General features: G+C 58.7%; 1 protein-coding gene and 3 long non-coding RNA genes across 5 annotated transcripts; 2 read left to right on the forward strand and 2 right to left on the reverse strand.

Annotated features, from left to right (window-relative positions):
• Positions 1 to 11899: 11899 nt before the first annotated feature.
• LOC309859671 lies at positions 11900 to 18278 on the forward strand. Its single transcript, XR_014308791.1, has 2 exons — positions 11900 to 13574; positions 17584 to 18278. It is a non-coding gene; the product is annotated as an uncharacterized lncRNA (long non-coding RNA).
• A 5540-nt stretch (positions 18279 to 23818) lies between these two features.
• Positions 23819 to 28839, reverse strand: LOC309859670. Its single transcript, XR_014308790.1, has 4 exons — positions 28536 to 28839; positions 26513 to 26673; positions 24647 to 25718; positions 23819 to 23929 (listed from the first exon to the last, which is right to left on the reverse strand). It is a non-coding gene; the product is annotated as an uncharacterized lncRNA (long non-coding RNA).
• SLC45A4 (solute carrier family 45 member 4) lies at positions 27827 to 99196 on the forward strand. 2 transcript variants are annotated; one of them, XM_082720680.1, is made up of 8 exons: positions 27828 to 27961; positions 69611 to 70252; positions 90001 to 90189; positions 91949 to 92128; positions 92668 to 93701; positions 94032 to 94131; positions 95259 to 95470; positions 97364 to 99196. In XM_082720680.1, exons 2-8 carry the CDS (start codon positions 70000 to 70002, stop codon positions 97721 to 97723), a joined length of 2328 nt encoding a protein of 775 aa, XP_082576806.1. In that variant the 5' UTR covers positions 27828 to 27961; positions 69611 to 69999; the 3' UTR covers positions 97724 to 99196. The 2 variants fall into 2 exon arrangements, with proteins under 2 accessions (XP_082576807.1, XP_082576806.1); XM_082720681.1 differs by lacking the exon at positions 90001 to 90189 and having other exon boundaries at positions 27827 to 27961.
• On the reverse strand, positions 98967 to 102376 carry LOC309859673. The gene is made up of 2 exons (XR_014308793.1): positions 100938 to 102376; positions 98967 to 100891 (listed from the first exon to the last, which is right to left on the reverse strand). It is a non-coding gene; the product is annotated as an uncharacterized lncRNA (long non-coding RNA).
• Positions 102377 to 104827: the final 2451 nt, after the last annotated feature.

Raw genomic sequence — 104827 nt, forward strand, 5'->3', positions numbered from 1 at the left:
CAGGAGGCCCCTGAACCCTCCGGCTCCTCCACCTTCAAGGCCACCCCTCGCCCCCACTGCCACCCAACAACGGGGAGGCTCAGTGAGGTGGTCACAGAAGGGAAAGGGTGGCCGGTGAGGCAGCACCTGCTCGCAGGCTGTGCAAGGAGGCTTACGTCCGCAGGACGCACAGGACAGTGGGCCCTGTGGGCAGCCAGCGCCCTCCCCCTCTCCTCAGACGCTGCCTCCCCTCCCACGGCACAGGCTGCATTACACCGGCGATTCGGGGGAGCTGAAAGGTCCCTAAGGCCATACGTGGCCCCCATAAGAACCTCACTCACTCTCTCGTGAGCCCAGAAGTGGTCAGACAGCTGCCTGCAGTCCCACAGCGTGGTGGGGCGCCCACCGTGGGGGCAGGAGAGAGAACACTCCAAGGGCTGCGATGTCCTGACAAGCGGGGCCGTGCGCTTCCAACCACAGCGCTGCACCGCCCCAAAGCCACGCAGCAAGGAGACAGACAGACAGACAAACGGATGCCAGAGAGAAATGGGGCTGGGTCGCTGTTCCTCGGCGATCCTGGAGCTCTCTGGTCAGGGAGAGCCACAGGCCCTGGGGTGTCGGACACACAGGGAGACAGCAGCCGGTGGACCCCAGTCCGACAGCTGGGATGACACGGCCTCCATCGCCACCCGCCCACCATCCGCCCGCACAGCCGTCCTCACCGAGGCAGCTCAGTGGAGGACAGCATGGCCTCAGTGTCGTGGACACAAGGCCAACTCCAGCCAGCCCTGCCCGGGGCCTGGATTCCTGGAGAGGCCTGCTAACTTCAGCTGGTTGTGCAGAAAATGCAGGGAAAGGCACAGGCCTTCAAACTGCAACCACTCACCCGTGAATGAGGACCGTCCGCAGATCAGTCCCTCCGCAAGCACCCACTGAGCTCTGGTTCTGCTGCTTGGCATTAAACTGGAGTCTGCAGGGATGAATGAGGCACAGACCCTGTGTCAGAGAGCCCTAATCCAGCATGGCGCATCCTGGCCGAGAGCCCTGTGAGGGCTCAGTGACCTGCCAGAGGGCCAGGGAAGGCTTCACAGAGGAGGTGATGTTTCGCTGGGTTTTGAAGGATGAATAGGAGTTTGCCTCTCAGAGAAACAAGGGAGGGCATCTGTACCGGCACACACTGTGGGGGTCAAGACTCAGAGCTATGGAGGGGCAGGCCAGGGGTCAAAGGCCTGACTGAATGGCAGAGGGGCCTCGGGCAGGTCACTTTTCTGTCTGAGACTCTGTTCCCTTGTCTATCAAATTAGGATGAAAACACCACCTGATGGCTGAACACAGCTGATGGCTGTGGAAAGTGCCAGGCGAATGCTAATGTTCCCTATTTAATTTTCCATGGTCTTTTTTTGAGGCCAGGGTTATTTCTGTCCACACTTGGCTATTTCCAGGCCCAGAGCGCGTCCTTTCCCACAGAGGACTCCCAGCTCCCAGGCCACGGTGGGAGGACAGGGATGGGGGCACGAGGAGCAGAAACAGAGCCTGTCTTCTACTAAGGGAGTGCAGACGCCCTTGATTGGACAGGCTGGGCACTCCCCGCCCCCGGGGAGCCCGGGGAACCAAGAACCCAGTCTGAGAAACCCCAGGGCATACACTCCCAGCTCCGAAACCCCTTTTCCAGATAAGGTGTGACCAAGGCCCAAAAGATGTCGGGGGAAGGGGACAGGAAGAACTTACCATCATGAATGAACTCATCACTGCCTGCCCAGAAACCACCCTGCTACTGTCCGGCCTGCCAGGGAGCCTCCCGGCTCCCACGGCGGCCCTGGTGGGCCCGGGCAGCTCCTCCCCAGCACCCACCTTGGCCCCTCGGTTCATCACCTATGCAGAGGACTGACCCAGGGGCGTTGACACCGGGAGGACAAGGCTGGCAAGGAGAGGAGGGGCTGGAGGGCGGGGGGCGGGGGGCGCCACACCCTGCATCCCAGCTGTCTGGAGGCTTCCCAGAGCCAGAGAGGGCCCACAGGGGCCCCTGTCCTCCTATCAGGGGCTCAAGAAGCCCTGACAGCCTGGGCAGCCTCTCCCACCTCTGCGGAAAGCCCAGACCCCGCCACCCCGCCCTACTCAGACCCTGCAGGCCCTCCCAGGAGGGCATCGCTTGGGGTCACTCCCTGGGGCGGATTCTCCCTCCAGGGCCCTTCCCAGCTGTCCAGGGGCCTTGCCAGGGGTGGGGCCAGGGGTGGGTGGCAGGAAAGATCGGGGCCCACTGGGGCCAGCTGGGAGCAGGGAAGGGTCTATGGGTGTGGGAATGGATGCAGAACAAGAGGCCAGGAGGCCGGAGGGGTTGACTGGAGATGGGGCAGCTGGCACGAGGCGGGAGCCAACAGACCTCCACACACACACGGCAGTGGCTGCCCCACTTTGCAGGGGTCCTCGGGCTGCTGAGTCTCTGTCAGTGACGTCTGCTGTTGAGGACCGCGGGGTGGGGACCGGGATCCTGCTCAGTTCTCTGTCCCCCCGAGCCTCGGGAGCTTAGCGTTTGAGAATCTTCAGACTGCACGGTTCTGAGAGCCTGGAATTGTCAAACTTGCTAATTTGGGAACATCAGGCTGAAGGTCACCTGCAGAACAGCTCATGAGCTCCTGAAGCCCACGGGCACCGGGCATATCCCAGCGACTCCCCACCCCACCCCCCACCACCCAGTCTGCGGGGGACAGGAGCCCCACATTGAGGCCCCTAGTCCCAAGGGGAGGGCCGGCCTAGAGCAGAGAAGGGTTCAGGAGAGAGCACAGCAAGGACCCCACGAAGAGGACTTCAGACGCGTGCCCGGCTGGCCCTCTACTCTCCGCTGGGGAATCTGTACGGCCACTCTGGGCAGCCACAACCAGAGGCAGCCCCAAGGTCCACCAGCCGATGAGCGGACCTACAACCACGGAGCTGAGCATCCCTCAACCACGCAAAGGCATGAACCCGGGAGAGCCCACTACGGCGTGGATGAGGACAGAAGCCACGGGGCTGAGTGCCAGGATCCCCGTGCAGCGCGGGCCCAGAGTGTGCGGTCCCGAGGACACGAAGATACATCCCAGGGACCGGGAGCACGTGGTGGGGTGGCTGGGCACTGGGGAGGGGCTAGGTGGTCACTGGTGGACCCCGGGCTCCTTCTTGGGGGTGATGGAAGTCCTGGAATGAGAGAGCGGGGTGGTCACCCAGCATCGTGAGCGAGCCCAGTGCCACGGAATCGCTGACTTTAAAACGGTTAATTTTATGTTACATGAATTTCACCTCAATAAAAGAAAAAAGTCCTTATTGGGGTGCGCAGCTGACTCAGTCGGTAAGGCGTGCGAGTCCTTGGGGTCATGGGTTTGAGCCCCATGTTGGGTGTGGGTTTTTTATTTAAAAAATAAAAATAAAAAAATGTCTTTCAAGAAAATAAATTAGGGACGCCTGGGTGGCTCAGTTGGTTAAGCAGCTGCCTTCGGCTCAGGTCATGATCCCGGCATTCTGGAATCGAGTCCCACATCAGGCTCCTTGCTCGGCAGGGAGCCTGCTTCTCCCTCTGCCTCTGCCTGCCATTCTGTCTGCCTGTGCTCGCTCTCTCCCCCTCTCTCTCTCTGATAAATAAATAAAATCTTAAAAAAAAAAAAAAGAAAAAAGAAAATAAATTAAAAAGTCCTTACCTTAGAAACGGGGCGAACACTCCCCCCCGACAGGATTGTTGAAGGGATTAACCAAAAGTATTGTGTGTGCTGCGTGACATGGCCCGGACTGTCCCCTGCCAAGCCGGAGCTTGTTAACGGCCGACGAGGGGAGAAGACCCAGGGCCGCCACGGGAGAGCGCAGTTACGGGGACCCTCACGGGGGCTCTGGAGGTTTCCAGGGAGATCCTAAAGGATCCTAGAGCCTGGCCGGCAGACTCCACCGCTATCCGTGTCCCCCCCACCCGTGCCATCCCCTAGGGTCCCTCTGTGCCTCCGTGCCTTGGACCTCAGTGTGCCTTCTGCCCCTTCCAGCCGGGGGAGCTCCAGCTCCCTCGGGGCCCACGCTGGCCAAGAAGCTGCCCACCCGCCCCGGGGGCCCCTCATTGCAACACACGCTCCCTCCCTCGCCTCCTTGGCAGACTCCCTGACTGCACTCTCTGGGGCCACGCTCAGCACAACCTTGGGACAGCAGCGGGGGCCCGCAAGTGAGTGTCCTAGGTGTCTTCCCGGCACCCACCCTGGCGCCCTTGGCCCCGCCTCGGCAGAGTCTTCTTGTGTTCCAAGGCCTTGGCCACGCCAACCACTCAAATAAATTAATGTTCCCATGGCCGCTGACTCACGGATGAGAACACCAAGGCCCCTGCCAACGGCTGCCAGCCCCTGGCCTGCCAGGGAGCGGCCCTTTGCTCTGGGAGCACAGTGCAGCGAGCCCGAGAAGCCACCAGCTGCCTGCGTCACGGCTGCCAGCTGCCGGGGCGCCGTCCTCAGAGTCTAAGGGCTCAGCACCAGGGCCGCCTGCCACTTCAGTCAGGCTCTGTGAGGAGGCCGGAGGAAACAGGCCGAGCGGGGTAAGGGCCAGGAACCAGGCCACTAACGCGGCCTGCCTCCTGGCCCCTACAGGGACCGCGCAGCCTCCTGCCCACCGCCCCACTCCACCCCCTCCCACTCACGCCCCACCCCCACCCCCCCACCAAGGGAAGCTTCGGCTCAGATTTCTGAGCATGGGGTGCCCTCAGGGACCAGTTGTGGGTCTTCATCTTAAAAGAGCCCAAGAGAGAACCATCCCCAGGCCCCCAAGCCGGGGTGACCTTTGGGACCCCACGGTCCAGGAGATTGGGTCCCAGACAAGAAATCCGAGAGAGAAGTGCAGTAAGACTCCCCAGCGCTGGACAGCCCTAGGATCCTCTGTCCCCCTCCCCTCAAGGGCCTTGCAGCTGGGGCAGGGGGCAGGGGGGACCTGGGCCTGCAGCCCTCCCTGGGCTGGAAGGGCGAAGAGCTGTGCCAGCAGAAGGCCCAGCGTGGTCCAAGGCACAAAGATAGGCTCTGCTGTGGTGGGGGTGAGGTTGGCTGGGGCAGGGAGCAGGAGGAGGGTCTCGGTGAGGGGGATGCTGGAGGTTGGTCAGTCTTTAGCTCAGACACCGCTCTGGGCCTTGGCAGGAACCCTAGGAAGGCTGCATCTCCTTTTCTGTAAGACAGGCAGAACCAGAGCTTGCCCACTGGGCTTCCGCGGGTAGGGGAGAGGCACAACCACTGCCCCATGGGTTCGACCCCAAGGGGGCAGAAGCCCTCATTCAGCTGCTCAGCTCCAAACGTGCAGCTCAGGGATTAGAACCCAGCTCAGGCTGGCCACAGAGCCCTTCTCTGCTTCTCCCCACCCAGAGACGGAGGAGGGAGACAGCTCATATCCCCCTAGCTACCTCACCCCCACCCCAAGACCAGGGCCCAGGGACCTGCGTCATTCCGGACATCCTACAGACTGAAAACTGGATTTTTACAAAGTTCTTATTTCATGAAAATCTCTGGGGGGATGTTCTCAAACCAGTGTTCAAGATCGACAATAGCACACCGACCTTACCGACGTTTGGTAAGGGTTATTTTTAGCCAACTTTCTGTGACCACCTTTTGAATTCAAAGCTCCTGGGCATCGGGCGGCAGAGAGTGGGACGCAGAAAAGAGAGGGAGGGAGTGTTGTCCCCCTCCTAATCAAGGTGTGACTCGGGGCACAACCGTGCTGCAAACCGGAGTGGACCGACCGGGACAGGGAGGGGCTGAGATGGTTATCCGGCTGCTGCGAGAAGGTAATTACAGGCCTCTCCATTGTTCCCAAATCTCAGGGTGCCCTTTATCGCCACGCTGCTAACCTCCGCTCTGCCCGGGCAAGCCTCGATGGGAGGGCTCCTCGATGGCAGGAGCTGGGGGCTGTTTTCTAGTCATAAGCTGTGAGTAAACAGGCCCCGGAGAGCGTGGGCCTCGGGAAATCCTGCCAAGGACCAACTGGACTTTCGGGCCTGAGAGTCTATGCCCTCCATTTCAAAAACAGAAAAACCCCATGGTGGGCGGAGGTCCCCAGAAGCCCCCCAGCATGCTGGCAATACCACCATGATACCCCAGAGGGCCGCACCTGGGGAGCTCTGAGAGTGGGACCAGCCTGGAGCCCGCTGTGCGAGGATGTGCCTTGATCGGGTCGCTGCCATGATGCTAATAGAGTTCCAGACTGCCGCCTCCTGCCGCCTCACACAGCTGCCTCGGCTGTGTGACCTAGGGTGAGCTGGTGCCCTCTCTGGGCTCAGCTGTCCCAGAGCCTGTGAGCTGCATGCGTAAGGGCCCTCCTCCGGTGTACTTCGCTCCCACACAGTTGAGGCAGGGCCTGCCCAGAGGAGCTATTCTAGAAGGCTCGGGAACAGAATGTGGAAGCCTCCAGCGTGGGCTCCCAGGGATGTGGGTTCAGGCTGTGGACAGTGTGCACGCTATTCTCAGGCTGATCTTCAATCATCCACACAAGACCCCTGGAGAGAGTCTCTTGCCTTATCCCATGCTACAAATGGGGACACTGAGGCTCAGCGGTGAAGGTCACGTCAGGTGTGAGCAGTCGTGCCCACTAGGGACATAGGATGCCTCGCAGCCTCTCCTGACCCCGCTCCCCAGCACCATGTTAATGGCAGACTGGACTCCCACTCTGGCAGGGGACCGCTGCCCCAACCTCGCCCCACCCCACCCCACCCCACCACGCAGCTTCTGCTCTGCCAATGCCACAGTTGGCCTGTGTGCTCAGGTCCCCGTGTGCACACATGCATACACTTCTCAAGTCCCATGAACACCCTCTCCGGCTGGGTCTGCCCACATCATGGCCCGGGTGTATGCATGAGGGCTGGGACTGGGGAGGCAGTGGGAAGAATGTGTAAGTTGGGTTGGGTCAGGGTTAGGTACACAGGCAAGACAGCGGACAGAGTGGAGAGGGCTCTGACCCTGAGCAGGAACTTGTGTGGTAATGCTTGTGCCCAGCTCCTAGCCAGCAAGAGGGTGCAAACTTGGGGACGAGCAAAGCCCCGAAAGCGTGGCTGATCCTGCTCTCCCCAGTCGCAGGCTGCCTGCAGCCATGGGGGTCAAGAGCCCTTTCCAGGCCAACGCGGGCCAGCCGCAGAGGACTGCACTGAGCCATCTGGCCTTAGGGTGTGCTCTGACCTGCCACTCGCTGGGCTTCCATCCGGGTCACGTGCTGACTCCTGATCCTGGTCATAAGCTGAGCTCTGACTCCAGTCCCACGCTGAGCCCTGACCATGCTCACAAACCCACTGGCCAGAACCAGTCACGCGGTCTAGCCAGTTCAGGGATGGGGCAGGGGTAGAGGGGAAACACAGTCCTTCCGGGCCTCAAAGAGAGGAGAACCGGTACTCTTTTGAGGGGCTGTGCCTGTGAGCCCGAGGAACTGTCTGCTCCGAGGAACCTCGTTCTAATTCACAGGCAGGGTTATAATCCTGGACGTGGGCTCTGACACAGCCTCCCAAATAGCCAGGACCCCACTTTGACCCTCTCAGAACACAAGTCCCTGCTCTGTGGCCCCCGCACTAGAAATCAACATAAAGGCTAGTGCAACTATGTATTGTCACCTACATAAATGGGCTACAGACTGCAGATTTCCCCACCCAACACTCACGGCACGTAGTTTTGTAATTCTTAGGATCCCATTTGATAGGGGAGGACACTGAGACTCAGAGAGGCAAAGGAACTTGACGGAGCAGACACAGCTCGTTCATGCCAGAGCAGAGTTCGAATCCAGGACTGTGGGCTCCACGAGCAGCTTCCCCCCCTCTTCCTTCCCAGTGCCTGGCTGGTCGGCTTCATTCAGCCCGTTTCAGGTCTTGTGGCCCCAGCCAGGATTGGGGTGGGAGTTCTAAAGATGAGGCAGGGTCCTTTCCACCCCAGAAGCACGTCGGCTGGGTTCCATACTGTTTCTGCCACTGGGGAGCTCAGTGACCTTGGGCTAGTTACCTAACCTCCCCGAGCTCCTATTCCTAGTCTATAAATGGGCTGTTAAGAGGATTTATTTTCTGCATAAATAAGAGATGATGAAAAAAAGAAAAAAACCAACCTCAGCACAAAGCCTGCTACACAGGACACCCTTAATAAGTGTCAGCTGCTGGCCGCGTCTGATGAATGTGGGCTCAAAGCTGGAAAATCCAGGAGTGTTAGAGGATCAAAGCCATGTGACCCCCAGTGATGGGGTTTCAGGTACTGTGCCTGCATTCAGGAAAGGAGAGGCTTACAAAGGTCCCTGAGGCCCATGTCATGGCCCCTCACTGTTTGGTCGGTCACTAGGAAGCTGGTTAAGAAGATGATGGGGCCCTCAAGACAGGTCTCCCTCTTCCTGGTCATCCTATTGGATCAAGTGCGCCCTCTGCTTAGGGAATTTATAATGAACTCTCATTTCTGCTAGGCACTGGCCTGTCCCCTGGACCCCTATGTCCAGAACCTGCGACGTGAACATCATCCCAGCCCAATGACTCCCTTACACAGGAGTCCTGATATGGGGGACAGAACAGGGGCAGAGGACAGAGCTCAGAACCCACACTTGCTCTGCATCTTACCTACAGTCCCCATGTTCTGTGCCCCTGCCTGGTCACGATCACCCAGGTCCTCGGTCACAGAGCCCCTTCCTATGGACCCAGGACCCACACCTGGAGACTGAGCTCGTTGACTCTGCAGAGTGGGTGCGGTTCTCCCTTCCTAGCAGGTGGGAAATGAGGCTCAGACCCTGAAGGAAATGTTCCTGGCCACACAGGCACCCGAGGAAAGGCCCATGGGGCTCCTTCTCCTTCCCTAAACTTTCAGCCCTCTCTCCCTGTGCCCACAGCCCAGCTGCAGCAGAGCCCTGCTGGGCTTGCCAGGAGCCCCCATCCCCATCTCCCCGTCAAACACCGCCCATGCAGACCAAGCAAACGCGTCTCTGGTCGGTGGCGGATCCTTTCTCCACTTTCTCTTCTCCGGCGGGCCAGTCTGTCAACAGACGGCTAGCACGGGGGCAGGCAGCTGGGAAAATGTCTGCTGCATTTGAAACCAGAAGCAAAAATCCCAGTCCCCAGAGCTTGGGTGGGGCAGTGAGAACACTGGCGAGGGGCAGGAGCCCCGACGTGAGACATGAATTCTGGAACTTGGGGTGGACCGTCACCACCAGCCTGCCATCGCGCTTCCCTCCAGCCCACCTGCTGCAGGTGCGAACCTGGACTTTGGCTCCCCCCATCACCACACACCTGTGTCACGCAGGTGGGTTCAACCCTCCTACCCCCTATTTAATTCTCAGCGAGCAAATAAGAGTAAGGCACATGGACAGTCAGAGGATACTAGAGGGGGACACAGTGGGCTCCCTCGTGGGTAAAAGACGAATCAAGAGCGACCCGCACATGACTCAGAAGCCCAAAGAACCGCGCAGAGAGTGCGCTGCCTGCGGGCAGGGGCCCCGGCGCCGGGCATGCGCAGACAGCACGCCGCCCGCGGGAGGGGAATCCCAGGGCTGGGCATGCGCAGAGGATGCACGGACGGCCGATCGGCCGGGCTCCCGAGGCTGGGCATGCGCAGAGGGTGCACCGCCTGCGGGCGAGGCTCATAGGCGGAGCATGCGCAAGGCCTCCTCCCAGGTCCACCAATCAGAGGCGGCGGGAGGGGGCCGCGGGCCCGCGGCGCCGGGAAACCGCGCTGCACGTGCGTGAGGCTGCGGCGCCGCGCTCTCCGCCGCCTTCTCGGCGCACCTGTCGCAAGGCCTGGCCGGTGGCTCATCGCGTGTGTCACAGCTGCCCCCTTCCCCTTTCCGCCCCTCCGCTCCTGTCCGAGCTCTCCCAGGAGCCCCGCTGGTCCTCCAGGCCCGACCGCCGCACCCCGGCTGGGTCCTCTTCCGCGGCCCCCACCGCTCTTGACGGGGGCGACCCCGGTCCGCAGCCCACCCCCGGAGGCCGCCTGCGCGCCCCTACCCTTGTCCCGCCTCTGTCCTAGCACCGCACCTGCAGCCCGACCCCCCGCACCGCACGCCCCTCCCAGTGCCACCTGCTTCCCCGTGTCTCTCCTGGTGCTCCGGCCCCTCTGCTCTTTGCCCCCCGATGCCGACCGGGTTTGAGGGACTGGAGACATCTGCCTCCTCTTCAGTGATGAGCGTCCGCCCCAGGAAAGCCCCGCTCTCTCCTTCCTTCCCAGCCGAATCCCCGCCGCCTCACAGGGTCCCCGGCACCTAGCAGGTGCTGGGAGGGAGGAAAGCGATGGACACCCCGAGGTCAGGCGGTGTGGACTAGTTGCGGGACCGAATACTCATTTTTTTTTTAATTTATTCGACAGACAGATCACAAGCAGGCAGAGCAGCAGGCAGAGAGAGAGGAGGAAACAGAGCAGAGACCACCCCCCCCCCATCATGACCTGAGCCGGAGGCAGAGGCTTTAACCCCCTGAACCACCCAGGCGCCCCCCAAGTACTCATTCTAAAGCTGCGGATCAGGGTGTTTACACCGGGAGTTCAGCTGGGGGAGAGGAGGCCATGCCTCAGAAGTGAGGAACCACAGCCAGAAACTTCTCGGCACACGGCCATACTTAGCTCTCTTGTGGGGACACACGCGTGAGCCCACCGGGTTCCCACCCCGGCCCATGAGAGCACAGTCTCAATGCCCCCATTTCACAGAGCTGTGGCCAGAGGCTCAGGGAGGTCAATGCCTCCCTCAGGCCACAGGGCTGGGATGTGCTCCAGACTCCCTCTCTGTGGCCCTGAGCCCTGGGGCGGGGGTCTGGGCTGGGGAGGGAGCAGGCAGGCCAACTTGCTGTGTGTCCCCAAAGAGCCCCAGCTATCTTCTGAGGCAGCTCCGGCATCCTCCTCCCCCAGGGCATGACCCCTCCTCCCCCAGGGCATGACCGGGGCGACCCAGGGGGCTGGCCCTCCCCGCCCCTGAGGCGCTGGCCTCCTGCAGCTGCTGGGGGCCCCCTGGCTGCGTGCCCACCGGTGTGTGAAGTGCTTCCCGAGGACTCCCCCGGGGAAGCCCCTGCCGGACGCCTGCTGGCGAGTGCATCAAGGAGGAGGCCTTCCTTCCGGCTTGTCCACAGGGCCCTCAGGGGTCAGGCCTCGGGTCACCCTCCAGCTGGGACGGGAAGCCTTGCAGGAGTCTGGAGTCTGGGGTGGACAGAGGCCGCAGGGCTGAGGACACTAGCTGTCTGAGCGGACACCGGCACGAGCTCAAGCCGTTCTGCTCTGCGACCTGCTCGGCGCTGCCTTCTGGGCAAGCTGGAACCGGTCATTCCAAGTCCCTCCTGGGTGCCCCGCCTGGGCTGGCACCTGGAGGGGAAGCCCAGAGCCCTCCACAGCTCTCCGGGGACAGATGGTGGCCTCTCACCAGCCTCCCTGCCTCCACTGCAGTCCTCACACCTGTGCTGTCGAAAACGGCCACTCGCCGCTTGTGAGCTCCTGAAGTGTAGTCGGAACTGGGAGTGGTTGTATGAACACGCACCGTCTCAGAGTCCGAGGAGGAGAGGGATGGGGTAGAATATCTCAGTTTAGCTCAGTAACTGTATATTAGTCACACTTTGAATATTATTTTGGATATATTAGGTTAAATAAAATATATCGTTAAAATAAATTGTACCGGGGCGCCTGGGCCGCACGGTTGGTGAAGAATCTGACCCTCGATTTCGGTTCAGGTCATGGTCTCAGGGTCCTGAGACCGATCCCTGCATCGGGGCCCACGCTCAGCAGGGAGTCGGCTTGACATTCTCTCTCCCTCTCCCTCTGCCCCTCCCACTGATTCTCTCTCTCTCAAAAACAAATAAATCTTTTAAAAATTTGCATCAATTTCTTTCATTTTTATTTTATTTTTCTTAAAGATTTTATTTATTTATTTGACAGAGAGAGATCACAAGTAGGCAGAGAGGCAGGCAGAGAGAGAGGGGGAAGCAGGCTCCCCGCTGAGCAGAGAGCCCGATGCGGAGCCACCCAGGTGCCCCTCTCTTTCGTTTTTATAACACGAGACTACCAGAGACTCTAAAGTGACTTATGGCTGACATTGGTTCCCACTGGAGAACACTGTCTACACCACTGACAGAGAGAGCTTTCCAAATCTGAATCAGATCTGCCCCTCTCTTGCTCAGAGCTTGTCCATGGCTCCCGCTGCCCTCAGAGAAAGTCCTTCACGCCCACTGGATCTCTGTCATGAACCAGGTGCCCCTTCTCACGCCGGCCCAACCTTTCTCCTGCCCCAGCTGCTCCCATCGCCTTGCGCCCGGAGACCTTGCATAAGCCATTCCCTTGGCCAGGAATGCCCTTCCCTGTTGCCTGCTCACCCCTCTGCCTGGAATGTCACCTCTCCCTCAACACTCCTCTGACCTCCTCCCCCAGCCAGTCCCATGACCCCTGCTGCCCCCGGCTGCCCTGCGGTTAAAGAAGTTTGGTGGGAAGCATACAAGTATGGACATCACTGAGGCAGTCACTTTCCTGAACGGAGCCAGTGAATTTCAGAAATGTGTCTGGAGCCCAAGTCTTGTGCTGAGCTCCAATCCCACCTGGTGCCTCCCAGCAGCCACTGTCCCTGCTCTTGATCAATGGGCTGCACTGTGCTCTCTGACCCGTCCCCCCAGGGCTCCGAGGTAAACCGTGAGGGCTGCTTCCCCAGCTGCTGAGCCCTGGGTCTTGGCAGTGGTTTTGTTGTTTAGTGTAATCGCCCACACTTCTTTGGAGGCCGACGCCTGCCAGACTTCACTGCGGCCCTTCCTGTGCAGTGATCTAAATGACGGGAACCACCTCCCTGTATTAGTTTGCTTGGGCTGCTGTAACAAACACGACAGATGGGCCGGCCACAACGCCCACTGTTTACTGTTCCACCGTCTGGAGGCTGGAAGTCCAAGGTCAAGGTGCAGCCCCACTGGCTCATTCCGAGGGCCGTGAGGGAGGACCTGCTCCTCTCCTTGGCTAGTGGACAGACCGCCGTCCCCATGTCCGCACGGCACTCTCCCTGCATATCTGCGTCCACACGTCCCATCTTCCGAAGATGCTGGTCATCGTGGTTTCTCACTCACACATGCAAGCTCGCCGACACCATCTCCTCCACGAAGGCTCCACCCTGGGGTCCTGGGTGTTAGGACCTCAGCGTGTGAATTTGGGGATGGAGGTACAATTCAACTCATGACCTTCCCAGCAGAGCCTCACCCCCCATGTCACAGATAAGGGAGGCCTTGGTGGCTATGAAGTGGGCCAGGACCCTGCCAGGGCAAGAGGGTCCCCTGCAGGGAGAGAGGCTCTGGGTTCCAGAGAAGGCGGATCCCCGGCTATGGGTGAATTGAGTTCAACAAGGTGGTTATCGCAGTCAAATTTCAAAATCGGGGCCCTTGCAACAGCCTCCTCCTCCTGGACTAATTGGCTGTGGGTGCCCAGGGCGGTATCGGTTTCTTCTCCAGATCCGGGTGATGGTTCCCACAGAAGGGCGCAGGTCCCGCCCTGCCCGCGGAGCAGTCTTGGCACCTTCCTTCCCGACAGCCCCGCCCTGGGGCCAGGATGCTCGTTTCTTCCCAGCAGCGACCCAGGCAGGCCTCGGGTTCCCTCGGTGTGCCCATCCGGAAAATGGGCTGAAAAGAGGATTGATTCAGCGTCCCTGGAAGAGGGAACTGCACAGTAAGTGCCCCAAGGCGCTGTGTGCACAGCAACTGGCTGGAAATGCCCGCATGGGCCTTCTTCCTGCTCTGTGGACCTCCGCCCACCTCTCCCCCGCACCCCGATTCTTAGAAACTCCTGGGGGGAGAGGGACTGCCCGCCTGCCTCCAGCAGAGAAGAGCCAGCTCCTGGCAGGGGAGGGGGAGGCCTGGCCCTGAAGCCTGGCTCAAAGCCCTCCCCTCCTCTTCCCTTCCTTGTCCCCCAGTCCCAGCTGCTGAGTCACTTTCCCCGGGGAGGCCTCTCTCGGGAGTTCTCTAGGCAAAAGCGTATTTTGAGCTGGTCTTGGTGGTGGCGAGGAAGGCCTTTGTGAGGAAGGTTGCGTCTTCGTTTCGTTTGGACGGTGGAGAGAGCGTGGACAGGGCGGGGTGGCCTTCTGGAAGGAACCAGCGTATGTAACAGCTGGGAGTGTGGCTGAGTGAGGACAGCAGCCCCTCAAGAGTGCCCCCTGCACTGACCACCCCCCACCTCAGGCTCCAGCCCTCCCAGGGGGGCAGACCTCAGGCCTCAATATCCTGCACCTGCTGTTCCTTCTGCTGGAATGCTTTTCCTGGCCCATGAGCAGGGGAGCCCTTCCTTGCCGCCAGGCTCACACACCGCTCGCACCGGGAGGCCTCCCTGAGCCCTGGTCTTTGTGACACAAGAGCAGCACGCTCTGGCTGCCCACTCTCCCGCACACCACAACCCTGCCCCCTTTCACAGATGAGGAAACTGAGGCATGGAGAAGCAAGAGCCCACATGAGCTCACACAAGGCCCCGGCGCCTTCCTCTTTGAGTCGGTCGCTCCCTGGAGCCCGCTGCTGGGCTCCTCCTGCCGGGAGGGCTGGAGGCTCCGTGGGGCCCGTGGACGGCATCCTGGTCAGCGAGCACATCCCACACTGTGCCACGTGAGGCGGGCCACAGCTGTGTGAGGCTCTGACCAGGCACCGGCAGCCAACGTGGGGCCGAGGAGGCGAGCTCCGCGTGGGCTTCAGCATCTTTTCTGGAACGTGGTGTCTCGGGCGCCCCGGGGGTCACATCCCAGGGCTACTGTGGCTTCCTCTGGGCCTTACTGCTGAGCGCGGCTGGCCTGCCCCCCGGAGCAGGGAGGGAGACCCTCGAGGCCCCCCACCCCATGGTCCTGAGGGAGGGACGCTGCAGAGCACCCCCCAGCCCTGGGGCAGAATGGGCAAAACGTTCACATTTCGAATCAGCCTCAGGGAGTCTGAGAAGCCTCTGGAAGGAGCCCATGTCTCAGCGGGGATGAAAGCCTTTGGGACTCAACCCTGGTCTCTTAATGTCTTCCTTCAGCGAAAGCTTTTCTTTTGTTTTGCTTTGTTTTTTTTTTTTTGTTTTGTTTTGTTTTATTCTCTTGTGTTTGTGTGGGTTTTTTGTTTTTTATTTGTTTTCTTATTTAAATTCAGTAATGACCATGTAGCATGCACAGGTAGTGTCTAATTTGTTTTGGAGATAGAGGTCGGGGCTTCTTCGTGGCCTACGCCCCCCCATGCTGCTCTCATCCCCTGCCCGCCTTCAGGCCCATCCCCCAGGGCCCCCCACGCCCCCACCCCTCCCCGGCAGCCACCCTCCGTTTGTTCCCTAGAGTTAAGAGTCCCCACGGTTTGTGTCCCCCTCTGATTTCGTCTTGTGTCCGCGGCCGCACCACCCTGAACGCGCGCAGTCTCCTCTGATCTCGGAAGCTGAGCTGGGTCGGCCCGGTCAGTGCTTGGACGGAGGGAAGGCCTGTCTGCGAACAGCCTCATACACCCACCCCCCAAGTCCTGGGGTCCAGGAGGTGGAAGTGTTAGAACCAGGATTCCAGGTGGCAAAAGGGGCAGGTGGCTGGGCAACCCCTGCTGAGGAGCAGCCCCGTGCCCCGAAGCGAGGGGTGCCCGAAGATCCCCAGGGGAGCGGCCTGGCCCCAGGGTCCCCAGGGCGCCAGGCACAGGCAAATGGAGCATCAGCCTGCGGTGGGCTCCCTGCGCGGCTCGCGGGTGGGGAATGGATGGGCCTTGACCTCAGCTAGTGGGGACCCCCGGGGGGGCCAGGCGGGGACAGCAGGAAGGAAGGCCCTCGTCTAGCTGCCGTTTCTCCGAAGCTGCCTGAGCCCTTGGGCCGCCGACTGACTCTCAGGAGACATGAGCTCCAGAAGCAGACGTCCAGAAAAAGGACAGAGGGCAAAAATCCAAGCAGGGGGAAGCAGTGGAGAGGGTGGCGGGCAAGCTCCCCAGGCGTGGGGCACAGGCAGGGCCAAACCAACCCAGCAGGTTGGGCGGGAACTGGGTGGGCCTCGTTCCATCCCTGCGCCCCACCCCTGCAGGAGGCGGGAACCCTCCTTTTGGCCCTGAGGACATCCCTGGGGCAGTGAACGGAGGGGTCGGGGCTCTGCGGTCCTCTGCAGGGAGGCCAGGCCACCACAGCCCTCCACCTTCCCTCTACATCATGACATGCAGTCCTCGGCCAGCAGGGTGATGAGCAAGGAATGCCAAGGGCTTAGCACAGAGTAAATGCTCAATAAATGCCCCCTGTTAGTTCAAGCTCTGGTGATGCTGTGTCTATGAGAGTGACAGGTCATACCAGCGTGCCGGGCCCAAGTGGGACTGGTGGTGGCAAGCAAGGCCCTCTGGTGCCTGAGAGAGCGCTGGGACAGGACCCACTGGCCCCCCAGTTGTTGGGTCCCCACCGAATTCAGACGTAGGCCACCCCACACCCTGGCACAGCGCCGGGCTCCATCCTGGGTCCTGACAGCTCCTGGGCTCCAGAGCTCCAACGCTGGGGTCCCGGGTCTAGAGACCAGCCCTGGCTCTGCGTGCTGACCGGGTGGCTTTCAAGCCATCACTGGACTGCTCCGGGGCAGTTTCCTTCTCTGAGCAAAGGGCATCCTGATTGCCTGGTGAGACAGAATGGGTTCTTGGAGGACTGAATGAGCTGTTGTGGTCGTGCAGCCCTAGCCCAGAGGACCCCAGCCCTGCCTGCACCCTCGGGGCCGTCCGAGGTGTATGGCCTCCCCGCACAGCTGGCGCTGCCTGTACTCCTCGCAGCCTCCCCGCACCTCCGGCCTCCCTGCCCTTCTGCAGGCTCAGGTGTCCTCTGAGCCCGCGGCCTCCGCAGCCCTGCCCACACCCTTCCCTGGTCCCCCTGCTGTGGGGCTTCAGAGCACCCCCTCCCCTTCAGCAGGCAGCCTGGGAGGCAGCCCCTGCCCCTCTCACCACCCGCTCTCACTCCCAGAGCCCAGCCTCACCAGCAGCTGCCCTGACGTGGGATGGGGGTCCCGTGAACCAGGCGGTGGGAGAGCACCGGAGTAAGCCGGGGGTCTGGTCTAGGGCCGGGGAGCAGGAGAATGGAAGGGGCTCTGCAGAGGCAGTACTGGGACCATTGTACTTGACAAAGATCAGCTCTGTGAAGGGCCGTGTGAAGCAGGGCTAGACCCACGCTGAGCCCAGGTCTAGGGCTGGTGGGAAGCCTGAGCCCAGCAGGCAAAGGACCCCATCTTGCACAGCCCTGCACAGATGGCACAGCAGAGGGTCCCCAAGGTCAAGGCCTGCAGGCTGGGGGCGAGGGTGGAGGTGCTGGAGGCTGCAGGGGGTTGGCCAGTGGGTCAAGCACACAGAGGCGTCGCCAGCAGGGAGCCCTGCCATGGAGCCTACCCAGGTCCCGGGTGCCCACTGCAGGTCCCCTGCTGACCATGGTCTTCCTCTGTGCACCTTCACCCACTCTGCCGCCCTGGCCTCCCCACCGCCGTTCCTCGCCTGTCAGCCCCCTTTCCCATCAGCCTCACTCGTGAGCCTCCAGCACTCATTCCTTCCCATCATCTTCCGCATTCTGTCCACCCCCGGTGGTGGCCTCTGGGGCAGGGAGTGTTCACCAAAGCAATCACTGTCACCTTGGGGGGACTGCCTGGGGCCATCTCTGGGCCCCTGCAACCCTGGCTCCCTGTCCCCATAAGGCTAGCCTAAAAGGTGCTTTCTGATAACTGAATGCTGTCTGTCCACAGATATGGCCGATGCCGGCCAGGTGCTCGCCGGGGCAACCAGATTCCCTTGTTCGGAGCGCCCACTCCACTCCCTCAAAGGCACCCGGCTTCAAAGCCTTCTCTAGTGAACCTCCAGTCCTGGGGAGGAAACACGACCCTGGCCCTTCCTGGGGAGTGTCCTGTATGAACCAGCTGGGAGATGGGACGTCCTCAGGGATGGCACCGCTGCGGAGGGAGCAGTCTCACCGGCACCTCCTGAGGTGCCTGCCACAGAACACAGGATTCGTCAATCAGGACAGAAAGACAAAGGCGGCTAAAACGCAGAGGAGAGACCCATCAGCCCTGAGCTCGCTGCAGGCTTGGAGAGATCCCACTGGCCTTCAGAGGACCAGCCCTATGCTGAATCCTGATCCCACCACAGACTGAACCCTGATCCACGCTGAACTCTGAATCCTAGTGAGACACTGAACTCTGACCCCAGTCCCGGAATGAATTCTGACCTTGCTCACAACTGGGTGGTGATTTTGATTATGCACGGAGCCTTGACCTGATCACGCACAGAGTCCGGATGCTAATTACATACTGAGCCTTAATCCTGGTCATGCACTGAGCCCTAATCCTGACCATACACTGATGTTGACTCTGATCACACTCTGAGCCTTCTTCCTGGTCACGCTCTGAGCCCTGATCCTATCATATACTGAGTTCTGATCTTAGTTACTGAGTCCTCAACTGAGTTCCACAGTGAACCTTGACCCTGATCCTAGTCACATACTGAGCCCCGATCCTTGCTCACATTTGGAGATACATAACCTTGGTCAGACCTTGGTCATATCCTGACCTTGGTTGTGCAGTAGGCATTGATCCTAACCTCGATCTACCACTGGCTCTAGTTTTACTGACTGAGCCCTGACCTTCTTTGCTCTGTGACTGAACCTGACCTGTTTACTAGTCCTGACCCTTTGCACCTACCTGCTCCACCCGTCCCTTACCGGGCAGAAGAAAGCGTCTCAGCTCAGTTCCACCCTGGCCCCCAGCTCTGAACCCAAATCCGAGGTGGGAGTGGTCTCCTGGGACTACAGATTAGGGAGGAGCTGAGCCCCCGCTTCTCTCCTGTCACGGGCTACCTCCAGGCTTCCCAGCTGGCCCAGCCACCCCACTGCTCTCTCCTCACTTCCAGCGTGCTGTTGAGGGGATGACCCTGGGAACGTGGCCCAAACACTCAGAGCTCCTTGGAGCTGGAGGAGTCAGTAAACACCATGGAAAACAGGCCTCCTGGCACGACTGCCTCGGAAAATGGGGTCAGCCGTCTCTGCAGCCTGCCGCTCTTGGCTCGGGACTCCGGTTACCCCCAGCAGCTTCTCCTGGGCTCTCCCACTGCAAGGTCAGACAATGCCTGCTCTGCCTTAGGCAGCCGCCTAACACCTTGACTCAAAGCCCAGCCTCTGGCCAATTTCGAAGGCCCCAGTTCCATTAGCACTGCATTGTCTGGGCCTCAGTATGGCTTCCTTCCACCTTTTTTTTTAAGAAACCACAATTTGTGAAGCACCTGTGACAGGCTGTGTCCCCCAAGCGCCTAGCCCCATACACGTAGTGACCGGGCCACAACAAGGCTTCACTGGATGAACGAAGGCTGACTCCCCCCCCCCCCCGCCACGCTTTCCTGGGCTTCTCACCAGAACCCGGCAGTGAGGTCCTAGCACCCCATTTCAAAGGTGGGAAAACTGAGGCTTAAGGAGGCTTAGACACGCTGTCACGGCTAGTAATGGCTCTGCTCCCTCTCAGAGAGACCCAGGCAGCCCGCAAACAATCCGTACAACTTGCTGAATGAGCGGCCACGTGAATGCACGCATGGGGCTATGAACGGACAGGAGCGGAGCAGAACCAGGGAGCTGCCCGTGTGAGTGTCGAGAGGGTGTGCTATTCTCTGCATGGCCTGGGGAAGGGGCCACCTCCTCTAATGCGCCCGACCCCTGCACCCCAGAAAAGGGGCATCTGCAGGGCCAGGACCTTGGCCCGCAGCTCCTACCTTCCCTCACTCACTGCTCCTTCCTGCATTGTGTCCGGTGTGGGTGTGCACGGGGCTCAGCCCGGGGAACCCGTGCCCCAGAGGCCATCCTGTGTGGCTGAGAGGGTTGCAGGATTAGAGGCTGGGGCCAGCGCAAGGGCCCAGCAGGCAGGCCCGGGGGGAGCTGTGGGGGCCCCTCTGTGTTTCGGGGGTGAAGGACAGAGGGGCAATGTCCAGCCCCCGGGGGGAGACCGGCCTGGCTTCCGGGATGGACATCGTTGGGGTTGTCCCCTCTCCTCCTTCAGGTTTCTCCAAGTCCCCTTTGCAAGTGATCTTGCCTGACACCCCCCCCCCACGGCTCCCCAACCCAGCACTTCTCCCCACTTCCTGCTCTGCACAGACTCCGTCACCACCTTACTTACCAGCTGACTTGCCGTCTGTCTGCCTCTCGCGAGGATGCAGCTTGCAGGAGAGGGGGCTGCATTCGTCTGTCTTCCCGGCATCTGTGACAGTGGCTGGCACGGAGCAGGTGCTCAGTCAAGGGTTCCTGAGTGAATAACCGAATGGAAACACAGGGCGGTTCTTGGCACCCAGGAAGTTATCAGTGTTAGCTCTTGGTGACTCTGCACGCCCATCAGAGCCCACATCCTCCCTTGCCTCTGGGGTCCCCATCTGCAAAATGGGGATGAAACCATCTGACCCCACAGGGTTCCTGTGGGAGTTCGGAGTTCTGAGCACCCCAGAGGCCCACTCTGCCCTTATTGACGTCAGCAGGTGGGGCCTGGGCCTCGGGCCATGGGTGGGGTGGCCCCACACATCACCTGCCTTCACTCTTCATTCTGAGAAGTTCTGCTAGACACCCCACCCTGCACCTGCCAGGGCAGCTGGCTCCCTGCCTCCCCTTCAGGTCACCCTGGTCATTCGGTTCCCAGCTGGGCTGCAGGGAGCCTGGCCCTCCCTCCCCCACCATCTGGGCACGTACCCTCACAACGCAGAGCAGATGCCCCCACTCATCCCCACTCTGACGGTCCAGGAGCTCCTCGCAAGCCCTCAACCTTGGACAGAGGGCACAAGGATGCAGAGCCAGACAGCCTGGGTTCAAATCCCGACTGGGCTACTTACCCGCTTCCTGCCACCTTCTGTCCCTGTGCCTCAGCTCCCTCTTCTAGCAGAAGTGCCCTCAAGTGCTGTGGGCGGGGCTTAGTCGGTGTGCAGTCCCTCTGGGAGCCTGTCCATCATGCCCCCAAGCATTTGAGTCAAGCCAGACCAGCATTAGCGCTGAACTCATGTGCCCATTTTGCAGATGAGGCAACCAAGGCACGGAGAAGGAAAGGGACTCATTGACAGACAGCTACATAATTTTTAGGCCCTTTTGAGGGAGGGGGCTGTGTGCAGCCTGCAAGGAAGGAGTGAAGCTGGGTCTTTAACCCAAGCAGGCTGATGCCCACCTGTGCCCAATCCGGGACTTCTAGGTCCCCTTTGAAGAAGGCCTGTTGGGGCGCCTGGGGTGGCTCAGTGGGTTAAGCCTCTGCCTTTTGCTCAGGTCATGATCCCAGGATCCTGGAATCCAGCCCCGCATCGGACTCTCCACTCAGAGGGGAGCCTGCTTCCCCCTCTCTCTCTGCCTGTCTCTCTGCCTGCTTGTGATCTCTCTCTCTCTGTCAAATAAATAAATAAAATAAAATAAAAAGAAGAAGAAAAAGGCCTGTTGGCACTGGTGCCCCTTTCTCCAGCAAGTGCAGGTCCCACAGGGACTTAGCCAGGAAGAAGCCCCGACCACCGGTTCTGCCTCAGGCCCAGGCCAAGAAGGGATCAAGAGACGGGTGTGCCAGCCATGGTGTCATGGTGTCTGTGTGTGTTTATTTTGTGCGCGCGCACGCACCTGTGCATGGCCCTGTGTGTGCCTGCTCTCAGGCTTTGTGAACTTCAGTAGTGTTCTGCCGTCCCCAAGTTCTCCGCCAACTCCTGCTGCATTTATTTACCCTACAGTTTGGTTGTAGAACATAAGACAACTACAGGAAAAGGCAGAGCACAGAAACTTCACCTGGACCTGCTCCCCAGACCCCAGGACGGGGCAGGGGAGGGGTTCTGCTTCCCTTTCAGCCCATCTCCTCCACAGGAGGCCTTCCTCTGCCCCCTCACTCCTCTGCTCCCGAGAAAGCCAGCCAGGACTTTTCTAGTACCTGCTGCTCAGAAAGCCCCCCCCCCTCCATTCTGGGTGAAAGCGGCCTCTCTCTCTCAGGGAAACCCTCCAGGTCTGCTCAGGCTGAGAAGGTAAGGGCTGTGCTGGGGGCCAGAGCTGGTGTCCCCTGTGTCGCAGGCACTCACGGAGTACAGCCTCCATTCCTGCGTGGGCTCTGTGCCTTTCCTCATGCTCGACACCACCGCCCTGTCCCCCAGTCCTCCAGGCACAGATGTCCTGTCCACCACACAGATAAGGAAAGGAAGGCTGGCGGGCGGTGGGGGGGGGGGCTCACCCAGGACACAGCAGCAGTAGAATGGCCTAGAAGCCTAAACCTCTTCCGAAGGTGCACTGTGGCCCCAGGTGACCATATGACCCTAGGTGGACATATGACCCTGGGAAGCCTATGACCAGAGAGCTACAGGACTCCTGGCAGTTGTATCATCCCAAGAAGTCCTGTGACTACAGGAAGACATATGACCCCAAGAAACCATATCACCTTGGAAAACTGTATGACCCCAGACAGGCATGTGACCGACCCCACGAAGCTATATGACTCCAAGTGGCTTATGGCCCTGGGAAGCTATATGACCTTGAGTGTCCATATGAACTCTGGCGGCTGTACGACCCGGACAGCTAGATGACCCGGAGTGACGATGTGTCCCCAGATAGCTTTATGATTCTGAGAAGCCATATGACCCCGGGGCACTTCCAAGCCCCAGGAAGCCTGTTGCTCTCTTGCCAATCCCAGCGCCTGGAGGTCCTGCCACAGCTTCGTCCCCCCGGAACTGAGGTTACTCTGAAGGTCACTCACTGCTCAGGAGGCCTGGGCAGTCATTGTTCTCTCAAGCCTCGAGTCCTATCGTGGGCAACGGGGGAGCCTGGCTTTGCTCTAAGACCTGGGACCCGTAGGGTGTGGGCCCACCTGCCCCACATCTCAGGAGGCCTGCACCCCACACTCTGCGAGGGCCCAGCCTCTCCATTGTGCCTTGGGGCTCACAGAGATTAGGCATTTCCCCCTGGGTCACACAGCAGGAAGTGGCTGGAGCTCCAGTTCTGCCCGGGGGCCTCTGCTCATCTCCATCACACCTAAACTCACTCCCTCTGCCTGCCCCCACCCCTTTCTCAAAGAAATAGATTTTAAAAAATGGAGAACGCGTTATTGCTTACAAATGAAGGACAGGGGTGCCTGGGGGGCTCAGTGGGTCAAGCCTCTGCCTTCGGTTCAGGTCATGATCCCAGGGTCCTGGGATCGCGCCCCACATCGGGCTCTCTGCTCAGCAGGGAGCCTGCTTCTCCTCTCTCTCTCTGCCTGCCTCTGCCTGCTTGTGATCTCTCTGTCAAATAAATAATCTTAAAAAACAAAAAACGAAAAACAAAAAAAAAGCAAAAAAAAAAAACCCAGAACATGTTATTGCTTAAAAATGGACAGTTTTGCAAATGATCATCCACTGAGGGCCACAGCCCTGGCTTGTAGCCCCTTCCCTCCGCGGGCCCCCCTGGGTTCACCCCCAGTGTACAGACTACAGCCTCTGCTGATGGCAAGGTTCCATCCAGGGCCTGTGACCAGCCCCATCCCCGCCCCAGAACCTGTTGGCTGATTGCCCCTCCACTTTCCCAACGCTGACCTGCCCCAAATCCTGCCCCTCCCTGGCCAGCACGCCCAACCTCTCTGCCTCCAGGCACCAGGGTCAGGGGCCTCATGCCTTCTGCAGGTGTCCTCGACCTGACCTGGTGGGATCACACGATGGGGATGACAGCTCTCGACCCACAGAGGCACGACACGGCAGGGGATACACGGGATGCTGGGTCTGCCTTCAGCAAGTGCCCAGTGAAGGTTGGTTCACGTGGTTTCCGGAGTCTGTGGACCCTTCAGTGCCTCTCTGTGGGTCCTCACTAAGAGATTCCTTTTCTCTTTCTTTCTCTCCCCTTTACCTGCAAACATGTCCACAGCCCCACTGTGGGCAGCCTCTGGGATGCAGCCACGAACCTGACCTGGTTACCAGCCCCTTGGACAGAGCTTGCAGAACATTCGAGAGACAGACATGCCCAGTTCCAGCTGGGAATGATCTGTGAAGGGGCAGAGGGAGTCAGAGCTCATGGAAGGGATCCACTCTCTCTGGTGAGGCAGGACATCGAGAGGGCTTCCTCAAGGAGGGGAAATTCCTGGACAGTCTCTGGAAATGGTCGAGGTTGCAGTTTTATTAGATCTTAGGCCCTGCAGATCCATGGACAAGAAGGACACAGCGCTGCTGCAAGGGGTCCCAGTTGAGGCGGGGAGAAGGCGAGGTTGCATGAGCAGTGATGAGACATTGTCAGACCCTCCCAGTCTCCCAGGACACAGCCCGGGGCTCGCGGGTCCCTCCAAGTGTCCCAGGGGGTCAATGTGCTTACAATGAGGATATAGGATGGGCTCCATAATTTGTTAGAAATTATGAAGGTTTTTTTTAAAGATTTTATTGATTTATTTGACAGAGATCACAAGTAGGCAGAGAGGCCGGCAGAGAGAGAGAGAGGAGGAAGCAGGCTCCCCGCTAAGTAGAGAGCCGGATGCGGGGCTCCATCCCAGGACCCTGGAATCATGACCCGAGCCGAGGCAGAGGCTTCAACCCGCCGAGCCACCCAGGCGCCCCTTATGAAGCTTTTTTTTTTAAAGATTTATTTATTTCAGAAAAAGAGACAGAAAGGGAGAGTGCTTGAGCCGGGGTGGGTGTGGGGAGTGAAGGGCAGAGGGAGAGAGGAAGCGACTCCGTACTGAGGGGAGCCCCGCTGGGGGTGGGGGTGCGGGTGTCCATCCCACAGATCACAGCCTGAGCCAAAACCAAGAGTTGGACACTTAACCAGTCAGCCCCCCCAGGCGCCCCAGAAATGATTAAGAATTTCAAGCTACTCACTGCAGAGCTGTCAACCAGGCATAGAGTGTTTCTGAGGTCGCACACCTGTGACAGGTAAGTGCCCAGGCACGTCCTGCTCTGGGGCCAGGTCTTTCTGACTCTGGGGCAACAGGCTTCTCATATGTCCAGCTCCCTCCTCACAGCACTGGGGGCCCTGTCATTTAAGGAGGGCCTGAGGGGGAGCTGTGTGAGTTTGTAGCCCCCCACCCCCAGGTGGTTGGACAGTGGGGTCACAAGCGACAGGCTCACCTTACCCTCTGTCTTAATCTGCTCAGGCTGCTGTAACAGGAATAAGGCAGACTGGGCAGCTCAAGCACCCAGTACTTATTTCTCACAGTTCTGGACACCAGGAAATCTGAGACCCGGACACCAACATGGCTGGGCTCTGGGGAGGGCCTCCTCCTACGGCCTTCCTTGGTGCAGGCATGCAAGAAGAGAAGAAAGGAGCTTTCTTGTGCCCTCTTCTTATGAGGGCACTCATCCATCGGTAGGACTCCACCCTACCAATCACCCCCAAAGAGCCCCCCAGTGTCATCCCGCTGGGGGTGGAGAGTCAACCTGACAAACACACATTCTGCAACCCCCTGCTTGCTGCGGGCAGCTGGACCAGGCCCCAGGGGGCTAGGCTGGAATGGAGGCAGGAAGTGCGGCCCCGCCCCTACTCCTGCTCTGAATGGACAGAGAGCAAGGTTACCTGGAGCACAGGCGCTTGGGCAGCTGCACCTGTTCTTGCACATGCGCAGTAACCTTGCTCTCTGTCCGTTCTCTGTGCCCAACTCCAGACCGTAGAAGTCAATTAATCTGACGTTTAAATTTTATTCACAAGAAACTTTACGCATACGCTTTTATGCGTGCGTTCATTTGTCTTTTCAGAAACACTGATGCGGGACCTACTATGAGCAGGTCCTATGCTGGGCTCCCCGGCTGCGGGCCTAGCAGGCATTCCTTTCTCAGAGGCGCTTCCCATTCTGCTACAGGATCCTCCAGGAGGGACAGCGGATCTTGCTGCCGGCTCCAGTACCCTGCATCTGGCTGAGTACGTGCCATATGGTAGGCGCTCAGTAGCTGGTTACTGAAAGGATGAAAATAGATTTTGATAAGTTGCAGCATTCGGAGTGTCGTGAATAATTAAAGTTATTAAGTCCTTACTCTGCTCCTTACTGTATCAAGTTTTTGAATAAAGCATTATTTAACCCCCATGACAGCTTGGGTGGTAGGTGTTATTAGAAGGCTCATTGACAGAGGAAGGCTCTGAAAGATTAAGAAAGGTGTCCAAGGGGGTGCCTGGGTGGCTCAGTGGGTTAAAGCCTCTGCCTTCGGCTCAGGTCATGATCCCAGGGTCCTGGGATCGAGCCCCGCATTGGGCTCTCTGCTCTGCAGGGAGCCTGCTTCCTCCTCTCTCTCTCTCTACCTGCCTCTCTGCCTACTTGTGATCTCTGTCTGTCAAACGGATAGATGAAATCTTTAAAAAAAAAAAAAAAAAGAAAAAGAAAGGTGCCCAAGGTTGCAGCATCTCTGGGATCACCTCTGCCTCCATCTTCTGGCCAGAGGAGCCAGAAACCCAACAGAGGAGGGAGACAGACAGTTGTGAGGAACCCACGATGAGCGGGGGGGGGGACCCCTTCAGGCTTTTTAGGTACTCGCCGCTGATGTTCTTATTAACCCTTCACTGAAGCATGACATACACGCCTGTGTAACCCAGATCAAGACATGGAAACTTACCAGCATCCCAAATACTCTCTTGGCTTCCCCCGTGTGGCTCTGGCATCCCTCCCTCTAATGCTAACCACTATCCTGACTTTTATATATACTTTACCACTTTATACCCACGGAACCCTATATGCTTTGAAGTCTGGCTTTTCTTACCCCCAAATCATGCGTGAGTCATCATGTTATGTGTGGCTGTGCACTGTTCGTAGCAGCGCTGTCATTCCACTGCACCGACCGGAGAATGCTGTCCGTGTATCTGTTCTACGGCTGAGGGGCATTTGGGTGCTTCCCATGTGTGGTTATTACAAACAGGGCTGCTGTGAAGACAAAGACGATCGCATAAGGTATTCGTCTAGGAGGGGACTGCGAGGTCGTAGGGTTTGCAGTGCAAGCCCTTGGAAAGGGACTTCCAGGGACTGCACCATTCTGCACCCCCAGGAGCCGCGGGAGTTCCAGTTGCTCCACGTCCACACCAACACTTGCTGCTGTCGGATTTTCCCATCCTAACTGCTCCGGAGGCCGCGCGGCGCACCCTTCCTTCCTAATGCCCTCCAGCGGCCCCACGAGAGGGGCTGAGGATCTCTGCTCTGCAGATGAGGACGCCCAGCTCTGCGAGGCGAAGCGGTTTGCTCACAGCCCCTTCCACCCCGGCGAGGGCACGCGGCTGTCTGACCTCAGCCCGTCAGGTCATCCCTTTCTCCGGCGGGCTGCCTCCCGCAACCTGGCGTCCCTGGGCTCCGGCGTGGGGAGGCGGCCCATCCTTGGGACCGCAGCCGGTCTGCCTGAGGGGTGCTACGGGACCGGGGTCCCGGGCTGGCATGGGTCCCGCCCAGCTACCCAGAGGGGGCGCAGAGGACTGGCGGATGGACCACGGCGACCAATGGGGCTCAAGGAGGGGAGACCCAGAGGCGAGGCGGGGAAGGCGTCCTCTGCAGCACCTGGGGGCGGAGCCCACCCTGCTCCGAGCGGCCGGGGCCGGGTTGGGGGGGTGGGGGGGAGGAGAACGCTCCTAGAGGGGATTGGCTGGTGGGGGCCCCGCTGCGTTCGGAGGGAATTGGGCAGGGGGAGGGCAGGGGGAGAGCAGGGGAGGGGCGGGGGCTCCAGCGCGCGGAAGCCGGGGCTGGGGGCACGCGGGACGCCCCTCCCCGGAGGAGGGAGGTGGGACGCAACGAGGGGCGGGGCCGGTCGGGGCGGGGCCTGGGGCGGCGGGGCGGGGAGACTCGGTGGGCGGGGCGCACGGAGGCCAATGGGCGCGCGCGAAGCCAGCCCCGCCCCGGCCTCCCGCGGCGGCTGCTGCATAGTCATGAGCGCAGGCCGGCGCTGCGTCAGCGGAAGCGGCGCGCGGCGGCTGTTTCCGACCCGATAAAGCGGCGTTGTCCCCGCGCGCCGGCCGCAGCCTCGCAGCGCCCCGTCCGCGCCCGCGTCGCTCGCTGACTGACCGCCCGGCCGGCCGGCCGAGAGCAGCCGCCGCCGGGCCCCGCCGCCGCCCTTGCCGCCGCCGCCGCCCCCCAGCGCCCGGGGCCCCGCGCCCCCGCCGCCTCCGCCCGGCCCGGCCCGGCCGCCCCGCCGCGCCGCCGCCCCCGCGGCCCCGGCCGGAGGAGACAGGTGAGCGGCCGCCTCGCCCGCCCGCCCCCCAGGCCCCGCACCTGGACGCCGGCACCTGCAGCTTCCCGCCTCCCCAGCCCACTCCGCGCGGCCCGGCCTCGAGCTCCTGGTCCCGCTCCCGGCCCGCCCGGGCATCTGGTCCCCAGGGAGGAGGCCACCACCCCACCCCCGCCCCGACTGCCCCCCCCACCCGGCCGGGGCGACTCCCGCCGGAACTCGCGCCCCAGCCTCGGCCTCCCTCCTCCTCTCCCCGGGCTGCACCTGCCCCTCGCCGCCCCCGCGCAGGAAGCCCGCGGGAGCATCCCGGGCCCGCTCCCCGCCGGGTGCACCTTCCCACGGATCCGGCCCCCTTCGGTCGCGCGGCGTCCCCCACCGCGTTTCCTCAGGTTTCTCTACCCAGAGCGGAATCTGGGGCCTCGCCCCCTTGGCTCCGACCCCGTCCTGCCTCCGCGGCCTGACATCTATCTCCCAACTTCGGAGAGTCCAGCCCTTGGCAGTCCCCTGCGCCTGCCTTCACCCCACCCCCTGCCCCTGCGCACACACGCGCCCCGCACGCCCATCCAGTGTCCCACACCTCGGGCTCCAAGCTGCCCCCTGGACTGTGCCCTTGTTTGTGTCTTAAGTGCTTGTCCTTCGGTCTGTCCCTTGGAAGACACCTTTATTTCCTGTGGCCTGGCTTGTCCCTGGAGGAGAGGGGCCAGTGCATCTCTGCAGCCGGTCCGGAGCCCCTGCCCTGCACATTTCTCTGCATCTCAGCACCGCTTCCCTTTTCCCGAGTAGCTCCTCCTCCTGGAGCTCTTGAATTTAACCCATTCCTCCCCAAGGTGTGTTGCTTCTGATTCGGTTATTGGGGAGCACTTTGCAGCTGAGGGCATTTCCAGGGGAGCTATATCAAAACGGGGGCAGGGAGGGTGGTTTGGGAAAAGCCCAGCCTCTTGGTTAGGTATCTAATGATTCTAGAAAGTGGTGGGGTGGGGGGAGGGGAAGGGGCACTTGATCTGGAAAGTGTGAGATTGTTGTTTTTCCAAGGGGGGCTCTGAAGGGTCAGACTGAGCCCCCCAGCCCCATTGGGTACCTCAGCTAACTCCAGCAAAAGGGGCCTTGGAGCTCGCGGGTGTTGGGGCATCTTAGCCCTAGGTCCTGGGAAGGGAGGGTTTGGAAGATGAGTGACTGAAGCAGTTGTGGTGGGGTCAAATGCTTGTCAGAATCAAAGCGTGTTTCTGCTGGGGAGACCCAGGTTGGATCTTGGCGGGGCTCTGTGTGTGTGTCCTGCATTTTCTTTCACTACGACCACCTCGCACCGCTCTCCAGCCCCGACAGACAGGTAGGGCACGGGGGGGGGGGGGCGCAGCGGTCTTCTCTGTTACTTTGTGTTTGGAAAAAAAAAGGGGAAGGGGATAAAAAGCTGGAGGGCTAGTGTATTGATTAAGTGTAATGAATGGTTGGCTATCAGAAACCATAATCCCTAATCTCCTTTTAAAAACGGGAGTAATTTCCTTGCCCTTTTGCTAGATTGGAATTAAGTATTAAAAGAGAGAGTTTATTTAAGGCTTGGGAGAGATTTTGCAGAATCTACCTGAAGTTGAGTAGTGGCAGCATTCGCAGCCCGCACCTCTGCAGGCCCCTAGGTGGAAAGACCCAGGCTTGATGAGGATCGCAAGTGCTCTCCAGTGAGAGGGTGGGGAAATAGATTGTCTGAAAAATCAGGAATATCAGTCCCAGGCAGGCTAATTGTTTTTATGTGCAGCAGCTGTAAAGGACGGAGGTGGACCTTTTGAGATGCATTTGAAATGCATATTAGGTCTTTAGTGGTTTTTTATTTTGTGTCCCAGGTGCCCCCCAGAGGAGGCTGCCCAGCCGCTCTGGGGCAGGGGCGGGGGCAGGGGTGGGGGTGGGAGCCGTGAGCGAGTGGCCTGCTTCCTTTGCTGTAAGGAGTGTTGCAGGTCGGTTGGTCCCTGTCGTGGAGGGGCTGGGGGGGGGGTGGCCAGCAGAGCAGGGATTGGACTGGGTGAGCTCCAAGGTGGCGTGCAGCTTTTAACATCCTGGGGCTGTGTCTGGTCTCCAACTTTGCTTATTGGAGAGGAGGGGAGCTGCGAAGAGGGGGGGGGGGGAGTCTGGGGAAGGGGCCCAGCTCTCTTGGAGCCAGGAGGTCCCGCCCTGCAGGTCTGCAGAGGGGGAGGGGCTGCGGCAATGGCAGCTCCCCCGTCCCCCAGGGAGGAAAGGAGTCCGAGAAGGTATTTTGGCCCGTGATTAGGTCGCTTGATGTTGGACTGGTTTTATCTGCATCGTCAGAGGCGTGGTGGGGAGCAGAGCTGAGTGGGGTCTGGGCGCTGCTGTTACTTCCCGACGGTGCTGCCTGTTTGTCCCTATCACTCGTCTGCACCCTGGGCTGTCTGCCTTCTTCCCTCTCCCACGAGCCCCCGGAGCCCAGCCCTGTGCAGCAGTTAGGGGTGGTTGGAGACGAGCAGCCTCACGGCTTGGCACGGAGTGAGGGTGGCTGGCTAGCGCCGTAGGTGGCCAACAACCCCAAATTGCCCGTACCCTCGTCGGGAACACCCCTGGCAGAGCCCTGTCTGTAATTTGTGGAGCTGGAATGCGCTAGAAGCCGTGTTCCCGGGGAGGCTGCCACTGCACAGTTGTTGCCTCTGGCTCCCCGGGTTGCTCGGTCACAGCACCGGTGGATGGAGGTGCACTCGGTGAAACCCCACCGAGAAGGGCTGCTTCCACTCCCCAGTCAGGAGCACGAGCGTTTCAGCTGTGCGGAGTGGAGATCTGACCAGAGGGAGAGAGCCTCCCAGCCCAGAGCAGCCACAGGGAAGGAGGGGGTGGGGGTCGGAGAGGACCCTGGAGCCAGAGCAGTCGCGTCAGCAGGGGGGCTCCTGGCCCAGGCCGGGCCATTGCACCTCCCCCACAGGCGCCCGGACAGGGCCCCTTGTTCACATTAGCGTAATTGCCCCACCAAAATCAATGAACAAGGATCTTTTTAAACATGGAACTTTCAAAATGTGCTTCGAGTGGCCCCCCCTTTTTTTTAATCAAAGGTATCAAATGTGAGGCCTTTGTGAAATAAGGCACTTGGGGCGAGCCAGGGAATTGTGGATCTTTTCATTGTGTGCAAAGGAAGCTTCCCGGCCCTAGATCAGGAGGAAGCTTGCCAAAAGTCCGACTTCACCAGTCTGCATGATAGATCTTTCGGACCAGCCCGCTGCCTGCGGGGGAGCAGTGGCATTGGAAACACTTCGTGGGGGCCTCATGCGTCTGCGAGCCTCCTTCAGGGCAAGTGACTTTTAGAGGAGACATTTTAAGAAGATTAAAACGTCCACAGACTTTCGAGGGCAGCATCGTAATCCACTTACTGTTTGCATGTCACGAATAGAGTCCTTTGAAGCTTGGCGCTCCTGCGGGGCCCCTCCACGGCTGCGGAGGGACAGGTGGTGTCCCCACCTTCACCGACGGGCAGGCGGAACAAGGGAGGCTGTGGGAAAGGACACCAAACCACGAAGTTGGGCGAGGAGGATTTGGAGATCCACATCCCTAATTCGGGGCTGCACAGGGTCAGTGGCAGACTCCGGAGAGGAGCCCCCCACGAGGGTGCACGTTTTCCTGGGAGGGGGAGTGCCCGCCACCGCAAGGTGGGATTCTGCCGTCGCAGGATGGGGTTTGCAGAGCGTTTCCCACTTACTGAGCCAGAGGCTACCTTGCCTCCCACCTCTGCTTGGCGGGCAGCCCAGGGGAGGGAAGCCCTGTTCAGACCCAGGTCGTTGCTGTTTTCATCCTCCCAAACCTGTGGAAGGATTTTGCTGGCGGAGAGGTGGACTGCATTCCTGAACCAGCGCCTGCGGGCTGCTTTTCTTTTGTTGCATGCAAAAAGGGCCTTCTGACCTGGGGTTCCGGGGTGTGGCTCCTCTCCACGGTTTTTGGTGGTTTGCCCAAGGATCTCTCCTGGGGCTCTGCCTCTGAATCCCGGAGCCGGTTGAATGAATCCATTGGCAACCCACATGCTCCCCGTCGTGAAGACAGCCAAGTCATGAGTGCGAAATCCATAGCAGACCCTTGTGGCAGATGACAGAGGGGAACTGTGGGACAATGGCTGGGCGCTGTGCTCCAGATGGGGCGGTCAGTGTATTTCGCAGGCAAAGCTTATCTCGCAATTGGAGCGATCAGATGGACTCTGTAAGGCCAGGAAACAAATCCGCTTCTCACTGCCAACATTGTAGTCATCGTTGTAGGAGCATCTATTTACCCAAAAGTATGATTTTGGGGTTTGAAATGGGAAGGAAATATTTTCCCACCAGTTATTTTGAGGGGCGAGGAGTTTTGCCTTCCCTTCCCCAGAGCTGAGCTTGTCAACCCAGAGTTCACTGGACCTAACAGGGTGGGGGGAGCTGGTTCTTCAGTTGGTGGCTGGTTAGATTATGGGTCTTGCGGAGTTCTATTTGCCTCTCTGCGGAGGCTTTCAGACGTTTTTGCTTATATAACTTCATATAACTTTGAAGACCTCAGGTGCGTTTCTAGGTGGACGTTGAGCTTTTGGCTAATTTTAGAGAATTAGATGTAATGTCTAGTGTAGTGTGTCTGTGGACGCTGAAACTCACAATTAGAATGCCCTTGAAATGATCCAAGGCTAAGTATGTTACTGACTGGATAACCACTACCCCCCCCCAACCCCCCCCCCCCCGCCCCAGACTATTGATGGTTGTAACATGTGCATCTTTTTTCTTCTTGAACTTGGAGGTTTGCTGTTTTCAGCTTTTTTCCACATCAGAGTCTTTCATTGATCTCCTTCCCACTTGTGACACAAGTGTATGTAAATTGGAGTTTAAACTATTTCTGTGATCATAAGGCTGTGTTCGCGCCATCCAGAAGTATCTTTTGTCATTGTAATTACCAATACGAAATTGATCACAGAAGCACAAGTGCCTCATTGATCTTCATAATTACTAAATGCACACAATAGAAATACATTGGAAGGGCATGTTGTAAAGAGCTGAGTGGTGGTCCCATTAAAGGAATTAGGGATTTGCCCTTGGTGCCTAGGCAACCCTTGTTGCTGGAACATTCGCTGAGAGGCTTCCCGCTTGCTGATGGGGCAGGAAGGGAGAGTGAAGGCCGGGGCTTCCCCCACTGGCCAGAGCTCAGGCAGTCTAGTCTGGGACTATGAGGTCTGTAAATTCCAGTCTCTCAAAGGCGTCCCTCCCGAAAACCCCAGAAGTGCTTCTGCTGTGCGGTGTTACTGTGCTCCGTGGGGGGAGGGGTAAAGAGCATTTGCCACTTCGTTAACCGATGACAGTGAGTGCTGACCCATGTGTACTTTAATATTTAATTGCGTCTTTTCTAGATTTACGTGTTAAAGGGCAGAGAGGATGGTAGATCTCGTAAACATGTATGCTTTAGTGAAGGGGCAATGCATTTTTATTGGGTTGGGTTAAAATTTAAGCTTATGGGATTGTGCCTTGAGTTACACTTTAATTTTCCAGAAAGATTTGTTAAAAGCAGACAGGACTGCTTAGCTGGGTGTTGGATTCCAAAGAGGTTTTTGTCTTGCAGGAATCCAGTGTGCCTGCTGTGCAGAGGAGGAGGAGAAGGGTGTGTTGTTGGCTGTCCCTCTGGGGTACTGGCTCTTGGGGTGGGTGAGAGGCCTGGGGGGCTGCAGAGGAGCTTGACTGCTTGGGATTTGCAGAGGTGGGGCTCTCTCCCTGGGAATCCTGGATGCACCGAGAGCTTCCTCAGACTGTTGGAAAGTGCTGGGCTGGCTGGTCCTCTCTCAGGCATGCTAGAGATGCTCTCAGAGCACACGCGGTTACTGTTGCTTACCCAGAAAAAGAAAGTGCCTCAGGTTGAGAACTGTTGAACTTTGTATTACAGGATGGTTTTATGACCTCCAGGTAGCCTCCAAATAACAAGGGGTCTCTGGCTTCACCCAGCTTTGTGGGGAAAGAAAGCAAGCAAGCCGCCCGCCTGGCTCCTGGGATTTTGGTAATGTGTGCCGGCTTGAAGTTTTATCTGTCTTCTGTGCTCAGGGCTGGCTGTTAAGAATCCACTTAAGAATGCTTCCCCACGAATTTGGATTTGTAAATATTTGGGAACAAGTCAGGTCCTCAGATTGCGAGGCAGTGTCTTTGTTCCCAGGGTTAAGTGAAGATAGGAAGGAGCTAGTTCCAGGATCGTGTTCTAGGAGCCCTGTGGCTTCCTCTAAGCCGTGTGGAAAGGTGCTGGGTGAGGCAGCACGGCCGGGACCCAGCCTAGTAGGGAACGGTGTGGGACAGCTCTGGCGCAGACCCTCCATTGATCTGTATTTTTTATCTTATTTTTTTTAAAGATTTTATTTAGTGTGAGAACGTGTGAAAGCGAGAGAGGTCATAGAGCTCTAGAGAGGGAGAAGTAGACTTGCTGCTGAGCCGAGGGCCCTATTGCGGGGCTCGATCCTGACCTGGGATCCTGACCCGAGCAGGAGGCAGTCACTTAACCGACTAAGCCACCGAGGCCTCCCTGCACCCCTTCCCACTGAAATCAAGGTTTCAGGCTTGTAAAACAAAGGCTAAGAGGCTTGGGCTGCTGAAGGTGAACAGGGGTACCCAGGTGACCCTGCACAGAGGGGTTCAGTTCTAGAAACCTGCTGTCCCCTGGAGCCTGACACCGATGCCCGCCTACCGCCAGCCAGTCCTGCTGCGCGGAGCCGGAGTCCCGGGGTGACTGTTGGTGGTTCTGCAGGAGCAGCTTAGGTCAGGCCTGCACACCACCACCCTCTGCTGGATGCAGCCAGAGCTTCCGGAGGGCTGAGGCAGCCTCTCTGTCCTTCGCGGTCCCGTGTGCAGGAGCTCCGGTTCCGTGCTGGGGATGGTTGATAGAGCTGAGGCCAGCTTGCTCTTTGCTTTGCCAGCACGGGCCCGGTGAGCCTAGCGGGACAGGGAAGCCGGAGGGGAAAGCTAAGGGCTGTTTCAAACGTGTCTAACTCATCCCTGAATTATTCAGACAGCTAAAGTGCTTTTAATTCTTGAGAGGGAGGGGCCCTGGGCCTTTTATTCTACAGCAGAAACATCCTAGAGTCTGGCGTTGTTTGGGGTGCAGGGGCCATTTCCATCCTTGGCTGGGCTGCCCCTGGCTTTGTGACCTTGGCCCAGAAGCAACCCGCTGCTCCGGGCTTCAGTTTCTGTGTTACAGTCTGGGAAGCATAATGAGTATTTGTTCCTGGTACTTAGCAGGCCCTGGGAAGTGATCTGGGAGGCCGGGTCCTCTGCTGACGGCTCAGCCTTATCCTCTGCAGAGCCCCACGGGGACGGTCTGTTACTACCTGCATTTTTACGGAGCGAGAGAGGAGGTGCAGAGAGGTAAAGCCGCTTGTACAAGGCCACACAGTAAGTGGCTGAGCCTGGGGGTGAGCCCTGGGACCCACACATGGGGCTCTGGGCCTGTAGGTCTCCTGTGGGACCCTGAGCCCCAGGGATGTGGCTCACCTTCCGCCACCCGCCCTCCGAAAAGCAGGGTTTGCAACGTGGAGTTTCCTGTTTTTGTGTTTGCTGCGGTGTGTATAGAACATGGGTAACTTCACAGAATGAAACTTTTTGTTAAAAGATTTTGTTTATTTTAAATTTTTTTTTAAAGATTTTATTTATTTATTTGAGAGAGAGACAGTGAGAGAGAGCATGAGCGAGGAGAAGGTCAGAGGGAGAAGCAGACTCCCTGTGGAGCTGGGAGCCCCATGCGGGACTTGATCCCGGAACCCCGGGATCTTGACCTGAGCCGAAGGCAGTCGTCCAACCAACTGAGCCACCCAGGCGTCCCTAGATTTTGTTTATTTGACAGAAAGAGAGATCACAAGTAGGCAGAGAGGCAGGCCGAGGGAGGGGGAGAAGCAGGCTCCCCGCTGAGCAGAGAGCCCTATGTGGGGCTCGATCCCAGGACCCTGAGACCATGACCTGAGCCGAAGGGAGAGGGTTTAACCCTCTGAGCCACCCAGGCGCCCACAAAATGAAACATTTAACGCGAATCAAATCCAAAATAAAATTGAGACCGTGTTTTCAAAGGAACTAGGCAGTTGAAGTGAGTGAGAAGAGACGGTGCTTTCGGGGCCATCCCAGAAGGCCTGGTGAGTGGAAGCTTCTGCGGGGGCCGCTTGTCAGTCCTTGGTTAAGTCTGCACCGTGCGGGCAGCCTGTGCAGAAGTGAGACGGTGTGTGTGCCGGGAAGAGTCCTGTGGACCCTGTCGGTTTGTGGCTGCCAAGGTCGTGTAGGTGTCTGAGGAAAGCCTGTGGTCAGTGGGAGAGGGGGAGCCACGGGGCGCAGGCTGTGGCTTCTGTCGGCTGCGGATACTGTTTTGGAAACGAGCTTACGATTTGAATGTGGATTTCCTCATGATCCCCTCAGAACCTTGTCCTCTGGCGGTTGATTTTTGCCCACAGAGCTGGGCCTCGGCTTGGAGCCCCTGGAGATGTGGCCTGGGAGCCCAGGCCCGCCTCCCCACAGCACGGTCTGCTCCCGGGCCAGATGGTGGGCTGTGAGGCTGGAGGCCTGGCCTCCCCGTGCCATGGTGACCCGGTCCCTTGTGGTGGGAGCCCAGGGGGCACTTGGCTTTACTTAATTCTTTATTTTTATTATTATTATTTTTTAGAGATTTTTATTTAATTTACTTGACGCCCGGAGCGAGATAGTAAGAGAGAACAAGTGGGGGGAGGGACAGGCAGAGGAAGCAGGCTTCCTGCTGAGCAAGGACACATCCCAGGACCCCGGGATTATGGCAGAGGCTTAGCTGAGCCCCCCAGGCGTCCCTGCACTTGTTTGAATAACCCAGTTAAGGGACGGGGATAGTCGCGACGTTCAGACTTTCTAGAACAGCACGTGGCTTGTATGGGGACTGTAAGGAAGAGTCTGGGCTTATGGAGGCCATCGCGGGGCAGAGCGTGTTTGCGCGAGTGTGTGGCAGGCTTGGGGGTACTGAGGACTAGTTCTGTTCATCAGCGTCACCGTGAGACCCCAGAGGCCCTGTGCTTGCGCTGTGCTGAGTCCCGGCATGCTGGGCCTCCCTGCCGGCCCCACGGCAGTCCCATGGGCGTTTTCGTCTTGGGTAGGCCCCTGCCAGCGTGGCCACGGGCCGGGCTCTGTGAATGCCACCTAGACTCTGTGTTCACTGCCGGGTTTTCCTGACCGTCCTGCATGGACGCGGTGATATCCCCATATTATAGATGAAAAAATGGACGCCCAGAGCTCTTATGGACCCTGCCTGGGATTCTCTCTCCTGATTGAATGCGCTGCTGGGAAACATCCGGGGGCAGTGGGAGCTGCATAAACAGTTGGAGCCTAAGCGGGGAGGCCCCCCTGTGGACCACACGGAGGCAGGAGTGATGATTCGGAGCTCATCCAGCACTGAAGATAGTTCCTGCCGCCCTCAAGTGGGCTGCTCAGGGAGGGCTTTCTGGAAGTGGAGGCCCATGTGACTGGCTTCAGGAGAAACAGAGTCTGGCCCCGGGCCTGAGGGTGTGGACGCCGCTTTGGACAGTACAGTGGGGTGTGCTTCAGCTGCGTCTGTTTTAATGAGCGACAGCCCCCCTCGGGTTACCACTTGTCACCAGCCAAGGAAAAGACCCTGCGGAGCTTGGGTGGCAGCCTTGACAAGGGCTGATGGCGGGAGTGGCGAGGGCCCTTCAACTTGGGAGTCGCCTCCTGGCTTGATGCCTGGTCTGTGCGCTGTGAGTGGCCTCCACGTGAGTGGCTGCCAGGTTGGGGCTTGGTCTCTGGGACGAGACTCCTGCCTGGACGCCTTCCTGGCCCCATGGGGAAGGTTCCGTGGTGGCACATGAGAGACAGGCTGCGGAGGGGCGGTGCCTGGTGGAAGCCTGTGCCGCTGCCACCCTCATACACCCGTGGGGGTGTACGCGGAAGATGGGTGCTGCGGACCAGGTGCTCATGGATCCCCTGCAAGAGAACAGGGTGGGGAGCTCAAGGAAGTGTCCGTTGGACCTTCTATCCGCTGAGTGTCCTGGAGTCGACACACAGCTTCTGGTCACTCACCGTGGGGCTGTTTCAAAGTTGAGTTGTTATGTCCATTTTAAGAATGAGATCTCTTGTCTCTGTTGGTAGGCCCCAGGGACCACCATACCTTCCGGCTGGTTTGCAGGCAGGGAGCAGGCAGCTGGTTGGGTTCCACCAAGACTGGACCCCGAGGCCGGCCTCCCTTTGGCCCTCGCTGACTTACGAAACGCTCCTTCAGCTGTGAGCCCCAGGGCCCCCTCCCAGCAGTCGGCAGGAGGGTCATGGGTCTGTGCCCCAGGTTGTTGGAGGGCCCGGAGCTCGGGAGCGTCTGACTCGCCCGAGAGCGCCTGCCTGCCTCCCTGAGCAGGTCCACACCCCCCGGTTGAGTTTCCCCAAGCACTTCATGTGGGGGTGCTTGTAACTAGGTCGCTGTCTTTATAGCGTGCTGCTAATTCACACCAGGCAAGGGCCCACATTTCCAGTTGACGTGGGGTTGCCTTCGCAATCCCTTTCTTTGCACTGTCCCTGAGGAAGTGCGCTTGTGAGCGTCTCCTACCCACTTCCGGTGATTACTATGCTTACTATGCCGGTGGGTTCCTTAGGGCACGGCAGGGCTCCGGTCCGAGCATCCCAGCATCCGGAATAGGCTTACAGGTCCTGTCTTGCGTCCAGGAATCCCTTTCAAGGCCGACGGTCTCATCTTGATTTGAAAACTCACTGAGAACGATCTTAGTCACTGCTTGTAACTACGCAGGGGTGTTGGGCTTACTGCTGCCAGCTTCTGCCCCGGGTCAGCGACGGTGTCCGTGTCACGGACGGACTTTGGCTGCTGTGTCTCTCGTGTCCTGTTTGCAGGAAGCAGGTGGGCATTGCAAGTAGAGCAAGAAGCCTTAGGGCCATACAGAGGGGTGCGCAGGGTTAAGGGACACCAACACGGGGAAGGCTTCGCCTGACACTGCGCCCAGGGGCTTGGAGTTCGGCCGGAGAGGGGCATGGTTTTCTGTGCAGGGGCCTGGTCAACTGACGGTGACCACTCAGGTTGAGAGCCCAGGAGGCCAGGGACCAGCTTTCCATGCATGCACCCCTGCGCTCCTGCGTGGTCGCTGAGATGGAGGATGCTTGGGTGTGTGGCATTCTGGCTGCCTGGCGCTGTTCCTGCTTGGTAGAAGCTGATGCCTATGGGTTTATGGTCATTTGGGGTCTCGGTCAGGTGGCGGAAGGGAGGAACGGAGTTGGCTGGTATAGCTGAGAAATGCAGGCTGAGTGGGCTTTGGTGGGTCCGGGGTGTAGCTGTGACGATGCCGCGTGGGCCACTTCCTCTTTTCCTGGCGTTGGCTGGTTTCCCACTGTCGGCCAGGTGGCCTGGAAGCGACTGGAAGGCAGTCTGGACCTCTCAGTGTGTGCACGGTGGGAGCGCAGTGAGCGGGAGGGGTGAGGGAGGGGGGCCATGGGTAGGTGCGGGGTCTGCACTGTGATTCCACTGCCCAGGGTCTGGTGACAGTGGCAGCCAGCTCTAGAGCCAGACACCGCGGAGAGAGAGCACAGCTGCACCCTGGACCCGAGGGAGAGAGGCGATGCCGGGACCCCTGGTCTAAATGCAGCACGCAGAGCAGATTAAGGTTTCACCCGGAGCCTGGCTCGTTTTGGTTATGAAACGTGAGAGCGGTGTTTTGCTGACCTGGTTTCCCTTGCTCAGTCTTTCCCCAGCTGGGTCTGTCCTGGGTTACTTTTCAAAATGAATGAGCTAACACCATATACAGCAGGTTCAAAACAAGCTCATTATCACCCTGGCGAGCCAAGTAAATAACATTTATCCAGGACTCGATTCCAGATGCTGTGGCCCGACAGAGCGACAGCCCTTTGACTTGTAGCGGTTCATACTTTTGTCCTTTAGGATCAGTTCTAGAAGCTGCGGTTTGATCTTTCTGATGTCACCAAGTGTTCGGTGAGCTCTGGAATAGTCAGGGCTGGCCCTTAGAGTTTTTCCTAAATTTAGATTTTATCTTTCTAGTTTTGTTTCTGTCTGCCCCGCCACCCCCTGCCCCATGAACCTAGTTGTTCAGCTGAATTCTAAAGGAAACTAAAAGGGAGGGCCGGCTTTTCAAAGTTAGGAAAAGCAGATGCAGTAATTTTCACAGCAGAAATCCCTCTAACCAGCTGCGGCACCGTGGATACTTCCCTTTTCCCCACTTCGGACTGGGGTTGGACTTAACTTTTCTTGGGTCATGGATTCCTTTGGAAAGCCTGGTGAAAGTGTGGACCTTTCCCACAAAAATGCAAAGAGACACCATTTTGTAGATACTTCGGTCTCCTAGCCCCCTGTGCCAGGGATGGGCCCTCTCAGCCCCCCATCTCTGGGTCTCAGCTGAGGAACCCCTGTTCTGGAACCACGGCTGCAGAGCCTGCTGCGTGGGCTGCCTGGTCTGTCTGGAAGCCCGGGGGGCAGCCTGGCCGGTGGTCGGTCCGAGCCTATGTGTTTGGTGGCTCAGGAAGCAGGCGGGCAGCTGGGGCTGGTGCCGGCCTTGGGCAGTCTCTCCCCCCAGGAGTGTGCTAGAGATAAACTCCAGCGGTGGCGGTTGGGTTTCCTTGCTGTGGCCAAGATGAGCGGCAGCAGCATGCACTTAGAGCGCTGTCTCGGGCCAGCACGGCATCCTGCCATCTCGGGGGTGGCTGTTGGAATCTGTTGTGATGGTGACATTGGGACGCTCCGGTTTACTTTGTGGGGAAACGGAGGGTGGTTAAAATTAGCAGTGGGAGAGTCAAGTCAAGGTTGTGCAAAAGAATTAAGCAATGTCACATTGAGATAAAAGTTGGGAGCGGCCGGGTGTCATTCCTGACCCCCAGCCAAGCCAAGGTGGAAGGGTCAGGCTTGCTGTGGCTCGGGTGACCTGGAAGCTCGTGTGACCTGGAAGGGGAGTCACTGGTCAGACCTCTGCGTCTGCACTGGTTCCTACCATGGCCCGATCGGTGCTGTGGCAGAGACTGCCCTGGTCCCTGTGGAGTCCTGGGATGCCTGCGGGGCTCAGTGGGTTAAGCCTCTGCCTTCGGCTCAGGTCATGATCCTGGGGTCCTGGGATACAGCCCCGCCTCGGGCTCTCTGCTCAGTGGCGAGCTTGTTCCCCCACTCTCTCTCTGCCTGCCTCTCTGCCTGCTTGTGATCACTGTCTGTCAAATAAATAAATAAAATCTTAATTAAAAAAAAATCTACAGGGCGCCTGGGTGGCTCAGTGGTTAAGCCGCTGCCTTCGGCTCAGGTCATGATCTCAGGGTCCTGGGATCGAGTCCCACATCGGGCTCTCTGCTCAGCAGGGAGCCTGCTTCCTCCTCTCTCTCTCTCTCTGCCTGCCTCTCTGCCTGCTTGTGATTTCTCTCTGTCAAATAAATAAATAAAATCTTTAAAAAAAAAAAAAAATCTACAGTCATTGGACCTGGTGGGATGTTCCGCTGTATAATAGACACAATTACAGGGCGTGTTGCGTGTGATATATCATAACGTAGCATACAGTATGAGGTCACATCATAATGTGTATTTTACTTCCTTAAAATTCTTGGTGGGGGAGGATATCTGACTGCCGGGGTTCAAGTTCTCCACTAGCTCATTTTCTTTTCTTTTTTTTTTTTAAAGATTTATTTATTTATTTGAGGGGCTCCTGGGTAGCTCAGTCTTTAAGCATTTGCCTTCAGCTCAGGTCATGATCCGAGGGCCCTGGGATCTCGCCCCTCCCCCACCCAGTCAGGCTCTCTGCTTGGTGGGAAGCCGGGTCTCCCTCTCCCACTCCCCCTGCTTGTGTTCCCTCTCTCGCGTGTGTCTCTCTGTCAAATAAATAAGTAACATACTTTTTAAAGGTGCTGTTTACTTCTCTGAGAGAGCAGATGAGTCGGGAGGGACAAGGGAGAGGAAGAATCAGACTCCCCGCAGAGCAGGGCACCCCATGCGAGGCTCAATCCTAAGACCCCAAGACCCAGACCAGATTCCTCCCCGCCTGAGCTAGCCAGGTGCCCTCCCCGCCACTAGCTCTGTCACTGGCGGGAGGGACACGCGGTTCATGGGAGGACCATGGTCCCGTGGGAAGCTGCTACACCAGGAATTCTCTGGACTGTTCTTGTGTCCTGGGCCTGCCAGGCAGAGAAGGTGCTCGGCTCCCAGGACTTGGGGTCAGCCGGGGGCCTGGTTTGCCCTGCCTGCCCCCTGCTGGGCCGGAGGACCCAGGTGTGCTGGTTTTCTCTGCAGGGGCTGCAGCCACGGGGGCCCCACAGGCCACTGGCACGTGGCCACTCCACTCCCCTCAAAGGAGGAGACACGCTCTTTACCAGGGAGTCTCTCCCCACGGTGGCAGCCAGCTTCCCCGCAGAAGGGGTCAGCGCTTCCAAGCTGGGAAGAGCCCCAAGTCCCACCTGTTTGTAAAATCATCTCTACGGGCTCTTCAGTTGAATGAGGAGAATGCGGCTTTACTGTGGACAGTAACTGATAATACTCCGCCATCTGCTGACCCCATCGGCGGTCCTAAAGGTCGGAATCCTGTCCGGACGGGAAGCCACGAGTCACGTTACATGTGTGACTCCACACGTTCTTGACGGTCACGTATTACGTATGGAAGGTGGACTTTTTTTTATGTATTTCCTAAGATTTTATTTATTTATTTGACCCAGAGAGAGACAGATCGCAAGTAGGCAGAGAGGCAGGCAGAGAGAGAGGAGGAAGCAGGCTCCCTGCTGAGCAGAGAGCCTGACGAGGGGCTCGATCCCAGGACCCTGAGATCATGACCTGAGCCGAAGGCAGAGGCTTAACCCACTGAGCCACCCAGACACCCCTGTATTTATGTATTTATTTATTTAATTTATTTTTTAAAATATTTTTATTTATTTATTTGACAGAGAGAGATCACAAGTAGGCAGAGAAGCAGGCAGTGAGAGAGGGGGGGAAGCAGGCTCCCTGCTGAGCAGAGAGCCCAAAGTGGGACTCGATCCCAGGACCCTGAGATCATGACCTGAGCCGAAGGCAGCGGCTTAACCCACTGAGCCACCCAGGCGCCCCTGTATTTATTTTTTAAAAGTAATCTCTGCACCCAACCTGGGGCTTGCACTCACAACCCTGAGATCAAGAATTGCGTGCTCCACTGACTGAGCCTGCCAGGCCCTCCAGTAAAGGACTGTTTGATTTTTATTTATTTTCTCTCAGAGCATGCTTGTGAGCTGGGGGGAGGGGCAGAGGGAGAGAAAATCTTAAGCAGGCCCCATGCTGAGGGTGGAGCCTGATCTCAGGACCCTGAGATCATGACAGCCGAGATTTTGCATCTGACGCCTAACCAACAGAGCCAGCCAGGCACCCCAGTAAGGGCCTGTTTGAAACTAAGGTTTCTGATCTGGCCGGGTTTTAATTTCATCAAGTCCCGCCCTCCCTAGTGCCACACCTCCCCGCGGCAGCCGCCCCTGTGTTCCCAGGGCCCACCACTGCCAGCTTGTCCAGGTTACGGACTCCCCATGGCTTGTGCGGCACAGTTCTGGATGCCTGTGTCCAGCTGCCTGCCTCACGGGGAGGGCTCCCTCCAGAAATCAGGCCCACAGTGAGGCTCCTGCGTCTCCTCGGATCCCCTCTGCTTTCCTCAGCCTAGCACAGGCCTGGTGCTGGGAGGGGGCCCCGTGGCCGGGCTACTGAGCCGCGTCCTCGGTTCCATGGTACACCTTGTGTGTGCCAGCCTTGGCGCTGCAGTTTCTGTGTCTGGAAATTGGGCCAGATGGCAGGATTCCCTGTGTGGCGTTGGAGTGTCCCGAGGGTTCAGCAAGTGCGTGCGTGCGTGCGTGCGTGCGATCGTGCATGCGATCTAGAATCGGAATCGGCTTGCAGGAAAGATGGTCAGAACGGCGGCTAGCTCTGTCCCCACACGGAGCAGTCAAAGATGAGGGTCTAAGGGGAGAGACTTCGGAGTTTCCAAGAGAGAGGGAGTGGGGGAAACTGGGATTCACCTTTGCTCCCTGGAGGCAGTCCTGCCGACCTGTGTTGGGGGGCAGGGCCAGGCTGGGCCAGCGAGGCCTGGAGGGGGCAGAGGCAGCGGGCTCAGAAGGGGCATGAACAGAACCAAGTTGAGCGAGATCCCGAGGTTCTGGTGGATGTGGTCTCTGTGTGTCGGCCTCTTCTATGCGTACGCTGGGCCCCTGCTGCTATGAGGGGCACGATCGTGGCTCTAGGGATGTGCCTGGTAGAGGAAGTCAGGATCTGGTTGGAGAGGGGGAGTTGTGGGTGCAGGGGTGGGGTGGTGGTTGGAAAGGAGCCACTGAGGTAGCCTAGGTGTGAGCCACGTGTGGGCAGGGGACAGGGAGAGAACCCTGGGCATTGGGCCTTGGTCTCTGCGCGCGGGGAGGCCCGAGGAGCCCTTGAGGAGGCCGGTGGGGCCAAAGGGGGCACAGGGGACCCCTTAGGGCTGACTTTTTTTTTTTTTGGAGTTGTTTTAATAGACTTGCAGGTGCTTGAAAGGACAGCCTCTTGAGACAAACACGTCCGTAATGCTCGTGCTTGTAGCTAGCGAGGCCAGCCGGCCGTGGGGGTGTTCCCTGGGAGGAATTGGGAATTCCGGATGCGCCATGAACTGGTGATGAGGGGCTTCGAGGGACCTGGCAGCCCGCTCTCCTTGCCCTGTGCGTAGGCCCTGTGAAAACACCAGTCTGCATCCAGGTGACCTCACCTGTCAGGCAGGCAGGGCAGCTGAGTCACGGCGCTGTAAATCATATCCGCGAGGAAAGGTTTCTTAGCTGCGGTTATGTCTTCTCCCTGTTAAAATTAGTCTTGAAGACAGAGTGAGGTGTGTTGAGTTTATAGCGTGTCTATTACAGGCTTCCTGCCGGCCCTGCAGGCCTTTCTCGTGATGGTACTGCCCTTGGTGTGTGGTTTTAAATTGTAGGATCAAAGCCGTGGAAGTGCAGGAGAAGGGACAGGTGCTCGGGTCCCACCCTGCCATTTTGCTTGTGGCCTGGAAAGGTGAGCGGCTTTCTCAAGGTCTCGTGGTGGCCTAGGGGTCCTGCTCTGGGCCCGTGCCTGATACTCGTGGGGTCCGGTGATGAAATACTGAGCAAGGGTGGATCCCTGTGGCCTTGAGCAGGACCGTGCGCAGGACCGTGCGCACCCCCCGCCCAGCTCAGACTGTGACTGGAGTTTGGCCTCCCTGCAGGTGTGCGTGGTTTCTAAGGAGCAGCTACTTCTCTTTCCTCCCATAGTCCTGAGCTTGCTTGGGGAAGGTGTGGACAGGCTGGGATGCAGGGGGATTGAGGGGAGGGCTGCCAGCCAGGGCACAGGCAGAGGAGAGTCTCCTAGCCCGTGGAGGAGAGGTTGTGCTCCCGCCCTGTGGGTCAGGCTTCTGAGGACTGCGGGAGCAGGAACCCAGCTCAGAGACAGATTAATGCCATCTACTGTTTTAAATGCGCCTTCATGGGGAGACACTTTTGAACTGTGGTTGTTCCTCTGCTTATACTCGCCTTATCCTGGAAAAGACGTAAGCTGCTCTAAGTAGATAGAGAATGTCTTTAAGAGGCACTCGTAAAGGGGCGCCTGGGTGGCTCAGTGGGTTAAAGCCTCTGCCTTCGGCTCAGGTCATGATCCCAGGGTCCTGGGATCGAGCCCCGCATCGGGCTCTCTGCTCAGCAGGGGGCCTGCTTCCTCCCCTCTCTCTCTGCCTGCCTCTCTGCCTACTTGTGGTCTCTGTCTGTCAAATAAATAAATAAATCTTTTTTAAAAAAAAAAAGAGGCACTCGTAAAGATACAAGAAAGATGTGTTTGCGGACTTGCCATGTGCTTCCCTTGCTCTGTCTTGGTCCCTTCCTCACACCACACAGTGGGGGCTGCCGCTAGGCTGTGTGCTTCCTGGGCCACAGAGGGAGGGCCTCCGTCAGGGCCGGCTGACACAGGCCACACACCTCCACCATTTCCTCCTCCTCTGGCCCTAAGTGCCTTATTTCTAGAGGGCTCAGACACCCCCCCCCACCCCCCACCTTGGGAACTGGGTGGGGCCAGAGGCAGAGATGGGAGGGGCAGTGCCAGGCTGGTGCTGGGTCTGTGCTGGGGCTGGGAGGAGCTGACCGGGGCTCCTCAGTGAGGGGTAGCTCCCCCGTGCCAGCACGTCCGCCTGCCCATGCCGCGTTGGCAAACGTAGTCAGCAATGGGGGAGTCCCCGTGGCCTCCAGGGACACAGGCCCGAGTGACCCCCATGCGCCCTCCCCTCATGTTGATGGCCCTGGTGGCCTCATGCTCAGCTTCAGGACTGTAGCAGCCCCTGTCGGGGGCTTTCTGCCTTGTGTCCTGGCTCTGCCTCCTGCTGCTTCTCCGGGGCTGGGCGTTTGTACCCTGGATGTACATGTCCTTAGGAAAGACCTTCCAGGAAGGTGGACGCGGGTGTGCAGCAGCTGGAGTGTGGGCCTCACGGTTTGAAAGAGAACTTGGAGGCAGGCTAGTTCGGTGGGGTTCGTGTCCCTGGAGAGGGTGTCCTTCTGCAGGACAGTGGGACGTGCCCTGGCCTGGGCTGGGCACCCCGTCACCCTGGGACGGGGACTCAGCAATGGGGGAGCTGGGGAGGGCCCTGGGGGCGTCGGCTGCAGTGGGAGGTCGCTGCTCTGTGGTCCTGATGGGAGATGGTAGCCTTTGAGGGGCGGAGGCCCGGGGAAGGCCTAAGGACGGGTGGAGCATGGGCCCTTGCTTAGCGGCTGCACCGACGGAAGACGTCAGGCCAAGGGCCACGTGGGGCAGGCGTGAGCTGAGGGCTCCTTCCCTCCAGTGGGGCCCCCACCAGAAGCGGTCGGGGGTGGGGAAGCCGAGTGGGAGCCGTCCTGCCACGGGGAGAGAAGCCCATCTTGGAGCCGGCAGACCCCGACCAAGCCCCACGTTCAGCCCTGTTCCTGGTTGCGCGCAGGCCTTTGCGGCACGCAGGAGGCGGTTCTCTTCTCCCCTGTGAGGCCACCATGGAGGCTGGAGGTGTGCTGGCCCCCAGCAGGACCCAGCCGAGCCCCGCCCTCCCTGCAGAGTTCAGAGGACCGAGTACCGCGGGCCGCTTGGTGTATTGCATTAGGTTTTTATCTCCCGGGAGAGGAACCAAGTAAACAGAATAGAGTTTCTTTGGGCCACGGGCCAAATGAGAAATATTTTGGATCTGGTGACCTTTTTCTTTGGGTCACTCTTCACTGTGGAAGGTTTTGACCCGTATTGCGTTTCAGAATAGGAAGAACGGCTTATTTTTCAGAGTGGCAAATAAGGAAAAGAATGAAAGTCTCTTGGAGTCTCTGCTTCCAGAGGCTCCCCTGGGAGGAACATTTTTATAGACACCAGACGTCCTCTCCAGCCGCAGCCAACTTTCCACGGTGCGGGCGGGGGCGCGCCAGCTCCTCCTCTCCTGAGCCTTGGCCCGCCAGCCAGGGCCCTTCCTCCCCCGGCGAGAGCACCACCTGGCCCCTCGTCCCTAGGCCTGGAGTCTGTCTGCCCAGAGTCCCCTGGGGCTTTGGCCTCTCTTCTGGGACTCCTGTCATGGGTCACAGACCCCTGTGTTTTCACAGTTGAGTTGCGGCAGGTCACCTATTTGAGGGTCACTGTCCCTGGTTGAATTTCAGGGTAAAGCACTTATATAGTGAAAAGCCACTGAAGGAAACAGGATTGAAGCCCTTGGTTTTGTTCTGCTCAAAGATTGATTTGCGGGCAGGGGCGGGGGGCGTTGTGAAGGGCAGGGGTGGGGCCTGGGTTGGCAGAGAGAGTCTCCCGTGGAAGCACACTCCCTGAGCCCAGTGCGCGGCCTGGCACAGGGCTCGATCCCACGACCCTGAGATCGGGGCCAGAGCCGAAACCGAGAGTCGGACACTTCACTGACAGGGCTGTGTCCAGACACCCCAGGTTCAGCCATTGTTCAAGCAAGTCCATACTGTTGAGATGAGCACGAAAACATCCTGACTTTCTCGCTCATGCGACGTGCCGTGGGCTGCCTGGGAGCAGGGCTAGGGCTTACGGAGATGGTCTGTGAAGCACTGGGATTCGGGGCTGTCCCTTTTCCACGCGTCCTGCAACCCCGGCACTCGGGTTTGCACATGCGGTGCCATTGGTCTTCTGGACTGGAGCGCGCCCAAGATGTGGCCTGTGTCTCTGTTGCCACCTGTCCCCTGTGCCTTCCAGCTGCAGAGTGGCCACTGCAGGAAAGTCCCCGAAGCTGCCCATGCCGGACGCTGACCGAGTGTCACCCCTTTGGGGTCCTTGTCTGGTGGGCCCCCGGCTGCGCCCTCAAGTGCAGGAGCCCGAGCTGTCGTCAATGCCCGGAATGTCTGGGGAGGTTGAGACATTCTAGGCTGCAGCGTCAAGAGCTTCCTTGTTTGTCCCCCGCTCTTCCTTCCACTGCTGCTTGTTCCAGGGCGCTGGGCGCGAGGCTGTAGACCGGCCTAGAACTTTCAGGCGGGCAGGGAATCTTGCTGTGTGTGTGTATCTTTGGCCGGCTTCAAGCAGGCTGGAGCACAGGCTGCAGCTGGCGTCCGCAGGAGGAGGAGAGCCAGGTGCCCCCGCTTCTCCCAGCGCCTCGGCCCTTTGGCAGCGCCGTGGTGTCTTGGGTTTAACTCCTTCCGGAGAAGCTCTGCACAGGCCCAGGTTGTGGGGTGTCGTGTGGTGATGCGGTTGCGAGTTAGGGGTAGTGGTGGCTTCTGATGAGTTTTTGGATACAGCCAATGGTAAAATAACAGGTCTTCTGTGGATGGTTGGGGTGGTTTGGTGCCCTTGGCCAAGGTGGGCTGGGAGGTCCATGCCTGCCCAGGTGTCCGGCTCCCGTTGGGCAGACCCTGTCCTGCCACCTCTAGTTCCTGTCTGGTCTAGCTTGTCCCATTGCTGGCCATCCAGATGAGCTGTAGTAGAAAAGGATGCTGGGTCAGGCCCCCAGACCTGGGGCGGCTTGTTCGGAAGCCGGGGGAACACGGCAGAGTCCGAGTCTTGGCCAGATGAGGACCGGTGTGGACTAGTGTGGTTTGCTGTGCTTGAGTGGTGAGGAGGGCGGGAACAGACGGAGCAGGAGGGGAAGTGGTGAGGGGTGGGCAGCCGGAGGGGCAGAGTCGGGCACAGAATGTTCTGGCCATACCTCGTGCTGGGGACATAGTAGCAGGGAGAGCTGGGGAGAGCTGCGGTGGTGGGGGGAGCAGTTTAGGAGGTTGGTGGGGGGTGGTGGGGGCAGGGGGGAGGTTGGACTGCAGGGGAGGCAGGGACAGCCTGGAGAGCAGGGCAGGCAGGTGAAAGGGAGTGCTGTCGCCGGCCACACCTTCCTGGCAGCTTCCTCTCCTTAGCCCTGGGGGAGCACACACTCATTCTCAACACCTCTCTGGGGGAACATGTCCTCGGGGCTGGGTCCCCCAGCCTCTCGGGCTCCGCTTCTCCTCTGAGATTCAGGAGGGGCTGGACCACGCCTGAGGGACTTGCCGGTCCTGATGCTGCCCCTTCTCTTATTCCTTGAAGACCCCATGGCTGACCCAGGTCAGGCCAGAGCTCCTGCCCCTCCTTTTGCACTGATGGCCCCTGGCCCCCTCCCCTAGCTCCGCTCTGCTGCAGACCTCTTGGACAGCAGATCTCCTTGGACGGCACCTCTCCGCGCCCAAGTCCCCGGCTGCCAGGTGGTGCTGGCCTCTCGTTGGGGGGGCGGGGGTCTCCCTGGGTGGAGCTACCGCGGGGGAAGGTGCTGCTCTTGGAAAATGCCTCGCACACAGTGCTGTCCACAGCAGAGTGAGCCCGCTGTCCTGCTCCTGCTGACGACAAGGCTAAAATGAGCCCGTGCCCTGCACCGTGCCTGGGCTTCCACGTGCAGCACCCCACCTGTCCCTGGGTCGGTCTCGGCTTGCCTGCTGCGCTCTGTTGTCTCCTGGGTCTCCTCCACTTCTGACACCCCGCATGGGGGTGGGGGCGGTCTCCCTGGCTGTGCCTTGCCGGGACACAGCTTCTCCCTCTTCTCTACCCAGCCCCACACCCCACACCCTGTTTTAGGTGCCTTGAAGGGAGGGACCCTATCCTAGACCACAGGGGGCGGCTTCTTTGTGTCCCCAGTGCCTGCCTGTTCCGCAGGCGACGCCGAGGGGGTCGTCCTGAGCACGTAGCTGGCCTCCATCCTCCATGGTCAGCGTTCTCTTGCTGGGGAAGTCCCGCGCAGAAGGCCCTGCGGTATTCTAGACCTGACGCACGTGTCCCTTCCTTTACAGCGAAGTCGCTGGCTGTGCCTGCTTTCTGATGAGGGCGCAGAACCACTTAATCTAAAGTTTTGTGTTTCCAACAAAGATTTTTCCCTTTCAGTGACAGCTCTGCGTAAAAGTTCCCGTGAAACCAGGAGTGTTGTCACTGTTAGATTGATTACTTGATGGTGCTCCAGGCCAGTCAGGCCAAAATCAGCCCGCATTTGGTTCACTTAAGCCCTGCCTGATTGTTCTCTGCTCTTCGTGCGTTTCTTGGTTAGGGCCACGCATGGCGATGTGCTCGACCCAGGATTGGGTCATGCGGGGGATTTCTTTTTTTTCTTTTTTTTTTTTTTTTTTTTAAGATTTTATTGATTTATTTGTTAGAGAGAGCACAAGCAGAGTGGCAGGCAGAGTCAGAGGGAGAAGCAGGCTCACTTCAGGGCAAGGAGCCCAATGTGGGACTTGATCCCAGGACGCTGGGATCATGACCTGAGCCGAAGGCAGCTGCTTAACCAACTGAGCCACCCAGGCGTCCCCCATGCGGGAGATTTCAACACTCTCACGCAGATGAAATCAGAGGTGACTGCTGTCCTGTGTGCGAGGGTGTGGGGGTGACAGCAGCTCCGCACCCCGAGAACCTGCAGGGCTTGGGCTCCGCGGCGGTGGCCTGTGCGGTCTGGAGGTGTGGTTGCCGGTGTGGACGGGGCGCTGAGGGCTAAATGTCAGTCTGCAAGCCTGAGAGGTGCACTGGTGATTCAGGACGTCCTGTGGCCCGTGTCCCCGCCCTGCTGCCCGCAGCTGTGGGAGGCAGCATAGCTTGTGTCAAGTGTGTGACATGCTCAGGGCTGGGAGGGCTCTCAGCGTGCTGCTCTGTTCAGAGGAGTGTGAGTGTGAGGAGAGGAGCGTGGCCTCAGGAGGTCAGAGGGGTGGGTGTCAAGGTCCTGGGGCTGGCGTTGTAGGGTCTGTGGTGGGCGAGGCTGTGCTTGGCAGGTGCTCGGTACCCCCTGCCCACCGGGCTGCACAGAGCCCTGGGCCCGGGGCCCAGCCGGCTCCCCGAGCTGGTCCCTCACTGGAGATTACTCTTGTGTCCCCCCATGTGTCACCTGCGTGGTGGCTGGCTTTGTTCTGAGCTCACTTCCGGTTCCTACTGAGTTGTGAGCTACTGTGTTAACCATGAAAAGACCCCGCAGGTGGGGTGAAAGGTCAGTGACATTGGGAGGCAGTCGGGGCGTTGGCAGGACGTGGCGCATGCCCACCAGGCCGGCCGCTGACGCCGGGCCACTCTCCCCGCACTGCGCTGCCCTCAGCTACCCGGACGACTTCACGGTCTTCCAGGAAATTAAGTTTAAATTAGATTGAAGCTGTGATGCTCCTTGTTCTTTCCCATCCTGACCATTATCTTAAAATCTCTCCTTTTAATTAACTCAGTTTTCCAGGTCTTTCTGTAGGCCGGGTGGTTTGTTTGTGGAGGGCCTGGCGCTGTGCCCCCGATGGGGAGATGGGGCTGACGGGGGCTGCGGCCCTGCCCTCCTAGGCTGGGCGGGCCCAGGACGGGTGGGGTAATGCGGCCCAGCCTTGGCACCAAGCTCTTGGCCCAGGGGCAAGGGCCCAGCTCCTCCCTCCAAGCTGAAGCCACTCCTGGTTTTTCTTCTTTTTTTTTTTAGAACTGCTTCTTTGGCTGCTTTCACTTCTCCTGTAGGCAAGTCTCAAGCTAATATTTATCCTGCAAAGTATCTTAAAAATGCCGGAGGGCAAGTATTTGTGGAGAACTTTATCAATCTTTGAAAGAGCGTTATTGTTACCTCGATAAACTGAGGCACTGTTTACAATAGGCAGATTGTGTTTGAACTTGCAACCTTTAATTCAACAGTTAGTTTTTGTTAACAGATGGAATAGTTTTGGCGGTGCTTCTAGAGAGGCCTTTATCCGTGTGGTTTTTGTTTGTTGCTGGCGAGCCTTCAGCCTGCGCTGGGGGAGGGGAGACCAGGCGGCTCAGGCTCTGTCTGCGTCCGTTCAGGTGTTAACTGCTTTTGCAATGGGGCAGGCTTTTCAGGAATGTGGACTTTGGTGCTTGAAGCCAGCCCTGCCTCTCCGTGATGTCTGTCAGACTGGAGGTGCTTCCTTGCAGGGGGAAAGTGGGCCTCACTACGACCTAGACCGGGGTTGGGGGGCAGGTGGTTATCCTTCGTCCTGTCTGGAGATTTCAGATCTTAAGCTCCTTCCTAAACACTCAAGTAAAGGGGCACCTGGGAGCCTCTGCCTTCGGCTCAGGTCATAATCCCGGGGTCCGGGGATCGAGCCCCGCATCGGGCTCTCTGCTCAGCAGGGAGCCTGCTTCCTTTCCTCTCTCTCTGCCTCTCTGTCTACCTGTGATTTCTGTCAAAATAAATAAAATCTTAAAAAAAAAAAATCAAGTAAAATCTTTCCTGTGAGGGGTTACTTTTTAGTAAAAGGAACCACTTCCTGGATCTTCTCCGGAGCCCGTGTCCTCCACCTGGCAGCCCTCTCTGACTGTCAGCTGAGGGAAATGCCTCCTGGTGTGTTGGGGTGCAGGGTTCCGGCTCCCTCGGGGGCGCAGGCTCCCGACAGCTCCAGGCTGTCGAAGGCTCCTCCTTAGCTCCAGGCCTGGTGCTGAGGGTGTCAGGGACCGGCAGTGGGGACGGGCGCAGGCTTGGGCAGGAGGAGGTGAGAAGCTGTGCCCGAGAAGGCTCGGCCCTGCAGAATGTCGCCATGATTCAGCTGCGGCCGGCGGGGGCTGGCCAGAACTGGAGACAGAGGCCTTTCTCGGGGACTGGGGGAGCCTGGGTGAGGGTGTCAGCCGGGCGGGCCTTGTGCACTGGACCTTGGGCTGCGGTGGGACGACAGAGGGCTGAGGCGGCTGCCCTGGTGGTGGCGAGATGTGCGGGGGTGCCTAGCGGAGGTCAGGGGGCGCCCGTGGAGTCCTGTTTGTGCCCTGCGGGGAAGTTTAGGGACCTTGCACTTCCTCCTTGGTCAGCTGACTCACTCTTTCCTGCTGACTTGTTCCTCCTTCCTCTGCTGGTCCCCGGCTGTTTGTGTCTGGCTGTCTCTGTGTGTCTCCACCTGCCTCACTCCCTCCTGACCCAGGCCCAGAGCTAGATGTGTGGCTGCTGGGGGCGGTGGCAGTGTGTCCCCAGGGCCCCCACTCCGTGGCGCGAATTTGTAGCCCCGTCTGCCCCAGTGCCCGACCTTTCAGTGTGCCCAAGATGGGGGTTGGCTGAACTGTCTTGGGGTGCGCTGAGTACCCACAGGGGCAGATACCCCACTGCCTTGCTGATAGGGCGTTCCAGGTCATTTCTAGATAAGTTTCTCATATTGCACTGTTCACTTTTATCTCAGCAGAATACACCCAGCACACCGTACCCTCCGAACCGTCTTCAAGGGTAGGGCTGCCCGGCCTTGGGTAGTCCTCACCACGCGGCGGCCTCTGTCCCCACCCTCCGTCCACAGGACCCTGTTGTCTTCATAGAGGGAAACTCTGTCCCCCTCACATTTATTTCTAATGCATCCGAAAATCCGTCCTAACAAGTGAGGTCCCGTGGTGGGTGCTGCTGCTGTCCGGTCTCAGGGCGGTCGCGCTTAAGGTCCCTGGGCTGGCCGGACCAGTCACCGGGGCTGTGTGCCGCGGAGCCGGCTCGGGTGGAGAGCACTCTATGAAGCGCAGTGACTTTCTCGCGAGTGCCCGTGGCTCTCCAGGAGATGTAAAATCCACCCTGTTGAACCCCGTTCGTTTTGCGCACGTGGGGGCCGTCTGTGGTCACATGCTCAGGTCCGACTGTCGGGCTGAGTTTATGGAGAGCCAGTGTCATTGTGTCTGGTTCTGAGACCTGTTTGCCCAGAGGAGTTTGGTTTCACTTCATTCCTGCACTCCAGCCTCAGGAGCTTCTGAGCAGCCGGGTGGCCGGGTACGGCCCTTTGGGGGAAGGTGGCTGTGGTTCTCTATCTCTCTGGGCTTCCCCGTGGCCTGCGGCGACATTTCAGTCGCTACCTGACTTGGCGTCCGCATCAGGTATAGCTTGCCGGACTCCTGGTATGGCGCGTGGGGAGGCTGAGGGCTGCAGTGGGCTTCCTGTGCGTGGATTTGCCCTGTGTGTGGGGGGGTGGTAACACTTGGCTGTGCTGTGGTCACCTGCACTGCGGGCATCTGGGGATCTGGGCCTCCCCTTGCTCAGGGAGGCCCGGCTGTGAGCCTGGCGCTGGGTTTTTGGCTGTGTTCTCTGCGCGGGCTGGAGGCAGCCTTCTGCTGGCTCACAGCTGGTAATCCAGTCCCAGAGGGCAGTGCTGAGAGGCCCGGGGAACGCCAGCACCCGCAGAGAGTTGAGTGGGGGGGCAGCGGAGAAGCGCACATGAGGCTTTGGGCCTCGGGAGCCCAGTTCTGTCTGGGTCGCAGGTGGGGGGGCTGCGTGTCACCTGGACAAGATTAGGGTTTCTTCATCCTGCGTGGGCCTATTTCAGACCTTGTTGTGGTGCTTTTCTGTCTTGTCCCTTAACCCAGAGAGAAGAGGAGAGAGCAGTGGACTCCGTTCTCCTCAGCGGGCACAGGGCCCGGTAGACAGGCTGACCTGGGAGTGCCTCTAAATAGGAGAGGCCGATGACTGGCGCTGGTGGTTGCCTTCTGTCCAGTAGAGAGGAGGCCAAGTGCAACAGAGCGTCCTGAGTTACAGGGCGGGGGCACACAGGTGCTGTGGGCAGGAAAGCCGTGGGATTGTGTTTGGGAACTGGGGTAGAAGCCTGGTGAAGACCCAGCCGGGGGCCCCGGAGGAACGAATAACTTTTCCTGCCCCAAAACATGTGGGATGGGTGTGCTGCTTGCTGGGGTGGGTTAGAGTACAGTCTGCGTCTCCTATGTCAAGGGCGGACTGGGAGCAGCTTCTGAGCCAGTTCCTGGTAATCCGCTTTGAACCTGCACTGATGGAGGGGACCTGCCAGTCTGGCTCCTGCGAGATTTGACCTTGTGATTGCAGAATGCTGTGTCCCACCGCACGCCCCCATCTTGTCCTGCATTTGGAGACCACCAGAAAATTTATTTATTTATTTTTAAGATATTATTTATTTATTTGATAGAGATTGTAAGTGGGCAGAGAGACAGGCAGAGACAGAGGAGGAAGCAGACTCACACTGAGCAGAGAGCCTGATGTAGGGCTTGATCCCAGGACCCTGAGATCATGACCTGAGCCGAAGGCAGAGGCTCTAACCCATTGAGCCACCCAGGCACCCCAGAGAAAATTTATTTTTAAAGGTAATTTACTCTGTGTGTGTGTTTTAAGGGTTACTTATTTGAGAGTAAGAGTGTGTGTGCAAGATGGGGGTAGAGGGAGAGAGAGAATCCCAAGCAGACTCCCATGGAGCCCAACGTGGGAGTCCACCTCACGACCCTGGGGCCATGACCTGAGTCGAAATTAGGAGCCACCAGGCGCCCCTACTGTTTCTTTTTAAATTTTTTTTTTAAGATTTTATTTATTTATTTGACAGAGAGATCACAAGTAGGCAGAGAGAGAGGAGGAAGCAGGCTCCCCGCTGAGCAGAGAGCCCGATTGGGGGCTGATCCCTGGACCCTGGAACCATCACCCGAGCCGAAGGCAGAGGCTTTAACCCATGGAACCGCCCAGGCGCCCCCTTTATAAATTTAAAATAAATTTAGGTCCTACAGAAGAAGAACAACTACAACTACAAATCACCCGAAATAACACCTTTTTCTCTGCTTCCGTACCTTAAAAAAATACTTGTTATGATTGTAACGTCCACTTGACTTCTACCTGCCCTTTGCACGCGATACGGGCTGTGTTCCCACGCCAGCAGGGAGGCACGCCGTGGAATCGGAGCCTGGTGCTCCACGCTTTATGTACAGACACTTCGGGTTGCTAGCGATGTCCTCAGCGTTGCCTGTGCCTTTGTTTCTAGGACAAGGTCCGAAGAGGGAATGGCAGCCCAGGGGTATTCACATTCTGAAGCTTTGGACACGCGGTGACCACAGCCTCCGTGTTTCAGAAGTCTTCCTTGTGGTGCTGGGCCCCCCCTCACGAATTCCACAGGGAGAGTCCGCCCAGGATTCCCAAGGAAGCCCTGGTTCTGATTTGCTGACTTCTCCGGGTGGCGGAAGGGTCCGTCGGTGAGGTACCAGACAGGGTTTCTTTGTCCCAGAAAATCAGGGAGCCTCCAGGTTAAGGGGTTAGACTTGCCTGTGGAGGTAGAGTCTGACTTATGCTGTTGAGAAAACTAGAGCAGCCTCCTGTCCCCCCTTCCCCCCTCTGTAAGAGATTGTCTCTGCTCCCAGCCTCTTCCCTGGGCTGGGGGGGGGCGGTCAGGGGGAATGGCCGCCCTGCCCTCGTCGGTGCCCGGCCTTCCCTGGGACTCTGGGCAGGGCTCCCCCTTGGGGTCCCGGGACCCCGTGCTTCTTGATGTAAAACCAACTGTAGGTGTCGTAAGGAGTTGTGAGATGGAGGGATTTATGAAGTGCATAGAAATACAAAAGACAGCGTTTTTAGTGGTTCAGCGATGCGTGCTGCCCATTGGTGTAGACACGACCTGTCCCATCCGTGAACATCGCCGACCTGGGTCTCTGGCGTCATGTGTATGGAGGGAGACAGGACCCGCATTGCTGCTGTCCTTGTACTTCTTAGAAATTAAGAGCAATTTTGATTCCAGGCATATATTGAGCGCATATAAGTTCTACTCATTAACCAGCACTTGACCTTTTATAAGAAAACTAGGTTTGGTTTTGCCATTTCTCAAATAGATTTCCTACTTCCGTTCTTTAGAAATGGGCATTTTGGGGCGCCTGGGTGGCTCAGTGGGTTAAAGGCTCTGCCTTCAGCTCAGGTCATGAACTCAGGGTCCTGGGATCGGGTCCCGCATCGGGCTCTCTGCTCAATGGAGAGGGAGCCTGCTTCCCCCTCTCTTTCTGCCTGCCTCTCTGCCTGCTTGTGATCTCTGTCACATAAATAAATAAAATCTTAAAAAAAAAAAAGCAAAAAGCCCAGAACAGGCATTTTGCGTTCACCTGACAATGTGGCCCATAATTCAAGTCATTCCATATTGTCAGACCAGTGTCTGACTCCGTGGCTCCGCGGCCTTCTTGCCTTAGGATAAAAGCGGAACCTGGAAACTGCTTTGCTTTCGTTTGACCTATAAATGCTGGCAAAAGGTCTCAGGGTTTCGTTGTGTCTTGGCAGAGTGGCTAGTGGTTCTCCCTCATTCTGCTGGCTCTCAGAGATGTGTTTGTAACGTGAGGCGTTCGTGTTTTTATGTTTTAATACCGTTCAGTGGTTACGAGTGTCCCGAGGCAGCTTGCAGCCTCTCTGGTCCGTGGCCTGGAGAGGCGTCCGTGTGCGCCTGGCTGTGCCCCCAGATGAGGACCGTGCCCGATCAGAGCTGCTCCAAGTGCTGACCGCGGCTGCCCCTCGGCATTGCCGGCGGTCCTGAGGCTTTGCTCTGCGCGGTACGCGGCCACGCTCTTGTTTCCATGGCAGCCGAAGCTTCTGCGGACGCCAGTGGTTTGCTCGGGACACGGAGAAGACGGGCAGGGGAAGGAAACCGCGTGCTGCCTTTTAATTAAGAAACAAAACCCATCCCACTGAGTTGATGATGCAAATCTGGGAAAAGTCTCTGAAGGCCAGAGGTAGAAAGTATTTATAGGAGAAAGTTTCTGTATTTTAGCAGAAGGCAAACATTTCAGGGAATATTTTCCTCTGGGGGCAGTTTGTCCTCGTTCAGCATAACCTCCTCCTAAACGAACTTGCCCTTGCCTTCTGAGGGTTGGATGCTGGCTGTGTTCCTCGTATCAGGGAGCAGCTTGTTGTAGCACGAAGTGCGGACGGATTCTGTGTAGAGAGGTCCTTGGGGTTGGTCCTAATGCCTTGCCCCCTAAAATTGGGGAAGAATAGTGCTTTGATTTGGTCCAACCTTCAAAATATGTACCATCACGTAGACTGTGGAGTCTGCTGATTTAGCTTGGATGTGTATTCTGCCCTCCCCACCCACGGGAGGTGTAACCCCAGGGCCCTGTGGGGATCAGGACGATGGGACAGATCAAGTCCTCCTGGGCACTGCACTGGAGGGGGGAAGGCCTCTTGGTGTCTGTGATGTACTGCTAAGAATGCAGGCCCAGCGGAGGCCTCCCAGCTGGGCCGGGACCAGTCCCCTCGAGTGCCCTGGCGTCGGACCCAGCACGAGAGCCCTAGCAGGTGGCGGGGCCTGGGCGGGAGGACGCTGCCTGTGAGGCGTGGCCGGGCCGTGTTTTATGCTCCAGGTGCCCCTGGACTCAGGCAGTTTGATCAAAGCAGAGGAATTCCTGAGAAATTCCACCCACCTGTGAAATTGGGAGCTGCTGTGATTTATTTGGAGGGTGTGGTGCCTTAAAACGAAAGAACACTGTAAGTAGTGTGTGTGTTTTGAGAGTTTACTTGAATTGCAATATGCCAGTCTTTTTTTTTTTTTATTTAAAGATTTTATTTATTTATTTGACAGAGATCACAAGTAGGCAGAGAGGCAGGCAGAAAGAGAAGGGGGAAGCAGGCTCCTGCTGAGCAGAGAGTCCAATGCGGGGCTCGATCCCAGGATCCTGAGATCATGACCTGAGCCGAAGGCAGAGGCTTTAACCCACTGAGCCACCCAGGCGCCCCGCAATATGCCAGTCTTAAGGCTTTAAAAAAAACCATCTCAGCTGCTCGTTAGCATGGACACACTGATGTCTGCTTCCCATTCGGAAGAGAATAAGCTCTTCTAAGGGAGAGGCAGTTCTAAAAATCGGTTTTCTTTTCCTAATGGGGTAATTATGGGTTAGTCTCGTCCTCCACCCTTTTTTTCTTTTTTTTTTTTAAATTTTATTTATTTATTTGACAGAGATCACAAGTAGCCAGAGAGGCAGGCAGAGAGAGAGGAGGAAGCAGGCTCCCTGCTGAGCAGAGAGCCCGATGCGGGGCTGGATCCCAGGACCCTGAGATCATGACCTGAGCCGAAGGCAGAGGCTGTAACCCATTGAACCCCCCCAGGCACCCCTCGTCCTCCACCTTCAGCGCTCACGAATCCATTTCTTTCTAGCCGTCTGGAGTGCCTGCACTGGTAAGGCACTGGACCACCCAGTGGGGTCCGAGCCATTCTGCCCTCAGGGTTGGCGCCTGCTGTCTGCTGTGTCCTCAGGCTCCGGGGGATGTGCTCCTCCCTTTACCTGGGGGCCAGAGTGGGGGGAAGGCAGACAGCTGGTCCTGGCTCTGTCCTCAGGCCTGTGGGATCTAAAGGCAAAGCAGAAGGGCCTGGCCAGCCCAGAGGCTGTCTTGCTTGCCAGGCATGTGGGCTGGAGCTGCTCCTTCCTGTCCTGCAGGCCTGTCCCCACCTCCGGGAGCTTACGGTGGGGCCAAGGCTGCTGCTGAATGGTCACGTGTGGTGCCCTGGCCCGCTGGGGGAGGGAGTGGCCTGGCCCAGGTCTCTGCTGGAGGCATTTGTGCGGGGTCGGGCATGTGTTTGAGGGGGCAGGTGTGTAACAGGACAGGGGAGGAGACCACCGGGGCTGCCGCCTGGGAGGGGCGTGGGGGGGTCCCGGGCTTGGGCCCCTCCTGCCTCCTGCTGGGATGCGACTCCATTGAGAAACACTTTAATTAGACTGACTTGTTCACAGCCCAGGAACACTTTCATCCCTTGCTCCCAGGGGGCCTCTTGCCACATTCCCTTTGCTGCTCTGCCTCGGTCTGTTAATGCAGCAGTGCGGACGCGCGCATCTCTCCCTCCGCCCCCCTTCCCAACATCAAGTTCCCAGCAAGCCGATCCACAGAGTCAAATAGAGATTGACGTCAGGTCCGACGTGGGTCGCGTTTGGTTTCTGAAGCGTCCCCCACTATGTCTTGGGACACAGAACACTCAAAGGTTGGGTTATGAAAAGGTTCAAGTCCCAGCTAAGCTTCTGCTCGTTGATCTCGGAGAGGCGGTGCGCTGTCCGAACCGGGACACTGGAGAGCGGGGCGACGGGGGAGGATGCCGTTGATAACCGTGTCACGTGAGTGCGGCACATGGTCCTCAGACCCGTGGGGAGCGTCTCCTGCCGGGCTGTGCCCTGGGTGTGTGTCCGATGGGCGCGGTCTCTGGCCTTCGGGGCTGCCATACAACCTCAGGCTGGGGGGCTCCTTGCCAGCACCCTCGGAATTCTCACCGTCCTGGAGGTGTTTTGTCTGTCTGAGGGGCGTGCTTCCCGGTTCAGACTCGTTTTCTCGCTGTGGCCTCACCGTGCAGGTGGAAGGAGTCAGAGTGGCTGGGGTGTCTTCCATGAGGGCACGGACCCCATTCACCAGGGCTCTACCCTCACAGCCTGATCACTGCTCAGAGACCCCAGCCCATGATCTGGCAGCCCAGCAATGTGGTGGGGGGCATGACACTGAGGGTCTGTGTGCTTGGGGACAACCACAAAAGTCATGTGCCTTATTGATTTATTCATTTATTTATTTATTTTTTAAAAGATTTTATTTATTTATTTGACAGATCACAAGCAGGCACAGAGGCAGGCAGAGAGAGAGGAGGAAGCAGGCTCTCTGTTGAGCAGAGAGCCCGATGTGGGGCTCGATCCCAGGACCTTGGGACCATGACCTGGGCCGAAGGCAGAGGTTTTAACCCACTGAGCCACCCAGGCGCCCCGATTTATTCATTTATTTTTAAAAAGACTTTATTTGTGAGGGTGGAGGGGCGCAGAGGGAGAAGCAGACTCCCCGCTGAGCAGGGAGCCGGATGCTGGGCTGGACCCTGCATCCCCGGGGTCGAGACCTGAGCCGAAGGCAGATGCTTAACTGAGCCCCCAGGCGCCCCAGGTTCCTCTGCTGTAGTGCGCGTGCCACGCTGCTGGGGAATGCTCTCGAGGGGGGCTGCTTCCCATCTCCCTGAGGACAGGGAGATACAGAAAGTGGTACTTGAGGATGCCTGGGTGGCTCAGTTGGTTGGACGACTGCCTTCGGCTCAGGTCATGATCCCGGAGTCCCGGGATCGAGTCCCGCATCGGGCTCCCAGCTCCACAGAGAGTCTGCTTCTCCCTCTGACCTTCTCCTCGCTCATGCTCTCTCTCACTGTTTCTCTCTCACATAAATAAATAAAATCTTTTTTAAAAAAAAAAGGAAGGAAGAAAGTGGTACTTGATGCTCAATTTTGCTGCGAACCTAAACTATTCTCAAAAATAGTTTACCAATTCTTTAAAAAGTGCCCTTTACGTTAAGAAAATACACAGTCCAGGGGCGCCTGGGTGGCTCAGTGGGTTAAGCTGCTGCCTTCGGCTCAGATCATGATCTCAGGGTCCTGGGATCGAGTCCTGCATCGGGTTCTTTGCTCAGCACAGAGCCTGCTTCCCCCTCTCTCTGCCTCTCTCTCCGTCTACTTGTGATCTCTCTCTGTCAAATAAATAAATAAAATCTTTAAAAAAAAAAAAGAAAGAAAGAAAATACACAGTCCAAAACCCCTGACAAGAGAGGACTCAGGAGGTGATCGGTCTGAACGTTCTGTACCTGGGAGTACCTTCTCACATCTGAAAGCACCGTCCTGTAGGGACTCGGCCTCATCCGGCTCCCTGCTCGGCGGGGGCCCTGCTTCCCACCCTTCTCCTGCTCACACTCACTCGCTCTCGGATAAAACAAAAACAGCTCAGAAACCTGCACTGACGCATCATCATTACCCAAAGTCCATAGTCCACGGTCAGGGTCACCCCGCCGCTGTTCACTCTGCGGGTATGGGCAGGTGTGTCATGACGGGACCGTTACGGTACCCTACGGAGCAGTCCCACCGCCCTGAAATGCCTCTGCTCTGCACATGTGCGTCTGTCCCTGCTCCCCACCGTGCCACCCCGCTCCGTCCCTGGCAGCCACACGTCTTTTACGGTCTCTAGCGTAGTGTTGCCCTTCCCGGAGTGTCAAGGGGTTGGAATCACACAGAGAGTAGCCTTTGGGATCTGCGTCTTTCGTTTAGCAATATGCATTTAAGGGTCTGGACATCTTTACGGGGCTTGGGAACTCCTTTAGTTTCTGCACAGATAACATCCCACTGCGTGGGTGGGTCCCGGCTGACTTAAACATTCGCCTGCCTAAGGGGGCTGCGGTCGCTTCCAGGTTTGGGCAGTTAATAAAACTGGACACATCCACGTGCAGATTCTCGTGTGGACACAAGTTTTCAGCTCCTTTGGGTAAATACCGATGAGCCTGGTTGCTGGGCCCCGTGGGAAGAGCGTGTTTAATTTGAGAGAAAGCGCCAGTCTTCCCATGTGGCCGTGCCGTCCCGCGTTCCCACGAGCCGCCAGGGAGCGGTCCTGCTGCTCGGCGTCCTCGCCGGCCCCTGGTGTTGTCTGTGCGCGGACCGTGGCCCTTCTCGTGGGTGCGCCGTGGGATCTCGTTTTGTCTTACCGGTTTCTGATCCTGCGTGGCGTGGGGTGTCTTCACGCGATGACTCACTGTCCGCGTATCTCTAGGGAGCTGTCTCTGCGGCTCTCTTGCCCTTTCGTAAGTCAAGGTGTTCGTTTTCTTGTTGTTGAGCGCGTCCTGTATTCTGGAGAAGACTCCTTCAGCAGATGTGTCGTGTTTGCAAATACTTTCTGTCTTTGGCTTCTCTGTGTCTTGATACAACATTGATTTGATGTTGGAAGTCAGTGGGATTTCTTTTTTTTTTTTTTTTAAGATTTTATTTATTTATTTGACAGACAGAAATCACAAGTAGGCAGAGAGAGAGAGGAGGAAGCAGGCTCCCCGCTGAGCAGAGAGCCCGATGCGGGACTCGATCCCAGGACCCTGAGATCATGACCCGAGCTGAAGGCAGAGGCTTAACCTACTGAGCCACCCAGGCGCCCCTGTCAGTGGGATTTCTTGAATACTCTGCAGGAAATAACCTTGTGAACAGATCCGTCGGAGTGCTGCTTTCTTATCAAGGATATGTTGAACTTGATTGGATTTTACATCTTCTTACACTCTTGGTCTGAAAGCAGGTCTTCCTTATTGCCCGCTGCCGGTCTTTGGTCTTTGGTTTCCCTGGTGTTTGTGTTGTGTGCGGGTTCGGGTTCTTTGGGGGGTCGCTGGTGAGAGAGAGGCGGGCTGAGCACCGACAGCCGCTCTTCAGCAGGGTCCTCGGAGGTTAATAGTTGATGACGTTTTAAGGAGTTGGTAGCTGTGTGGATTGTCTCGGGGTTACAGATGGCCGGTTTTAAAGGGCGGGGGTACGAAGCCAACGGCTGTTGCCCTAAAGCAGTCACCGTTGCCTCCAGGGCCCAGAGCGCTGCCAGGAGTGGGGGTGGGGGAGGGTGGCAGGAGCAGGAGGTGTTGGTGTCGCTTCGCCGACCCGCATTCCCTCCTCCGACCGCGTTCCCAGAGACGGATGGAATCGTGGAGCTGAACCGGAGCTCGTGGGGTCTGTCCGAAACGGCTCCGCAGTTGACTGCTTGATGGCGTTCCTTCACAGCCAGCTTTCCACAGAGCAAATTGTAGGAAGTCACGTGTTCTGGCATCGGTTACCCTTAAATTAGAAACAGGACAATAGAGGAAGTTGTTGATTGGAACAATGGTAGTTTCACTGGTCTAAGTGCATCTGCAAATCCTACCCTGGTCGCTGTCCCTGAACGCTGTGGCAGCCCCTGCCGCGGGCCCCGGAGGCGAGCCGGGGAAAATCTGTCTGAAGCGTGTTTCTGGGTCTTCTGGATGGAAGGTTCTGGGGTCCCAGCCCAGACTTCACGTCTTTGGGCAGCTCTGGCGGAGGCTCTGGGGAGCACGCCCTTGTCCGCGCTGCGGGGCAGGAGCAGGCCCGTCCTCGTCCAGCTGCTGCTGCGGGTTTGCCAGGTTCGAGCTCAGGCTTCTTCGTTCGGTCCTTCAGAAGGATGTGCGTGAAATGGCTCATTTTATGGTTTTAGTTCCTTTGGTTAATGGTCTACCATTTATATAAAACAGCTTCCTTGAAGAAAACCGTTGGTGATAAGAAGGCTCGTGGGCAGCGCAAACCTGCTTTTACGGGGTCGGTGGCTCCCCTCAGTGCGATGACTCCCCCTCGGCCCAGGTGCTCGGCTGATGGGCGAGCGGCGGCGGGACCTGCCCCGGGAGCTCCTGCCTTTCCTTCTTGAAGCCGTCTTCCTTTCCTTTCCTTGTGGAGTCCTGCTGGGAAGGCCCGCGAAGTAGAGCAAGCGAGGGGAGACTGTGTCAGAGTCTTCATGCCCAGAACACATGTGGCCCTTGCGGCGCAGGTCCTGGTCCCTCGCTCCTGAACCGGTCGGTGCTGTGATTTAGTTTGGTTCAGACGGGGGGGGACCCTGAGTTCTGTCTCCGAGGAGCTTTGGAAATAACCCTGTTAGGCCAGGGCGGGGACTATGCGTAGTTTGGTGACATTTGATCTGTTGTTAACTTGGTGGTAGCCTTTTTGTCTGTTCTCCGACACTTAAAGAAGTAGATTACCAAATTAAAATGTGAAAGTCATCAGCCTTAACTGTAGGGGAAGGGACACTTGGGGACATGCCAGAGTTTTGGAAGTGTTCTATGTCAGGGTAAGTTTGTCTGACAGAGTGAACGCGGCATGATTTCGTCGGGAACAAAGAACACTTCCTAGCCTTCTGGCAGGATGGCCAGGCAGGTGGGGTACAGGCGGAGAGAAGATCCTGCTCACAGTGCCCACAAAGAAAAAAAAAGAAAATCGTTAGAAACTTAAGTAGAAATGTGCAAAGCGGGGTGCCTGGGTGGCTCAGTGGGTTAAAGCCTCTGTCTTCGGCTCAGGTCATGATCCCAGGGTCCTGGGATCAAGCCCCACGTCGGGCTTCTCTGCTCAGCGGGGAGCCTGCTCCCTCCTCTCTCTCTCTGCCTGCCTCTCTGCCTACTTGTGATCTCTGTCAAATAAATAAATAAAATCTTCAAAAAAAAAAGAAATGTGCAAAGCCTGTGGAAAGAGTATTTTGAAATTCTCACGAGAGGCGCTGAGGTGGTCCCCGGCAGGCAGAAAGCCCGTCCTCCTCCGGCTGAGGGTACCTAGGGGTCCTTCCTCAAGTAATGTATAAAAGTAATGGAGTCACAGTAAGAATTACCAACAGAAGCTACTTCTTTCCCGAGCTAGTCCAGCTCTTCAAGCTCGTCTGCGTGTACCCCAGCCTGCAGGAAGAAATAGGGGAGTGCTGGGGAAGGAAGCCGTGAGAGGGGGGAGGGTACGGGCCCAGCAGAGTCGGAAAACTCCAGAACCCTCTGTCCTTACAGCGGCAGCTTGCTGGGCACGGGCAGCAGACAGGCGGACGGAACGCGGACCTGGGGAACAGACCCAAGTACTGGTGGAAATTTGATGGGGGACAGAGAGAAGTCTCAGAGTGTCAGGACTGGACTTCCAGATAAACGCTATTGCCACGGTCCGACGGCCGCTGTGAGAAGGGGACGGTGTATCCTTCCCTCCCACCACACACAAGAACATGCGTCCGAGGGGTCACATGTGCTCCACGAGATGTCACTGTGAACTAATGGCTGAGTTGCACAACCCACAGCCTGTGTGCATAGCCTGACCCAGAGTCTGTGAATCGGGCTCTGTCCCTCGTGGGGGTCTCAGAATTGGCTGGTTCACCTCCCACGTGCTGTGGACGTTTTGACCGCGGCTTTTGTTTGCAGACTGATGTGCGAGCACACGAGTGGGAGTGGGAGGGGCAGGGGCAGAGGGAGAGAGAGAGACTCCCAGACTTGGGCCAAGCGCGGAGCCTGATGCCGGGCTCCATCTCCCCACCCGGAGATCATGACCTGAGCCAACGCCAGAGTCAGCCACTTAACCGACCGAGCGCCCCGACACGCCTGACTGTGGCTCTTGAGCGGAATTGCTTACACGAGCTCTTCCGCCTTCTATGGGCTCGTCCCCACAGGCTTGCTTGCCATGGGGTCTGTTCAGTTTCCATCTTAGGTACCCAGTGTTCCTGGTTGCAAGTGTAAGATGCCTAAACTCGATTTGTAAAGTGTCTTCTGTCATCCCCTAAAAGCTTGTAAGACCCCCAGCTCGCAGAGAGAGTGGCCAGAGCCCTGCTCCGCCAGGTAATACCTGCTGGTGGGTGCCCGGGTGTTGTCTTGGGGGTGCCTGGCTCTGAACCGGCTCGGCCAGATCTGGAAGGAGCCTGCTGTCTGCTGACGGGGCTGTTAGTTAAGCCCCATTGGAAGGTACCAGTGGGACAGTGGCTTCGCTCTGGGGACGGTGCCGCTGGTGCAGCGCTGCGGCCTTGGCTTGAGAGTGCGGATGTGGGGCTCTGTCGGGCCGTGAGGCCCGGACGTTCATTGTTTACTAGCTGCCGCCCACGGAGCAGACTCCCTGAAGACCCTAACGATGTTTGTTGTTTTCATCAGTGTAGAGGACAGTGAAGTCGCATGTGTCACTGTGCCACTGCGCTTGCGCAGGAGGGAAGCCAGCTGTGTTAATGCCTAGCCTCCCTGAACGACAGGTAAACCCCTGCCATGCTCATGTTGTCTCATGCGCGCCTCCCTGCAGCCTAACCCCTTGCTTGGGCGGTGGTGCAGGCGGGGATGGTCTCCACTGTGCACAGCCCCTGGGACGTTCTGGTCAGCGGTTAGCTGGCCCTCATGCATTCGTTCATTCGTGTGTTCATCCGCTCTTCCCGGGACCTCCCCGGGCTCCTGCTGCGTGGCTGGGCACCTGGGAGGTGCAGAGACAGATGAAGCGTGGGTGGCCGCCTCTGCCACGGGAGCTTGTCCCTATCTGGGCTGGGGTCGTGTGACGGAGGTACAGGCCAGAGCCCATCGCATGACAGGTGGGGCCACAGCCTGATTTCCAGGGAGTGCTGAGCCCTGGGGGGGGCGGGGGCTCAGACACGCCACCTGAGCACATGTCGCCAGAGACTGTGGCGGCGAGCTGGGGCTTTCTGGAGAATTCCGCAGAGATGCTTAGGCTCTCGGGAGGGAACTGCTGGCACCCTTCTCCGTGGCGCAGGCCACATCTCAGAGGCCACCTCCTCCCGCTCTGGGAGGGTGTGGCTTGGGCCCGCCGGCATTTCCCGTCCACTTTGAGCAACGACTGATTGGGTTCCACGAAGAGGCGGTGACGTTGAGTTTGCCACATCTGGCCCAGTTGATGGATTCAAAATGTAATAGTGTAAAATGTAATGTTTCGGCATTTCTGGAGGAGCCTTTTCCCCATTTCATAATAACCTTCAAACAGTTTCTCAGCTTTGATCCGGTTGACCCTGGGGGCCAGATCATTCCCTACTGGGGGGCTGTGCCGAGCGGCGGCCTGGCCCCCACCCACGCTGGGCCAGCCGGGAACCTGTCCAGACGCCGGCTGCTGTCCTCAGAGCGGCAGAGTTCCCGGAGACCAGGGCCTTTGAAGAGCTCGCAGATACCTAGTGTGGAGCTTGGCCGCCTGATTTCTCGCTGGTGTGGACGTAGCCTTGGCAGAGGCCACCCTTGCTCAGGCGCGGGGGTCAGGATGGCGGCAGCCCTGGGCAGTGCCGGGGCTGAGCTGGACGGCTCAATGTTCGTGACGAAGTCGCTAGGGTTCTTGGAAAACGATGATCGTCATTCCTGCCCCTAAAACCCCAGGTCATCACTGTGGGCTTTGGAAACCTGTCTGGGGTTCATGTCCCTCACATAAAAACGATCTATCTTATTTGGTGGAAAAAGACATTTAAAACTGTGGACCCAGGGACGCCTGGGGGGGCTCAGTTGGATGAGCGGCGTCCTTCCACTCAGGTCATGATCCCCCTGTCCTGAGATGGAGCCCCGCATTGGGCTCCTTGCTTGGCGGGGAACCTGCTTCTGCCCTTGCCTCTGCCTGCCTGTGCTCGCTGGCTCTCTCTGACAAATAAATAAATAAAATCTTTAAGAAAAACCCACAAAAGCCACGGATCCTATTTTGGTAGAAGATTGACGGGTTGACAAACGGATTTCTTCTCTTCCATTTTCTTAGGACAGGGATCCCTCCCAAGGTAGCGAGGGAGTGGGAGCAGCGGGTATTGGTGATTGTTCATGCTGGACAACTTGCGTTTATTGTTCTTTTTAACGCTGTTTTGTTTACTGTGTTTTCTAGAAGTAGTTTCATAACATATTTTTTAAAAGATTGAGGTTAGAAGTCCTGGTTGTTTCTGTTTTGTTTTGAGAGAGAGAGAGCGCGCGGGCGCGCGCAAGGCGGGGGGGGGCAGAGGGAGGGTGTCAAGCAGGCTCCATCTCACGACCTCGGCACCGTGACCTGAGGGGACCCCAAGAGTCAGATGCTCCACTGACTGAGCCACCCAGGCGCCCTCAACCCCCTGGTTTTGATTGAGCTGAGGTGGTAGGGGGCACTCGGGGCGTCCTGAGAGCAGTCGCGAGGATGGGGGTCTCGGAGTGAAGCGAAGGGGCGCGGGGTAGGGGTTGTGTAGGACACACCCGTGAAGACAGGGCGCGTACCTGTGCGCCCCAAAGATGTTCCGTGGCAGCAGGAAGGGGCCGGGAGGGAGCCGCCATGGTGGCGGGGTGAGGGAAGGGCTGGGGCCCCGCCACGGCCTCCGGGGCTCCCCGAGGGGCTGCTCCTTGTGAAGGCTGCCCTGGGTTGCTCACCGGTTCTGGGGGGAAGGGGAGAAGGAGCTGATGAAGTTCCATCCTGGGTTAAGTGAGTAGTAACTAGAAGCATTTTTATGTAAACGAGCTGTTGAAGGACTCCGGTAAGATTTCAACTCACAGACTGACCTTAAAACAAAATGGGAAGCCAGTGGTGTGATTTCAGGGCCCCTCTTCTCCTGCAGGGCGGGGTGAAGAGAACCCCGGTGCCGGGTTGGGTGGGGCTACGTCCTTAGACTGCCTTGCATTTTCCTAAAACCTTTCTGAGGGAAAGTTCTAGTAGAGGGGCGGGGTGGGTGCTTTGTTGCCGTGTGTCCTGTGGGTACAGAATGCACTCCAAAGCCCGTCGAAGCGCCAGGACAGTGGGAATGTGGAGCCAGGGTCAGGAGTTGGTCACCGGTAGGAACGGCGTGTGTGGTTTGGGAGTCCGTGAGCCCCTGGACAAGATACTCGAGTGTGCGATGCGGGCAATTTTCTCCTGGAGAGGGGCCGTAACCCGCCAAGGTCAAAGGCCACTGCTGTAGACAGCCCACAGCATGCACTCAGCTGCCTTTTGGTGGGTTTGGAACACCCCCATCCCCACCGCCCCTGCCCTGCAGGTGGCAAGCTGCCCATCCTTGCTCGACCCGCCTCCCTGCTGTCCACTCCTGGGCGGCATCTCTGCTCCTTTATCGGGCCTCCCTGCCTCCCCACCCCCGGAGGCTGCTGATTCCTGCTAGTTCTCACTGTCCGAGAGCAAAAGCCGAGCTCTCTCCTGTGGTCTGCGTTCTTTGTCCTGTCCTCACCCCGGCCCGGGGTCAGATCAGACAAGAAGACGCTTCTCTAGGAGTCAGGGTTTGTCTTCTCCAGGGCTGAGCCGGAGGCAGCACCAGAGGGCTGCGGCGGTCCGAGGTTGGGGTCTCCCGGGTGGCCCAGGACCAGTCCACAGAGCACAGCCAGGGGGGGGGCAGGGGGAGGCCACATGGTGGCCGCCCCCGACTGACTCTCCGCTGGGGTGTTTTCCTCTTTTGCAGATCAACCCGTCCCTCGATGGGGAGCAACGGCGGACCCCCTTCCTGTGTCTCCTTCCCACCGCTCTGTAGCAGGACCAATAACTTCAGCACCGCTTCGATAACGATGATGGAGCTAGTATTAACTGAATGGCAATTATGGATTTTTAACTCTAATTCACAGTAAACCAGCAAGCCGTGTGCTTACAGTCCGACCAAACATCCTTTCGTTTTGCTGCGCGCCTCGCCCGTCCGTGAGAAGCTGAGAGATCTCTCTGCACGGAGGGATAGAAGCACCGCTCGCCGGAGGAACACGACTGACGCGGAGAGAGGAGGCGCTCTCATTTATCCGTGACGATACCTGATAGTAGTCTCTGTACAGACGGAGGAAATCTGTACACACGCTTCTATCTATGTTTCTGGTGGTGATGAGAATGGCCCCACAGAACGCCGACTCGGAGTCTGTGCAAGTCCAGGAGCTGCCCGTGGCCCTGCCGGACCTGCAGAAGCCGGGCAGTGCGGACGCCCATGAGGAGACCATCAGCGAGGGGTCCATAGACCGGATCCCTGTGCGCCTGTGGGTGATGCACGGGGCCGTGATGTTTGGCAGGGAGTTCTGTTACGCCATGGAGACGGCGTTGGTCACACCGGTCCTCTTACAGATTGGTAAGTGCTGTCCGCGCCTCTGCCCGGTGTCCGGCACCGAGCGTTGGCAGTCGCGGTTGGAGCTCGCGTGCATGTTGGCACGCGGGGCTTGTCAGTGCGCTGGACAGCGTCAGGGGCCCTGGGAACCAGCGTCCCGGGCTTTTTGCTCTCCTCCACCTACTCTGGCTATTTTTTCCCTCCGGTGGGTGGGCCTTGGGTGTGGATGAGGAAGTACCTGTTTTGGCAAGGGGGTGGTTGAGTGCTGGGGTGTGCGCGGTCAGCTTCCAGTCGCTCTAATCCCAGGGGTGCCCGGCTCCCTGCGGTACCTCCCACCCTTCTGCCTCCTGGGCATGGTCACCAGCCTTATCCCGGGGCAGGCCAGGGAACCTCCCTGACTCTCCCTCACCTTCCTTCCCCAGGAGGAGAGGGTGACTGTAGACCATCTCCCAGGCAGGCACAAGGCAAGTGCTTGGAACAAAGCCCAGCCTGGAAAACCCAGAATCGCGTTTTTATACTGGCTTCTTGTTGACGACTTAAATCTTAGTTTCGAGTGGACGTTGTGTGGCTGAATGACAGGTATTTCCAGAAATACAGGAGTTCACGGAGTTGCTCAGTGAGCCTTACAGAGCCCCGTACGGGAAGACCATGGCGTCCCCTCCAGATCACCGCTGGGGGGCCTTAGTCCCCGTGTGTTTTGTTGGTGTTCAGTTTCCCTCTTGTCTAAGGGAGTTTGAAAATCTGCAACTTTCCAGCCTCTGAGCCTTCTGGATAAGGGGCCGAGCTGTTAAAAGTCTTCTCTTTCATTCCAGAACTCCGCATGTGCGTAGTGTCCACTTGCTTTGGTGGTTTTAGGAACGTTTCTTTCTCCAGACACGATGCTTCCTGTTCGGTGAGCGCTCGCGGCTCCGTCGGGCAAGTGCAGAGTCTGAAAACCCTGTCGTTTCTGTCCGGGACACGTGGCGCCCTCGCTTCCCACCTCGGCGGTGGCAGGTGCTTGCAGTGGTTTCCGACGCCATGGTTACGGGACGCACCCCTGCCTCTTCTCAGCATCATTCCTTCTCCTCTGCTGAGCTTACCACCCTGTGGCACATTCTCTCTGTAACCCCGGGCCTTACCTAGTTCATCTTTAAAGGTGTCCTGAGGAGGCTTCAGGAGACCTCAGGCCGGGTTGGGCACTTTTCCGGAGAGCTGGGGACAGTGCGGCGGGAGTGATGTGGGTCCCTCTTGCTGTCTCATCTGCGTCTCTGCCCTTCCCCTTGCGTACCCGGGCAGGCATGCCGGGACCCGAGACTGGGAGGAGACCCGTCTCTGCTCGGGCGGGACCAGCCGGAGCCGCCTCGCAGCGCTGTGAGCCGGAGGGATCGGGGTGGCCGCAGACCTCCGAGAGGGACACCAGCCCTGTGTGGGGGCCTCGGGTGACAGTGCGGGGTGGCGAGCAGAGGGCACTCGGGGAGATGGGCTTGGCAAGTTTAAGAAACGAAGACTGGCTTTGTGGGCACACCTCAGGGAATCCGGCGGCAATTAATTTTTTTTTTTTTAATTTATTAATGTATTATTGGTTTCAGAGGTAGAGGTCAGTGATTCATTAGGCTTACATAATATCCAGTGCTTGTTACATCATGTGCCTTCCTTAATGTCTCTCACCCAGTTACCCCAACCTCCTATCCCCTCCTATCCAGCAACCCTGTTTGTTTCCTACAATTAAGAGTCTCTAACCATAAGAGACACTTTTTTTTTTTTTTTTTTAAGATTTTATTTACTTATCTATTTGACAGATAGAGACCACAAGTAGGCAGAGAGGCAGGCAGGGGCTGGGGGAAGCAGGCTCCGCGCTGAGCAGAAAGCCAGATGTGGGGCTCGATCCCAGGACCCTGGGATCACGACCCTAGCCGAAGGCAGAGGCTTCAACCCACTGAGCCACCCAGGCACCCCAAGGCGGCGGCAATTAATTTTACCAGACGTGGATTGTTTTGGGCCTTCAGCGTGGAGGGACTTGGGTCTGGCGCCACTGCTGAGGTCATCCCAGAGGCAGGCGGAACTGTAAGCGGGTGGTTACAGTTCCACATGGAGTGCCACCATCCGGTCTCTAGATCACCTCGTGCTTACGGTGAATAGTACGGAATTCAGAAGCTCTGGTTACAGAGAAGTAGGTTGTTCCAGAAGGACAGGTCTGGGGCTCTTATTTTCCCGGATTTTCTTTGTGATCGGTTATGTGTATCGTGGCTTAAAACCCTGGCGCTAACAGCTTCTTGGAATGTTCCAGTTTCTAGGTTGCAAGGCTTAGTTTCTGTACAGCTTAGCGTGTTTCCTTGTTGGGGCTTGAGTACCCAGTGTGCTCCGGGAGGCTGGTATGGTTTTGGCTAGCCCGGGGCGGTAGACACGAGTGTGTTACTCTGGAGGGTAAGGCACTTGCTGCATCTGGACCGGAGGTTGTGGGAGTGGCTCCACATGCCCACCTTCACAGGCCCTGACCCTCGGGAGTCGGGGAGGGTATGCACCCCCCAGCACTACAGGGCACTGGCTCGGAGGAGAGCAGGGCTTGGGGGCAGGGGGACCTTGCCCTGAGCCCAGGAGGCCCAGTTTATTTCCTGGGGTCGGGCTTCACACTCAGGAGTGATCAGAATGTCCTCTCACTTGAGCCTGACTTTCTTAGAACAGTTGTCTGCCGGGCCCAGAGGCGTGGTGTTTATTACGGAGTTTTGTTATCTGCAGTTACCGGAGCTGATGTTAAAACAGTAACCTTCAGTTCAGTCCACCTGCCTCATGTCTGCGGTGACTGCCGGTGTGACCGGCCCTGTTTGGCCCCTGTATGTGGTCACCACCTCAAAGGGCCATGGTGACCCCTCCCATCCGAGGGGATGGAGCTGGGATCCGAGGAGATGCTCACCTTGTGCGTGTGGCACCCGGCTGAGACTGTGGGGCCCCCCAGGGAAGAGGCCTTTAAGAACTAGGTGTTAGAGCCAGCACCTTTCTTGACCCCAGACGGAGCCTCCTCGTGGCCCTGGGATGCCCTGGATGCACCTGCTTCAGGCGGGAGCCCACTGGGGTCGAGCAGGGACCAAACCTCTCCAGTCGCCTGGTTGACCTGCTGCGGAGGGAAATGGGCATCGCGAGAACGTGGGACGCGCTCGGCAACACTCAGCTTCAGCGTCCTTGGCCGTGAGCTATTCTGTTGTCCCCACGGGTGGAAGCATTGGGTTTTGCCACGGCCTCATCTGGTTTGTGGTCCTGAAGCCGCGCATTCACACCGGCTCCTGTGGCGTCTTTGCTGTGGCTGCCGGGCTGGGCGGCGTGCAGAGCCGGGAGGTGTCGGGTGGCTTCCACTTCTGTCCCCCCAGCCCTCTGCACGGGTCTCTAAGCTGAGTCCGGTCCGCCCGCCCTCTGGCTCTGGGGGTTAGTGGTGCTAAGGGACTCGGGTGAGTCACAGGGTTGGCGTCTCTGGACGCAGAGGGAAGACACGGTGCCCTTCACCCAACAGCCTTCCGGCCGGGAGGACAAGTGGAACAGAGGCGACTGGGCTCAAGGATGGGCTGAGTGAGTGTGCAGGGGCCTCCAGGGGAATGACATCCCCGTGGCTGTGGTCATTTTTACTGGGGTCCCTAACACCGCGTGGAGGTGGGGGATCCTGTTCCTTCCCTGCTGGCTGCCCGCTGAGCAGGAGTCTGGGTGATAGATCCGGAGAGTTCTGGAGGCCTCTGTTAGGGAGATGGAGCGAATACCCTCGAGGAGAGATGACCCTGCCACGTGGTCTTGGCAGAGATGTAGGGAGCGAGCTGTTGAGCTCTTGTGATCTCGGGCGACCTGGGCCCCATTGAGGAGACCCCGGAGCTGGCCTCAGTAGCCAACGGCTGCCCCATTTTGCTAAATCTCCCTATGTCCGGTCCCCTGGCTTTCCTGGGTCTTCTAGCATTGACATAATTTTGTGGTGGGCTGAAGGTTAGTGGGTTTCTACGAAATGGACTTTCTGTTTGGTTGAAACAATTACTGCGTAATACATTTGTAGAACTACACAGGTTCGGAAAGCCAGCTGGTCAGGTGTGCTTGGCAGATGTTGGGTGCTCTGGGAGACTGAGAAGGACCTGGATTCTCCTCCTGTGGGAGAGGCTCCCCTTGCCTGGTCTGGGACCCAGGCAGCCTGCTGGATGTGCTCTAACTCCACAGCCACGTTTTAGGGTGTGTTAAGCAGTGACAGCGGGGACCCATATTTTGGTTGAAAGTCCCCTTCCCAGGGCGTGTATCTGTGTCAGCTCGGCATGGAGCTTGGAGATGGTGGTGCGCGGCCTTGCAGGTTCCGGTGGGAGGCGGGGTCACCTGTCTCTGTGGTGAGTCTGTGAGCTGAGTGCGGGATGGCGGGAGCCAGCAGGTGGGTGGCCCAAACTGGGCCAGGTGCCCTGCCAGCCGGGGCACTTGCCCCACACCGCGATCTCCAGCAGGTGACCAACCAGGAAACTTGCTCTCGATACCGTGGAGCATGGTGGCCTGTTCTTCACGCTGGATCCCACAACTGTAGTCGCACTTTTTCTTTCTTCTTTTTTTAAGACTTTTTTATTTATCTGCGATAGCGAGAGAAAGCGCGAGTGGGGGAGGGGCAGGGTGTGAGAGCATATCCCAGCAGACCTCCTGCCGAGCAGGGAGCTCGGTCTCACGCCCTCAGATCATGACCGACCCCAGGATCAGGACTGGAGTGGAAACCAGGAAAATCAGAAATCAGATGCTTCACACTGATGGTGCCCGCAGGCGCCCCGGGCGGCTTTCCCTGCTTTGTGGGCATGCAGTGTCGAAATGCCCCACCAGGAACCGGCCCACATGTGGTACGCCCTGGAAGTCAGCTGGCCTGGCCTGTTGCCGTCCTCGGTTGGAGAAATTAGGAAAGCAGCCATAATTCCAGGACTGACGTCGTTTTAGTGCATAAGTTCCGCTCGTTGCCCAAGCAGGACAGTAAGGAAGAGCCGGGTCCTGACATTGTCGGCCGCGCCGGTTGCTCCTTCCCAGGGAGCTTGGGTCTTGGTGGTTTATTTTTGGTCGCACATTGTCTACTGTGATCCTCAGCAAAGTGCATGTGTGGTGACAAGCGACCTGGCAGGACTGGTCTGTTTCGGTGCTTCGAGGACGACGTAGGCCATCTGTCTCCGAGTTGCTCTGGGAAGGGCAGGGCCCCGCTGCCTCCTTTCTCCTCTGACTCGAGCTGAACTTCGAGGCTGGCTTGGGCCGTTGCTCTGTGGGATCTGGTGGGCGCTCTGGTGCCGAGCTGGCTCCTCAGGAGGTGAAGCATTCGGCTTCGTGCCGGTTTCAGTCCAGACAGTCTGAACTCTGTGTGTGTGTGTGTGTGAGGGAGGCGTGCACTCCCTGATGGGCCAGTAAGTGTAGAGAGTGCCACGGCACCCGCGGCCCACTCCCCATGGGCAGCTCTGCCCCTGACAAGCTCTCTTGCTTTACCTGTTTTACCTGTTTACCTGCTTTACCAGTTGTGGGATCTTGCTCCCTGCTTTACCTGCCCGTTTGGGGACCCGAAGTCCGCTGTCTTGATCCCACGTGACCACCTCTTTCTCTGAAAGGAGCCTTTAGACTAGAAGCAGGTGCCATTTCTTGGGCCTGGAAGGGATGCTGCCATGTTGGCTGGGCCCAGGAGGCGGCGGACGAGGTGGAGGATGGTGGTGGGTGGGCCCGTCCTTCCTGGCTCTGTGCCCCAAGCTTCTGGCTGACTGGCAAGGGGCAGGACGTTGGCATGGAAGGGACACCGTGCTCTGTGGACGATGCTGCCAGCAGTCCCCGAGCACTGTTCTGGGAGCAGGCCCAGCTTAGCCCCTAGCCCGCGCTTCTGAACCCTTGCTCCCAGGGCAGGCCGTCTTTAAATTTAAAGTTGATTCTTTAATTAGTAGCATTGCCACCAAGGTCAGAATTCAGAAGTTCCCGACTGTTGGGATGGTGAGTTTCCACCCCTCCCCTAACCCCCACTCCCCTTCCAGGTTCATCCCTAGAGGCAGCCAGCCCTGGAAGCCTCCTCCTAGAGACTTCCTCCAGGCCAGACACAAGACAAGGGGCTTTGTGACTTGTCCATGTCCCCAGTGGCCGCTCCCAGGGGCATCCAGAGCTGGTGAGGATCCCAACTCCAGGTGGGAGCGCAAAGCCCATCTGTGCTGGCGTCTCCTGCCTGCTCGGCGCTCCCCGTCCCTCTCTGTCCGGTTTCTTCCACGCTGGGTCCCCATCCCCTTTACTGAACAGGTCAAGTTGGGAGGGGACTTCTAAAAACCGCATTCCTGGGCCCCAGGCTCAAATATCGGCATAAAGGAGATCAGAGTGGCACCTCCAAGTCCAGGTCCCAGGTTTGGTTTAGTTCGTGCTAAGGCGGTTTCAGCCCTTCTCCAGGAAAGACGCCTCCTGGGACCACCTGCCTGGTCCCACGCTCCCCGAGGATCTGGCAGTGATGAGCCTCAGGGGACGTGCGGGGTCACTCTTCAAAGGAAGCCTGGGGAAGCGTCTGCCCCGAGCCCCAGAGCAGCCCTTCCTAAGGAGCAGACGCCCCTCCTGGCCTGGCCGCATCCAGCTCCCCTTCCCTGGGGAGAAGTCCCTCCGTGCCCTGCCCCGCCCCACCCCTGCCCCTGGTTTCCTCTTGGTTCAAGGTGCGCCCTCCAGGGAAAAGGGAAGGAAAGCCATCTAGAAGAAAGGAGACCGCCTCCTTGAGGAATGAGAACCACGTTTGTCTTTATAGGCTCCTAATTCACGGGGAAAGTTCGTGTCTCATCCAGGGTGCAGGGTACGGCTTGTGCACTTGGTGCGTGTCTAATAAAAAAAAATGCAGCCTTTCCCCCCTTCCAGTGCAGCTCTGTGTGAACCAGGATGCCTGGGCTGTGAAGCTCCCCTTCTCTTCCTGCGGGAGAAGCCTACCCTTGAACAGCCGCCCTTAGAGAAAACCTTCAGAGTCTGAAGTGGCGGCGGCCCCCCCCCCCCCCCCCCCCCCCCCCCCCCCGCTCCGCTCCACTCCCGGGATTGCTCAGGGAGGGGCATGTGCAGGTGGGGCTGGCAGGGGCCTGGGGGGTGGGGGGAGGGGCTGCCGACCGTGCCCTTGCCCTGCAGCGGCTGCGGGCTGGGGCAGCTGACTCTGTGCGGCCCGTGGGAAGTCCGCAGGGTGCCCGGCCGGTCAGCACAGTCTCGGTGAGAATTGGGAAACAGGGTCACGCTGCATGAGGACTGGAAACGCAGCCGGTGACTCAGCACGTGCGTGCGTGCGGGCGCGAACTCCGGAGTCGCAGGCCATGTGGGTGAGGGTGACCAGGCGGCCTGCCGTGCGGTCATGTTACCGTGTTTCCTGCAAGGTGCCTCTGACGAACGCGGAGCTTCCAGCGGGTGTGTTGCGATCTGGGTGGCAAGGGCTGTACCCTGCACAGGTGTCCCTGTGACTCCCTTTGCCTGGGGCGTAGCGGCTTCTGGTAACAGGGTACTTTCTGCAGTTCACATGCATTCAGAGTCTTCCTGCGAGTCCCCTTTGTGTACCTTGATGCCGCCCAGAGGGTCCGGTGGAGGCCTTGTATTTGTCTGGTGGTGCTGCTGCCCCAGGGCCTGCTGCACATAGCACGCTTGGCTGGTTTTCCTGTTTTGCAAAAGCAGACCCAGCAGCCGGCTACCCCCAGCTTCCTCTGCACAGGGAGCTTCCCCAAGGCCTAGCTGACCCGCTGGCGGGGGCCCCGCAGAAATCCAGGACGGCCCTGCTCAGCCTCGGGACCCAGACAGTTGAGCCCAGGGCCACGAGACGAGTCATGGCCTTCGGACGCCTCTTGCTTCTGCTGGGGCGTGGCTCCCCTGCTTGGCAGAATGGGCCCGGGTGGGGCAGGAAGGAAGCGGCGCCCTGAAGGGAGATGTCAAAGCTTCAGGTGGCCAGGTCAGCCTGCAGAAGCCGGGAAGGCCTGAGGCCTTGTCCCTGAATGCCAGGTAAATGGGCAAGTGCCGAGCCGAGCCGTGAGCCGTCCCCTGGGGCCCAGAGCCCAGGAGCAAGAGATGGATCGCCCTACTTACAAGTGACTGCGCACCTGCTACCCATGCCGCGGGGTGCCCTCCGGCACCCAGGCACGGGAGGCCCACCCCTCCGGCAGCACGGGACCCTCATTGTCACGGTGGCCCGGAAGCCCTGGCAGTGTGGGTACCTCCCCTGCACGGGGAGGTCATTGTCTTGGCCAAGAGTATGTTGGGGTTTTTGGAATTTTTTTTTTTAAGATTTTATTTATTTATTAGACAGAGATCACAAGTAGGCAGAGAGACAGGCAGAGAGAGAGAGAGAGGAAGAAGCAGGCTCCCTGCTGAGCAGAGAGCCCGATGCGGGGCTCGATCCCAGGACCCTAAGATCATGATCTGAGCAGAAGGCAGAAGCTTAACCCACTGAGCCACCCAGGCGTCCTGGGGTTTTTGGAATTTAATTCTGTATTCCCCTCTGTTTTTTCTCTAGCAGCCGAACATTGGGTCGGGCGCTGCTGCCTCCCCTGGAGGGTGCTGAGGCTCCTTCTCTAACTGTTCTTCCCGGATCAGTGGAAGCTTGAGGCCGCACAAGCCTGGCGGAGGTTTATCAGCAGGCTCTCTTGGGTGGGTTTCCCCCAGGACCCACCCGTCCTTCCTGGCACTTGGCTCGCCCTTGGCTTATCTTTGCTTGCTTGTCTGCCAGGCCCCAAGGGCAGGGGCACAACTGCCCTGGTCCCAATGGTCCCCTGGGAACCACTGGCACGTGCATCTAGCCTCAGGCCTGGTGCTGGGGGAGGCGCACTCACACTGCTTCCAGCTGGACGCGGGGCATGATTGTTCTATGGTTGACGCTTCCTTGTACGGGGAGTGCTGGGCTCGGTGCTGTCCCCCCGCATCAAGGGCTGCAGAGCCAGACCTCCAGGCCCAAGGGACTGAGTGGGGGAGGGGATGGCAAGTGGCCGAAATCGGACTGGCCCTGGAAGATGTGCGTCTCAGGGAAATATCCAGATGCAGAAGGACAATTCTGTGGTGGGGCTCTCCCTGTTTGAGGGACCCAGACAGTCAGGTTCCTGGAGACCCAAAGTGGTGGGGGCTGGGGAGGGGGAATGGGGTGTCTGTTTCACAGGGATGGTCTCAGTTTTGCAAGGTGAATGCCCTGGGTAGACCTTGGCGACAGCTGTACAGCCACATGAATGTCTGTGATACTCCTGAACCGCATACCAAAAAATGATGGAAGTGGCCAGTTTTCCGTTACATGTATTTGACCGTGGTTTTCAGAACGTGGAAGAACATAGGATGGACCCCACAGACTATGCAGCTCAACATGGGATTTCTTGCCGACGCGAGACTGAGGAAGCCCGAAGGCTGCCCCGTGGCCGGGGCTTAGAGTCGGCAGACGGCCGGCCCTCATCCCGCCAGAACTCCGGGGCCCGCAGGCGTGCTGTCCAAGCCTGGGAGTCCCACCCGGGCAGCCCGCTGCGGTCAGGGGACCCTTCCTGCCCGCCCCCTGCCCACCAGCACCCACACCGACCCTGTGAACCACAGGCAGCAGGCCAGTGGGAGAGGCACAGTGAAGATGAGGGTTCGTCAAAATCTCCTGAATTTTGACCAAAATAATTGAAAAAAATTCACATTAGGCTGTTTTGTTTGGATTGGGAAGTCTGGATTTCCTTGTGTTTCAGATCATTGTATTTTAGAAACAATGAAACATCAGCTGTAGTCCTTTTTCCCAAGGAATTATGAAGCCTGTTATTCTTCTGTCGAGGCCTGACTGAGCACCTACCTGCTCGGTGCTGGGCATGGGGCCAGGTGCGGTGGCGAGGCCTAGAGTCGACATGCAGATGGGCCGTGTGACCAGAACAATTTGGATGAGGTCAGAGGTGTGGGAGGCAGTGGGGACCACTGGAGCCCTGAGTCCAGGGATCAAGTGACTGCTGAAGAGGGGAGGCCTGCGGGGAGGTTATCTATCCAGCAGGCTGGCCTCGAGGGCGACCTGGTGCTGGGGGCTCCGCCAGGACCTGGGGGAAGGATGTGATTGATGGGCTGGAGAAGCAGGGTTAGGAAGGACAGTTAGAGTACTCGCTGTTGGCAGCTGTTGGAGGCAGGCATGGGAACAGCAAACAAATAGAAGGCTACCAACCTGGGTGCAGGAAGGGGACGGGAAGTCGGGAGGCTGTGTGGAGGAGGGGACATTGGGCCTCCCTGTTGCAAAGAGTAAGTTGAGGTCAGTGAAGCAAGGGTGAGTCAGCGCATTGTAGGCTGTGCTGCACAGGGAGAGTTGTAGGGGGGAGTGTGGCGTGGCCAGAGGCAGAAGGGCAGGAGCTCACCACGCCACAGAGTGGTGTGAGCAGAGATCTGGTGTCTGGTAGGCAGGGATTGATCACAGGAGGCATTACGTGCCACTCCAAGGAGGTGATTTCCAGAGAAACTGGGGCAGTTGTGCCTTTTTTCAATATTGAGCATATGAGCATTGGTAAAGGAACAGGTTTTTAGGTGTTAATAGTAAGCAGTGTCTTGTAGCAGTTTCCAGACTTAGCAGATTAGTCCTCAGAATTGTGGTGACCAAACATGAAGCAAGTGCACAAATTTGATTAAAGAAGACAGAAAAAATGATGTGCATAATTCCTGCAGGAAAAGCTCATTTAACTGTACAATGAAAGCCAAAGGTCAGTTAAGTAAATTGTAAGCAAAACATTAGAAATATGTGTTGCAATGATAAGATACCAGGCAGCCCAGACACTTGAGTGTGTGTTTGGGGTGACCTGTGGCACCTGTGTGGTGTCCCGACCCCCAACCCCCACCGCCACAGGTGAGCACAGCCAGGTGGCCTCCCGGCTCCCTCCAGAAGTGCGATGGTCAAGGCACAGTTGCAAAGGACTCACTGCAAATAGTATTTTCCTTAAACCTGTATCAGAAATAAAATCAGAATCCCAGAGAGGTTTTTTAAATGGTAAACTTTAGAGCAAATGCTCTCTTAACTTTTCTCTTAAGAACAATCGGCATAGGGCGCCTGGGTGGCTCAGTGGGTTAAGCCGCTGCCTTTGGCTCAGGTCATGATCTCAGGGTCCTGGGATTGAGCCCCACATCAGGCTCTCTGCTCAGTGGGGAGCCTGCTTCCCTCTCTCTCTCTGCCTGCCTCTCTGTCTACGTGTGATCTCTGTCTGTCAAATAAATAAATAAAATCTTAAAAAAAAAAAAAAAAAAAAGAACAATCGGTATAGAATGTGTCCACCCGTAAAATACTTTCCAGATAATGGTAATTTTGTTGTAAAAAAAAAAAGAACCACTCATATCTTAACAAAACATGGACACCCATAAATTACGTAAACAGCATGTCAGTAGGCTGTGTGTCTAGGTGCAGCATCTGTCTGTCTGCCCTCCGTTTAGGTGAAGAGTTGATACTGGTGTATCTTAGCGCTGGTGAAGGCTTTTGGGAGCACAAGAGAGTAACTTCAAGAAACTTCAGTTGAACTTTGAGAATCTGGAGTATCCACGTTAGAAGTACTGTATCTGCAAGTCTGGTTGCGGGGGGGTTTCAAAATGCAAAATGGGAGACCTGGAAACCAGAGTTTCTGTTGGAGGTGGTCGGGGCTGGACAGGGGGAGAGTCCCGGATGGGTGAACGGGCTTGGTTTCCTAAAAGTGGCCAGAGCCCTGGAGGGTTCTGCCAGCAGGAGGTGGGCTGGGTAGCAGGGGTGGGGAGGTCTGACCTTGCATCAGTGCAAATAAATTGTCTTAAGTTCCTTTTAGACTTACACCTGCTTACATTTTGCCGTCATCTAAAAACATGACTAAGGAGCATTGCTGCCTGTCCGGGCGGGAATTGTGTGGACCCAGCTGCAGTTCTGTGCTGTGCCCCACCAGCCCCTGGGGAGGCCTGAGCTCTGGACACTTCTCCAACTCCCCAGGGCCTGTGCCGCCTGTAGCCTGTTGGTCCACACTGCGTGCAGACGGCCCCGGGGAGCGTTGGCAGGGCTAGCGGAAGGCCTTTGGTTCCCGGATTCTCTCACCTTGCTGGATGATGGCCCCAGAGCAGAACTGAACCACAGCCCAGCCGATTTTGCAGGCTCTGTAGACTTGGCTGCGTTGTGGGTTTCAGGGGCTGTTCTCTGCGCCATTGTGACTCGACACTCGGGATTTTTACTTTATTTTTTAAAAGATTTTATTTATTTTGAGAGAGTGTGAGAGCGTGAGCATGAGTCAGGGAGGGGGAGAAGGGGAGGGAGAAGCAGGCCTCCCGCTGAGCAGAGAGGCCCATGCGGGACTCAGTCCCTGGACCCCGACACCATGACCGGAGCCGAAGGCAGATGCTTCACCGACTGAGCCCCCAGGTGCCCCATGACACTCGCGAGTTTTCAGCGGGGGTCCTAGGCATCTGCTGTGCCCTACTTGTTCACCCCCATGAAGAGGGGAGCGGTGTCTGAGCAGAGGGGAGGACCCGTGTCCCGCTGGCTCTCACCTCTGCAGGGCTCCTGCGGAGCCTGAGGTCCCCTGTGGCCCTGCGCCCAAGTGCTACCCCTTCGCAGGGACGTGAGGCAGCACGAGCCCCCTGTCCTCAGGACAGACCAGTGTTCAGAGGAGGGCGCACGCTCTTCGACAGCTAGTTCCCGGCCTCCGCTGGGACAGCCGCAGGGAGCCTCGCTGCTGGGGGAAGTGTCTGAGCCGAGCGCAGGGTGGTGAGTGGGCCATGGAGTGCCAGCTTTCCTGGGTCACGAGGCCACTTGTCCGGGCGGTCACTGTAGGCCCTAGTCATGGCCGCGTGGAGGGGAGTTCTCTAGAGGTAAGCTGTCAGTCTGCTGGGGACCCAGGGCTCAGCTAGCGTCGCGTGTCCCTGACTGCTTCTGGGAGGCTTTGGTGGTGAACAGCGGGCGCTGGTGGGGAGGCCAGGCGCCACGGAACGCCGGCCGCGAGAGTGAAGGGCGAGTGTCCGTGCGAGAGCCTGCCTGCCACTCTGGTCCCAGGCTCGCCTGCTACGTGTCGGTGCTGCCGAAGGGCCGGGCCAACAGCTTCCTCTGGTCCTTTCCTTCGAAGCAGGTTGGCTTGTGCTCAGACCCCACCCAGCCCGCCTGAGGCCGCAGCAATGCTGCCGGGGCCCAGCCGGGCCCAGGGGGCTGGGCCTGGACAGGCAGAGAGGGCCGCAGAGGGCCCCGGGCCATGCCCCCTGCCAGCTCGACGTGCGGGCCTGTGCCGCCCCCGGCTGCTCTCACTGGCCTTCGGGGAGCTCAGCCTCCTCTGAGCGGCAGTTTCTGCTTGTTCCTCAGCCAGCCAGCTGCGGGGAGCATCTCGTCTCAGCCGCCCGCCCGTCTCGGCCTCAGGCAGCCCTCCCTGTTCTGCGGTCATGGCCACGGCGCTCCGCAGGTAGTGGACTGCCGTGGGGCCCAGTCCTTGTCACCCACCTGTGGCCTAGGCATCGCCGCCACCTCGCCGTTCTACTGCTGGTTTCTGCCAGGAGGTCAGGAAAGTGTCAGTGTCCACACCCCCTACGCACGGAACTCTGTAGGATAGGCCGTGCATTTTATGTGTTTTGGGAAGCTTCTGGAAACTTCTTAAATCTTGTGCCTGGCCTTGTGAGTTCCTGTCCTGTCGTGAAGGTGCTTGCTCTGGGCAGCAGACTTCAGAGCTGCGAAGTGGGTGCTTGTGCCAGCCGCTGGGGCGAGAGCAGCTGGCGCGCCGCTGGCGGGAGTGGCCGGGCCGTGCGCTGGGGTGCTTTGCCTGCCTAGCTGCTGGGCGCCCGGGCGGTGGCAGGTTCACGCCCCTGGCTTCCCAGAGGCTCAATGACCCGCCAAGTGCATCCAGCCGGGGTGCTGGTCTCCTCCCCCTTTAAGATAGGACTGGCACCCCCAGCACCAACGCACAGGGAGCCCCCAGTGCAGGGCTGGGGGTGCTATGCACACTTATTCCTGGAAGCAGCCCAGCCTCAGGGCCAGCGCAGGGGCTGTGGGGTGCTTGTTCGGCCAGAAGAAAGACCCTCAGGATCCCCCGGAATTCAGTGCCGCCCAGGAAGTCTGGAGCACTCTGTCCAGAATAGCTCGTTCCAACGTGGCCCGTGGAGCTGCTGGGACCCTCTCGGGCTAGACTTCACCATCGACCCACAGGGAGCACGAGCCCGCTGACCCCTTGCCCTCTGTCTCAGACCCCATGAGGACCTGTACCCCGCCACGGCCCGCCCAGGTTGGGGACTGCACCTTCTGGGTGTCTGAGTGCGCCCCTTCAGGGCTGTAATGAAGGATGACACAGGGAACATGGCCTGGGTGCTGAGGACGCCGCTGAGAGCAGCCTGGGCGGCGGTGGGCTCCTGGCCCTCTGGGAGGGACATGTGCACACACGCGGGGCCTGTTCCTCCTTCCCTGGAAACGCCAGTTGCTTCACCCCACTCCCTACCTGCCCATGGCTCTGGGGTTCTAGAACATTCCACACAGATGGAGGAGTGCTTGCCCCTTCTCTGCCCAGTTGTAGACCCTCCCTGTGCCGGGCGCCCTTTCCTCCCTCGGGCCGTCTCTGGGATGCCCATGGCCCTCGCCAGGGTCCCCCACACAGCTCGTTGGCGTCCGTTCATCAGAGGTCATGCGAGGCTGGTGGGCATTTCCCATGGAGCACTGGTTCTCACGGGTCCGGCGTTATCATGGGATTCTTGCTGCGGATACAGACCTATCTAGATGTGGAAGGCTTTGTCTATCGAAGGAAAGAATGTATGTTCCCATTCCCGGTTCAGATCTTTTGTTAAACATTTATAGGCCACTTTCCCGGTCCCCTGGCTGCCCTCCCCCCCCAAGTACCAGTTTATCAAAGACGACGTGGTGGCATTGAATGGGAGCTGCCGCGCGTGACCAGCGTGGCGGCCGCTGCCCGTGACCTCACACGGCCCTCCGCCGATGCTGACACACTGAGCATTTCCTGTGAACGGGGAGCCTTCCTGGTCCCACCATTGTTGTTCGCCTTCTGCCCCGGAGAAAACAAAAATTATTTACTACGGGCGGCGTGCTGTTTGTTGAGAGCCGGGCTGGGAAATGCACTGTTGGAGGTGTCCCAGTGGCGGCCTCGCAGCAGCGGGGGGCCCAGGCTCGCTTACCCCCAGGGCTGCCTGGGGGACGTGATGGGAAATGCTGATGCTTCTTGCCAATATGCTGGACAAAGAAAGCCACTGCCCTGTGTCCCTTCCGCCATCCCCAGCTTGTTCCCCCTCCCCCTGGGGTGCGTGGGGCTTCCCGCGGGGGAGCCCGGGCTTCACCTTCGGGAGCACTGGGGACATTACCTTTGGGCTGGCACTGCTGCGGGTCTTGTCGGCCCCTCCTGTGCGCTCCCGCCTACCTCAGCCTCTGCTCTGGGGGCCCCTCTGGGGGCACTTTGCTCAATGGGTGCACACTTAGGGTGCCCAGTTGAAGGGGACAGACGGGGCCAGGAAGCCTGGGAGCTGCTGGGCCCGGTGAGTTGCTCTGAGGATGTGTGACGGGGCAGGGTCCAGCCCAGCGTACCCGCCCCGAGTGTCCCAGTCCAGAGACACTGGCGAGGCTCCTGGGCACCAAGTGCTGCAGCCGGGCATGTCTCGAGGCGATCACGCTGGGTATTGATTGGCCGTGTGGTTGGGGGCGAGGGTTGATGAGTGGGGACCAGAGAGAAGATGGGAGGCCTGACCCACCTGTCCTGGTCCAGAGAGCGAGCCACAGGGTGAGCATGCCTCTGGGCTCAGCAGCCACCACGGCACATTCTCTGGGCACCCAGAGGGCACGGGGAGCCGTCCAGGGTCGTGCCAGGCTGCTGCCCATGCTGGCAGCCCTCTCCCGGAGGGACGGGAAACCCTGGTTTCCAGCGGAATGGCTTCCTTCCCGGTCCCCTTGACGGCCAGCTTCTCAAGTCCCATCCGTGCTGTTGCCTATGCTGGGGAAGACCGTGCTGTGTCTCACACTTGCTGGCTCCAGGACTCCTAGGGACACCTTCCTGGCCTCACGTGAGCTGGGTGCTGGTTGGCCGTGGCTTAGCGGACGATGGGACGGGGTCAGGACCCGTCTCACAGCAGGCGTTGGCTGCTTCCAGGTGGCGGTGTGTGCCCAGCAGTCTGTCTTATGTGGCTCGTGTCTATCGTGGAGCCTCGCACCTCAGACAGGCGTGTGAGCGTTTGCAGAATTTAGGCAGGATCATGCACGCGCGGTTCTCCGTGACCAGCCCCGGAGCCTCTCCGCCTTGGGCACAGCTCTGGGAATGATGGAGCCCGGCCCCTCCAGTGGAGCCCACGTCTCTAAGGAGCTCTTCCATGCAGCTTGCTCTCTGCCCGTTGGCTCAGTGGAACTGGGTACTGGAGCTGCTGCCCAGGAGTGCGGTGCACCCCACCTTCGAGACCGGTCGGTGGGGCGTGCGTGCCCGTCTGCAGTTGCTGGGCGACTGTATCATGGGGGCCAGAGGGTGCTACTTGTCACGCTGCGTGCTGGAGCTCAGATAAAAGCAGAAAGAACAGAACAGATTTCTCCGGGCTCCTGTTGCAGGGGAGGGTTTTGAGTCCAGCTAAGTTACTTGTTTACAATGAGAACTGCAGCACTCTTCAAAGGAATGTAGCAGAACGGAGGATCTCTACAACACGTCACTCACCGTGTGAAGGGTACAGCTTAGTGGTGTCAGAAGAAACCGGGAAGCTGAAAACGTGACCCTCACTCCAAGGTGGTGACTCATGGCCGTCGTCAGGCGTCTGTAGGTGTGCTCAAGGCTGTGCCAGTGGGAAGGAGGAGAGCTCAGCGGAGAGATGCTGCTGAAGAAGCAAATGGAAATTCTGGGACTGAAAAATGTGAAATCTGAGAGCTCGGGGAGATCGGGTTGACGTGGGACGCAGCACACCGAGGGCTCGGTTGGCAGAGATGAAGAACAGAGAGGACAAAGACGGAGACCCGAAGGGACAGGGCCACGGGATGTGGGGGTGCAGTGTCCGCGGGTCGCATGCTCTTGCGACTGGGGGTCCCGGAGGAGCGGAGCTAGAGAAGGGGCAGGAGAAAGTTGGGGCACTCACAGGAAGTTTCCCGCGTGTGCTGGAAGACGGGCAGGTTCAGCTTCATGGAGCCAGTGGCGTCTAAGCTGGAGAGAAAGGAAACTTCACTTAGATTCATCGTAGTCAAACTGCCAAAAGCCAACAAGAAAGAGAAAATCTTGCAAGCACCCAGAGGAGAGGAAGACGATTGGCCTCTCTCTCTAGTCACGTGAAATGTCCCCGCCTTCTCTGCAGTAACGGGAGTGACCGCCTCACTGCTCTGGAGGGGGCTGCGGGGGGAGTTAACCCAGGATTCTTTATCCAGCAGAAATACCCTGTCAGACCAGAAGAGAAAGAGATTTTGGGTAAAATAACAAGCGGATTTGCCGTTGGCAGATTGCTGGAAGGAACGCTGACGGAGCTAGACAGCCCAGAGCAGAAGGGACGGGCTACCGTGTGAGCACTCGGGCCTTCAGAAAGGAAGGGGGCATGGTTCAGAGGGAGGTAAAAACAAAGTGAGTTTTCATTTTAATTCCCTTAAACGTGACGGTTTAAACAAGGACTGTCGCACAGACGGGGCTGACCCCCTCTAGCGCGACGCGTGCGTGAAGAGCCTCGGGGGCGAGGACAGTGCCTCCCCGAGGTTCCGGCTCACGTGCCGGCTTCTGCACCGGACGGAGAGTGGTGTGTGATGAGCTCTCCGGAGCAGACCCTTGCAAGAGAAGGCTAAAAAGCCAAAGTGTTAATTAAAACAGAGTTGACTTGGCCGAAAGCAGGCGGGGACAGGAGGTGTGGAGAGACAAGGCGGGGGCGCGGACAGGAACGTGGCATGTAAGCGAGGAGCCTGCGCAGCGCCAGGGGCTGTGTGTGCTCCTGACACCGGGCCCAGGGCTACATAAGGCAAAGATGACCCTAATTCAAAGTTTTGCCACCCCACCCCTAGGCAGGCCCCACAGGTCCCCGCCGGCCATGTGCGCTGGTCCCCGACACTGGTCCAACCTCGCGCACAAAGCGGGAGCCGGGAGCCGCGGCGGGTACTGCCGGGCGCAAGTGCTTGTAGCCAAGGAGGGGGCGGGGGGCGCGGCCGTTGGAGAAGACTTGGCCTCTCACTGGAGAGCATGGGCTTGGGGGGAACACCTGACAATACAGGGTGGGTGTCACAGGGTGGGTGGAGACAGGCCTGGCGGGTGAGAGCGGTCCCGGGATGGAGAGCGCCAGCCACAGCCGAGAGCTGGACTGGAGAGGGGTCCGCAGGCTGCCCGAGGGTGGGTGAATCAGCGGGTTCGGCAGTTAGGGTCTTCCCGCCGGCCAAGCAGTGTTTATTGGTAAAGTTGTGCCGTATTAAAAGCCCCAAAGAAAGTAAGAGTCTACGTACCCCGGGTCAGGAACACTTTCCATTCTTTGACAGGGACTGTGTCGCACACGTGACTGGCCCTTTCCGAGGCTCGTGGTGCCGCACACGGGCTCCTGCCCAGGGCCAGCAAGAGCCCTGCCCGCGGGCTCCTGCTCTCCCCTCTGCCTGCCTTTGAGGAGGAGGGCGGAGGCCCCAGGCCTGCGGGGGAAACCAGAGCTGGCCAGGGGACGCGCTCAGCCTGCTGCTCGTTTACTGAGACATCTGTATGTCTGGTGACTTGCAGTAGGAACCCACCCCACTTTCCCTAGAGCTCCGTGTGATATAGACGTCAGAGCGGATGCCTTGAACTGTGGACTGCGTGCCGGAGTGTTTTAGGGGGTGCTTCCCTCTGCCAGATGAGTGTGGCTCCTGGGGGTGCAGCTCAGCCATTTCCCAGGGCCTGTGGCTGGGCAGAGTGCTAGCCGGGGATCGCTGGTGTGTGGAGCGCTGTCGTCTGAGTCAACTTCTCATGGACGCAGGACACTGGCAGCCTGCAGCAGGGTGGCCAGTCCCTAGTGACCCCCACCCAGATCACGAAGAGAGCACACGAGCCCCAAAGCCCCCACCCCTCCCACGGGCTGCCACCGCGCCGACTTCTGTCAGCAGAAGCTCTGTCAGCCACTCAGACCTCATGTAAACGGAGCCCACGGCGTGTGCCCTGCCGTGGCTGGCATGTGTGGGGTGTGGCTGGCCATGCCCAGCTGCAGCCGGGACCCCTGGCCACTGTGTAGCGCTCGGGTGTGTGGAGTGTGCCGTTCCCCTGGCCACGGGCACGGGCTTTGTGCGAGGGTGGTCTTCCCTTGTCGCTGTGTGACCCTGCGCAGGTTACCTTATCTCTGAGCGTCACATTTGCATTCACGCTGTGGTGCTGGACAACGGGCGTGATAACACCGCCCTCCCTGGGCGGTTAGGAGGTTAGAGCAGAGCAGTTCCCGGTGCCTGATGGAACACCTGGGCTCCAGCCGAACACCTACCCATGCCTCCCCTCTTGGCGGCCGCTCCCCGCCCTCTTGGAAGCCCATAGCGGGGGTCCTTGAGCACATGCGGCCCCTCAGTGAGACTCTTATCATTCTGGCCAAGAAGCCCAGGATGGCACGGGGGTGGGGGGTGTGTGTTCCTCACTGCTACCCCCGTTCTGGGTCCGGTGCCTGTGAGGCCACGTTGAGCAGCTGTAGACGCGGGCCCTGGTCAGTGTGGTCAGTGCCACGGGTGCTCGGTCCCCCTGCACGCGGCAGGTCCAGGTCTGCCAGCTCTAGCAAGTGCCGCTTGTCTCACTGGGTGCCCGGCTGCCGGAGACACCTCCGAGGCCCAGGTGCTGGCCTCCGGCCACCTCATGCTCCTCAGTCGGCGTCGGGTGCATGTCAGATGTCCCGGGCTGGGAGCCAGGTGCTCGGACCTTGCGGGGTCTCCGCTGGACCCAGGGGCACGCGTGTCCGCATGCACGTGCCCGCCCCATGACCGCCCGCCCCCTGTGCTCCAGGCCTTCCGGAGCAGTACTACAGCCTGACCTGGTTCCTGAGCCCCATCCTCGGCCTCATCTTCACGCCCATCATCGGCTCCGCCAGTGACCGCTGCACGCTGAGCTGGGGCCGCCGGCGGCCCTTCATCCTCGCCCTGTGTGTCGGCGTGCTCTTCGGCGTGGCCCTCTTCCTCAACGGCTCGGCCATCGGTGAGTGTCCCCCCGCGTCCCGGCGGGAGGGGCCGTGCTCTCAGCGGAGCCCGGCGGGCAGGCGTGGGGCTTCCGGGCACTCCCGGCGGGGCTGAGGCCGGGCCCCACGTGGGAGCGCCGTGGGGACGTGTTCACAGGGCAGCCCTTCCTGTTGTGACCCGCTTGTCTGCCCCGCGCGCCGACAGCACGTCCTGTTTGCAGCGCGGCTTCAGAAACCCCCTTCTTCTTTCTCCTTTTCTCAGACGTTGGATCGACAGCATCCAGACCCGGTTCTGTGCTTGTTTTTTCTATTCGTGTGCTCGTGCTTTGTTGTGTTGTTTTTAAGTTGAGAAGCTGACGTGGGAAAATGGGTTTGCCCCGAGGGAGCTCATCAGAACTGTTAGAAACAAAACCTGTTTTCTGGCAACGGCTTTTTAAGATCAAGGCCTCATCTGTGTTCTGACGTGTGCACACATGGCCTAGGTCAACATCAAGTGCGTTGGACACTGACAGAGAGGCCCAGAGCCCCTCGGACTCTCAGAGGCCTCTGTGGGGCCAGGCTGGGGCCCGGGAAGGCCACTGCGACCGGCTGGTGGAAGTCCAGGGGCAGGGCGCACTCTCCGTGATCCTGTGGGCTCGGGGCTGCTGGATCTCGGCCTGTCCCCGTCACCCTATGGAGCTGATGTCCCTTCGCAGCACTCTGCCCCGGAGAGACAGCTGTGGTATTCTCCGAGGCTGTGCCTGCACGTGGGCCGGCTGTGGCACCCTGTGTCTACCTGTGCTCACGCCTCTCCTGGCCTCTCCCCTGCGCTTCCTGTGCTGCAGCTAACCTGCTCCGGGCCCCGGGTTGCGTACGCCACCCCCCATATCTACAGGCACAGGATTCCCCCCGGTCTCAGGACCCAGCTCTAGCTTAGCTCAGCCATTGGGGGACCGGTTCGGTCTCTGGGCTCACAGGGGTGTACTCCCCAAGGCCAGTGAGAGGTGGCTTGTGACCGCCGCTTCCTCTGGGTGCTTACAGCCTGCTGCGGGAGGCATTGTGCTGGACGTAGGGCCGTTCCTATCATGCCACAGAGTGGCCCCTTTCTGGCGCTCTGAGAAGGCGCCTGACGACCCCAGGGGAGGTCACTAGTCCTTCCTAGGGTCTGACTGTGGCCCTCTGCACAGCTGGCCTGTGTTTCTGGTTGGGTGTCTTGGGTACAGTCTGACGTACAAAACGTGAGTGTTAGCCTTGAAAGGTTAATTCTTTTTGGAAAAGAAACATGCTCGCTGGGTAGCATCAGGAGGACAGCTTTCAAAGTCTTCCATTGGAAGATGTGGAACCGCAGTGGACGGACCAGGGAGACCCATCACGTGTTCAGGGAGCGCCCTAGGAGTGCCTCTGCAGACCCAGGCCCCAGGGCTGATCGAGCCCCAAGGTGGTGCGTGTGCATATGTGTGTGAGCGCAGAGTCACACGTCATGTTTTCTCCTGGATGCTCCCTTGGTGCTCCCAGTGTGCCCCTCCTTTCCCAGTGATAGGGAGGAAGGATCCTTTTTTAGTTACACAGCATCAAAGTAAGTAAGCGTTGAGGTTCACCGAGCAGCTAACGTGACTGGGGAGAAAAAATAACCATGCGTGTAATAACAGAAATGGAAAACACAAGGCCCATCCTCCATTCTGACCTTCTGCGCCAAGGAGCACGCGCCTTTCTGGCGTTGGCGAGCATGTCCCCACCTCCCCTTGCAGGGGGCCGTCTGCTCTCAGGAGCTGTGATCTGACTGCCCCGTGTGTTGGGCAGGTCTGTCCCTTGGCGATGTCCCCAGCCGCCAGCCCATCGGCATCGTCCTCACCGTGCTGGGGGTGGTCGTCCTGGACTTCAGTGCCGACGCGACCGAGGGCCCCATCCGGGCCTACCTGCTGGACGTGGTGGACAGCGAGGAGCAGGACATGGCCCTGAACATCCACGCCTTCTCTGCCGGTGAGAGCGCAGCCCTGCCCCCGCCCCACCCGGCGCGTGGCAGGACCCGCAGCATGCGGGAGGCTGTTCCCATGGCTCTCTTCCCCACCTCGGGCCGGAGGGCAGGGTGCTGGGGGCTGCTGGTCGGCGCGGCGGGGAGCAGCCCCCGCTGACCGCTCCCTGCGCTCAGGCGCCGTTCTCCTCTGCTGGGAGCGGCAGCTTCCTGAGCTTGAGGGATGACGGTCCGCGCTGCCCGGAGTCACGGGCAAGCCTCCGTTCCCTATCCTGGCAGATAGCTGCTCCCGACGCCTGGGACGGGTCTCTGAAGTCAGAGCTCCAAACCTAGGGTCAGCTGGAGTTTCTCACTGTGTTTTTCCCACCACTTTCCCACTTTCCATCCCCAAAGTTGTCCTGACTCGGCCAGAGCTACAAATGCCAGGCCTGGTCCGTGGTGAAGGGTACAGGCCCTTCGGGTTCTGTCCTGGGTTCTCCCCGTCTGGGAGGGAGTGTCGAGGTGCCCGACACCGCTCACGGCCCCTCTGTCTCTCCTACCCGCTCAGGCCTCGGCGGGGCCATCGGCTATGTGCTGGGCGGGCTGGACTGGACCCAGACCTTCCTGGGCACCTGGTTCCGGACTCAGAACCAAGTGCTCTTCTTCTTCGCGGCCATCATCTTCGTGGTGTCGGTGGCCCTGCACCTGTTCAGCATCGACGAGGAGCAGTACAGCCCCCAGCAAGAGCGGGCCGGGGAGGCGGCTGACGCGCTGGCCCCCGCCGCCCGTGGGAGCGCGCTGGACGGCGGCGTGGGGCTGTTCCCCGAGGAGGTGCGGTCGGAGCACGAGCTCGCGCTGGACTACCTGGGCGCAGGCATGGTGCAGAGCAAGAGCGACTCGGTGCTGCACGTGCCCGACGCCGCGCTCGACCTGGAGCCTGAGCTGCCCTTCCTGCCCGACATCGAGCCCTCCATCTTCCACGACGGCTCGTGCCCCGGCACCCCCCGCAGCACCAGCCAGGAGCTCGCCCGTGCCAGGCCGCCCTGCCTGGCCTCACTGCTCAGGGAATCCGCGAAGGAGGGCGACGCGCTGCTCGAGAATCACGCGCCCGAAGCCAAAGTCCCCAACGGCAGCGGCTCCCCGCCGACGGACGGCCCCGTGGGCTACACCAGGGTGGACGTGAGGCCCGTCGCCGCCGCGTCCGGCTCCATGAGGCGCCGCAGGCACATGTTCCGCCGCCAGGCCTCCAGCACCTTCTCCTACTACGGCAAGATCAGCTCCCACCGCTACCGCTACCGGCGGGCCAACGCCGTGGTCCTCATCAAGCCGTCGCGCAGCATGAGCGACCTGTATGACCTGCAGAAGCGCCAGCGCTGCCGGCACCGCAACCAGAGCGGGGCCACGGCCTCCAGCGGGGACACGGAGAGCGAGGAGGGGGAGGGCGAGACCACTGTGCGGCTGCTGTGGCTGTCCATGCTGAAGATGCCCAGGGAGCTGGCGCGTCTGTGCCTCTGCCACCTGCTCACCTGGTTCTCCGTCATCGCCGAGGCCGTCTTCTACACCGACTTCATGGGTCAGGTCATCTTCGACGGGGACCCCAAGGTGAGGGCCGGGATGTGCCCGCCCCGGGGCCTGGCGGGCATCGGCCTCTGTGCCCCGGCCCGGCGGCTGGCTGTCGCCTGGGGCTGCGCGACCTCACGTTGGGCCTGATGGCCTCCACCCGGGCTCTGGTGCCAGGTGCGGCTGGGAGGGGCTGGAACCACCTGTGCGGAGCCTGGCCTGTACCGGGACTGCGTCTCCTTTCGGGGCAGCGTTCACCGCGGCTCATAAACAGCCCACCTGCACTTGAGATGGAAAGTCCCCTCCTTTGCCCAAAGGCTGTGGCACATGATCCCTGCCCCGCCTTGAGCCCCAGTCTCTTTTCTGGAACAGGCTCCCTCCAACTCAACCGCCTGGCAGGCCTACAACGCGGGCATGAAGATGGGCTGCTGGGGCCTGGTGATTTACGCGGCCACCGGCGCGATCTGCTCAGGTAGGCCGACCTCCAGGCGGGGAGCAGCTGCACTCTTGGGGGTGCTCAGTGGTGGGAAACAGGGCCCAGGTCGTCCTGTCTGGAAAATGGGCCTGACTTGGAACAGGGCTGTGGCTCAGGGCCAGAAGCATGGAAGCTCGTGTGTCTGGATTTGGGCATCCTCAGACCACGTGCAGGCTGTCCTCTGTGCTGGTTCCTTCCCTGGGGGCTCCTCAGAGAGGGGCTCTGGCAAGGGACGGGTTTGGGGGAATGGGAGACAGCAGGAACCGGGCCCGCGGGCTGGGAGAGGGGTCTTTTGTGCTTAGCCAGGAGTACAGGGGAGGTGGGGTCTGCAGACCTCCTGGAGGAGAGGCCTTTCCCTGCAGGTGTGGTTTCATCCTTGAGGAGAGGGAGGTCGGGGTGACAGGCCTCAGTCTTGGGAACAGCATGCCTAGGCCCACCTTCCAGGAATGGGGCACAGCGGGGTCCAGGGTCCCCTGAGCAAGTCTGCTCTGGGTCCTTCCTGTTCTCTACGTGTACCTAGAGGGGGAGGTTGGCGTTATTTCAGCCTGGTCTGGACTTGAGGGTGGCCAAGGTCAATGGAGCAGCAGGAAGCCGGCCTGAAGGTCACACAGCATTGTCTGTGAAGCCTCAGAGAGGCTTCCTGGGGGAGGTGACCTTAAGCCGCTGGGCCAGAAGGGGCAAGCAGGAGTCTGTCCCTCTAGACTCAGGGGTTTACACTCCGGGGAAACCAGCCACAATTTGAGATCTTAAGTCAAGACTGGGTGTCGGGCTGTTCCCCGTGGGAAGGGTCTGGGCCAGGCTGGCCTGCAGGGCGAGGAGGCCCCAGGGAGCTACTGGGTGGGACCAGGCTCTGGACTCTGGGACCCAACCTAGGAGGGCTGACGCCTGAGGTGCCAGAGCCCCGGGGAGTTGAGCGGGGTACCATGGGCTCGCACGCGTGATGGGGGCCGGTGGGACTCGGTGGGGCGGCGGGGCGGGGCGGGGGAGGGCTCTGGATAGCAGCAGCAGCAGGAGGTGGCCGACTAAAGTGGGGTGGGCACGCAGCTCACTGTGGGTCACTGTGGGTCACTGTCTTGTGGCCGTACTCTGTGGGTCACTGTCCCGTGGCCGTACTCTCTCTGCAGCGCTGCTACAGAAGTATCTGGACAACTACGATCTGAGCATCAGGGTCATCTACGTGCTGGGGACGCTGGGCTTCTCCATCGGCACGGCCGTGATGGCCCTATTCGCCAACGTCTATGTGGCCATGGTCATGATCAGCACCATGGGTATCGTCTCCATGAGCATCTCCTACTGCCCCTACGCCCTGCTCGGGCAGTACCACGACATCAAGGAGGTGCGTCCAAAGCTGGGGGCTGGGGTCGGGGGCAATGGTGGGGCCCGAGGTCACCAGCCGAAGATGTAGCTCAGGTCGGATCATCAGGCTCCTCTGGCTCCAAAGCCCCGCTCTTTCTCCACTCGTCTCTAGGCAGAGAGCTCTGTACCTTCTGCCGGGGGGGGGCATTTGGGGTGCAAATGGCCCCCCAGATCTTCGGTTCTGAAGGTCCCCCCAAATTGGGTCGGTCTGAGGTACCGGCTCCTTCCATGGCCTACCTGACAGTGCGGCTTCCGGTGCATCTTAAGGGATTTGGTCGGGCACCCGGGAGGCTGCCTGCCCCTTGCTGTCCCCTCGCAGACCCCAAAGCGGGGGAGCTTGGCCGGCACTGACCTGCGCAGTAGGGCGTGAGCCCCCTGGGTCCGTCTGTGCTTTGAGCAGCTGCGTTTAGAGAGGGAGCAGACAGGTGCAGTCAGTGTAACAGCAAATGCTGTTCGTCGCCATACGTCCCAGACACCATGATTTCAGCACATCCCATATAAAATTCTGATTATTCTCCCCGAGCCTCCCTCTTGACTCGGACCAGCCGCATCTCAAAGTGCTCCGTGGCCACAGTGCTGGTGTAGACCGTGTTTCTCAAACTCAGACACAGACCCTAAAAGGAAAGGAAAACACGGAGAAAGGAAAAAAGTAAACCCAAACTATGTTTAATCTTCTCTTGCACGATTAGAGAAGCAAAGTAAATCCGCAGTGATTAGGTACCTATGAAATGCCAAACTAATGAAAATCCAAGTAACCACATCGTGTTTTCTAATAAGCTGTTGTGTTGGAGTGTCACGCGACTACAGAGAAGTACACACACTGTAAGCAAACAGTGTAAGTGGGTTTTTGGACAACAAACTGGAAAGAGTAATGCAGACATGGCAACAACAGGAAGCTGGTCCTTGTCCTCACCTCTGACCCCGTGTCATCCTCTTGCCAGTGTTTGAACCTCTTGGGACCAGAGTGTCTGCCTTGCCTTCACGCCTGTGCTTCCCTCCTGTGGTTGCAGAACGTGGCTCTTTCCCTCCCGGTCTCACTGTCGGCCACAGTCTGTGCTGCACTCTGCTGGCGGTGACATTGGGTGGCACCCTTGTCGCGCGCGCGCGCGCGCGTGTGTGTGCGTGTGTGTGGTAGAGGAGCACGACTTCATTTCCCCTCGTCCGGGTAGCTATGTGACCCAGTGCCACTCACATGAGGGCCACCCGGTCCCTGCCCGCACTGCGGTGCTGACCTTGTCCGAGCTGGGTGCCGGTCTGTGGGGGGTGGCGTTTCTGGTTCCTCTGTCGTCTTCCACTGGCCGGTCTGTTCTCAGACCAGTGCTCTGTTCTAAAGTAGCTTCATAGTAAGACCGAAATCTGGTGCCGTGGGTCCTTCATCTTTGCTTTTTGAGATCATCTTGGGTGTTCCTGACGGTTTACTTTTCATCTGAGTGTGAGAGCAGTTTCCGGGCTTTGACATTGGAAGTACGTTGATTGTATAGATCAGTTTGGGGAGAGTTACGAACTTGATAGTGCGGAGGTTTTCTAGCCACAAAGATGCTGCATTCTCCGGTTAATCTTCGAGTGCAGCCGTAGACACTTCCGACATCACACACAGTCCCACCACCCGTGTACCATGAGATTTATGTTTTCTTTTCCACTCCTTAACATGTTTTCCATTTTCCTTGCCTTATTGCAATGGCCAGAGTCTCCAATACAGTGTTGAATAGAAGTGGGACGGGGTCGGGGAGACAGGCTGAGTGGTCACCAAGCAGCCAACGGAAGGCAAGTTCTGTTTCCAGACTTCTGAGCTCACATTCAACAAACCATGGCGGTGTTGACTGACGGGCCGACCCCCGCCGCGGCCCTCACTCGCCGGCTCTCTCTCTTGCAGTACGTCCACCACAGCCCCGGGAACTCCAAGCGCGGCTTCGGCATAGACTGTGCCATCCTGTCCTGCCAGGTGTACATCTCCCAGATCCTGGTGGCGTCTGCCCTCGGGGGCGTGGTCGATGCTGTGGGGACCGTGCGCGTCATCCCCATGGTGGCCTCCGTGGGCTCTTTCCTGGGCTTCCTGACGGCCACGTTCCTGGTGATCTACCCGGAGGTGTCGGAAGAGGCCAAGGAGGAGCAGGAGGGCCTGTCTAATCGGCCACCGGGTGACGGCGGGGACGGCAGCCAGAAGCCCACCGTCTTGACCCTGTCCCGGAAGGAGGGCCTACAGGGGCTGGTGGAGACGGAGTCGATGGTCTGAGCCTCGCCCCTGTGCGCACACATTCCTGGGGTGGGGTGGGTTGGGGATGGCGGGCGGGTTGGTCACTGTGGCTCTGGTGATGGCACAAAGCAGAGTTCCTTCACTACACGGGTGGGGGTGCGGTAGCTCTAGGGTAGGCCTGGGCCTCTGGGCAGAAACACCACACTGATTACTTTTTCCACGATTAAAAAAATCATTTGAAATTTTTTTTTTTTTAATTGAAAAGGAGCTTCTGATTTCAACTGTTTAATTTTGCAGGTATATTATTCTGCATGTTTTTAAATCGTAAGGCAGATTTACACTAGACACAAGCAATCCAGAGAAAAATAAGATTTTCATTTCCAAGGTCATAATTGAAAACCACAAGTCCGTGCTGTGGCTCGCCGCCTGCGGTCTGCGGATTAAAGAGAGCAGCCGTGTGGCCAGTCCCTGGGCCTCTCTGCGCCCTCTGGGGGGCCTGCAGGTGTCAGATCTCACGTTCTGTTGGTGCTGCCATTATTGGAGAGTATTTTTATCATTATTTTAGAAAAAAAATTTTTTTTTTTTCTCTCAAAACTGGTTTTCTTAAGGAAACCGTGTTTTCTTTTCCTCAGAGATTCTGATGGCACCGGGGGCAGGCCCGCCTCTGGGCAGTGGGAAGTGGCAGCCGCACCCCCATCCTGAACCTGTGCTGCCGGGAGGGCCCCAGGGCACCTGGGGGGCGGGACAGGGTCCACTGGGGGTGGCCTGCGGGGACAGCGGGCTGGGACGGGCACCTGCAGCCAGCAGCATCCCAGGGAGCAGACAGGCCCCCTGCAGGTGCACACCCATGTCTGCGCCTGGACCCCCAACCTCATCATCTTTGTCCGGAGCTCCCCAGAGAGGAGATGGACTCTTTCGTTGCACTTTGACTCGTGTTTAAACCATTTGTTGGGGAAATCATGAGGGCAGAGCTCCAGGTGCGGCCTCGGCCCCTGGGACCTGCCGCCAGGCCTACCTCGGGTGCGTGGGACGCGGCCCCGGCCTCTTCTGACCTCTTCTGACCTCTCGGGCCTGCTGGGCCCACGCCGGAGTCGGGGCAGTGGCGAAGTGATGCGAGTGTCTGGGACCTGAGGATGGTCCCCTCCCCCGCAGGACCTGGTGCGGTCTCCGCTCTGAGCATCTCAGCCAAACGCAGACTTGGGGGAAGGCACGTGGTCGATAGACGCCGCAGCTGCTGGGGAATGCTTTCCAGACCATTCTCTCACGACTGAGCAGTGTCTGCTTTTCTCACTTGGAATGATCGGTCTGAGCTTCCTGATGTCACCTGGACACAGACGATGGTCATACTTCGCTGCCTCAAGTTCTTTTTTTTTTTTTTTTTAATGAAGAACTTTCAGATGCATGAACAATCATGCCGCAGTATCATTCTAGAGCAGATATATACACGTATATATATATATTTCAAGAGGAGACTAAGCAGTTTTTAAATAAATTACTTGAATTTTCTGTGTATTCCAAGGACTGGCTGTTTTGTGTGCCTGGCCGGCCTCTGGTCATGTCGCATCTCGCAGCCACTGGTGGCGTTTTGGGTCCGCGTCGCTCCCCTTCTGCCCAGGAGCTCACCTCGGAGAGCCGACCTCCCAGAGCCGGCGCGGGGTAGTGAGCGTTCTGTGCGCGTTCATGCGGGAGGCTGGCCTCGCGGACGCGGAGCCGGGGCAGGGAGAGTCCGCCCGGCCTGGTGCGAAGCCCCAGTCTCCTGCTCCAGCTGGGTGGGCCCCCAGGACAGGCCCCTATCTCCAGCTCAGCCCATCATCCCCCTAGTGGCCTTCCGGCCCCGGCTTCTCCCGCCGTGGGTCCTCCTGATCGCAGGGTCTGAGTAGCCGGCCTGCTCCCGACAGCCAGGAAAGCCAGTGGCAGGAGAGCAGCTGATCCAGGGTCGGGGGTGGGGGCTGGAAAAGTCCCGAATCCAGGTGTGCAGCGAAGCAAGCACGTGTCTTGGGTCAGGAGGACCGCTGTGGGGCGGGGGGTGGGGCCCCCAGACGTGGGAGCCCCATGGCTGCATGGGCCATGCGCCTGGGGCCTGGCCAGGTCTTGGTGTTCAGGCACTAGGGCCTTATGGTGGGGCTGCCATCCACAAAACCTGTTAACCCTTGACATCCCAGCCTTCCCCCACCATGCTCTGGAACAACAAGGGCCCTGGGGGACGCTGTGTTGGAAGCGGAAGCCGGCCCTGGGCAGGGCTGCCTCAGCAGATTCTAGTCGGACATGGATGTTCCTGACGGTTCTTCCTCACTCCTGGGTCTGGTCAGGGTGCAGACCTGTGAGGAGAGGGAGGTTCCTCGTGGTCTGGATCGGAGTCCCTCTCCATAGCTGCCTTCCTGGGCCCTTGCTCCCGGCGGGAGCATAGAGGGGCGCTCGGCCCACCCACGCAGGGAGATGATTTCAGGGTTGCACTGACTCGAGAGCCTCCAGTGTCTTAAGAGCCGTGAGGAGGAGCTGGCCGTTTGCACACAGTTGTGCTCTGTGGCTCAGGGTTGGGGGTTGGGGGGTGTGATTTCTAATGCAGTAGCCAGGGCGGACCTGGTGGGGACCCAGCAGGAGAGTGTCCCGGAGCGGGCCATCTTCAGCCCGTGCCCGAGGGTTCTGCGGCAGGCCTGCAGGTGTCGGTGCGCAGGACAGGTGGCCCTGGGGCTCATGGGCACAGGTCCGTGGGCTGGGAGTGTGGCCTGGAGGGGTTCTGTTCAGTTGGTTGCTGTGTCCTGGAAATGGGCTGATTACCAAAACAGGGTAACGTGGCTGACTTGCTCTTTTGTTCCCTGTCTCAGATGACCCAAACCCGTGCAGCCAAAGCCTGGCCCGTGCTGGAGCCTGTGTGTGGGCGGGGAGGCTCCGTGTCAGGCCGGGCAGCACGCCCCCCGCGCCTGCTTCCCTGTCCTGTGTGACGCTGTTGTGACCTTCGGGTGGCTAAGGGCCCGCAGCGTCTGTCCCCGCCCTGGAGTCCCCCGAGAGCGCCAGGCCCCACTCAGAGGTGCTCAGGTGTGTTCTTGCAGGTGTCAGTGTGGGGGGATGGGGTTCTCCGAGCCCCCGCCCCAAAAGCCCACCTGTCTGTGGGGCTGCAGGAAGCAGGACATGAGCTGGGCCTGTGAGCCCCGCTCCCCCCCTCGGCGGCCCAGCCTCGTGGCACTAACATAGCGCGTCCGACGCCTTCTGTCCCGTGTCTGTGGGGGTCGCCGCAGCTGGGGGTGGGGGACACCTGTCACAGCCCGAGTTCGTGACACACCAGCTCCCACCAGACACCACCTCAAACAGGCGTAGCCGAACGTTCCTTTCGGCCAGCTGTCCAGCTCCTGTCACCCTGGGGAGGGTGGGGCGCCAGTGGCCGGGCCTCGCAGGTGGCTCATGCTGGGGACAGGCCGGTCTTCCCCATGTTGCATCCGCAGGCATTCATCTTCCTGTTTCTGGGGCTGGGGGGCCGCCGGCCTGCTTCCCGAGCTCCCGGAGTGGGCATGCGGCTGGCGGTGGACTCGGCCCAGCCCCTTCTGGGAGTGGGGTCGATGCACCCCGGCCCTGAACATGCCTCACATCTGGGAGCCCAGCCTCCGCTGCTCCTCTCACGGGAAGCCAGCCGCCACCGTCCGGGCCTTACCCCCCCCCCCCCCCCGCAGTCTTGAGAGGGCGGTCCCCCCCCCCCCCAACCTCGGGCTGGGGGCAGGGCACGTCTCCGATGCTGTGGACTGAGACGGTCTCTTGGTGGCAGAAGGACCCGTTTTTGGGAAATGCCTCTTGTTACAGGACGAAGTCCCCAGGCATCTCGGAACGACGCTACTTAGTTCTGTTGTGAACTTGCCACAGGACTTTTTTTTTTATCAACTTATTAAGTTGGGTAGTGTGACAACTCTTGCTGGTTTCAGCAACAATGTAAGTGTGTGTTAGACACACAGTGTCTTATGAGGAAAAGCGCTTATAAAGAAGAATAATACCACATATTAAATTTTTATATTGGGTGCTAAGAAGGGGCCGGACGTCGGTGTGTCTGTGTGCCGAGCGCCGGCCGCGTCGTTTCCTTCTGGGTGCCCCGAGCTTGCGTGTCCGCCGGGTTCTGTCTTGCACACGGTTCTGTCTGGAACGCTCGGTCTCCCCCCAGGGCCTCCCGGGGTCTGTTTTGCTGTAACTTTGTGGTTAAATCTTAATAAACCTTTCCCTACCAGGTGACCACGTGGGTGTGTCCGAATCACTTCCCCGCAGCCCCTCCCTGTGCCTTCCTGGGGCTGGGCTGGGGACCCAGGCCCCTCCCCCATCCTGAGCCCTGGTGGGTCTGGTGGGGGGAGGGCAGAGAGCCCCCAGGCCCACTGCTGTGTGGACAAAGTATGGGCTCAGGAAGTCTCCCCAGAACTCCTTCCCCACCAGTTCCCAAACCTGGGGGCCTGTGCTGGAACCCCCACCTTCAGCGGGGGTGGGGGGGACACCAGGACAGATCCCACAGCCAGGGGGAAGGAGGTCACAGCTCTGCCTGCCTCCCGGCCTGGGGGCACCCAAGTGGGAGCTCAGGCCCAGCCAGGGGGGGGTGGGTTGGGGGTGACTCCTGCCCAGCAAGCTGGCTGGGGCCCCAGGACAGGTGTGGTCGCAGGTCTGGCAGCCCCTCCCGGGAAGAGGGAGCTGCTCAGAAGCTGGGCCTGTACCTCCGGCCACACAGGTAAGTAGCTGAAGCCTGAGGTTCAGGGTGCCTGGGCCTTGGGCTGGGTGAGGTCCTGGGCAGGGGAAGGTGTTGTGCCCCCCCTTCCCCGCCCCGCAACGTGGCCCAGAGGAAGTGGGGGTGGGGGCTTGCCCTAGGCCACTTGGCCAGTGATAGCTGAACCCAGGACAGGGCGCAGAGGAGGCTGGGTGGGGCCCGGGGAGGGAAGGAGGGGGCAGGGAGGGAGGGGGTGGTGGCCAGAGGCTGGAGTTCCTGGAGCTCCCTCGCCAGCAAGCCTTCCCGCCCCCTGGAGCCACAGCGCCCCCTGCCGTCTGCCCAGCGGCCGCCAGCCTCCCCTAGTGCGGGGGGGGGGGCAGCCCGCCAGACTTCGCACATGCTGATGTGGTTTTTTTCTTACAAAAATGGAACCACACATGGGTTTGCAATCTACATGTTCTGTTGAGTAAGACCTTGATCATCTTATTTGCACGTTTAGTTCTCCTACATCCTTTTAATAAGATGAACAAGATGAACGGGGGGGGGGGCGGTGGTTGTGGCACCGGGTGGCCCAGTCAGTTAAGCCTGCCTTCAGCTCAAGTCATGGTCTCAGGGTCCTGGGATCAAGCCCCACATCAGGCTCCCTGCTCCACAGGAAGCCTGCTTCTCTCTCTCCCTCTCCCCCTGCTTGTGTTCCCTCTCTCGCTGTGTCTCTCTCTGTCAAATAAATAAATTCTTTTTTAAAAAAAGTTGAACAGGGGCGCCCAGGTGACTCAGTGGGTTAAGCCTCTGCCTTCAGCTCAGGTCATGGTCTCAGGGTCCTGGGATCGAACCCCGCATCGGGTTCTCTGCTCAGCAGGGAGCCTGTTTCCTCCTCTCTCTCTCTCTGCCTGCCTCTCTGCCTACTTGTGATCTCTCTCTGTCAAATAAATAAATAAAATCTTAAAGAAAGTTTAACAGAGGGTTTTTGTTGTAGGAGTTTTCTGGTTTTTGTTCATGAAGTTTATATCTATTGTGTACCATCCCCTCTACCTTCCTAAAAGTGTAGCATTCATTTACTTGTTCTCGGTGATGCACTTGAGGATTTTCCTGGGAAGAGTGGGACCCCTCAAATGGGACATGCGTCGACGAGAACACTTTATTTGTGAAACAGTGAAGTTGTCAGAGAGCTCCCATCTGGTTTCTGACTCTGGACACCACTCTGGTTGTAATCATCAGTCTTTGCTTCCACTAACGTGGCTCCTTAACCTCATTAGGTCACTTCCAACGAAATGGAAAGGAGCAGACTGTGATAATCTTTAGATGAGGAAACCAGAGAGCAGAAGGCGGACACACATCTGTTCCAGGCTGTTAGAAATGATAGAAAACACACGTACACCCAAGACAGGAGGAGGAATCCTGGTTGGGTGGGAGCAGTCACCCGACTTCCTCCTTCTGCAGGGGTCGGGGGTGGGGTGGGGGGCAACTTACGTGTCCCACGGCCCCCGGCGGCAGGTGGCCGGTCCCGGACTGAAGTCCTCCGTGCCGCAGCTCCTCGAACAGGCACGGGACGGTGCTGCACAGTACGAAGTGAGCAGAGACCGGGCATCAACTCGCCGACTGGGAAACTGCATCGGTAACGTATATAGTTGAAGTTTGATTGTGATTTATTATTTTCTTTTTGCTTTACAAATTAGCTTTATTGATTCTGATTTATAGGCAGTAAGACTGAGCGGTTTCAAGCGCCCAGCGTTCCGACAAACGCACACAGTAGGAACTTGTCCCTGCCGCTGCCGCCTCACGGCTCACGCAGACCGCCCAGCAGTTCACGCCTCGGGGTGTTTCCCGAGAGAAAGGAAAACCCAGAAACGTCTATCGCACATGCTCACGGCCAGAGGTCGTGTCACACGGAAAAGTGCTCCCCTCCTCACACCGCTTCGAACTGACCATCCCGGGTCTGCGTTGTGTCACCAGAGAACCCCGCGGTGTGACGCGCTCCTCCCGCAAGCGCTACAGTGCGAGGCCTGTGTGATTTCAGGTTTGTTCCCGCTTTGTTGCTGCTTTGGACCCGATGACGAGCGTCCGTCCGTCCGTCCGCAGAGCAGCTGGTGGGCTCGGGTTTTGCCACTTCTCGGTTCCTGCAGACGCAGACTTTTCCGATCTCCCCAAAACTGCCGGAGCGGGGCTGCAGTGGTTTTGACTATTAAAAGCTACTGTAGGGCACCCGGGTGGCTCAGTTGTTTGAGTGACTGCCTGCAGCTGAGGTCATGGTCCTGGAGTCTTGGGTTCCGTCCTGGGTTCCGCCCCGGGCTCCCTGCTCGGCGGGGGGTCTGCTTGTCCCGCTCCCCTTCCCCCTCTCATGCTCCCTCTCTCCCATTCTCTCTCTCAAGTGAATAAATAAAAACTTAAAAAAAAAAAAATCTACTGTATGTTCCCAGAGGTCGGTGGGGGCCTACGATTCTGCGTTCCCACAGCGACAAGCGAGGGCTCTGGCT

This window comes from Mustela nivalis, assembly GCF_964662115.1.
Source record: "Mustela nivalis genome assembly, chromosome: 2".
Taxonomy (NCBI): domain Eukaryota; kingdom Metazoa; phylum Chordata; class Mammalia; order Carnivora; family Mustelidae; genus Mustela; species Mustela nivalis.

Excerpts from the sequence above, each read along its gene's own strand:
- SLC45A4 (XM_082720680.1), top strand. The coding sequence starts at position 70,000 with ATGTTTCTGGTGGTGATGAGAATGGCCCCACAGAACGCCGACTCGGAG. Across the intron at positions 90,190-91,948 it reads CCTCAACGGCTCGGCCATCG|GTCTGTCCCTTGGCGATGTC; the intron begins GTGAGTGTCCCC and ends TGTGTTGGGCAG. Across the intron at positions 92,129-92,667 it reads CATCCACGCCTTCTCTGCCG|GCCTCGGCGGGGCCATCGGC; the intron begins GTGAGAGCGCAG and ends CTACCCGCTCAG.